Genomic DNA, 144,179 nt, shown 5'->3' with positions numbered 1-144,179 from the left:
AATAAGAAAAGAGAGACCTGAAGCAGAATTAGGACCTGGCTGTTGCAATAGTTCTGATGAGAGTTGATGACCCAAACTAGGGTGGTGTCTGAGATCTGAGGGAAAGGGATGAGTGAGAGAGATGTTGTATAAATAGAATAAATTAAGGCTTGACGATTAATTAATGGTAAGAAAAAATTGAGTTAAATGATTTTAATAGTTGTGACAATCAGGGACTGAATGGTGATGCCCTCAGTAGAAATAGAAAATTTCAGCAGAGGGATGGTCTTTTGGAGAAAGATAATTCTTTTTGGACATTTTGATTTGAGGTGCCTATGGAAATACAGTTGAAAATATCTAATGGGTAGTTGGTAGAAATGAGATCAAAAGTACACTAGAAAGATTCCCAGAAATAAAAATGTAGGCATCATCTGCAAAGAGTTAATAATTGAATTAACATGACAAGAAATTAGCTGTTTGACTTCAGGCAGAGAACTACTTTTATCAAAAAATCAAGAATTAGCTTCTAACTCAGTGGTCATCTAGTCCAATGCCACACATTTTCTGGTCTCCCTTCTCTAAGATACCATGACATCAGGAAGGCGATGCCATGACATGCAAATAAATTGAATTTAAATGAGGGCAATTGTGCCAAATTACCAGCCTTGTTTTTTCCTCTAGAGCCATCTGGGTCCAAAGACCAGATATGAATCAGGCTGACTGGATGGGCAGCTCAATAGTTAAGTAGGTGGAGTGTCAGCCCTGAAGTCAAGAGGACCTGTGTTCAAATCTGATACTTACTAGCTGTGTGATCCTGGACTAGTCACTTAACCCTGATTGCCTCACAACCAAGGATATCTCCAGTCATCCTGATTCATATCTGGTCACTGAATCCAGTTGGTTCCAAAGGAAACGTGAGGTTGAAGACTTAGCATAGCACCCCCTCACTCAAATCTAATTCATTTGCATGTCCTGGTATCATTTCCCTGATGTCATGATCTTTCTTCAAGAAGGAAGAACAAACTTCACCATCAACAAGACAACAGGAGATAGAGCTCTGGATGCAGTGGTGATATTGGCCTTTTAATCTAAGGCCTTTCCCAGGTCAGCTAGGCCCTCCCAGGTATGCCAAAAATGTTGCTGGAGCAACTGGAGGGGAGATACAGCTGTGGTTCATCTCTGACTCACAGAAGTAAGAAAGGCTTAGACTTTAATTCACAAGTTTCACAAACAGTTTACAAGTTACCACAAGAAGTCCACAAAACTACTTCAAAAAGTTCCCAAGTAGGTCCTTTGGAAAAGCAACTAGACAATGAATTTCTTAAAGGAGATAGTAGTTATTAAGAAGGTAATAAAATTAAGCAAAAAGACAATTGAGAGAGACAATAGTAGAATGGATAGTCAAGTTAAAAAGGAAAAAATGGGAAAGGAAAGGAAACTTAGATCAACAAAGATCCAGTCCCAAGGAGCTGGGACCACATTGATCCAGAATCATGGGAGCTGGAGCAAGTGGATCCAGCTTAGAGAAAGGAAAGAGAAGAAACTGGAGAGACCAGAGGCCAGTAGCAGAAAAAGAGGTGGTGGGTTCAGTGGCAGTGTTTACAGAGTGGTTAACAAAAGGTATAGAAGTGGTAAAGACCCCAAGGGCAGGGCTTAACTGTGGTGTTTCTATATCCTCAGTCCTATTGGTATATGTGAGTAGCATTTGTTGCCTATTGAGCATGCTTAGTATTTACTGGCATCACACATTCTCCTGGCCCCAGGATGTGACCTGAGACACATAGCCACCAACAAGCCCAGACAGGGATACCAGGAAGGCTTTCGAAAATCCAACTTAACAATACAGAAAAATTACAAGATTGATTTCCAATACAAAAGAGTTACATTATTTCTCTGGGGCCAGAGCTCCACTGCTACAGCAACATCCTTTCAGTGATAGGTACCAGAAACAAAGGCCAAAAATGGCCACTTTTATCTATCTTCTGGTTCCCCTCCCCCCAAAAAAAATCAAACTGGGAGAGTGAGACCCTCAAGATTTCTAACCAAAACAGAAACAATTGTTATTTACATTCACTCTGAGCCAAGAAGGGCTTAAACAGTGAACAAGTGGACTTGACCAAAGAGCTATATTTGGCCTGTCGGAGAGAGCCAGAGAGATCTGGGGCCTGTAAACCCCAAGATAACATGTCAGGTCTTTGGGCTGAGCACCAACTAGAAAGAGAAAGGGAAAGAAAAGAAAAGAAAAGGAGAGAAGAAAGGGAAAAGGAAAGGAAAGAAGCATGTAGCCCAATCTTACCTGCTGTGGGACTTCTACTGCTCATAGAGATTACTTGTCGTTCCATCTAAAAGAAGACTATGACAACATGGAGGTTATGTCATGACATGCAAGTGAATTGGATTTAAGTGTGTGTGTGGAGTGGGGGGGGGGGGGCTATCAGCTTCACTTTCTCCTCCTGAATCATCTGGATCTGCTGGCCAAATATGGATCAGAATCCTAAGACTCCCTCCAAAAATGATTTTTTTTTTTTTACTTCAAAAGGCCATTCTTTACTTCATTTCTTTCTTAACTGCCTTTAACACTAAGAAACCCTAAGGGTCTTGCTCTCCCTTTTTGAATACCTGTATAGCCTATTTGGTCATCCAAACCTTTCTAATAAGGGGAACCCACATCTGTAATAATCTACTCCACTTTTGGATAGCTCATCGTGAGGAAGTTTTTCCTGACATCAAGTCTAAATTTGCCTTTCATACAGTGTTCCTTGTTCTTGCCTCTGTGGCCAAACAGACCTGCTTCCCATGAAGAATTTTAAATTCCTCTAAGACATACTTGAATATAGCAGACATGTTTTCCTTCACTGACAAACATAACTAATTGTTTTAACTAAAATATGATTTCACCACCCTCTTTACCCTATCCTATATAGCACCCTTTTAATCCTACCCTATATATAATATCTGGGCATTGAGGTGGCATAATGGACAAAGCACTGGGCCTGGAAACAGTTCAAATCTGACCTCAAGACACAGAATAGCTGTATGATACTGGACAAATCACTTTACCCTTTTGCCTCAGTTTCCTTATATGTAAAATGAACTAGTGAAGGAAACTGTAAACCACTTGAATGTCTTTGCAAAGATTCACAGGGTTGGACACAATTGAAATAACTGAACAAAAAGAATATACTCTCCAAATTATCAATGCCCTGATTAAACTGCAACTCTCTGAATCAGAGTCCTCTAGATGGAGCCTCCCTAGGGCAAATTATATTTTACCTTCTACTGAAAGAGAAGGGCAGCCTTAGTGCTTAATGCAGCCTAAGAGTTCATTAGCATCTTTGGCTACTATATCACTCTGCTTATACGGAATTTGGAATACATGAAAACCCTCAGCTCTTTTCCAGACAAGGTACTACCTAAACCTCTCTATCCTATACTTATAAAGTTGATTTTTTTGGATCTAAGTGTACATTAACCTTTGCTAAATTTTTTTTGTTACAGTTTAAGTTTTGAATTGTGTCCCTCCTTCCTTCCTTACCCCACCATTTGTCATAGATTGATTTAGATACACACATGTATGTTTATTATATATATATATATAGAGAGAGAGAGAGAAAGAGAGAGATTTCCATGAGTTTTGACCTTAAAAATTATTAGATTAAATATGTATTAACCTGCAGAATTTGTACTAATAAGGGACACATGTTAACCTCCAAGGTTTTACCTCAATAAACAATAAAACATTATTAAGTTAGCATATACATTTATTAATATTTCTCTAAGCTTGCTGATGGTTTTGGCTAGAGAATCAAATCCCTCCAAACATCTTTTGGAACTGGATCCTTATACATTCTACTATCAGAAGGTGGGATCCAAAAGAACTACTTCCTTATCAAGGAAGTGGTCTTCAATTAGTGATCTTCAATTTAGGACTGAGCTGGATATCAGATACACCTACTAGGAGGGATGGCTCATTTGAAACCCAGGATCTTTGTGTTTTATGACTTATGCCAAAACCTCCACAAATGTGTATCTTCCCCCCTCCAGGATGTTAGCACTCTCAGTGACCCTTGATACAGGGGAATTTGTTATTAGGAGTCAACAGTTCTCCCATTTAGGTCAAAGTGACACTATAGCATTATTTGCAGACCAATGAAGGAAAGTGTAGGAATAAGGCGTATAATGGAGGACAATGGAACAACTTAAAGCAAAACAATATGCCAAACCTAGGGTTGCCAAGAGATATTTGGAAAGTGTTTGTCCTTCATTTTCGAAGAAAACCACAACATCAGGGAGGTGATGCCATGATGAGCATGTGAATTGGATTTGAGTGAGGGGGTGCTATGCTAAGTCGTCAGCCTCACTTTTGTCTCCAGAGCCATCTGGGTCCAGTGGCCAGATATGAATCAGAAAAACTGGAGCTAGGCCTTTATGTGGGGCAGTTAGAGTTAAGTGACTTGCCCAGGGTCACACAGCTAGTAAAGTGGCAAGGTCTGAGTTTGGATTGGAACTCCCATTGTCCTGAATCCAAGGCCAGTGCTCTATCTACTACGGCCCCTAGCTGTCCTGCCAAGAGATGGGCAGGCATTGTAAGGCCTATAAGGGGAGACAGTGTGAGAAGGAATGGGAAAAGATGGATGATATTTTGACAAAAACCAAATGGACCATACGAAAAAGAGAGGGACAAAAGTGGGGGGGGGGGGCAGTGAAGTAAATTTAGATCCATTCCTCTGGAAACATCTGATGCAGTCTTGTGATTCAGGTGTAGTCTCAGAGCAACTCTATCCAGCTTAGGTCACTTGGAGAGATTTGCTTCTCTGCTAAAAAGAAAATCTTAACACAGATTTTACTTTGGTAATAAACAGTTAAAACTTATGTTTCTATTATTAGGAAATGAAATTTGGAAACTTTTAGACCAGGAAATTTATCACTTGTCCTGATATACATAGAAAATTCAAATACAAATAGAAAATTAGAATCCCATTTTTATACTTAGCATTAATTCATTCCCCCATTTGGAGGGTGAGATACTACTAAGAAATTAATAACAGAATACCCCTAAGAATCTTGAAATTAATTCAAAAGTAGCTAGATTAACTCCAGTTGTAACAAAAAGGCTTGGGAATAGTATATAAATGCATTAAATAATCAATTTCAAACAGTGCATTATAAAGTTACTTAGAATGAAACATTTTCAACTTCTAGCCATGTTTAAATGAATAACCTCTAGCAGAAATGAATCTCTCTCTTTAAGACATTTTCAAGACAGACCACAAGCCATTCTTCTATTGAGATAACTAATTTTGCTGATATTACTTTTTTTTAAAAACAGAACCAAGGCAGTTATGATATTCGCTAGATAAGCAGAATCATAAACTGGTTTCACAAATCTTTATCATTCACCTAATTATCCCTTTGGCAGTGTGAGAAATTAAAAGGATCTTAAATAACATGGGAATATGTAGCTAGTAACAGATGACAAAGCTAAACATTTGACTACCTAGCTGTTAGAATTTAGGAAATTCCAGTAGGCCAAATGGCTCAAATGTTATACCTGCATCTTACTATAGTAATTCAGATGTGGTTCACTTTAGCCTATAAAGATAAGGATTTAATATTTTGTTTATAGTGAACACCACATGATTATAGAAATTTACCATAAAGAACAGAGTCATAAGGGAAGGTGTTCCCTTATTTTGATATTAATTCCAGTTGAAGGCTGTGTAGATGGCCAGTTTCATTAAGGCTTAAAGTCAGTCATGCAAGACATTGTAAGTCCATCTTAGGGAAATTGAGTTAGGAGAATTTTACATCAATTTTACATCAATACATTTATTGTCATTCTCCCAGCCTTTCCCATGAGAATCCATCTTTGTATAAAACCCAGTAGTGTTGTTGGCATCAGATTCCTGCCCAACCACATTCCTTGATGATCATTCCCAGAGTCAGACTCAGAATAATACCGGTTAACAGTCCTATCAGGTCTTTCAATAATCAGTTGAGCTCAGCTGACAAGGATCAACTACTCTAGATAATGATTATAGTTTCACATTGTAAACAGCAAGAGATTTCCAGAAAAATTACAACTTGTCAATATTGTATAAATAGTTTTGCTTTAAGATGCTTGATGACAAACAAAAACTTGGGCTGTATAAATATAATAATTCCAAAATTACATATAGTTATTTTATGAGAAATTCTCTAAAGTAAAATGTATTCAGTTATCGCCAAAGCCCAAATAGACATAAACATAGTTTACGGTTCTCTGAATTTATTTAAACAATGAGAACATCTTTAGGTAACTTTTAAACATTTTGCGTGCATTTCTATAAATGTTATAATTAGAGATTAAACAACCAAACATAAAGGGGAAAAAATCAGATTTTTTTTGTTGAGGTGACACAAGATAGCACATAAATTGTTACTCTTTACTAACAAAATTTCTGTACTGAAATCTTATTTCTTAGAATAAAGAACAAAACAACAAAAGAGGTTCTTTAACTTTATAGCTTACTAGATTTATATCTTTTGTTTCACAAGCTGATTTTACCTTTGTCTTATTGTACTCCGAAAGAATGAGATACTTCAGAAACTGAATTTAATCTTAAATCCTGGTATGATTGAAAATTTAGATTAAACAGCAGGATCACTAGCTTTAAAATCTGAGATGCTGAGTTGCTTGACTTTGCTTCTTTGAAAGCATTTATTTAGGGACAGTGCAAGGGCACAGTCAACTGAAGAAAGAAACTCCAAAAAGAATGTTCAGGGTCCAAAACTCATTAATCACAAAAGATAGGACAAAATTGATATCAATACTATTAAATATTATTACAATAAATTAGTTTACAGATAAAAATTTAATAGGCTTTCTACAAAATTACAGAAGAGACGTTTTTACAAAAGCTTTTTCCTATCCTTAAACATTTTTCCTAGAAATATTTTCCTTTATTAACTTCTAAAATGGCATATGTCTCTTTCTTATTCAACTTTGGCTTTGAGTATCATAAATAAATCCCTAAATCTATTTAAAAATAAAACCATCCCCTAATTACCACAAAGTTTCTAAGTACCACCTTCCTTAAGCCAAAAGGAATCAGTTTTTCTCTAAGAGAAAATACCTTATTATACAATATTCAATGTATTTTGTCTTTAAATATGTCACCAGAAATAATCCTACTTTGATAATTCAAAAACTCCTAGAACAAATACTGGCTAATTGCTGTAAACCTCCCGATTAATGCATATAAATATATCCTTATATGAAGCAGCTTGAAAATTATACCTCATTTTGTACAAGGATTTCAGAGGAATTCCACAACACAGAAAACTCTTGCATAGGATTAATGCAAGATTTTCTTTTGGGGGCGGCTAGGTGGCGCAGTGAATAGAGCACCGGCCCTAGAGTCAGGAGTACCTGAGTTCAAATCTGGCCTCAGACACTTAATAATTACCTAGCTGTGTGGCCTTAGGCAAGCCACTTAACCCCATTTGCCTTGCAAAAACTAAAAAAAAAAAAAAAAAAAAATTTCTTTTGATAATATCTATGTAAATACTTGATCAAAATATAACTCCAAATAATTCAGTAAACACTCATGATTTTTACAAGCAATAGTTAAATAACTTGGGGTGAATTTCCTTTCCCTTTGTGAAAAACTTAGAAGTTAATAATTTTGTATATTATAGTCATCAATGTTAAAATTATGATTTCAATATTGATCAATATATATATCTAAATAAAATTCATTAATAGTTTCATTTCTAGAGATTATTTTTCACCATCAGTCTCTGGCTTGGGAGTTGCATTCCTTCCTGTTGGATCCAAGCCTGGGTTTCCCTCTTACCCAGTTGAGCTCAGTTTCCAGATAAATGAAACTTAACTGAGAAAATGAATCTTAACCCCCATGGAAATCCCAAATGACTCTCAACCCCCTTGAAGATCACATCTTGCTTTCCTATAACACTCACCCTACAAAAAGGTATGCTTACCAAATCACCTGCTGCTGAAGTCTAGCCTGCCATCTCTTCCTCCAATAAACAGCTTTGGACTTTATATTGGTAGACCTTCATTGTTGTCCTCCTCTCACCATTTAACTCAAACCTTTACATTTGGTGCTGAAACCTGGAAGAGGTGCTGTAGCTTGATTCTGGAGTCTCACTTCCAGAGGAGGAGTAGTAGGCTGCAACAGCATGCCAGAAGGTTCTCTGACCTTGCAAGAGACTCTTCGCCTGACTGCAAGTCCTAGTTATCACTTTGGAAAACAAGGGAAGTTTAAGAGATATAATGCCCCCCCCCCCTTCTAGGCACTTCTTTTCAGTCAGAGGCACTCAAAGTACCACCAAAAATCCTAGCTAGGTAGGGAGACACCTCAAAGCATGAAAAGAAACTGAGCTACCTTCTCCTTCCTCTGCCCTTCAAGACTGATGGTGATTCCCTTTATAAGTCCTAGTCTCAACTTCTAGGTTAATCTGGTGTCTTTACCCCTTGTAATATTCTTCTTTATGTGGACCTTGGTTTCCAAACTCCCTAGTCATACCACTAAGGTGTGCCCTGAAAAACCTAAAATCAATAGTCTCTCTACTTAAATCAAAACAACTTGTGTCTCTCTACATAATACAATGATCTCAATATAAAGTAGATAATGGGGAGGCATGACCATCCAGGGAAACAAATTTTGATTGTAATATCCTCATTGATGCCAAAGGCAAGAGGACTGAAATCCCATACATTCAAGTATATTTTTTTAACTAATATGGCACCCCTCCCCTTGTGAATCATGTTCTGCTACCCAGATTCTCCTCTTTCACCAACACACCCCTCCCAATTCAAACTCATTCCCACAGATCACCCCAAACGCCATCCTCTGCTCCTCAGACTGAATGGATGTCCTTCTTTCCGCTCTGCCTTCCTCCACATACCTCTCTGTTTCTATGCAATTCTTTCTTGAGCCCCACTAGCCTCTCTTACTTCCCTTCTTCTTAATCAGACACCTCAACCTCTGATGCTCTCCCCTCCTCCACCACCACTCTCTCTCTACTCTCTAAACCTATTTCTAGACTCACCTCTTTCCTTGATCCTGGTAATAATCCTGTCCAGGTGTAAGTACCCTTTTTGCTTACTGACCTTAGCCAGGTTGAAAAGCATTCCAGTTCCTACTCCACTGACCCCACACACTTTTCTAAAGAATTCCACTATTTGACTCTCTCTTACAACTGGTCTTGGAGAGACCTCCTTCATTAGCCTGTATGCCTTCTGACAAGAGGAAAAGGGTCTGGAAGGCTGCCCAGGGCCATATAGACATGCCCTAAATAGACATAATCCCACAGATAGTCCTTTAGGGACTACTGAAGTCTGATGAGACTTGATCACTTATGCATGCTTAAAGGCTATCAATTGTGATAGTGTCACAGAGATCTCACAAGGTCCTGAAGAAAACCCCAGAGCTTTACTCAATAGACTTAAGGAAGGTGCCATTCAATACACTAATGATAACCTTGACTCCCCCAAAGGGGCCTTTTTTCTACATGTCCACTTCATCTCTCAATCAACTCCTGACATCTGCTACAAACTGCAGAAAATTGAGGCTGGTCCCCAGGCACCTATAGGAGACTTAGTTAATATGACTTTCTCAGGCTTTAATAATAGAGATGAAGTAAAAACCTTGTCCCTCTAGATGTTTGCCTCTGCCATTAATGGACCTCGAACTCAAAATTCCAAGAGGATGCTAAACAAAAGCAACATTCCTTGAGGTGATTGTTTCAAAAGTGGCAAACCCAGGCATCAGACAGCTCACTCTTCAAATCCCAGGCCTCCCTCCAGACCCAGCCAAAATGTGGAAAACATGGATAGTAGAAGTCAGATTGTCCCTCAGCCCCTCAGAAGGGAGGAGAGCAATTGACTCCTTAGGATCTCCCCATCCTCTTGGTCTTGGCTACAAATGACTGATGATACCCAGCATCTGTCTCAGCCCTTGAACCCATCACACATGCAGAACCATGGGTAACCCTTCAAATAGCAGGTAAAGCAACATTTTTTTTCTCCTAGATGCAAACACAAAACCCGCCAAAAGATCATCTGTTTACCATAATGGGGATAGGACTTACATCCTATCCTTTGATTACTACTGTTCTTCCATGCTCCTTCAGAACCATCTCTTTTACTCATCTCTTTTTGTAGTTGCTAGCTGTACTACACCAATATTAGGAAGGGATATTCTTTCTCACTTGCAAACCCAGACACTGATACCATCTCTTTAAGAGCCATACAGGGATCCTACTGGTATCTCTCTGAAACTCTTTCCCATTCTCCTCATATTGACTACCCTACTTCTATTAACCCTGTCATCTGGAACACTTCTGTTCCTCTTATATAGTCTTGCATCATGAACCAGTCCAGATTAAATTATGGGATTCCACCTCTTTTCCTAATAAACTTCAATATTCAGTGCCAATAGTGGATCTCCAGAGTCTTAAGTCAACAATCACAGACCTCCTTAAAAGCAGATCTTCTGCAGCCCCTTGTCACACTCCAATACTCCCTAAGAAGAAACCTAATGGTTCCTATTGGTTGCTCCAAGACCAGCAGATTGTTAATCAGGCCATTGTTTCCATACATCCTATGGCTTCTAACCATATACCCTTCTTTCCCTCATCCCCTCTTTGACCACTCTGTACTCTGTTCTTGACTTTAAGGATGCCTTCTTCACTGTGTACCACTCCATCCTGATTCCCAAAATTTTTTTGCTTCTACCTGGACATCCAATAAACTCACCTGAACTGTCTTTCCACAAGGATTTAGGGATAGTTTTCACCTCTTTGGCTAAGCACCTGCCCAGGACTTCTTGAAAATGAAACTTTTATCCTCAACCCTTCTCCAATGCGTTGATCTGCTTCTATGCAACCCTGATATTGAGTAGTCTTTACAAAATACTTCTAAAGTCTTGAACTTTTTAGCAGACAGAGGTTATGGGGTTTCTCATGATAAGGTCTATTTGGGTTTCACACTCATGAGTTCAGAGAAGTCAACTACACAAGAGTGCCACAAACTTCTTTCCTCCATGACAGTTCCCCAGACTAAGCCCTGTTCTTCCTGAGTCTGGGAGGCCTCTTTTGAAACTGGATCCCCAATTTAGAGTTCTGGCCAAGCTCCTTTATGAAGCCACCAAAGACCTTTCTCTGAACCTTGGCCACCCAAAGCCCCCATTTCAACCCCTTTCCTCAAACTCAAGGAAGCCATAATTACATCCCTAGCTTTATCCCTCCCAAACCTAAATAAGCCTACTCTACAGTGATGGGAGACAGGGAGTCACAATGTGCCTCTTGGTACAGTATTCAAACCTGATCTAAAGATGGTCATCTACTTATCTAAACAGCTCAAACCATCAGCCCATGTCTGGCCTAACTGCCTACGTGCCCTTGTAGTCATAGTCCTTCTAGCTACAGGGATCAAAAGCTGACAAATTTTCAATTGATGACTGTGTTCTCCTCTCATTCACTGACCTCATCAACAACCAAGCAAAAATGCTTCCTCCACCCTTCTTGCCTACACTGTGCCCATGTAATCTTAATGAACAATACTCACATTTCCCTGGTCAGAACACTCTGGTCACTCTCCTCTCTCTCTTACTCCTCACTCTTGCTCTGTGTTCCTCCTGAACCTGCTCATGCCCTTCCCCCACATCTTGGAAATTCCCTTTTCAGATCCAGATAACAACTGTTTCATTGACAAGAGTTCCTCAGGGATAGTTGGGAAACAAATAGCAGGACACACCATCATATCTTTCACCTCCATCATTGAATCTGGACCCTTCTTCCAGAGATCTCTTCTCAAGGGGCTGAACTCATTGCCTTTATCCACTCTCATTCTGGTCAACAGAAAGCATGTTACCATTTATACTGATTCCTGCTATGCCTTCCACATCCCACAATCTTATGTGTCCATTTGGAAGGAAAGGGGCTTCCTTGTCACCAAAGGTTCTCTCACAACTAATGCTGATCTGATTCTTAAACTGCTATCCACAGCACCCCATCTGTAGTCCATTATCAAAGCCATCAGGGTCTTTCCATCCTTGTGGCCATGGGGGATAAAGTCTGATTCAGTAGTCAAACAGGTGGCATCTTACACTCATTTACAAGTGATTGTGTTATACTCTCTCTATAACCAGAATACACACAAAGAGAAACAAGCCCACCTTTCACAAAGGGTCACTTGACGGGATCTCTGGTTGTCTCAGAATGAGTGCTTACTCCTTCCCTGAATACAAGCTATCACCTTTCTCACTTCCACAACTCCTTTCATGTTGGGCATAAACCTCTCTTACAATTTCTTTCCTCTTTACTCATCACCCCTGCCCTTTCTGACATACTCTTTAAATTGACCAAGGATTGTTGTATCTGCAACTAAACTTCCCACAAGGGAGTCTTCTCCCTACCTCCTTCCTTTTCAACACAACAGGCCCATGGTCATGTCCCCAGCCAAGATGGCTCAGTGATTTCACCCGTATGCCCCCTGCATGGAAGCATAAAGTCCTCCTAAACTTGGTTGATCTTCCTTTTGTCCTTCATCATTTTTATTCTTCAGACTTCCCTTTTCTTTTCTTCCACCCCGGTCCTTCCTCCCATGACACACCAGGCAATCCCCTCTCCTCTAGTCACATGGAAGCCCAACCCTGTTCCCCTTACCCTTCACAAGGAGGTTGACAACACCTTACTAGGCCTGGCTGATAACCTTCCTGAGCAGCTACCCTGCTTCTACCACTAATGCAACTTCAAGGCCCTATAAAACCTACTTCTCCAAGTTCACTAGCCTCTCCCTTGCTAAAACACCTATCACCGGTCCTTTGGCATTGAATATCCCCTTTCTCAGTTGAGCTCCCCTCCATATTTCCTGATCGCCATCTCCCTCCAGTAACTCCCTCCAATAAACTATGCTGTCTCTGTCTCTCTGGCCAAGAACCACATGAACTCTTGAGTTGATTACTCTGTCTCTCCATCTGCTAACAGTCTTTTTATCCAGCCTCTCTGGTTCTCCTCTCTCCTCATCCAAGCTGACATGTGCAGACTCTGGCCACACCACCAAGTTCTGCCACTTGACACTTGTCAACCCCTACTCATGGCTTCCATCTACTTCAGGAATGGAAGGCACTTCTTGCTTTAACATGAATATCTTTTTTTTTATAGGTTCTTTTTTTTTTTTTGCAAGGCAAATGGGGTTAAGTGGCTTGCCCAAGGCCACAAGGCTAGGTAATTATTAAGTGTCTGAGACCAGATCTGAACCCAGGTACTACTGACTCCAAGGCCGGTGCTTTATCCACTGCACCACCTAGCCGCCTAACATGAATATCTTGATGGACACAGGGACCAAACCACTCCTGACTGACCCAGAAATTGAAAAGCCTCCCTTGCAACCACTTACAAGCCTGACCCTTCCATCTCAGTGTGGCATAATGAAAGACAGGAATTTACACACCTTCCTCCACCTGGGCATGTGCCTAAGAGAAGATGGGATCTTCTGTGTAGAATTACCTTTGCCTTCCCACTAACTGCACTGGGTGTCTGCTCCCTTACCTATTTCTTGCTCCATATTGAGAAGACCCCACAACGAGACACTTCCTGTCTCCCTTAAAATACACACCAGATACCAGAGAGCTCTTCCTTTGATCCCCTTCCTCATAGCCATAGGAATCCTCTCCAAAGTGGGGTCTGTAGTGGGGGGGGGGGGGCTTCCCGACCTCTCTGTATTACTTTCAGCAGCTATCACGAGACTGCTAAGAAAGCTTGAATGACATAGCCAATGGGCTCTCTGGCTGCTACTGAGGTTGATTCTTTTGGACAACAAGCAAGGTCTAGACCTACTGCTAGCTGAAAGGTTTTGCTTTTTCTTCCATGAAGAGTGTTACTTCTATGTGAACCAAGCAGGCCTGGTCAAGGATGCTGTGAAAAAAAATTAGCTGACAAAGCCTTACACATCAGAGAAAGATCAGAAGTTGCCTAATTCTCTTGGCTACAGACCTCCTGTATAATCTCCTAGCTCCTACTCATTTTAACCCCACTACTTTTTCTCTTTTTTGCATTTCTCCTAGACTTTCCTCTCCTCCAGACACTGACAGCCTTTATACAAAAGTCAGTGAACATAGCCACATCCCACATGGCCAAATCCATACTTGCTTCAGGCCCAGAATACTAACACTTTCTCCTTTTACCTCAACCCCTATACAATGATGTCACTGCTCACATTCTGATGGAAGCAGCTCCAAAAGAACCAACCTCAGAATCTAATCCCTAAAATCTTCCATCTGGTGCTGAGAAATACATTTATTCTTTAGCAGTCCCATTTCCAAATTGCTATATGTCTTTTAATTGAGCTTCTCCCTTAATTTGTTCTATATTTTCCCTTTTGTTTATGTTTTGTCAAAAACTAAGAGAGGGACATTAAAATTTCTTTCCACTATTGTGTTACTATCTAGGCCTTCTTGTAATTCAATTAATTTTTGCTTTATGAATTTAGACAGGTCATTTGACACATACAACCTAAATAATGAATTTGCTTTGTTGCCTATAGTCTTTTAGTATAATGAGTTTTCCTTGTTTATCTCTTTTTTTATGTTGTGAATTTTAGTTTTGCATTGTCTTAAAGCATGCTTTTGGAATTCACCTAATGCTTAGTAATTGTTGTGCCAACCTTTTCTTTATATTCTATTTGTCTTTGGTTTTTAGATGTATTTCTTGTAAGTTGTAGACTATAATATTTTGTTTTCTTATCCAATCTGTCACTTACATTTATTATATATTCATATTTACATAAATACATTCATATGATTACATAGTAGACAATTACAGAAATACATTCATATTTACATAAATACATTCATAAATACATTTACATAAATACATTCATATTTAAAATTATGAGATAGGTTTATATTTTCTTCAATGGTTTATAATTATTTTTTCTGAAGTAGGATTTTCCCATTCTAACTTTGTAAAAATAGTACTTTGTATTTTCAGTTAATTTAACTCAATCTATTTTTAAGGCAACTCTATTTTTTTTCCTCACCAAAAAGCTACTCCTTTCCCACTTGTTATCTCTTTCTATAGTTTTTAAAGTTTAGCTTACCTTGTTCCCTTTTCTTTTTTCTTTTATCTTATCTGATTTTTTAACCATTTTTTCTCTCAAGTAATATCCTTCCCTCTTCAACTTTTTTGTTAGTTTTTTATTTCATTTTCTGTGCTTTTTTATCTGTATGATCTTATTTCTAGCTTTTTAAATTTTTAATTTAATTTAATTTTATTTCCAGTTCCAAATTCACTCTCTCTTCCCCCCTTTTCCTTACTCATTTTTTTTAGGTTTTTTTTTTTTCAAGGCAAATGGGGTTAAGTGGCTTGCCCAAGGCCACACAGCTAGGTAATTATTAAGTGTCTGAGAGCGGACTCCTGACTCCAAAGCCGGTGCTTTATCCACTACACCACCTAGTCACCCCTTTTTCCTTACTCATTAAGAAGGCAAGAAATACAAAATTTATTACAAATATAAAGTCATGCAAAATGAATTTCAACCTTAAACCAAATTCCAGGAAAAAAAAAGGAAAAAGAAAAAAATGTGCTTCAATCTTCACAGCTTATCAGACAGATCTGGAGGTGGGTAACATTTTTATCATGAGTCCTTTGGAATTGTGGTGGATAATTGTGTTGATCAGTTACTTTCTTCCACAGTTGGTTATCTTTACAATATTGTAGTTACTGTTTACATTTTTCTCCTGATTCTGTCCACTTCAGACCTAGAGTCTCCCCAGGTTTTCCTGAAACAAATCTCTTAGAGCACAATTCCATCATGATCATATATCATAAATTCCCCAGCCATTTCCCAATCAATGGGCCTCCTCTCAGTTTCTGATTCTTTGCCACCATAGGAAGTTTTTGTTTTTGCACAATGGGTCCTTTTCCGCTTTCTTTGATTTTTATTGAAGTGTAGCGGTAGGTGGGAGGAAAAATAACATTTTATCCAAAAATTTGTAAGGAATAACATATAATAATTTACAATTACATAGTCCTTGGACATTTATAAATCCCTCTCCACACAATGATCTTGTAAATTAGATGGCGTAAAAATATTTTCTCTCTTATAGATAACTAAGATTTGTGAGATTAAGTGACCTGGCTGTAGCTCTAGCTTTGAATATAGGATTTGAACACAAATGCTCTGATTCTGGATCCAAGGCTCTTTCCCCTGGTCATAATATTGGTAAAACTTTGGGTTCATTCTAAATTGATTCAAAGGCAAAATTTGAACAAATGCTTTTTTTTTTTGGCTGGGTGTGAGTGGTAAGATTACTTTCTAATTACTTCCCTCTGAAATCTTATCTTGTCCTATCCATTACAAAATAATTCTTTTCAGAATGTCCCCCTTCCACCCCTTGCACTGTGGCATTATGCCAGCTTTATGTGTAGACAGATTCTCTTTTATCTTACAGTTTTTCCTACATGCTAAAGATGATTGATGTAAAACTGATTTAGACAAATCTTGGTCTGAAGCTCAATTCTTTTTTAAAATTTTTTTATTTTAACATTTTATTTGTTTTCTAATTATATACAATATATGTATATGTAATATGTATATGTAATATGTACCCATCATTTTTTGCAAGGCTCTGAATTCTACAATTTTCCCCATCCACTCTCCCTTCCCCCACCCACAGAAGACTGTCTGATAGGCTCAACATTGTTTCCATGCTATATGTTGATGTGAATTGAATGTGTTATAAGAGTAAACATAACCCCCTCCCCAGAAGATGAGAAACTCAAGAATAGAGAGAGAGAAAAAAAAATTGTACTTCAGTCTGTGCTCAGATTCCAATGGTTCTGCCTCTGGGATGAGTTGCTTTCTTTCTTTTAAGTCCACCATGAAGCTCAATTCTTGAGGTAGCATACTTCTTCAACATTATAAAGAAAAAGAATTTAGATGACTCCAGAGAACTGATGTTGGACCATGCTTACCCATCTTTCAGAAGGTGTATAACTCAAAATGCAGAGTATCATATATTTTCTGACATGACACATTTATGTATTTGTTTTGCTTGATTATGCTTACCTGTTATTACAAGGATTGTGGTTTTCCCTTTTTGTTTAGGGGAAGGAGATAGGAGGAGCAAGACATAGGAACTAGAGACAGTATAGTCAAAATAAAAAATAAAAGATTCATTGAAGCTTCTTAAAAATGAACAGAAGGGAAAAGGCATCAGCCCAAAGAACAGGCAAGACAGCTTTGAAAATCATGTTAAAAAATTAAAAAGCCAAGATGGCAGTGTTGAGGCAGGAATTCCCAGAAGCTCTTCCCTCTAAAATTCCAAATGTTGTAAAATTATGACTCTAATTCTAGAGGGGCAGAACCCACAAAAAGACTGAGTAAAACAATTTCCCAGCCAAGACAACTTGGTAGACCCATGGAAAGGTCTCTTCCACTGTGACTGGGGTTGGAAAGAGCCACAGTGTAGCCCTGGCCCTAGCACCTGATCAAATCAATTCCAGTCTTCCAGGAAGAATCCAAGGGGTGCCTGTGTCCCTGAGAGTGCCTGGGTCCATGGCAGCAATGCTGGTTTCCAGGCCTCTTGGCCTAGGGATCACAGGGGACACTTTGGAGGGTTGATGGGAGAATTCTGCTGCACCGGAGTGAGCATGGAACCCAGACCAGCACTGGCCTCAGGGCAACCCTGGGAGAGGTCTCTGCTATCCCTGGAGCAGGAATCTTCTCCTTTACCCATACTCAGATCCAGGGCCCAATCTGGGTCCCCTGTACTACCACAGAGAAGCAAAGACTCTCCTCACAGCTCCAGGGTAGAGGGGGAAGGCCTGTGATCATACACAGACCAGAGCACAGGCAGGAGAGGAGTCAGAGCCTCTTAGAAGACAATGGAGGAATTAAGGTCCCTGGGGAGGGTATAACAAAGCCCCCAAAAGCTTTGGGAATACATTAAAATCAGGTCATAGACTGGGAAAATGAGCAAAAACAGAAAAAAAAAGAACGTGACCATAGAAAATTACTTTTGACCTATTCAAGACTCAGAAGATGACAAAGTCAAAGCTTCTGTATCCAAAGCCTTCAAGAAAAATAGAAATTGGTCTTAGACTATGAAAGAGCTCAAAAAAAGATTTTGAAATTCAAATAAGGGAGATAAGAGGAAAAATTGGTAAGAGAAATGAGAGCAATATAAGAAAATCATGAAAACCAGGTCAGCAGCTTGGTGAAGGAGTTACAAAAAAAAATTAAAAACCAGTTTAGGTCAAATGGAAAAAGCAACCTAAAAGACCAATGATGAGAAGAGTGCCTTAAAAAGCAGAATTGGAAAAGGAGATTAAAAAAAACTCACTGAAGAAAATAACCTCTATAGATGTAGAATGGAGCTAAGGGAAATTGATGACTTTGTGAGAAATGAAGAAACAAAACCAAAAGAATGAAAAATTAGAAGAAAATGTGAAATATCTCACTGGAAAAATGACTGATCTAGAAAACAGATCCAGGGGGCAGCTAGGTGGTGCAGTGGATAGAGCACTGGCCCTGGAGTAAGGAGGACTTGAGTTCAAATACAGCCTCAGACACTTAACAATTAACTACCTGTGTGACCTTGGGCAAGTCACTTAACCCCAATGTCTTGCAAAAACTAAAATAATAATAGCAATAATAATAATAATCATAATAATAATAAAATAATAAAGAAAATAGATCCAGAAGAGATAATTTTAAAGTTAGTGGGCTACCTGAAAGTCATGACCATGAAAAGAGCCTAGACTTCATTTTTTCTTTCTTTTCTTTTATTTTAATTATATAAATATTTTATTTGTTTTCCAATTACATACAATAGTAGTTTCTACCAATCATTTTCTTTGCAAGGTTTTGAATTTTACAACTCTAGACTTCATTTTTTTTTAGGTTTTTGCAAGGCAAATGGGGTTAAGTGGCTTGCCCAAGGCCACATGGCTAGGCAATTATTAAGAGTTTGAGACCGGATTTGAACCCAGGTATTCCTGACTCCAGGGCCGGTGCTTTATCCACTGTACCACCTAGCCGCCCTAGACTTCATTTTCAAGAATTCTAGGTTTTGTTTTCTCAGTGCAAAATTGCCCTGAGATCCTAGAAGTAGTGGGTAAACTAGAAATTGAGGGAATCCTGAAAGAGATCCCCTCCAAAAAAAACTCCCAGGAATATTATAACCAAATTCCAGAACTTCCAAGTCAAAGAGAAAATAGTACAAGAGCCAGAAAGAAACAATTCAATTACCACAGCTCTACAGTCAGGATTACATAGGATTTGGCAATGTCTTCATTAAGGGCTTGTAGGACTTAGAATATGATATCCTGGAAGACAAAAGAGCTTGGATTGCAACCGAGAATCAACTACCCAGCAAAATTGAACATCCTTTTTCAGGGGAAGAGATGGACATTCAATGAAACAGAGGACTTTCAAAACTTTCCTATCGAAATGACCACAGCTGAACAGAAAATTTGATCTTCAAGTAAAGGACTCAGATGAAGCAGAGAGAGAGAGAGAGTGAATGGGAAGGGCTAATTATGAGGGTTGGAATGATGCTGAACTGCTTGTTTTCCTGCATGGGAAGAAAATATTGTTAACTCATATGACCTTCTCATTTATAAGGCAGTTAGAAGGAGAATATTTAGACAAGGCACAGGAGGGAGCTGAATATAATGGTATAATATAGTAAAGATGCAGCCAATGGGAGAAAAAGAAATGTATTGGGAGAAAGGGAAAGGAGTCAAGAAAGAGTCAAGAAAAAAGCTTTTGCAATGGAATGGAAGGGGGGAGGGGGAGGGGGAATGAATGAGCTTTCATTCTCATCAGAAATGGCTCAGAGAAGAATAACATATACAATCAATAGGGTATAGAAATCTATCTCACCCTAGAGGAAAAAGGAGATGAAAGAGATTAGGGAAAGGGGAATGGGGGCAGGGGGATATAAGTGATAGAAGATAGGAACATCTGAAATTACTCAGTTGCAATACACTTCTGAGGAGGGACAGATGATAGGAGAGAAAGGATAGAATAGATGGGAGTGGGAAGGAATAGAATAGAGGGAAATACAGTTAACAATAGCAACTGTGGAAAAAATATTGAAGTAACTTTTCTCATGGACTTATGATAAAGAATGAAACTCATTGGGGCTAGGTGGCACAGTGAATAGAGCACTGGCCCTGGAGTCAGGAGGATCTGAGTTCAAATCTGGCCTCAGACACTTAATTACCTAACTTATGTGACCTTTGGCAAGTCACTTAACCCCATTGCCTTGCAAAAACAAACAAACAAAAAAGAATGCTACTCATCCCAGAGATGGGGCTGATGATATCTGAACACAGAATGAACTACACTTTTCTCTCGCTTCATTTCTCTTGAGGTTTCTCTATCTTTTTTGGGGGGGGGTTATGTTTACTTTCACAATAAGATTATCATAGTAATATGAAAATAAATAAGTCATTAAAAAATAAAATAACATGCTTACATACTTTAAGAATGCAAATTGAATGTAATAAAGATTTATGGGTTCACATATAGTTCTTTTTTTTGTTTTTACATTTTAAACATTTATTTATTCTTATTTTGTACAAATAATGTTTTTTATACATTACTAAAAATATTCTTGTTTAAGAGTGAACATAATACTCCCTCCCCCCAAAAAATATAGACCCACATGAGCGATAATGTAAAGGAGAGAGAAAAAAATTAAAATAAAAAAATAATAATAATAGTAGTAGGTGTGGCCAGGTGGTACAGTGGGTGGAGCACCAGCCTTGGAGCCAGGAGCAACTGAACCCAAATCTGACCCTAGACACCCAACAATCACCCAGCTGTGTGACCCTGGGAAAGCCACCCCAACACCATTGCCCTGCAAAAAACCAAATAAAATAAAATAGTAATAATAATAATAATAGTAGGGGCAGCTGGGTGGTGGACAGAGCACCAGCCCAGGAGCCAGGAGCACCCAGATTCAAATCCAGCCTCAGAAACCCAATAATCACCCAGCTGTGTGGCCCCAGGCAAGCCACCCAATCCCATTTGCCCTGCAACCCCCCCCCCCCAAAGAATAATAATAATAATGATAATAAATGTGCTTCAGTCTGTGTTCCAATACCTCCAGCTCTGTCATCAGTGGATCACATTTTTTATGATAAGTCCATCACAAAACTTATTTCCATTTTTTTCCACCGTTGCCATTGCTGATCGCAACTCCCTCCATTTGTACTTCTCTACTACCATATACTATATTTTCTCTCTCCTTTCACTCTGTCTCTGCTGTAGGATAGCTACTCACAGCAGACAGATCCTCGGCCCTGGGGCCAAGAGGCCTCGAGCCCACATACCACCCCTTAGGCCCAGCATCCACCTGGCCCTATGGTCCTGGACAGGCCATCCAATTCCAGCTCCTTGCAAGAAGTAATAAGGAAAATGTGTTGTATCTGACCACTCTGCCCGTGGTCCATCCTCTCCTCCATCACTCACATCCCCCCCTTCCCCCGTCCCCCTTCTCTCCTTCTTACTCCAGCTGTCTATACCCCATTGAGTATATATGCTCTTTCCTCTCCTAGCCACCTCTGATGAGAGCAAAGATTCCCTCATTCCCCCTTGCCTTCCCCCTTTCATATCATTGCAATAGCTCATTGTAATTAAAAAAAAATCTTATTAAATGAAATATCTTAGCCTATTCCACCTCTCCTTTTTCTTTCTTCCCATTACATTTCCCTTTTACTTATTGACTCCATTTTTACAAATTCAGCTCCCTCCTGTGCTTCAACTATAAAAGCTCCTTCTACCTGCTCTATTAAATGAGAAGGTTCATATGAGTATTATCAGTATCATTTTTTTATGCAGGAATACATGTGGTTCATCATCATTAAGTCCTTCATATTTTATCCTTCTCCTCCACTCTCTATGCTTCACCTGAGGTCCCGTATTTGAAGATCAAACCTTCTGTTCAGTTCTGGCCATTCCAATAGGAACATTTGAAATTCTCCTGGTTCATTGAAAATCCATATTTTTCCCTGGAAGAGGAGGTTCAGTTTTGCTGGATAGTTGATTCTCGGTTGCATTCTAAGCTCTTTTGCCTTCCAGAATATTATATTCCAAGCCCTACAAGCTTTCAATGTAGTTGCTGCTAAGTCCTGTGTGATCCTGAGTGCAGTTCCATGATAATTGAATTGTGTCCTTCTGGCTGCTTGTAATATTTTCTCTTTGACTTGGGAGTTCTGGAACTTGGCTGTAATATTCCTGGGGGTTGTTTTGTTTTGGATCTCTTTCTATTTTGCCCTCTGCTTCTAGGATATCTGGGCAATTTTCCTGTAGTAATTCTTTGAAAATGAGTCAAGGCTCTTTTTCTGATCATGACTTTCAGGTATTGCAATAATTTTTAGATTATCTTTCCTAAATCTGTTTTCCATATCAGTTGTTTTTTCAATGAGATGTTTCACATTTTCTTCTAATTTTTCATTCTTTTGGTTTTGAAGTATTGTGTCTTGACTTCTCATAAAGTCATCAGCTTCCTTTAGCTCCATTCTACATCTGAAGGATTTGTTTTCCTCAGAGAGATTTCTTATCTCTTTTTCTATCTGGCTAATTCTGCTTTTTAAAGCATTCTTCTCCTCAATAACTTTTTGAACTGTTTTATCCATTTGCCCTATGCTGGTTTTTAACATGCTATTTTCTTCAGCATTTGTTTGGATTTCCTTGACTAAACTGCTGACTTCTTTTTCATGTTTTTCCTGCATCTCTCTCATTTCTTTTCCCAATTTTTCTTCTATCTCCCTCACTTAATTTTCAAAGTCATTTTTGAGCTCTGTCATAGCCTGAGCCCAATTTCTGTTCTTCCTGGAGTCTTTAAATGCAAGAGCTTGTACTTCCTCATCTTCAGATTGAGTGTTTTGATCCTTCTTGGGATCATAGGCAAAGTATTTCTCAATGGTATTCCTCTTTTTTTCTTTGCTTACTCATTTCTCCAGCCTGTGCCTCGTTTTGGGGGTGCTTCCTGAGGTTTTCAGTATTATTGGGACCCCCCCCCCCCCAAGGATCTTGGTGTGTGAGGCTCTGTCTTCCCTCCTGGTCTGGGAATGACCCCTCTGCCCCAAGGCTGAGGTGGGTGGGGCCCTGCTGGTTTTTTTTTTAGGTTTTTTTTTTTGCAAGGCAATGGGGTTAAGTGGCTTGCCCAAGGCCACACAGCTAGGTAATTATTAAGTGTCTGAGGCTGGATGTGAATTCAGGTACTCCTGACTCCAGGGCCAGTGCTCTATCCACTGCACCACCTAGCTGCCCCGGGGCCCTGCTGTTCTATGGGGGACCTAGACTGTGATCAGGATCAGAATGTGGTCAGAACCCCAGAGAGTCCTGTTCAGGGACAGAGGACAGAGCTTGGCAGTCTCTCTCCACTCCTCTCCCTAGGCTCAGCACTCACACCCTGGGGGCTCCTGCTTCCAGTTCCTGGATCTGGGCTGCTGTGGCCACACTGCTTGCTGTGTGCCCTGAGGGCTGGGCTTCACAAACTCGCTGTGGCAGAGGTCCCTCCTGGCTGATCCCCCAAGTTGGGCCCGGTGATCCCCGAGTGTAGGTCAGGAAACTTCCCCTGCTGCCATGAGCCTCAGCTCCCAGTGCCCGGGGGCTGCCTCCTTGAGGCTGAAGTTCCTTTGCTAGGGCAGGCTACCCCTCTAATACCATGGAGTGGAGTCTTTCTGCTCTTTTCCAGGTTACCTTGGGCTGGAGAACTGCCTCACTGGATCCCTCTGTGGATTCTGTCTCATGAAAATTTAGTTAGAGTCCTTAGTTTATAAGTTTGGAGAGAGAGCACCTAAGAGAGGATCCTCTCCTATGACCATCTTGGCTCCGCCCCTTACTTATAATTCTTTTATTTTCTACTTTGTATATGGAGATATTGTTTTTGGGGAGGTGTTCATTTAATTCAAAATTTAAAAATTAAAAACAAAAATACACTTTAAAAAGATTACTCATGCAGACTAAATATTTTGGATAATATTCCATTTCATCCCATAGATGAAACTTGCTGAGCGTGGATTTGAGAAGCTTAGCACTAGGGATCAACCTCTATGATTCAGGTTTAGCACCCTCTAGTGAATAGTGGAGATGAGATACTGTATCCTCTCTGAATGAGCCAGAATGGAATTGAAGGAGTTTCTGGTCTGGTGGCTCAAGGAAAACATCAGCTGGTGAATATCCATATTTGGTTCCACTTTGTGAATAGCTAATATAGTGACACACAGTGCCTTTTTTGTAGACTTCCGAAAGGCAGCACATAAGCTGATTTGCTTGAATTATAGAGTTCCATTGACTGTTGTGTCCTAAGTATCATGTCAATGTTAGTATTTGATTATAATTTAGTATATGTTTTCTTAAAAAACTAAAATGGAAGAATGAAAAAAGTATGACTATAATATAATTGGCAGAAAACCCTGTCTGTTTAACATATTTACCAAATTAAAATAACTGAGTATGAAGTTTTTTTAAATACATAGAATTTATTGGTGTCAGAAAAGCACTTTGTAAAGTCTCAGAATCTATTATAAATTTTAGTTACTTAGAGTTAAGTTTTCTGTTCAATTATTGACCATTTATTAATACTTATTAAATTAGGTGATTAAGAGGATAAAAATGCAATTAAGGCATAGTTATTCTCATAGAGCTTACAATTATTTGGGAGATATAGAAATTGGCAGTGTGATGAATCAATATCCAGAACTCTAGTGCAAAATAGAATACATAAAAAATTAAGATAAATACGAAAAGGTTATTCAAGACCCAAGGAAAGAAAAGTAATTTCTTATTGGATAATTTTAAGTCAAGCTTCCTAAAAGAGGCTACATTTTTAGAAAAGATGTTAAATCTTCAAGTGATGAAAGGGTACAGAGAATAGTGAGAGTAAAGGCCTAGGATAATTTTTATTCTACCTTCTTGTTGGGACAACACAAAATGAATCAATTTCTTTTCAGTGAGAGGAAAATTAGGTAGCCACGTTGTCCCATAAAGAGCTCAACACACTTCTAGAGCAGCTCCTGTGGCATACTATTACTTTCTACACATTTGCTGATAATTAAGCCTTGTTTGGTCCTGAAAGTCACTAAGATACTCTTGGGTCCTTTAGCAGGGTTCCAATTTTTTAGTTCTATCAGAGACCTAAGTCATGGTATTAAGAGATACAAAAGAGAGTAATGAGCCTCTCTTGTTTTAATTTCACCCTCTTTAACAGATACCCTAATGTTGTCTTTTTTCCTATTAATATAAAGAAATTATAGTTGGGTGCTTAACTAGAAAAGAGAAATGCAGAAAAAACTGATCTCAAACCAGAACTTCTGTCCTGGCAAAGAGAAAAAGCAAATGTGAATGGCAAATTGTTATACAAGCAACTGTTTGGGTGGTGGTGAAAACTGACATTATAACAAAGGCTGGGTAAAATTAAGCAAGAAAGCCAAAGACATCCTGATATCAAAATAAAACCATTTCCTTCTTTTAATATCCAACTGGAAAAGTATGCTTTTATAGAAAAGGATGAGAAGCTTTGGCTAGGAAACAGAAGCACCTGAATGGCACTTCTGGCTTGTCATAAGTAAGCATGAGAGTACTAGTTGCCCTGGGAGTAAGGTTCATCAGGAGTAGGGAAAATCCTGCAGAAAAGTAGAAGTGTGCCAAACTAGTTTTACAGTTTTGCCCTGGTGAATATTTTGGCTATCTGGCAAACAAAAAAACTACTTCCTTTGTTTCAGCTATAGCCACAATGTCATACATACTGGAGAACTCTAGTTCCTTTGTTGAATTAACTCTGAAGTGATTTGTTTCTCTATTTCCTGACCACTAGCTTATCAAAACCCCTATGATCTAATGACTGCTACTCATATCAGTCTTGTGAAACCATTCTCTAAAGTTACTACTGACCTCCTAATTGCCAAACCCAAAGAACTTTTCTGTCCTCTTCCCTTGCTTTTTATGCAAAATCTGACTTCTTTGACATCCTCTTTATTCTTTGATTACAGGGGCTTCATTCTCCTATCAGCCCTTAAATGCAAAAACTCTCTCTTGACCTATCCTCTGCACCTTCCTTTCTTGGATTTATCTACTCCAGAACCAGCCCCTATGCCAATAATTCACAAATCTCCTGTTCTAAGATACAATATTTGTTTACTGCACAGCTCTGACTAGACATCATAGTTCAAATCAAACTCAACTCATTCCTTTTCCCCCATAAAATTCACCATCTTCCTAATTATTTCTTCTTAATAGCACCATCATATTTCACTTTCCCAAGGCTGGAATCTTGGGATCATTTTTGATTCTCCCCTAACCTCCTAAGTAAATTGCTATGTCTTATGAATTCTATTTCTGACATCTTTTGAATGATCAATACTGTCACCAAATAAGTTCATGGTCTAAGTTTTTAAACTCATCTCTAAACTTGTTTTTCTGTCCTAATTTAGAGAGCTACTAGTCAGTTTCTTAACTTAAGGCACATTACTCATATCTCTCCCTTTCTGAAAATTTAATAATCTCATTTTTTTTCTGTATTAAAACCCAGATTCCTCAGTCAGGCATTTAAGATGTTTTAGCCTTATCCAAATAATCCTCCTTGAGGAACCCTGATAAAAGGGATAACTCACTAGGCCTTGAATTTTTCCCTCCTCTCTGTTCTGTGTTCTTGCAAGTTCCTATAGCTGGAATGCTAACCGACTACATGACTTTGAAATCCTTCTGTTTCCTCATTTGTAAAATGAGGGATTAGATTTAGTGAACTCCAAATTCTTTCCTGGCTCTAAAATGTTGTTCTATATTCTATTGGGGTACACTTATATCTCATATGCCCTTACCACACCAAATGCCCTTTGATAGTAGAAACTTATCTTTTATTTATCTCTCTGACAATACCAAATAGTTCCTTGCACACACTGGCACTTAAATGTATGCTTAATTGAACTGAATTAAAACAGCCTAAGTTAAAGAAAACATTGCTCCCTGACTTCACTGTTGGAAGGTCCTGCACACAATTTACTGAGATATACCTCGTGAAATATCCATTCTTTATTCATGTAAGTAGCCTGTACACATTTTGTGAGATCATCATACATATTATCTGTATTATCATAGCCTAAACTGTATTCCACCAAGCCAAGTGTTTAGCACAGGAAGACAGAAACATTTCTGTCTGTCTTTTTATTCCCACATAGTACTAAGTTTGTAACACATACTGGTCTGGACCACAAAGGGCCAGTTAAAGGATGGCAGAGTGAGACCTCAGGGAATGTATCAGTAATCTTCAAAATATTAACAGCAGCCTTAGTACAAAATGCATGAAGGATGTTGACTGTGGGTCGAAGCTGTAGTGAAATGATCAGCTTTCCATGGCAGGGAAGGAATCAGTAGAGTAAAAGAAAATTCAGTACCATTAGAAGGAGATGAAAGGATAAGCAGATATTCTCTAATATTTCTTATTTGTCTACCACAACCTAAAGGCAGAAAACTAAATGGCTCAAGCAAGAAGACAAAGTTGGCCACTGAATAGAATTCAAAGTGGACAGTAGGAGAAAGAGAAGCCAGGTGGCCTGTGGATCAAAAAGTGTTCTTAGTTGGTGGCTACATGCTTTCCACAAGAAGACAGACAAGTTGCTCCAACTTCTCAGCAACAAGGTGCCCAGTCAACAGTACCTCTTCATGATTGGCTTTCTCCTGGCTTTCATAGTCCAATACTGATTTGTTCGTGATAAGGGAAAACCCAAAAACTCAAAGGCCACAATGCCTGGCCATAATCACCTCTGGCATTGTGCTCATGCCAACAGCATCAGCTACTAGTCTCTGCAGAAACTGACATTCTGCAATGGTTTCAAAGGTAGGCCCTCCCACCATAACATAGGCTCCTTCCTGCAGTGGTTGTTTCCGTTCCATTTACCTCCTTATGAAATGGGCATCCTGTCTCAGAATCCAGTCATAGGCATCAGACATAGGAGGAAACCTTTCTCCAAACCTTTCATCATTGGACCCTCTGAGTGGATTATTGCCACTGAGGCCTGCCAAGAAGATATGATCTCAGATCAGCATAACATCCCCAACTTCATAATCAGGGTTCAGCCCACCAGCAGCATTGGTGACAATTAAGGTGTGTATGTACATTAGTTGGGAAACCCTCACAAGGAATGCCACCTTCCAGAGAGGGTAACCTTCATATGAGTGGAATCATCACACAGCATTTATCATTTAAATATCCAAACACCAGTTGCCCTGCATGTCCTGGTACTGTGCTTTGAGATTGCCTCAGGCACATGGTGGAACTGTATTGATTTGATTGCTCTGAAAAAATAATTGGAATTGTCCCCTTCAGATCATTAAACTGCTTGTCACCCAATAATACCACTATTAGGCATGTACCCCAGGAAATCAGAGACAGAAGGTTAAAAGAATGATAGATATATAACCTATTTTATTTTATTTTAGTTTTTGCAAGGCAATGGGGTTAAGTAGCTTGTCCAAGGCTACACAGCTAGGTATTTATTAAGTGTCTGAGGCTGGATTTGAACTCAGGTACTCCTGACTCCAGGGCCAGTGCTCTAGCCACTGCGCCACCTAGCCACCCCATATAATCTATTTTAGAGAAATCGATATTCTATCTAAAAATCTTTATAACAGTACTTTTTTTGCTATAGTAAAGAAACAAATAGGTATTCATCAGGTGGGGAATAATTGATTAAATTGAATGTGAATGTGATAAAATTCTATTTATTGCATCATAGGAAATAAGAAATATGACATACTCATAAAAAATAGAAAGACTTGTATGAACAGATGGAGAGAATGGAACTAGTAGAAAAATTTATGGTGATGACCAAAGAAGTGAACACAACTCTGAAAGCCCTCAGAACTCTGACCAAATCATGGATTCTAAAGTCTGATGATGAAATATATCTTCCATCACTTATTGGCAGAGAGAGGAGTGATGGGCAGGAGATACAGGACCAGACTTACACGATGAGATACGAGCAATCTATTGATTTATTGTAAGGAAGGGCTTGTGTGTGGAGGTGTTCAAGGGCAGTGACTGGTGTGTAAAATAGTGTAAAATAGTGTAAAAGAGGAATCAATTAGACACTATTGTTAGTGCTTGGTTCAGCTTGTATATTTTAAAAATACTCTGTGAAGAAGTTTTTGTCAAAAATCCTCTTTCAAGACATTTAAATGTCTTCAAATATTTGTGATTGTTGAATTCACAATAAAAGAGACTGGCTCTGCAATTGACATAAGGACCAAGAAAAACCAACAAGAGACATAGCTGGGGAGAGGGGTGGGTGGAGGGGTCAGATTTGAGTGTTCTGATTTGGTCTGCAACCGATTTTTTCTCAGCTTTGCTTTGCTGTCTCCTAATCAGGTCTTGACCTTTTACATGGGAGTCACAGGTTGAAGCCCTCAGAGGTCTTCTATCCCTCTGGCCAATTGTGGCTGCTGAGCTAGTCTATGTTGCCACTCTGGTAAAGCTCCCACCAATAAATCCAAAGAAAATGGAAAAGGGCAAGGGTTTGGTGTGCAGAAGGTCATGGGACCAGTTTCCATTATGAACTTAAAATACCTCCAGGCATCCAATATCTACATGTGAAGATATTTGAGCCATGTTCTTTGGGGAATTTCACAAAATTTCTTCTTCATTGCAATCTGCTGTGGACCATTTGGATAAAGAACTAAATCCTCTAAATTTTAGAAATCCCATAAAGATAATCCTTGGTGGTTGTTTAGGTTAAATTGCTTTTTTCAATAACAAAGAGTTTAGCAGAAATACTGGATCACCTTATCATCATTTTATTGATTTTGAGCTTTCTGACTTCTCTGTAACATACAGCTAAAGAGTTGGACTGGCTAGTTTAAGTTCCTAAGGAAAAAACGAAGCTTAAATAAAGAGTTGTTTGTGGCAACTAAGTGGCCCAGAATGCTGGCCCTAGAATCAGGAGGATCTGAGTTTGCTAGAATCAAAATGAGATAACAGTTCAAATCTGGCCACAGACAATTAATTACCTTAACCCCACTGTCTTGCCAAGAAAAAAAAATCCAAAACCTAAAAAGAGTTGTTTGACTTGTTATGCGAAAGGATAAAGAGTGAGCCATTTATGAGTACCTGAATCAGTGTTCTACAATACCTACTTCTCCATTTGGGATGTAATAAAATAGAGACTTCTAGTCCGTCATTCTTTCTGCCCTAGCATTCCAATGACCTGGCATTTTTAACAAATGGAATGCTGTCTCACATGATTTATGCTCCCCACCAGCCAGTAGTAAGATCCAGACTCCACTGGAACATAAGGTATTGCTGATGACAAAAGTAGTATGAGTAAAAGATATGAGTGTGAAGAAACAGTACAAAATAAGTAGAGCACTAAGCTTGGAATTGAGAAGACATGTACTCATATCCTGCCATAGACATTTAATTAGCTGTTTTATCTTAGGCAAGTCACTCAGTTTCTCTGTAACTCAGTTTCCTCATCTATAAAATGCTAAGGTTTCTTTACAGGCTAAATATGTGATCCTATGATTGGTGGTGCTTACTCTTATCTGGAAAAAATGATACATACAACCAAAATAAGAAATTAAACTTTATTAATATTTAATATAGATTAAAGCACCTTATATGACAACATAATGTACAATCTCTTGAATCAATTACCTAATCAGTTTTTCTTAAATAGAAGGCAAGCAATTTTTAAGAAAAGATCTTGATTCAATAGTAACTTAAGAAATATCTTTAATTCAGTTTAATTATCTTTTTCATCATCTTTAATGATATTGAGAGAACTTAAAGAGTGTTTAGTTTCAGTTTTATCTTTTCTTCAAGGTATTAATTTTTTCATTCCTGTTTGATATGTATGTATTTTAAAAACCTTAAGCTTTCTGTTCAATGTTAAGATATTTTGATTTTGTTTTAAGTTTACAATAAAAGTGAAGTGAAAATTGATTAGGTAAAAGAATTTCAATTAGTAAGGTTAACTTTTTAAGATGGGTACCCTTACTTGTTTATTCATGCATATTGCTGTTTACCCAATTAAATGGATTTAGTTTTAACTAAAGTAATCCTAAAAAAGGGATAGATGACTTAAAAAGACCTCCTACAAAGGAAACTTAGATTGAAGCCAATACTGATAATGGGAATTCAAGTAAATAAGAAAATGACAGAGCTGACAAAACAAAAATGTAATTAGATCTGACAAGAAATTGGCCCCAAATACACAAAATATAGGTTTATATTCACTACTGTTATTTATGAAACTCACCTTAAGAACACTATTAAAAAAATTCTTGATTATATATTGTGCCAAGAAGTATTATTTAATCTATCACTGCTAGATTAAGAATAGTTTCTAAGAATAGCTAGTATTTATAGCAAGTTTGCAAAGAGCTTTTTCTGTTATCTCATTTTGATTCTAGCAGTGTGTGTGGGCTGAGCACTAATTACTCCAGTTGTCTGTCCCCCCCCCTCACTCTTGGTGGGTTGTTTGCTCTTAGGGCCAAAATTCTTTAACCTGCTCCCTACTTCTTTAATTTCTCTCAATCTGAGATTCCTATTATATCTGCAGTTGGAAATAGAAAAATGCAAAAGATTAAATTATATTTCGTCCTGTTTTGATTCCCTTAGGAACCTAGAGGCAATTTAGATGGCAGAGTGGATCTGGAGCACTGGTTCTGCAGTCAGGAAGACCCGAGTACAAATCTTACTTTAGGAATAACAACACCTATCTTTTCGGAGTTATTTTTAGAAAGGAGAAATGAGATCTCAATTATCACTATAATACTTCTAAAGCTGTCACTTAGTACACTACCTGTCATAAATGGATTTCTAATGATGTCTTATTCCAAGATCTCACTGACAGTTTAGGCTGGGGACCCAACAGGTAGATCCAGGGTGAAGTTTTGAGCTCTGCAATTTCAAGCTCCCAGTTTGAGTGTGAGCAACCCAACTGTGAGCTTGACAGTTGATGGCTATTAAGACTCAGTCACATTCAACCAGCTGGAAATCTACAGGTTTGGAGTGAGAGAACTGCAAAATCCCTTTGCTCTGGTTATTCCACTGCAGGTTTCAGGATGGGCTAACATCTAAAATGATTCAAGATCTCCCTCTGCTCCCAGGTTCCATCAGAGACTCATCTGCTTCTGGTTTTTCCTTACTTTGCACAAGCCTTAAGGCCTGCAATTGTTTTTTGATCATTCCATTCCACCTTTCCACGTCCTGCCAGGTCAAGGATCTCTTCAGTTCACATTGAACCTGTGATCTAGCTCCCTGAAAAATGTCAGATCCCTTTGGAACTTTTTTTTCAGTGCCCATTCTGGAAGCCTCCTGAGGGCTATCCTTCTGGTTAGAATGTGTCCCAGACATCTGAGACCTACCTCCTAGTCTCCCTGTGTCAGGCTGCTCTGGAAAAACCACTCATTCACTGTGCTTTTTTTCCTTAGCATTTTCTGATAAGGACTCAAAAAGGTACACCCTTCAGATCATTTGTGGAGTAGCTTTGGAAAGAACACTGTGTACCAAAGAACACTGTGTACCAGTTATTTGCATTTAGCCATCTTGGCTGGTCTCCGTTTGCTTTTTGAAGAATAACCATTGAAGCTACCGGAGAAACTATCAGCTGTTTAGCTTTTAGCAGAGATCAGCAGATTTCCAAATAAGTGACCTGTCATGCCAGATTTAGTTTCTGCTCTTATTTCCACCTTCTGTGCTATCTGTGGGATACTTCTGGTGCCTACATATGTGTATATTTATATATATATATTCACACATACATACATATATAAACTGAAATAAACTCCCAAAGGAAAAAAAAAATCCTAGGAATAGATTTATAAGTGCATCTGTCAAACATTCAAGAAACAATTCTAATATTACACATAAAATGCTTGCAAAAATTCTGTGATACGAATGTATTCTTGATACTTAAATCAGAAAGACAAATTAGAGAAAGAACAAATTTAAAGGAGCAGTTCTCACAGTGGTGTCTATAAAATCAAAATAAATTTCATAATACTAAGACATTATTTACCCATTAGAATAATCTGCCCTTTTCTAATTACTTATCTGGGGACAGTGGATAAAGTACTGGACTGGATGACAGAAGTTAGAATCCAGCCTCAGACATTTGCTAGCTTTGTGATCTTGGACAAATCACTTAACCTTTGTTCCCTTGCATCCAGGGCCATTTCCGGTAGTCCCAATTCCTCTGATCACTGGACCCAGAAGACTGGAGGAGAAAGTGAAGCTGGCTATTTAGCACAGCTCCACCCTCACTCAAATCCAATTCATGTCACCTCCCTGATGTAATAATGGTCCTTCAAGAATGAAGGATAGAAGCCAAGATGGTGACAGAATGTGTCTTAGGCGCTCTCTCATAAAACTCATAAGCTAAGGACTCTAACTAAATTTTTGAGAGACAGAACCCACAGAGGAACCCAGTGAGGCAGTTCTCCTACTCAAGGTAACCTGGAAAAGAGCAGAAAGGCTCTGCTCCCCGGGGTTGGAGGGGCAGCCTGCCAGAGGGGTGGCCCACCAGAGCGAAAGAACTTCAGCCTCCCGGAGGCAGTCCCAGGGTGCTGGGAGCTGGGGCTCACAGCAGTGTATGTGTGTGGGGGAGTTTCCTGACCTATGCCCTGGGGAGCACCAGGCACAAATTGGGGGAACAGCGGGGGGGGGGGGACCTCTGCCAGTGAGAGCACTTGAAACCCAGCCCTCAGGACACAGCGAGCAGCTTGGCCAGCTGAGATCCAGGAAACAGAAGCAGGCAGAGCCAGTAAGCAGGAGCCCCCAGGGCATGAGCCCATTGAACCCAGGGAGGGAAGAGAGAGACTGCAGAGCTCTGTCCTCTGACCTTGGGATAGGACTCTGGGGTTCTGACCACATTCAGGTCCTGATCTGCAGTCTAGGCCCCCCCCCCACCTCAGCCCTGTGGCAGAGGGGGGTGCATATGGTCATTCACAGACCAGGAGGGAGGACAGAGCCTCACACACTGAGATCCTTGTGGGAGTGTCCCAAAAGCTCAGGAAGTACCCCAAAACAGGCTCAGGCTGGGAAAATGAACAAGCAGAGAAAAAAGAGGAACACCATTGAGAAATATTTGCATATGAGCCCAAGAAGGATCAAAACACTCAGTCTGAAGATGAAGAAGCACAAGCTCCTGCATCTAAAGACTTTCCAAGAAAAACAGAAATTGGGCTCAGGCTATGACAGAGATCAAAAAAGACTTTGAAAATCAAATGAGGGAGTTAGAAGAAAAACTGGGAAAAGAAATGAGATGCAGGAAAAACATGAAAATGAAGTCAGTAGCCTGGTCAAGGAAATCCAAAAAAAAAAAAAATGCTGAAGAAAATAGCATGCTAAAAACCAGCTTAGGTCAAATGGATAAAACAGTTCAAAAAGTTACTGAGGAGAAGAATGCTTTAAAAAGCAAAATTGGACAGATGGAAAAAGAGATAAGAAAACTCTCTGAGGAGAACAAATCCTTCAGACAAAGAACAGAATTCAGGGAGATTGATGAATTTACCAGAAATCAGGAATCAATACTTCAAAACCAAAAAAATGAAAAAATTAGAAGAAAATGTGAAATATCTCATTGAAAAAACAACTGATATGAAAAACTGACTTAGGAAAGATAATTTAAAAATTATTGGAATAATGGGGTGGCTAGGTGGTGTAGTGGATAAAGCACTGGCCTTGGAGTCAGGAGTACCTGGGTTCAAATACAGCCTCACCATGTGGCCTTGGGGAAGCCACTTAACCCCATTTGCCTTGCAAAAACCTAAAAAAAAATTATTGAAATACCTGAAAGTCATGATCAGGAAAAGAGCCTTGACATCATTTTCAAAGAATTACTGCAGGAAAATTGCCCTGATATTCTAGAAGCAGAGGGAAAAATAGAAATGGAGAGAATCCACACATTCCCCCCCGCCCCGAGAAAGAGAGCCCAAAAAACCAACCCCTAGGAATATTATAGCCAAGTTCCAGAACTCTCAAGTCAAAGAGAAAATATTACAAGCAGCCAGAAGGACACAATTCAAATATCGTGGAGCTGCAGTCAGGATCACACAGGACTTAGCAGCAGCTACATTGGAAGCTTGTAGGGCTTGGAATATAATATTCTGGAAGGCAAAAGAGCTTAGAATGCAACCGAGAATCAACTATCCAGCAAAACTGAACCTCCTCTTCAGGGAAAAATATGGACTTTCAATGAACCAGGGGAATTTCAAATGTTCCTGTTGGAATGGCCAGAGCTGAACAGAAGGTTTGATCTTTAGATACAAGACTCAAGTGAAGCATAGAGATTGGAGGAGAGGGGGGAAATATGAGGGACTTAATGATGATGAGCTGCATGTATTCCTGCCTAGAAAAATGACACTGATAATATTCATATGAACCTTCTCAGTTAATAGAGCAGGTAGAGGGAGCTTTTATAGTTGAAGCACAGGAGAAAGCTGAATTCGAAGATAAAATATGGTGTAAAAATGGAGTCAATAGAAAAAAGGGAAATGGAATGGGAGAAAGAAAAAGGAGAGGGGGAATAGTCCAAGATATTTCACATAAGATTTTATTACAATGAGCTATTGCAATGATATGGAATGGGGGAAGGCAAGGGGAAATGAGGGAATCTTTGCTCTCATCAGAGGTGGCTAGGAGAGGAAACAGCATATATACTCAATGGGGTATAGACATCTGGAGTAAGAAGGAGGGGGGGACAGGGGGAAGGGGGGGGGATGTGAGTGATGGAGGAGAGGATGTACCATGGGGGGAGAGTGGTTAAATACAACACATTTTCTTTATTACTTCTTGCAAGGGGCTGGGATTGGATGGCCTGTTCAGGACCATAGGGCTGGGTGGATGCTGGGCCTAAGGGGTGGTAGGGGGGCTCGAGGACTCATGGCCCCAGGGTTGGGGATCTGACTACTGCGCCACTCAGCTATCCTACAGCAGAGACAGAGTGAAAGGAGAGAGAAAATATAGTATATGGTAGTGGGCTCAGGTGCTCCTGGCTCCAGGGCTGGTGCTCTGTCCATTGCGCCTCCTGGCCATACCTACAATTACTATTATTTTTTTTAATTTTAATTTTTTTCTCTCCTCTTTACTTTATCGCTCAAGCAAGTCTATATTTATTGGGGGGGAGGGGGTATTTCATTTACTCTTAAACAAGAATATTTTATTAATGTAAAAAAACATTATTTTTACAAAATGAGAAGAAATATTAATAAAAAAAATGAAGGATAAGGGGGCAGCTAGAGCACCAGCCCTGGAGTCAAGAGTACCTGAGTTCAAATCCGGCCTCAGACACTTAATAATTACCTAGTTGTGTGGTCTTAGGCACACCACTTAACCCCATTGCCTTGCAAAAAAAAAAAAAAAGAATGAAGGATAAACATTGTCCTCAACTATTTATCCATGTGAGGCCAGTATAGTTCAACCAATACATTACAACAGATAGAATGCAGATGCAGAAAGTGAATCCAGCTGTTTTCTATTAAATCATATATTAAAAAGACTTGTAAAAACATGTAAATTCAACTCTTCTCAATATTTTATTTTGGAAAAGTTATTCTTCATAAAAGTATTTATCTTAACATTTAATGGGGGGCAGTTAGGTGGCACAATGGATATAACAATGGTCTGGAGTCAGGAGTACCCAAGTTTAAATTTGGCCTCAGATACTAGCTGTATGATCTTGGGCAAGTCACTTAACCCCACTGACTTAAATAAAAATAAAATTAAAATATTAAATGAAATATTAGCAGAGGCTACAGCAAAATATTTAAAAGGATATGCATGACCCAATTGGTTTTATAGAAGAAATTCAAGGTTTGTTCAATAAAAGGAAAATTATAAGTATAATAAATCATATAAATAATAATAAACCCCACATGTCAATAGATCCTGAAAATGCTTGTGATAAAACCCAACACCCACTTCAGATAAAATGAAAAGAAAATACTAGAAAACATGGGAATAAATGAATCTTTTCTGAATATGGCTAAGGAGTAGCTATCTATCTAAAATCAGAAATCAACATTATGTATAAGAGATTGACCTGAATCTTTTCCACTAAGATGAGTATCTAGTAAAGCAAAGATATCCATTATCCCCATTCTTATCTGCTAAAGTTATAGAAATGAAAGCTATAACAAGTTAACATGAAATAAGAAATAGAGGGAATAAGGATATGGCAAGAGGAAACAACATTTTTACTTTTCAGAGATATACAATCTAAATAATGAACAAAACAATTTAACTGAAATAATTTCAGCAAAGTTGTAGGATATTAATACACACAAATCACTTCCATTTAGGTATGTTACCAACAATATGAAGCAGGATGAGATAAATTCCATTCAAAATAACTACTTAACATATAAAATCCACCAAGTATCTACCAAGGCACTCACAGTAGCGATTAGACTATACAACTACAAAACATTATTTACAGAAATAGAGACCTAAAGAATAGAATTGTTACTTATGGGTAGACCATGCCATTATATAATACTGTCTGGTCTGCTTGCTTCAAATTTCTCCCCACTCCAATTCATCTTCCATTTAGCCACTAAAGTAATCTTAAAGTGCAGATGTGATCATGTACTCTCTCCTTCCCCTTAACCTTCTCAATAAATTCGGGTGGCTTCCTGTATCCAGAAACAAATGCAAAATGCCCTATTTGGCATTCAAAACTTTTTATAACCCTGCCCTCTGCTTTCTGATTTTTACTTTCTCTCCTGGCTAGTTCACAAACCATACATTCCATCTCTCAGTGCCAGGCATTTCCTCTTCCAACTCCTAGCTATCTAATTTTCTTTTAAGTCCCAACTAAAATCTCACCTTCTACAGGAAACCTTCCCTATTCCTTCTTAATTCCAGGGCCTTCCCCATTAAGTAATTCCTCTTTATCCTTTATATAGTGTTTTGTTTCAAATTGTTTGCCCACATCTGATATACAGTAGGTGCTTAACAAATATTTACTCATTATTTCACTTACTCAGTCAGCACCACAAAGACCAGAGAACCAGAGGAAATAAAATTCGGAGGAACAAAAATCAAGAACTTCAAAAAGAAAATGCGCATCTAGCAGTACCAGATCTCAAACACTAGCAAAGCAGTCAGTAATCATCAAAATCAGTTGGTATAGATAAAAAAAAATCTTTCAGTAAATATTACATAATATACATAAACCTAGTAGCATGGTATTTGATAAACCAAAAGACTCCAACTCTTGCAGAGATTATTTTACAGAACCTGCTGTTTAGTTCTTAAGGCATTGGTCAACATCTCACATTCCTTCAGAAAGAACTGCCCTTCCCTCCCCCACCCTTCTACAGCGTTTGCACTCTGCTTATATCTTGCTTATACCTATGTACACTAATTCTAGGTTCCTGGCCAGAGTGATATTTGTTACACAAGATAATCCACCTCCCAACTCTGCATTTGCACGGGTTATCCTTCATATTTTCCTTTCTCATCTCAACTCCTGGGGCTCACATTCCTGATTTTTAATGCTAGTACATTTTAATACTGTAGTTTTTATGTTCTCATCACCACAAACTGAACTGGAGCAAGAACTATTTTTTGAGGGAAGAGTTCCAACACAACCCATACCCTAAGATTGGCAACAATAACAAAAGGAAACTGATTTTGATGGAGACGCTGTGCTAAGAGGCACATGACTTCATTATGGATGCAACTGTGAATCATCTAGCTGTTCTGGAAAGCAATTCGAATCCATGCCCCACTCAGTTGTGCATACCCTTTGACAGTGATGCTACATCTAAGTTTACATCTCAAAGATCAAAAAAGACCCATGTGTACCAAAGATGTACCAATTCTGTTATAGCAGTTTTAGAACCTAAGGTAGTATCCATCACCTGAGGAATGGCTAAACAAATGAATATAATGAATTATTGTGCTCTTCTAGTCAGAAAGAAAGGCTTCAGAGATCAATATGAAAAAATATGATTTCAGCGGACCAATGATGATAGGTGATGGGCTTAAAATGAAACTTCGAGGTCAATGTAATTGTTATGCTCAGTTGCATATTTGACAAAGATTTTAATTTTGCTTTCTACCCTCAATTTTGAGGAGGGATAATTCAAACTCCTTCAGAGTTCCTGGCAAACTCTCTAGCACATAGGATCCTTTACTGCTAGTTCTGGCTTGAAGATGTTTCCAAATTCCAGTTTGCTTCCCTCTGGTGGTTTTAGTTCCTTTCCAACCCATCTCTGATCCAGATCTTCCCTTTTCATCACTCACTCACTGGATTGTCTCTTCCCTGCCCCATACAAGCTTCCTTTTATCACAGAAGTGACCTTGGGTTCTTGAATGCTATTCCAGCAGAATACAAACTCTTGAGAGGTCAAACTAGGAAGGCTTTATTTACATACTGATCAGTGACTTGGCTTTTGCTCAAAAAAATCCCAGGTAACATAGGAAAGATCATTAGATTGGCCAATTAAGTTTTAAGCTTTAATAACACTAAAAAATTATCAGCTAAGTTTCAAAGGGTTGATTATATATATATATATATATATATCAATCAGTGGAAGGAGTACCTACATTTGATGAAATCATAAGACCTTTAAGTATTGTCCTGATGACCTGGCAATATCTTATACATAGCATATGTGTGTGTGTATATGCATGTATTTGAAGGCATATAATAGACATTTTTCATTTGTGGTTGATTAAATGTTGTACTACTTCTGGAAAACACTATCAGATAGTAATATTAGGACCCTAAGAATATGATTCCACCTAATTTGGAATGATAGTGTCTTAGGAATGTAACTACCATGATTTCACTCCTATGACCTTATTCCATACATGTTATATTGTAGTGTAGCAGAATACAGTATCCTAAAGCCTCCCACAAAACAACTTTTCTCTATCTTGACACTGTGCAGCTATCAGGTTATCCATCCATTATCCCTCAGATTATTTTTGTAGATGAAGATCATCTTTACATGAAATCATGGCTAAGTGATAAGTAGTTCATTTTTGCATTATTTTGTCATTTATCAGTTTCACATTAACTCATTCAAAAAATTTCAGCTATTTCTGAGTTTTCTTTAGGAAATGTGTCAGAATAAGTATAATTTTTGATGAGAAAGTAGTCTTAGTGTCCTGTGTCCCTTTAGTGCTAATCAACCCATTTTTTCCCACTCAAAAGCATCATTGCAATCATACAATCATTTCTATAGCTTCATATATTTATAAAGAATTGTGTTAACTATGTAAATATTCCTCAAAACATCCCTTCCAAGTTGGTTGAAATTATTTCATTTTACAGCTAAGACCTGGGGCACTGAAATAAATTGGTCAAAAGCACAATCTTCAGCAGAACATATTGTCCGAACTATCTAGTACTTCAATCTCAGATCTCTTAAGTGAAATGGTTTCTTTTTCCCCACTCTTATCAGTCATCACAGAACTCCACAAAATTTTATCTTAACATCTCCAGTCTGAGGCTGAGGGAAACTGATAGGACTTGGTATTCAAATCTTTCCTATTTAGCTACTCATGTGGACTTTGGGAAGATCATTTCATTTCCTTGAACATCAAACAGGAGGGACAGGAGAATAGAGAGAATAGAAATTCTAAAAGCACTAACATATGCATGATTTTACAGATTGATTTGAAAATATACAACTGATGTAGTGGTTGGTTTTATTGAATTGTCCCGCCACCCTCCTTTTTTTTGTAGAAGGAATAACCAATTAGGTATGAGGAAAGACATATTCAGAAATGAAGGTATTAGAAAATGACATCAATATCAATTTTAAAAAAAAGGAAAAAATGAAAAGGCAGAAGCTGAAATATCTATAAATATATCTATTATGGTAAATACATATCTCTTGAATCATGCCCAAAATTAAATTTTAAAATAGAAAATAAATACATAATCTGGAGCAGAAATTCACAAACTATGGCAGTACCCAGGCCAAATTCAGTCTTCCTCCTTTTTAGGTCGTCTAGATTTGGACTTTGGATTGTTATGTAGTCAACTGACCCCCGATCTACAACCTAGTCCCTTCAAATATAACTGATTTAGGAAACTGCTATGGCTTTACTTTTTTTACTTGTGGAGAAATACACATATGGAACTACTCGCACTTTCCATCAGTCATCCTTTGCTCTTGGTACTTGACTACTTCACCCTTCCATTTTGGTCATCAAGGCAATGGGATTAAGTGACTTGCTCAAGGTCACACAGCTAAGTAATTATTGTCTGAGGCTGAATTTGAATTCAGATTCCCTTGATTCCAGGACCAGTGTTCTATCTACTGTGCCACCTAGCTGCCCCAACTTCTCTTTAAAAACAAAGGCATCAAAATAAAATACTAGGTATAGATTATTTTAGACAACTGAAAAGATAAAGTGATCTCACTGCTATAGGGTACTACCTCCACCAACATATGCATACATTCCACCTTTCATGTATTTTATTCCCTAAAGAGAGACCTGTACACTTAGGCCAAGAATTGAATAGTAAGAGAATGAGCTGAAATGCCATTAGGGAATTGTAAAATAAAATATAACGACCTGGGCTTTTTCTTGGTCCATCTGGGGAAGGAAGCTTTATGATAGCAATATTCTTCTGGTGATATAAATCATGGAATACCATAGACTAATTACAAGAAATTAAAGTCGAAGGTCATCCAAAGAACAATGGAGAAGTGCATGGTATAGCAAACTGCAAAATGTTACCACTGGAGAACAGCCCAGGAAAAGCAATATGAAGGAGGTCTTCAAAGAGATTGATGACCAAAATGGAAGGGTGAAGTAGTCAAGTACCAAGAGCAAAGGATGACTGATGGAAAGTGCGAGTAGTTCCATATGTGTATTTCTCCACAAAATGTCAGGAGATATAGAAGGCCCCTCCTGTTCTTTATATTCTACTGAAACTACTGAGGTGAGATTGGGTCCTCATTAAGAATTCTCTGCTTATTGGCAAGTATTTCATTGATCCAACAAATCTTAGTTCACTTGATTGGTATTTGCTGACAGCTTGAATATAGAAATGACTGAAATTGAACTTCGATATTAACATGAATACAAAAAGTCTATCTGAAAAAAACAAACTAGATTTTATCCACAATGGTTTTCTTTCTTTCTTTCTCTCTTTCTTTCGCAAGGCAAACGGGGTTAAGTGGCCACACAGCTAGGTAATTATTAAGTGTCTGAGACCAGATTTGAACCCAAGTACTCCTGACTCCAGGGCTGGTGCTTTATCCACTACGTCACCTTAGCTACCCCTCCACAATGATTTTCACCATTCTACAGGAACTATTATAAGGTTTAAGAATAATACATAATTATCATATCAAGAAATAAAAGGAACATAAAAGGAATACATATGTAATCTGTCACTAACAAATTAAATAGTCTTTCTGTGAAAGTTGGCACTATAAAGTTTTCATTCTAATTTAGGAAACATTTCACTAGGTAAATAAAACATACTCCCCATAATAGAAAAACTGCTGGTAGTTGAGATTTGTCATCACTTTGAATTAGAGTCTCATTTAAAATAAAATGTCATACAGACTTGTGTTTATGCAAATTACATGGAAATTAAAACTACAAAATTGGGAGAAAAATTTTCTAACAAGGTTACAAAATTTAAAAAAAGTACTAGAAAGTATATGGAAGTGTGTTAATACATATTTTTAGAGTAGTATGTGATTATTACACTGCTAAGCACAAATGACAAGCATCTTTTTCTGTATTTACAATAGCTTAATATATAAAATCTCAAGTATTGTTAGTATAAGACAAATTTAAATCTATAAAATGTCTGCTTTGGCTTTACTAAAAATCAATTATTTATTGCTTTTTGAAAATGCTACAAAGCAAAAACTGAAGAAAATGTTAAATAGATCACAGAATTTTCCAAAGGCCCTTCCAAATTTCCCTTGAGTCATTTTATTCATGGTAACTCATTGTACTTGAAGATTCATTAATAGTTTAGTTCCAAGTACTTTCAATTATAGTTCTGGATGACATCTCTAAGTTTTAACAGGAATGGTGGCTAATTAAAAATTCCTATTCTAAGTGCTCAAAGTGCACAAGATTAAGTTCTTATTTCCTTTTTGTTAAGGAGAAGCCCTTAGAGAAGTTTTATTTAAAAATTACAAACATTTTCAGAAACTATAATGCATGCTAGTCAGTTTGGTGTTTTTTCAAGTAGGGCTTTCTTTGATTGTGCTGCTTAAGAATAAAAAGGAGGAAAACAGGGAATAATATCACCAGGTTCACACTCTAGCAAGAGCATTTATAAAGGTAATGTTATGTACATTTTATTTCAATAAAGACAGAAGACAAACAGCTTAAAGATGCCCAGATGCCCTAAAGATAAATACATTTCAAAGATTCTCATTAAAATGAATCTGTAGTATCTTTTCCTGCAAGCAAAATACCTTTCTTTAAATACAAAAAAATCAGTATTCTGAATTGCAAATGCTTTCGCTTTTTTTGCAGAAAATCTGCCATGATTTTTTTTTAATGAATAAAGATTTCCCACAAAACAGGCTTTTTCTACATGCTAAAATTTTTTTTAAACAGTTCAGTGACACAATGTGCTAACTACATACACAACAGATAATATAGTAAGAAAACACTCAACCTGATGAAAAGTTAAAATCTTCATTAATACACTGAAAATTGACATAACTCATGCCTTTAAAATCAAAAATACAAAAATTAAATGTTTTCCTAAAAAGATTTCCTTATTTTAAGGACTCATTTGAAAATGAAGCTGCATGTAATTTGTACAATAAAGTTGTACAAGTAAACAGGTAATATACATAAAAAATTAATTGACATACTTCTCAATTATCAGTTGTCCACCTTTAATTTCCAATACTGTACTTTCTTAACAAGCATACAAAATATCAAACTTCTCTTTAGAAAAAGTGCCGTTCTTTGACATCCTTTACACAAAAACAGTCTGAGCCCATGGCATGTTAATGCAGTTGAGAGGCCAAGCATACTAACTTTTACAAATTCTACCTTCCATAAAAAGCCCCCTGAAAAGGAGATTACACACCATTATAAAAATATCAACCTCTTATGGTAGCTGCATTAGAGAACCAAGGCCTGAAGACTCTTTTCATATAACATAGAAAACCACTATGTTAGTATATGCACAGCACTGGCAGCATGGGAATTCTCTGCACCAGTGGTGAGCAGAGCTCTGGTTATGTACCAAGACTGTTACACAGATTTGAACTGATTGTTACCAATAGTGTAACAGAGGTACTACCAGCCCATGCAAAAACAACTGAAAAATACTGAGCCACTGTGCAGAATACTTCATTCCTGGAGAAAACCAAAGGCAGCAGTAACCGAATTGCATCAAGCCCAACAGTTGACCAAACATTCTCCTCAAAGATTTGTGTGCACAGCATAGTCTGAGGTATGACTTATCCAGCCACATTATGTGCCACTGCAAGATCTTGTCATCTGGAATACATGCCATCACAATGGTTTAAATCTTTTGAATATTAGTCATTCATATATTCTTATCTACCAGTCTCTTGATTTTTGAAAAGATTTCAACTACAGTAGAATATTACGGAAACAAAATATAAATGCAGGTATTTCTAAATGAAACTTACATGGACTAAAACTAGAGAATATTTTTAAACAAATATACAGTATGCAGGCAGACAAAGCAGGAAAACGGCCATTCAATTGTATAATAAAAAACTAAAATTTGGCTATTTCCAGAAAACTATGAAGCGCCTCAACTAAAAGGAATGCATAATGAAATTCTATTCTAATACAGGTCAAAAATGTAAAAAGGTTATAAACCTTAACAGGAAAAATAAAACAACTTTTACTGGCCATTCCTGTTGAAATGAGAATCTTAAAGTAACAGAAAAGTGGCTACAAACCCACTTAGAGCACCAAACAGAGAGAAAATAAAAGTCCATTTTCATCTCTGTTATTATCATAAAATCCTGTGTTTCTACAGGTCAAACTGCTGGTGGCAGAAACAGAATTCTTTATAAACTGCAGATGTCCTGGACATAAAAAAAATTTCACTGGAGTTGCACTAGTTCTAAAGACTTTTCTGTTCTAGCCTACCTACTGTATGTATTCAATCTGAGATTTTATGTATATATATATATATATATATATATACACACACACATATATATATATACACACCCACATACATGTATATATATATAGATATATATATATATCTATATATATATATATAGATAGATAGATCTATAAAAACTCTTTCTGTAACCCTTGATTATTGTTGGGCACCAAAGATAAGAAAAGCAAGACGGGGTACAAAAATGCAAAAATTTCAACAGTAATGGCAATGTTTTTGTTCTAGTCCAAAAGGGTCCTGCATTTTCTCCCCCTTCAGTGATTTGAAAAAAATCTTCATGTTTTAATCTGGGGGTAGTAAGTCATGCAAGCGAAATCTGTCTCTGATGTGAGGTCGAACATCCTCATTCTGCAAAACAAAAAGGAATTACATTTAGAAGGCAGAGAATTTAAAAAGTAATAAAGCTTTTGAAAATAAGTTTTTCATTAACTTCCATTTTATATGTAAAATGAAAACGACAGTCTCTCTTCTCATTATTTATGCTACTTATAGGCAGCACTTATTGGAGTTGCCCTTGCCCCCAACATTCATAAAAGCAACATCAGTAATTATAAATGCCAAAGGTGCCTGAGGTACATGGAGTAAGGAATTCTATTTTTCAGTAAAGTTTTCAAATGAATGATTCTGTAAAATCTCAGCAGAAGAAACCCCAATTTCATAAATATGCTCAAATACAAAGCATCAATGATTTTAGTTTTTATGTTAATAATTGCATGGTTTTTTCTTCATGTCGGTAAGGATCTATTTTGCAATAAAAAGTAATCCATATGATTTAATTTTTTTTTTATTTATTTAAGGCAATGGGGTTGAATGACTTGCCCATGATCACAGAGCTATGCAATTATTAAATGTCTGAGTCTGAATTTGAACTTGGGTCCTCCTGACTCCACGGCTGGTGCTCTATCCACTGTACCACCAAGCTGTCCTCCCTATGATTTTAAAACTTAATTTTCTACCGAATGGCCAAAACTCTACAAAAACTCTACAATGATACCTAAGTTTTATTTAACATGACAAATCAATCTAGAATTTATTTAAAAGATCATTAAGCCTAAATTTCTCATCATTCACAAGGTTTGAAAACAGCAAAGGATTCTTAAGACTTTCCCTTAAACACCTTATAGTAAATATAGTAAATCATATGGCTAGCTTCAAAAAAACGTTGAGCAGCAACTTTGAAAGTAGTATTTGTTAACCTGAGATACTATTCAAGTATTTTTAAGTAAAGGAGAAAAAAAAAATGTATGATAGGACATACTTACCAGTTCTACAAGTTTCTCCAGAAAAGGTATCAATTTTAAAAGTTCATTGTCATTTTTATCCATGAACCAGCTCTCTATAGGAATTCCATTGGAAAGCTAAAATTATAAAAATAAATCTATCATGTCATATTAATATATTGTCTCACATGGAAAAACAGACCAGATTTTGTAAAGAACTATTCAAACACAGATTCATAGTACCCCTCCTTAAAAGGGAACATGAATTTTTATACATGTCAATCAGCATTAAATGTCTCAAACTATTAATTATATATTTATACCTAATTTAATTTTCAGTACAGCTTCTACTCTGTACATTTTATGCTTCAAACAAGTGTGGTTCAATCAAATCTATTATTTATAATCTGGTGATCATAAATAATAAGATCATTGATATAGAACTGGAAAGTATTTTGGAAACCTTATAAATCCAATTAATTCATGATACTGGTGAATAAACAGTCTTCAGGGAGGGTGTGACTTGTCCCATGTTAACAAAAGGATGATCCATGTCCTGACTCCATAGCCAGTGTTTTTGCTATTGTATCATGCTTTCTTCCTGAATCTTACCTAAATAAATTTATTTAATATAAATTATGATATGAAAATAATTACATGTATTATAAAGTAAATTATATGCAAAACTATCTAATAAATATAAATCGTAGCCCAAAGATTTATCTAAATAATGAAGGCATAAGCAGTTATTTTCATGTTAAACTGAGTCTTAATAAATAAATATTTCAATGCTAGTTGAAGAAAATGAAGGCTGTAAGTTCCTCATAATTAAAAAAGCATTTAAGTTTTCAGTCATCTAAAATGTTTTTTTTAAAAGTAATATTAAGACTCTAAATTACTGTATTATGAACTTTATAAGAAAAGAATGTGAGTTGTTAAAAATCTTGGGTTAGGAGTTAGGAGTTTATTTAAGATTCCATAAATTAAACATCTGAGTTATAAATAGTGACAGGGAATGTAATTATATGTACATATGTATCCATGTATGCGCACCCATATATGAATGTCATAGACATTTATGTATCATGTAGACAGAAGTTTCAAAATGCACAATTTAAATGGTTCAATTCAAAGCTATCCAAGTAATTTTAACAAAATTAAGACAGGCAGATGTTTCCAAATGTCAAAATTAAGTAAACAGTCCAGAAGAATGTTAACATTTTTATAATTTCAAAGACTTATTTTATTTTATTTTTTTTTAGGTTTTTGCAAGGCAATGGGGTTAAGTGGCTTGCCCAAGGTCACACAGCTAGGTGTCTGAAGCTGGATTTGCACTCGGGTACTCCTGACTCCAGGGCCGATACTTTATCCACTGTGCCACCCTAGCTGCCCCTCAAAGACTTATGTTAAAGGTGATCAATTCAGCCAAAATGTTGGCTGCTGCATAAAATTTACTTTCTTTAATTCTTTCATCTTCTAATTTTTAATAGGTCTTCCTGAAAGCTAATTTTTCATGTCCTAAATATCAATCGAGTCTTTTAATAATACAACCCTTCTGCACTGGTCTAAATTAAGAATTTCCAACTCATAAAATGTATGCCTTTCTTCTACAAACTGTTTTCTTTTGTAATTTTTCAAAAGTCCTTTCAATAAATTCCCCCAATCTCAGACTAACAAATTCTAACCTACCTGATAGGCAAAGGCTTGTGGTGAATTGTCAATTATGATAGTTTTTGAAAGATCTCTTCCAAGGATATTTAAATCTTTTATGTAGTTTCCTTGTACACAGACGCAATGTTCACGGAAAAGTCGATGCCTATATAGAAAAAATTAAACAAGATATTTCAGAGAATTAAATCTAAGAAAGTTCATCGAAAAATACATACATACATACATACATACAAATATACATTTTTAAAACCTTAATTCCTCTTTCCCATATTAGGAAATGACATATAAATATGGGCTTTTTCCTTGGGCCATCTTTTTAACCATCAAATCCTAAGCAATTATTTAAACCTAAATATTACCATGCCTTTAAAAATTTGGGTTTATCCCCAAATTTTTTAATGTTAAATTAAAAACAGGGATTAAAAAAACTTGGTAAATTGTTTTTGTAATTTATTTACCCAGGAAAGCTCAGCTCAGATGCAGCATCTGGTTGTCAGCGAGGTTCTGCTTTTTTAATCAATTTTCCAGTTGGGATGACTGAGGCACAAGGAGGTCAAGTGACTTGCCCAAGGTCCCAGAGTAAGTCAGTAGTTAGCCCCGCATTGGAACCCAGGATCCTCCTGGCTCCCAGTCCTTTGATCTAACCAGTAGAACATACTCCCTATCCCTGTACATGCCAGAATAGAAAATATAAGAAGGAATGTTTCTGTGTTGGCATTAAAAAAATGTTTTGTTTGTTTTTTAAAGTTTCCCTTAAAATTTAAGAAAAAGCATTGAGGCCAAAACATTCCATCATTTCAACTTTCCTGCCCAATTCCCCTTTATTTTAGCGTGTGTGTGTGTGTGTGTGTGTGTGTGTGTGTGTGTGTGTGTGTTTACTTGAAAAATAGGGATAGAGCAAAAGGATGAATTTTGACTGAAGTATTAAAATTAACTCCTTTTAAAAAACCAATATGCTGATAATAATTAACAATGAAAATGCCATAAGCATAACAAAATATTACAAATATACAAAGATTTTTGTATTTATATATATTTTTATGTTATAATTTTTCTCTAGTTCTCGAAGTATTTTAACATACTATGATATTTCTTTGAGATATTTGTCAATTTAAAAAATTACTTAAGGTATTACATTCTATGCCTCAATAGATGCTATCTGGCTTTCTTGTATCTGATTGAAGTATTAAAATTAACTCCTTTTTAAAAACCAATATGCTGAGACTAATTAACAATGAAAATGCCATAAGCATAACAAAATTTTTTGTTATATTTTTCTCTAGTTCTCAAAGTCTTTTAACATACTAAAGATAGTTCTATGAAGATATCACTCAATTTTAAAAAAATTTCTTAAGGTATTCCATTCTATGCCTCAACAGATACTATTTGGCTTCCTTGTGTCTTAATCCCATCACAGAATCTTTCAGGAGCCAGGATCTACTTATATTTAAAACTTACAACCTGAGTAAAGGGACATATTCTATATTCCATGTCTCTTCTTTTTTATATAGAAACTGCCAGTCAAAAAAAAAGATCGAAGGTCAAAACCAAGCCCTTTGTTTAAAGGTGCCCTGAGAATGCTTCAAATGCTTAGTTTCTTTTGCTTATTGACTCAAAAGCCCAGCAGGTTATTTTCCCCCAAACTTGAACTGAAAATATTCACTGCTATTGCGCATTCAACTTCTATTGTCATGACAAAGCAAAAGGTAGAACAAAATTCAAATCTAAATCTTTTAGGTAAAAACAGAGCAAGAACACATGTCATTAAATATATTTTTCTTTCCTTTATTTAGGGACAGACAGGAATGGGGAAATAGGAAAGGATTAAAAACTTAATATAGAAACTAGAAAGACAAACATCAAAGACTGATCTTTAAAAGATGCACAAAGCTACATTTGTTACATAATACACTTAGTCTATCTAACTACTGGTGGTACTAAAGAAACAGCGAAAAATCTTTTGCAGAATAAAAGGGTAAATCAACTTCTAGGTCTTCACAAATATTTTTCTTTATATGGTATAAATTGGTATTTCTTTAAATTTGCAACAATATTTATACGTTGGTAAAGTCAACTGTTTCAAGGCAAGTCAAATTCTAATGCAATTTATGAAATTAATGCTAAAAATTATTATCAATTATGTGTGTATATATCAATAAGGTATTGAAAGGTATTTTTAGATTGCATCTAAAGATGAGTCAATCAACCCCCCCATACATATATATGAAAGACATCCTGGGGGAAAAAAGCATAGTGTATTCATGCAAATGTTACTGTATTTCTCCTTTCATAATTTTCCTCAAACAAGACAGAAGACAGTGCATCCTAGTCGTTATTTATATGCAAGCTACTATATAAATTATGCTTTAAAAATCCCCTCTTTTTGCAATGATCTTGAATGCCAAGAATATTACCTGAATTATTTAAAATCATTTCATTGGCCATTAAAAAAAAACTTATGCTGATTTTAAAAGCTATCTATGCAAATCAGTTCTTAAGGTAAGGTCATGCTTTAAAAGTTAATTTACTTGCCAAAAAAAAGTTAATGTTGATTAATTCAGCTTGATATTGAGCTCCTAAAATGCTATAAATGCATGTGCACTAAGATATATTACCTTCAAAGGAAAGCAAAAATTATTAAATTTCAATGTACTTTTGTGAATAAATGCCAAAGGGGCATGTTCTTAACCATTTTTGCTCCTGCAACTTCATGTTAAAGAGATAAAGTGAAGCTTAACTGTTTCTAAATCAAGTGAAACTACATATACAGGTTCAAAGATCATAGGTTTGGCCATTTAGTACCACTCTCACATTTCACAGAGGAGGAAATTGAGACCTCTGGAGGTTAAATGAACTTGTCCATGGTTGTTACAAAAATAAGAGAGGCAGGATCTGAATCTAGATCTTATTTCTGAGTCAATGCTCTTACCACTGTACCACACTGTAACCACTAATAAAAACTAGTTCTTTTTGTTGATTCCCAAAGCAAAAAGCAACACTACATAGTATCCCCCTCAGAAAAATTAAATTAAGATTTTAATTTGGAAAAAAACAATCCCTAAATGTGGGCAACATTACAAAGCAGTTAGTTACCTGTCTAAAAGCTAATACTAAATATTCAAGGGTGTATGTAACTTGCTAATAATGTCTTTTAATGGCTAAAGATTTTATTATTGAGCATGTGATTCTCACACTAAGAAACTTTTAAGTATTAATACTTATAGAAATAGATATCCTATAGTATAACTAACTTTTTAAAAAAATAGAATTTAATTTTAAAACTATTTCTAAATCATGCCAATACTCCCACCAAGGACCTAAGCACAGTGACTTATAAAAAACATTCTGGTATCATTGAATCAAAATAAATGAAATTTATAATTGCTATTCACTTAATATTTCTCATTAAAGAATAAATTTTAATTCTGAAAAGGTAAAAAGATAATCTTTTCTGCCAAAGTCAGCTTAATTTTATTCAAGTATAAAAGATGATAGCATGCAATCACAATATCTCAGACATATAATAAAAACAAAACATGCACACAATGAAAAAATTCTTTCTTACTCCCCAACTGCCCTCTCCCGAAGAAATGGAATACAGATGTCACAGTAAATATACACATTTTGTAACCTGTAAAGAGAGTCTGTCTAGGGTTATTATATTATCAGAGTTGCTTAAAGACTTTGAGGAATTAAGTAAATTATTTTCAGTCATTTCACAAATACAAATCTATATATATGTAGCCAACTTTAAGTGGCCTGTAAAAATAAAATAGAATCAAACTTTAATAATAATTTCATAGATCAGTGTGACAAATTTCCACTATTTTTTAAATTAAATTTACCTGACCAGCTGCTTTTTAGGGTCTAGTATGTTCAGTAACTTGTCTGCATACACCTTCTTAGAAGCAGTAAAAAGAATGATCTACAAATTCAGGGGAAAAGAAGTAATCATTATACATGATCTAAATATGGATATTATATTGAATAAAATAAAACAAAACTGTAATCGATTTAAATATTTTTACCTCATAAATTTGAGACATACGTTCCAGGAATTCCCTGAAGAATGGTCTTAATCGCACATAAACCTAGAGTAACACAAAAGAGAATTTAAGTAGATGATTACATAAAGAATGAAAACAACTCAGTTCAAGTAGTCAAAAATTTCATAACAGAAATAAACACTGATATAAACATATTAGAAAGTAACCAAATACAATATGTATATATATATTATCAAGTAAGCAAAGTAACTCTTGACAGGGTAACAATAGCTGTGATCATTTTACTTTGGATTTAAAAATAATTTCATACTCTCTAATATTTCAATTGGAAAATAATTTAATGAAACATTTAAACTAAGAATTGAAGTTTTCCCTCAGATTTTGATCCACCAATAAGCTCCATCTTCCAGCCAGGCAGTATCCATCCAATTATAAGATAGTCTTTCCTCTAGCTGACCTGTCGCAATGACCTCCTCAATAAATATTCAGTATTTCTTCTTGACAATTACTTGCTACTAAGTCTCCACCTGAGTTGAATTGAAGAAGGGATGTCTAGATTGGTGAGTTTAAATGACCAAAGATATTCCAGAAATTATAGTGTTACTTTTCCAAAATATAATTCAGAAGTGGCATCTATATTAACGTTATTTTCAGGTCAAGAAAAGAAAACCAATTACATATAATCAAAGCAATGATCAGTTTTATGGGGTACCTTAATACAACTTTTTTGTTTCTTTGCTCACATTAAAAGTAGATTATATGAATATATATCCAAGGATTACAGAACTAAAGGAAGCTTTCCCCCTCCCTAAAATATTATTTCTAACGTGGCTTTATGAGGGGGTATAATATAATTTCTTCAAACTTTATCCATTCACTGATAAAGTCCTTCAAGCACTATAATTTCAGGGTATTTCCTCCACCAGCAGAGATTGTAACCGCTTTAGAATGATTTTTGGGCGTTCTTGTGACCAAAAAAATTCATCATTCTATATTCATCTTGGTAATGTGTCCTTTGAATTTACCAAGGTCATTCTATTGCAAAATCCATCTAGACTGGACATACTAAGTTTATACTCCACTGGTCTTTAAACACCTAGGGTCACCTCAATGACACAGGCGGTATACAGAGGTTCCTGTGCTAGTGTTGTAAAAAAAGAGAACCTTTGCAACCTAGCTATGGAAAGGTAAGATCCTAAAGGTCAGTTATTAGTAACACTAATTCCCCCCCCCCCAAAATACTTTACTTAGCACTTACAGAGTTACATAAGAACTGATAACTACAAAGTCAATAAAAATACAAATGTTGAAAACATAAACTTCTCAATTTATCAAATTTAGTATATGTAATAAATTCTTTCACAGCTGAAAGACGTTCTTCATCCCCTCCAAAAAGGGATGGATCATCAATCAGTGGAAAGGATCTTCCAATGATTAGAAACTTGAGTCTCTTATCACCTTGGCATTCACATAACTACAAACATTCTATAGGATAGGTGGTCAGTAAATGAAATGGAATTCCAAAGCTGAGGTGAGTTCTTGGAACAACTAATTATTTGTGCGTTATAATTACACAAAATATTTTATCTAGTAAATCTTAAAAGTAGGTACAGCACCAAACATTGAGCAACAGTGATGACAAAGGCTTTGAGGTTAACTGGAAAGCTGAATCAGATGTTCTAAAATTACAGTGATATAGTACAGAAATCTGCTGAATTAAACGAGTAGAAAGCTCCATTAGTACAACTATTCCTCTGACCCAGTAATTATCACAGATTGTTACTATTCTTACTTTGAATATAAATCCTTTCTAATCAGTCAAATATGATGTATCATCAGGCTTTCATTTATGTTCTTTTCCTATTACTAATCATCTTTCCCCTCTGCCCTTCAATCACCTAACTACAAAGATCCAAATATTTTGTCACTTAGCCTTATGCTTGTGACCTCATTTTTCTCCCACATTACTGTCCAATGTACAAAAGGGAAAGCTGGTTAAAGTTTCCAAGGTCAACAAGCTTAATCCTATTCCACATCTACTTCCATGTGTGTATAGATTCTAAGAAACAAATATTAGTACACTGCTGGTCATAAAAATCAGCTCACTACTTTTTTCACACAATCTAGAGAGCAGATTTAAGAGTATTTTACCTCCATCTATATACCCCCCCACACACACACTCACACTTCTATATTTAAGGCTTATATATTCACTCCCTAGTCTAAGAACATATTCATCTTAATAATGTCACATAGCATTCTTTATTGTGTATCAACAAGCCAGGTTGTGGGCTGATCATGCCTTATCACCATTAAGGCATCCTGACTCACCCCCTATTTATTACTTCAGAAGGATGGACATAAGGAAGCATATTACCTGTTTTCAGTCTAAATATCTACTTTAGGAAGAAAAAAGTATCATCCAAAATACAGGAAATAAACCATTTGATCAGAGTAATCTTTTACTAGAATTTTAGCAATTCAAACCACTGTTCAATCTGCTCTAAGAATTACAGCACTCCTCTAGTCAGCCAATTCAGTCAACTAGTATTTATTAAATGCTTTACAATCATGCCAAGCATTTTGCTAAACCTCCAAAAGGGCATGTTCTCTACCTAAAATCATTAATTCCAGAGTATACTTTTTAATAATAGGGAGAAGGATGGTTAAAAAGCATTTGCTTTGCCTTTTGTCCCCCCCATTACAGATTCTAACAAAATCATTTCATGATGAACTAAGGGTCTAATTTCTTACAAAATAGATCCCTGGTAACACATAGTTCATGTAGCCAATACTTCGAACTTACATTCCCAATTACATTCTTTCTGACAGTAATAAAACAAGGACCTACAAAAGCTTCCCTGTACTATCACTGAGGATAAGCATATTTGGATCAACATATTTTTCCAAGTGTTTTTTTTGCCTGTACCATGCTGGCAGTAGATGATGAACTAACTGCATATACAACTACTCTTATGATTTTTATACAACACCCAGCATTAAGCTTAGAAATTAGACAGAATTTGCTAGAAAAATTTCTTAAATGGAATGTAGATAATCTATTTTACACAATGATCACTCAATTCTATAATAGTATTTTTAATCTTTCTCTTTTTTTAAACCTTAGATATGATCACCTATCATAGCTTCATTGTAGCTACTATACCTCTTTAAAAGAGAAATCTTTGTTTAGTGTCCAGGTAATTAATCAACAAAGCTTTATTTTAAGTGCCTACTGGGTCAGGCATTGTTTAAAAACATCAAACTATTATTGAGGAGTTGACATTTGCATGACTCAAGTCATGACTTTTCAAATTCTTAAAAAAAATAAAGCTAATTTTTTTGCAAACCACTTTGGAAAGAGGTACAAATGCTTATCACATATTCTCTTTATTTTGACTATCAGAATAGAGCCAACTTTAAATGACACATTTTTCAAAACATATAAGATTTCTTTTTAGTTTAGTCTTTCATTTGTGGGAGGAAAAATAGTTAAGGAATGCTTCTTATGAAAAGAGGTAGATTTTGGTTAAGATGTTGGTTTACCACTTCATGTGAGGTGCCTCTCTTGATTTGGTACAAGATATAGGTTTGAAGTAGATGAACAGATTATGTGTAAAGGAAGAGCCAAAAGAAAAGGAAAAGTTGGGCTGCTGGGTGAGATCAAAGAATTTTAACCAAGAATAGGAGAGAAATCAGGAAGATTACAAGAATAAATGGAGGCTTGAAACAGCAGGGGTTTAAGCATGAGCAGGGACCTGGTGACAGCAACAGAAAGATACAGACATAAAGTAAATATTATTGGTCATCATTGGATGAGAACAGGTCAAGGGCGGAATTTGGAAGGGGAAGGCCTACCTAGATTTGTCAGACAATGTTTGAGATTTTAATCATTTATTCAACTCTTATTCTCATAAGGATCTGTTGTACATTTATTAGTACATACCTTTCTAAATGTCTCATACCCCTAGAGTACTAATCTCTACTTAGGTTTTATCCTGAGTCTCAGCTAATAGTTCCTCTTTCCTCTTATCTGACTCTTTTTTACTGGTATTATTTTCCAAATGGAGCTGAGGTCATGTCTTAGGTGGAGATTCAATTACAGTCCCAGCTTAAAAGCCCATCAATTCCCAAAGAAACTATTTCCTTCAAAATGTTTTTATTCCCTCCCCAATAAAAGCCAACACATGTGGAAAAACATGTCACGTTTTATTAACAGCTAACACTATTAAGAAACAGTTATTGTACATTTTTTTTAAAACCAATGACATTTTCATTAATTTTGACTGCTAAATGGACAGGAATACGTAAAGGTGCCTGTTAGATAGGACTTCTGCTTCAATATCATTTGTTTTGTTTATATCAGCAAGGAAGTATTAGTCATAAGCTGGAAACTGAGATATGTAACACTGTCATATAGAAGTCACTACTAAAATGATACTCATTAAACCTGGTTTTTATAGATTTTAATAAGAATAGGTTGAGGTCTATTGTGCTGACTTTAAACTCAAATTCATCAGTCTCCCTGACGATGGATGGATTTCAAGCTGCAAGGCTGACAATATTTGCTAAAAAATTAGCTCAAAGAACAATTTATGTCACAGAAAAACTGTTAAGAAATTTAAGCAAACCATTTTTTCATGGCAAAGTAATTCAAATGGAGTCATCAAGCCCATTGATGTGCCTAATACTACAGAAAAAAATGTTTAAAATAGTTTTAATAAAAGATTCAACTACCCCCCCCAAAAAAGAAATAAAACTAACAACTATTGGAAGGAATGAAGGACAAGAGAGCAGGGATATTTGATTTTAACAGGAGAAGAGCATACACATTTAGCTAGGTGAAAACATGCATGATGACTGATCTTGAGTAGGATACTGAAATAGTACTGGTATAATATGACAAATCCTATGTATTCAATTAAATAAGCACTGGTATTTAAGTCACCTCAAACACCAGAAGTTAACTCTCAGGTGGGATGGAAGGAGAATTCCATAGAGCTGAAGTAAATGGCCCCAAACACAAAAAGATAACCTAAGACTACTACACTGATGAGCTGGTTCTTCAATAACTTTAAAGTTAAAGTAGGTATAATTTTTCTTGAAGCACAGAAATGTCGGTCAAACCTACAAAGGTTAGCCTTTGTCACAGAAGACCATTCAGAAATTTTAAAATGATAGTTGATTGGAGGGATCAAAGTGGGTGGGACTGTGGGGATGTTGCTGTCACGGAAGAAGAATTTGACTCTGAATAGAATCTGAATCTAGGATACACACACACACACACACACACACACACACACACACACACACAGACACACACACACATATATACATATATATGAATAAACTGAAAAAATTCAAAGTCTGAATAAATTTATAAATGATTTTTTGTGCTTTTAAATGTTAAATTGAAGTTTCATATGTAAACAAATAATTTTGAATAGACTAAAAAAAATTACTTTAACAAAACTAAGAAAACATGTTCCTTTTAATACTTTACCACTAAGATTCCAAACTATGCAAATTACAGTCCTTTTTTTCTATTTAAATTTGGTAGTACTCTAGGTATCACAAATTTAAAAGATTATCATCATCATCATCATCATCATCATTATTTTTTAGGTTTTTTTGGCAATGCAAACGGGGTTAAGTGGCTTGCCCAAGGCCACATGGCTAGTTAATTATTAAGTGTCTGAGACCCGATTTGAACCCAGGTACTCCTGACTCCAAGGCTGGTGCTTTATCCACTACGCCACCTAGCCGCCCTATCATTATTATTATTGAAAAGGATAGATCATCTACCAAAAAAACTTTTTTTCAAGGCAAAAAGCCTATCATTGGATTTTTTATCTGAGAAGCAGACTGGGTAATTCATGCTAATAAATAATTATGAAAGTTAATAAATCCAGATGAAACAACAATTCCAACACCAATAGTTATTAGTAAACATAGGGAAAATTTATTTTCCCTAAAATTTATTTATAATTAACTATATAAGATGTTTGTTCCACTGAAAAATTCATTTTTTCTTTATTTCATTTTTCATGGCTTGAAGTGTAATTTTTGTGACCTGAAGTTTACAAAATGAATTTAAGTCAACAATTAAATTTTATACCTTAATATCTCAATTTAAAAAATGCAACAAAATGCTAATTGGTCAAAATTCACTTAATAATTAATTACAGAATTCAACAGAGGCAGAAAATGCTTGTTATCACAACTCCCAATCTATGGTATCTTTGGACTATCGTACATTCTCTTGAAGCAAAAACAAAACCAATCAACCCTAAGAGGAGTTGACTACAGAGAAGCAGCAAAGGACATTCATTCTTAACTACTGTGCTGTCATCAAAATTATCCCAAATTGTTAAGATGATAAACAGGAAATTGCTACATCAAGTAAAGGACAAGAAATTGAATCTTTGTTGAGTGTGCCCCCCCACCCCACCCCAACTTTAATCCCAAAGTAATTTCTTCTGACAAAACAGATGAGTTCAAGAACAAGTTTCCTCTTAGCAAGTAGCTCCCTATTGGATCCTATCTCTCCTTGAATGTGCTTACCACAATCTGATTTCTGGACAGCTGACCCAAAGTTTGTTGATTTTACTGTTCTTCAGAAAGCCATTGGGCTAAAGTCTCATTGGAGAACAGTGCTCAAACTCTCTGATGCCCCTGCCACACTTTACAGAATGAGAAGATGGACAACAACACAGTTAGCTTTGGTTGCATTGTGGTAGAACATGTGAGGCATCTTCTTTTTGTCTTCAATGAGCCACATGATTGGACTAAGTAGCTGTATTACATCTTCAAAAAACAGAGCTCCAGTTCTTGATAGAGAGAGAGGAAGGTCATTGAGGAGGTGGTTCAGCTCAAAAGCTGATTGAAAAATCTGTCTTTATATTCAATCAATTCTGCTTGTGGATAGAAGTCATCTTCTGGATGGAAGAGGGAGTGAGATGACCTAGAGTCTTGAATTGGTGGATCTGCAGGAACAGAAACTAAATACAGTGGAGACCTCTTAACTGAGTAACACCACGAGATGGATTTCCTGTCAATGTGCCAATATAAGCTAATATAAATATGTGCTTTGGAACTGAACATGCATTTTTCCGTTTTTCCAGATACTGAATGCATTATACAATTATGAACAAGCACTTCTTCCAATTATTAATCAGATAATTTGCTTTCTGAAAACAAAAAATCCTGAATTTAAGAAAAAACATGAAGACCCACCCAAACAAAACTGTATGTATTATTCCCTTGATGTGCTCCACATCCTGACTAAAAAAAAAAATAAGAAAAAGGTTTAATTCTGAGTGATTTGTATTACATACATGCTAATAATAATTCTACACATCTGATTAGAGTTGAGCTGGCCCACAGAACGGTCTATGGCCACACAGATCTCTTGCTGAGATGGAAGGTAGAAATGAGGACTGTTCAAAGTTAAAGATTTAAGACTTCATTGGGCTGATATTTGTTCTAAATACTACCTGTTACTCATTTCTAGTTTAAAAATAACACCCTGAAACATACTCCTACTCATCTACCAGAAAAGGCAAGGCCATGGGGCAGGATAACTTTTAAATGTTATTAGCCACTTCAGATTCTACTTAGGAGAAACGGCTGTGAACTAGCTATGAAAGACTAATGGAGTCCATCAGCAGGATGGCTGAGGAACTATTGCAGTCTCTATTTCTGAATAAAAGATTTGAGGAAAATGTTCACTTCACTTCTTTTTATTCCAAAAGTATGTGAACTTATTGTAATAATGCCCATAAACATAGAAAAAGAATAATGATTTTTTTTATAAAAACCTCTTTTGGAGAAAAAGAGAAGGAAAAAAAGTATGCAGATAAAGTTAAATACAACAAGCTAATATGTAGACTTTGAATATAATAAACAGAACAAGAAAAAGGGAAACTAATTTCAAATAGTACTTTATCTACAATACTAGAATAACTTTAAAAATCTAATTCAGATTCAGAATTTAGTTATATTTCAATAAAATTTTATTTTTAATTTCAAACAAGCTTCTGATTTATATACAAAGAAGTATCCTTTGAATATAAAATTTTAACAAATTTCCACATTGCTTATTTTTAATGGGCCATACTTAAAAATAAGTTATAGCTTACCTAATAATGTGGTTTCTCCAAATTCTCTTAGATCATCCCAGACCCTTGTGTATATTTCTTCTTTGCCAGCAGATGGAGACAACACCACTGAAAGTTTAAAAGACATCATTCCCTGTTTAAAGGGAGCTTGCTGGTCTGAAAATTGTGGGAAACCCTAGCCCAAAGATTTCTCCAAACTGGTAACTGAAAAACAGCATGACTATGTCAAAACTATTAAAAAAAAATCAAGAAGGTGCAGAACTGTCACCATGAACATCCTCAAAATATTTCCAAAGGGGAACTCTACCCATAAAGTAATTGACATTCAAAGGCTAGCAAATCTCTTAACTCATTGCTCCTGTTTATTTTTTCAAGTTTGAAAGTTCCTTATACACTCAATTCAGAAGGAAAATCTCTTTAAGAATGTCTAAAAACCCAAACATACTGATGGTTACACTGAGACAAGAAAAGTAATTTTGAGATCCCCCCCATTATTACTTAAACATACTTCAAGAATCATGGGCAAAATATGATACAACATCTATATTCACAATAAATGAACTTTAAACAAGGTGGAGAGGAGGGAAAAGAAAGTTAAACAAAAATGTTAAGAAGGAGATGAGAATTCAATTCAGATGTGTGAACATGGAAAAGAAACTGGTATGTGTGTGGGGGAGTTCCTCTACTTTTCACATTCACTATTTCAACACTAAAAAACACAAAGACCAAAAATGAAAATAATCTGGAAGTTCAAGATACATTGGAAAGCAACATTAACTCAAGTTTTTCAAATCAAGACTATTTTTCTACAACCTAAAAAACCCTAAGTCAATCACAAAAAGAGAAAATTAAGCCACTCCTTTGATAGTCAACTTTCTTTTCTAGAATACTAATCAAAACTAATACCAACTACTTCATAATTAGCTTATCTATTTGTGAACTTAAAACATGTTTCATTGTTCCAGAGCCAGTTAAACAAAAACAAAAAAACTTCAAAGGACTCAGTTATTTTTACAATCATAGCTTTTATATCTTCCTCATTTCCAAATACTGCAGTAGTAGACAATTCAAATAAAAAAAAATTCCCACAGCACTTAGCTATTCTAATATGAAGTTCAAATAAAGTAGCACTTGAAACTAAAATAGATCCTGAGATCACTCCACATTCAAGTTCAGCAATTTCTAGTCTGAAGTCTACTTAATTCAACTAACAAAAGATCACCTGTGGCTGAGTAAACAACCAATAAACCAACTACTACTGACCATGTATTATGTGTCATATCTAAAGCTTTTTACCCCTCAGATTTTTAAAACTCTAGACAGCCCCCCGCCACCCCCCACTATTTACTGCACCTAGGATCTCTTTACCCTTCTCTAAAACGTTAATTAGAGTATACTTAGGGATAACTAACCCATTTTACTATTATCACTTATGGTGCTTTATAGTTTTCAAAATGTATATAAATTTAATTTGAACTTCAAAACCAAACATAAACAATTATTTTCCCACACCATCACTGATCTCAATCAATAATACAGATAAGGTATGTGTCCCTATTTGCAAAACCTTAGGCAAATCTACTGACTATAAAATATTTAATTCTGTAATTAAAATAGCTAATTTAGATCATCGCAGATTCTAAAAACTACATCACAGCAGTATAAAGATAGTGACCAACAAAAATTGAGGGTTTTTTAATATTTAGAGGAAATAACAAAACATTAACCTGATAATTATCTCTGAGGGGATTTATAATTTCAGTGCTCCTGCCTCCACCTGCTGGCAAACAAGATTATAAAACTAAGCATAAGACACTGGTAAAAAAAGAATGTTAGCATTTTTTTCCTCAAATTAATGATTTTGTTTTACTATTTAGCAGTATTATTTTATTAGTGAATTCTTTTTAAATTCTTATAAAATCCAAGTCATTACACATGATTGAATACAGATCAACATACATCTCTCTTACAAAGAATTATAGATTTCTTGGTTCAGTATGTTGTCTACAAGGTCAAAATAAAGTAATTTATAAATATTTTTCTAATTACCTGATAAATGACATCTTGGAAAAGGACTGGAAAAGTAAGTGCAGCATCTTCTAGTTCATTTAGACTACAGTGCACTAGTGTTTCATCCTAAAAAAAAAATATACATTGATTAAATTAAAGAAAACCTTAAATGAATTTTTAAAAATCTATGCTCTACATCTTTATCTCAAAATAACATTTATTAAGGCACTCATTCATAAGTTGTTTATATTTTATTTATTTATAATTTCTAATGATTTATTTTATAATCCCTGGTTGTAGGATTTAGAGGCTATTAGGTAGGATATGCTATCCAGAAATTCATGTCTGAAGTCTCTAAATAATGCTGTTTCAAGATTCCTATTGCAAAATCTTACATAAAAGAACACTTTTTCCCAACAAGCAAGAGTGTGTGTGTGTGTGTGTGTGTGTGTGTGTGTGTGTGTGTTGTAGAAAGTCCCTATATCTGAGCAAACCTAAGATAAATTCAGACTCGGAGGGTTAAGAACAATGAACTAAAAGTTTCGAGACCTGAGTTCTAATCCTGACTCTGCCACTAAGTATTTTTAGCTATGCAAATTATTTTTTGGGTATCATTTTTACCCATCTTTATAACAGTAGGGAAGAAGAGTGCAAGTCATTTTACTAAATGTTTCAAAAATCTCTTCCAATTCTAAAAAAAATTCCATGGCTAGGTATAGTTAAGGCTTGACTCATAAGAATCCCTTTCTATTCACTGAGAAGAAAAAAGGAGGGTTAGGATCCATTGTTTTTTTTTTAAAGGTTTTTGCAAGGCAAATGGGTTAAGTGGCTTGCCCAAGGCCACACAGCTAGGTAATTATTAAGTGTCTGAGGCCACATTTGAACTCAGGTACTCCTGACTCCAGGGCCAGTGTTCTATCCACTGCACCACCTAGCCCCCCCCCTTTTATGATATGAAAATTATCTTTTTTTAGTTCAACTCTGATGAAAGATTGTTTTCTCATCTAATAAGATGTTATAAGCCTATTTTTTAAAAAATAGAGACAATAATCATACAGAAAAATCTTTAATGACTTAGGACCAATTGAATTCTAACACTAAGGTTATCTTTTTGATTACATTCTAGGTTGGCTGTTATATCCCTGTTAATTTAAAATTAATTCTATGAAGTCAAATGTCAGGGTATTTGCTTAGGCTCATAACTTTTCCTACAATCAAATCATGACACAATTGTGTTGCTTCTTCAGGCACAACATAGCTGAATATCCATTGTTCTTTTATCATCTTCTACAAAATTGGTAAATTACCAAGCACAAGTATCTCAATAAGCTAGTCTTCTCCCTACCACCTAAATAATATAGCTCAAAACACAGCTGTTATGATCAAATAAATCCTCACCAAATCAACCTTACAGCTTCTACCTTCCAAGGAGTCTTGATCTATTCATGTAATTTAAAAAAACACTCCACACCTTCTCTGTTATACCTATTATTTCTACCTTCCCAATTATCCTCAACATTCCAACAAAATAATTCTTCCTTGTATACATTAATTTTTCCAGCCATAGGACCTTCTCACTCAATCCCTTTCCTTTAACACAATTGTCTAAATAAGTTATCTTCAAAACCTTAATCCATTTGGATGCCTTTTGCAAGATATTTTAGCCTGGGATGTGGCAAAAGGAAATAAGAACAAAACTATTTGAAATCTAAATTATCACTTTAAAAAAATAAGAAAAATCCTTTTCTTTAGTATGAAGCATGCACAAGGGTTAAGATATGTCTATTGTATTATGCATGGCATCAGACATGCTTCCCAATAGACTGGTGTTATTACTGTTGTTCTGATTTGTTTCCCATAGAGAAACCAGTGTGTTTAGACTATATATTTGTAAGCTTTTAAAAATCTATCTTCCTATAAAAAACAAATTACTTTTTATTCATATCAAGAGAACATATGAAGTATTAGGGCAATGGGATCATATTCTGGGCCTCTATTATTAAACTCTTGCTAACACAAGTTTCCTGGCATTCAACACTACTTAAAAAATAAATATAGTGAGAGAGGTATAATCTTACATAATGAGCTTTATTAAGATAGATTCTATATGATTCTTGCAAGAAAAAAACGATCCACCCCAAAGAAGAGGAAATCAGACATCTAAAAATTGTTATGATGAAAAGAAAGAACTTAAAAATTTGGGTGGAGGGGAAAAAAAAAACTGGGGTCCAGGCATAGTGTTAAGCACTGACTAGAGAACAAGAAATAAATATCTGAATTTCAAAAAGTCAAGACTGTTGCATTATATAGCACATTTACATAAAATTTTTTTAGTATGTTGATAATATATTTTATACAAATATAATATATATATTCCTTATTTGGGGAAGCATTTTCACTTTAAGAATACCAAATAATGTCCCTTTCATTCTTCCTTTATATATATATTTATATATACTCACCAAGTCTAGGACTAGGGAAAATTCTGGTGTACTTCTTGTTTTCAAAGGAAGAGCTGGCTTCCTATTTAGTTGTTCCTCTGTCAATGGGGGAACATGCTTGATAAAATAATAGCTACAAGAAAAAAGTTTATAAGAATTACATTAACTTTCTATTTAGCTCCATTTTTAAACTGCTAAATAAAATTTATACTTAATTGAAACATAGTATATTACATCTAAGAAAGAATACAAGCTGAAAGACAACTGACTCAATAGGAGCTTCAGTAAAATCATTTACACTTACGGGTCAAATACTTCCCAATCTTCTTCATAGGTTGCTTCTGCATGGGCTGATGAATAACCACTATCTGGAGACACAGGTGCTAAAAGTCAGTAAAGTAAAATGAAACATTTTACTCAATGCTTAAAAACTTCAATAAAGTAAACTTTTTTTTACTGCTTTGACACATATACTCAAAAATTGTTAAATATAAAAAACAATCTGTAAGCATTTTAAAACCAGTTAAATAGTACTCTTAGTTCAGATAATATGATAAGAACAGTATTTAAAGAATATGCTAGTAATTCTTAGGACAGATTGGAGATCATATGTGAGTGTTCATATCTGAAGTGATGACAGCCTAGTATAGATAGTTAAAAAAAAAAGAAATGGGAAGAAAACAACAGATAAAGCCCTTCTGAGGGAGGACTGATAAGATTTGTTAGATGATTCCCCCCCTTCCCCCTTCCTTCCTAAGGGGAAAATGGGCATGAAAATAGTTTAATTTTGAATAAATTGATTGTTTATAATATTAAATGTAAACTCAGGGCTATGAATAGAAATTTTTTCATACTGAATATATACTACCTTAACCTTACTTACCTGTGTAAATAAATTTCTGAATTCAACATGAGAAAGAAATCATTAAATATTAAGTTAATTTTACACTTGCATTAAGTCCAAAACAAAATAATCTCAAACTCAGAAAACTACATTACTAAGAAATTGTCACTTGACAGTTTTGCAAACATAAGACAAAACCATTTTGAGGATTTTCTAAGTCACTGGAATCACTGAGTCCCCCTCATGGCATATGAAGCCATAATTCTGATTATATATAAAGTTATCGTCACCCAAGGGACACCCCATCATGGAAGGAAGGTTTTCACTTGGGAACCAGTTTATCTTTCACTTTTCTCCTCTATCTTGAAGCCAAAGTTACAATCTTATTCCAATTTCAATAAAACTGCTGGAAACTACCACCTAAAACTGTGGGTTTGGTTCACACTCTTTTACATATTGTTTTCCCTAGCACTTCAGCTTAATTCTGGATTCCCTGAATTCCTTTACCTAAATTCTTACTAATTTGGTGGCTAATTTCTTTCCCTTGAGAATTAAGTTTGATTCATTTCAATCTCACCTCTCCCAAGTCCCCCAATCATTTATGTTTTGTCCACAGTTTTCACAGAAAGTCATCAGCATTCCAAAGAAGTAATCAATATTCCTACCTCCTTATACTGAAAACAATTTCCTCATTATTTCTCACATTGGCCACTGCTTCATTCAAATAATTTCAAGTCTAATAGGTGTTAGCATATTTCCTTTTTGAAAACCTTTGTTCTACCACTATTATCTAACCCTGATCATCTCACTTTTCCTGATAACTTTCTCCATATCCTTATCACCCAATCTACTGACCTCTAGGACACTCAATTTCATTAATGACTTCAGAACTGGCTTACTACTTTCTCCTGTTATGATCCTAGAAAATAATATTCATGCAGATGACCATTACTGATTCCTTGGACTCTTAAAATTTCTTAATCTTCACAACTCAAAAGATGATGCCCATCTTTACTAAAGTTAGATCACACCATCACTTGAAACTGCTCAATCTCTAATAGGTTCAATACACATTTTTTCCCAGATCATACTTGTCCACTTTTTTCAAAATCTGAATCTTTGCTCTCAGTATGATGTCCAGTTTCTCAAACGCTAGTCTCCCAAGCCAACCTTTCTGACTTTATTTCAAATCCTCATTCATTCTTTAAGAGCTTGATTGTAGTACAACTAATTTTTTCCCCCATTAATAGCCACCTTTCCCCTAACCTTATGCTGTTTCTGCTTGGCTTAATTTCCTTCCCTCATCTGACTCTTTTCCAATAAAGTCTTTTATCCCATGGTAGTAGACTAACACTTGTGTTACAGCATCTCCTTTCCTGTAGCTGCAGAGAACACCATTCTCCTTGTCAGAGTTAACTGCTGTAAAACACCCTAGATTTCCATTTCCAACATCCTTTGGTACCTTGCTCCATCAAATATGTTCTTTATGGCATCTTCAATCTTTCTTCCTCTGCTGGCTCTTTCCAGCAATTTACAGAAATGCTAAGATTAGGCCAGCCAGGTGGTGCAGTGGATAGAGACCCTGGAGTCAGGAGGACCTAAGTTCAAATCTGATCTCAGACTCAATAATTGCCTAGCTGTGTGACCTTGAGCAAATCACTTAAACCCCACTGCCTTAAATTTGAAAAAAAAAGGGGGGGAAAAAAAGAAATGCTAAGATCAAGCAAACCTGGTTTCCAGAACAGCCATCCTATTCAAAGTGTTTGAATATGGTCACTAACAGCACTTTAATGGTCTCTCTCAAATGAAAAAGAGTTTAGAGTTTAAATTAAGTTAAATTGGAGTTTCTTCTAATTCTTTAATATCCTTGATTTTTTTTAGCATTTAAAAATTCTGACTTTTCTCCAGAATATTCTCTCCTTTTGTTTTCATGATGTTTTTAAAAAAAATTCTTTTGCTAAATCTCTCACTTATCTCAGTTGATTTCCATCTCTGATTTTCTTCATTAAGCTTACCAATGTGGGCATTCCTTAAGCCTGTGTGTTCTGTTTTCTTCTCCTAATCTCTAAATACTTTTCTTTGACTTCAGATAACATCTTATAAGGATGACTCCTTAATGTTTATCTCCAATCAACTCTGAACTATATGGTTCAACATTTTGAACTACCTTGAACTTATGGTACCTTAAGAAAGGTTTAAGGGGGGCGGAGCCAAGATGGCGACAAGAAAGGATCCAGTCTCAGGAGCTCTCTGATAAAACTTATAAACTAAGGACTCCAACTAACCTTTAGAGAGACAGAACCCACAGAAGGACCCAGTGCGGCAGTTCTCCTACTCAAGGTAAACCTGGAAAAGAGCAGAAAGGCTCTGCTCCCTGGGGTCGGAGGGGCGGCCTGCCAGAGGGGTGGCCCACCAGAGCAAAAGAACTTCAGCCTCTGGGAGGCAGCCCCAGGGCCCTGGGAGCCCCAGCTCACAGCAGCAGGGGAGTCTCTGGAGCTACACCCCAGGGAATACCGGGCACAAAGTGGGGGAACAGCAGGGGACCTCTGCCAGAGCCAGCATGTTGGAGCCCAGCCCTCAGGGCACACAGCAAGCAGCTTGGCCACCTCAGCCCAGATCCAGGAAACAGAAGCAGGCAGAGCTGGTAAGCAGGAGCCCCCAGGGCATGAGCCCATTGAGCTGAGGGAGGGGAGTGAAGAGAGACTGCAGAGCTTTGTCCTCTGCCCCTGGAACAGGACTCTGACCACATTCAGAACCTAATCGCAGTCTAGGCCCCCCCATAGAAGAGTAGGGCCTCCACCTCAGCCCCGTGGCAGAGGGGGGCACATATGGTCATTCACAGACCAGGAGGGAGGACAGAGCCCAACACACTGAGATCCTTGTGGGAGTGTCCCAAAAGCTCAGGAAACACCCCAAAACCAGGCCCAGGCTGGGAAAATGAGCAAGCAGATAAATAAGAGGAAGGCCATTGAGAAATATTTTGCAAATGAGCCCAAGAAGGATCAAAATACTCAGTCTGAAGATGAGGAAGCACAAGCTCCTGCATCTAAAAACTCCAAGAAAAACAGAAATTGGGCTCAGACTATGACAGAGCTCAAAAAAGACTTTGAAAATCAAATGAGGGAGTTAGAAGAAAAACTGGGCAAAGAAAGGAGAGATGCGGGAAAAACATGAAAATGAAGTCAGCAGCCTAGTCAAGGAAATCCAAAAAAAGGCTGAAGAAAATAGCATGCTAAAAATCAGCTTAGGCCAAATGGATAAAAGAGTTCAAAAAGTTATTGAGGAGAAGAATGCCTTAAAAAGCAAAATTGGCCAGATGGAAAAAGATAAGAAAACTCTCTGAGGAGAACAAATCCTTCAGACAAAGAATAGAATTCAGGGAGATTGATGAATTTACCAGAAATCAGGAATCAATACTTCAAAACCAAAAAACACGAAAAATTAGAAGAAAATGTGAAATATCTCATTGAAAAAACAACTGATATGGAAAACAGATTTAGGAAAGATAATTTAAAAATTATTGGAATACCTGAAAGTCATGATTAGGAAAAGAGCCTTGACATCATTTTCAAAGAATGACTACAGGAAAATTGCCCTGATATTCTAGAAGCAGAGGGCAAAATAGAAATGGAGATAATCCACCTATCCCCCCAAGAAAGAGAGCCCAAAAAAATCAACCCCTAGGAATATTATAGCCAAGTTCCAGAACTCCCAAGTCAAAGAGAAAATATTACAAGCAGCAGAAGGACACAGTTCAAATATCGTGGAGCTGCAGTCAGGATCACACAGGACTTAGCAGCAACTACACTGGAAGCTCAGAGGGCTTGGAATACAATATACCGGGGAAGGCAAAAGAGCTTAGAATGCAGCCAAGAATGAACTACCCAGCAAGGCTGAATGTCCTCTTCCAGGGACAAAGATGGACTTTCAATGAACCGGGGGAATTTCAAATGTTCCTGTTGGAATGGCCAGAGCTGAACAGAAGGGGCAAATATGAGGGACTTAATGATGATGAACTGCACGTATTCCTGCATAGAAAAATGATACTGATAATACTCATATGAACCTTCTCAGTTAATAGAGCAGGTAGAGGGAGCTTTTGTAGTTGAAGCACAGGAGAAAGCTGAATTCGAAGATAAAATATGGTGTAAAAATGGAGTCAATAGAAAAAAAGGGAAATGTGATGGGAGAAAGAAAAAGGAAAGGGGGAATAGGCCAAGATATTTCATATAATAAGATTTTTCTTTATTACAATGAGCTATTGCAATGATATGGAAGGGGGAGAGGGAACGGGGAATGAGGGAATCTTTGCTCTCATCAGAGGTGGCTAGGAGAGGAGACAGCATATATACTCAATGGGGTATAGACATCTGGAGTAAGAAGGGGGGGGGGACGGGGGGGGCGATGTGAGTGATGGAGGAAAGGATGGACCATGGGGGAGAGTGGTCAGATATAGCACATTTTCTTTTTTACTTCTTGCAAGGGGGATGGGATTGGAAGACCTGTCCAGGACCATAGGGCCAGGTGGATAGGGCCAGGTGGATTGCGCCACTCAGCTACCCTACAGCAGAGTCAGAGTGAAAGGAGAGAGAAAATAAAGTACATGGTAGTGAAGAAATAAGAAAGGAGGGAGTTGTGATCAGCAATGGCAATGGTGGAAAAACATGGAAGTAACTTTTACGATTGACTTACCATAAGTAATGTGATCCATGCATGACAGAGTTGTTGGTGTTGAAACAAAGACTCAAGCACATTATTATTATTATTATTATTTGGGAGAGGGTGCAGGGCAAATGGGGCTGGGTGGCCTGCCTGGGGACGCATGGCAGAGTGATCGTTGGTTGTCTGAGGCCAGATTTAGACCCGGGTGCTCCTGGCTCAAGGGCCAATGCTCTGTCCGCCACCCAGCCACCCCTGCTATTATTACTATTTTATTTTATTTTGGGTCTTCCCCCCCCACTTCTTTTTGGTTTTTGCAGAGCAGTGGGGATCGGGTGGCTTGCACGTCACATGGCTGGGTGATTGTTGGGTCTAAGGGGCTGGATGTGGGCTCGGGTGCTCGTGGCTCCAGGGCTGGTGCTTCGTCCATTGTGCCACCTGGCCATACCTACAATTATTACTATTATTTTTCTCTCTCCTTTACTTTATCACTCAAGCAAGTCTATATTTGGAGGGGGTATTTTGTTTACTCTTAAACAAGAATATTTTATTAATGTAAAAAAAACCACTTGTACAAAATGAGAAGAAAAAAAGAAAAAAAAAGAAAGGTTTAAATTTCATTTCTAATGTAGGACTACAAGAGTTCTCTTCCACCTCTAGAGCTAGGATCCTGTGTTATCTTCTTTAAATATCTTTTGTATAGCCCCCCGCCCCCACTACTTCTGCTACTGCCACTCTTTTTTTTCTTTTTCTTTTTCTTTCTTTTTCGCTGCAAGGTAATGGGGTTAAGTAACTTGCCCAAGGTTACACAGCTAGGTAATTATTAAGTGTCTGAGTCCAGGACTGAACTCAGGTCCTCCTGACTCCAGGACCAGTGCTCTATCCATTGTGCCACCTAGCTGCCTCATACTTCTGTTTATATTAATGCAAGAGATTTCTACTGGGTGTCTGTCTTGTCTTAGTCAAACTTTTCCCAGAATCATCTTTCACACTAGCATCAAATTAATTTCCTCTAAAGCATAAATTTGATCATATCCAAACCTTCAGTTGTTCTCCAGTCTAGAAATAAAACAAACTCATTTATATGAGGTTAAAAATTCTCTAGCCCTTAGGAAAACTGGAAGTTAGTATGAAGAAATTTGGATTAGACCAACACATCACACCCTATACCAAGATAAGATCAAAATGGATACAGGATTTAGACATAAAAAGCAATATTATAAGCAAACTAGAAGATCAAGGAGTAGTTTACCTGTCAGATCTATGGAAAGTAGTTTATGACTAAAGAAGAGATGGAGAACATCACTAAAAACAAACTAGATGATTATGATTAAATTAAAAAGCTTTTGCACAGACAAAACCACTGTAACAAGATAAAAAAAATGTAGTAAACTGGGAAAAAATCTTTACAACTATTATTTCTAAAATATAAAGACAACTGAATCAAATTTTTAAAAAAAAGGCATTCCTCAATTGACAAATGATATGGAAAGGCAATTGACAGATGAGATCAAAGCTATCCATAGACATATGAAAAATTGCTCTAAATCATTACTTATTAGAGAAATGCAAATTAAAACATCTCTAAAGTACCACCTCACACCTCTCAGACTGGCCAGTATGACCAGAAAGGACAATGATCATTGTTGGAAGGGTTGTGGGAAATCTGGGACACTAATACATTGTTGGTGGAGCTGTAAACTCAACCAACCTTTCTGGAGAGCAGTCTGAAACTATGCCCAAAGGGAAACAAAAATGTGCATACCCTTTGATCCAGCAATTATCACTACTGGGCCTACAACCTGAAGAGATGATGAAAAAGGGTAAAAACATCACTTATACAAAAATTTCCATCACTGATTTTCTTCATTAAGCTTCCTTGTACAAAAATATTCATAGCCACCCTGTTTGTGGTGGCAATCAAATAAATGTCCTTTAATTGGGGAATGGCTTAGCAAACTGTGGTATATGTATGTCATGGAACACTATTAGAAACCAGGAGGGTTGGGAATTCAGAGAAGCCTGGAGGGATTTGCATGAACTAATGCTGAATGAGCTGAGCAGAACCAGAAAAACATTTTACACCCTAACAGCAGCAACATGCGGGTGATGAGCAACCTTGACGGGCTTGCTCATTCCACCAGTGCAACAATTAAGGACAATTTGGGGCTGTCTGCAATAGAGAATACCATCTGTATCCAGAGAAAGAACTGTGGAGTTTGAACAAAGACCAAGAACTATTACCTGTAATTTGGGGGGTGGGGGGTGGGACTGATATCTTATTGTCTGATCTTGCTATCTCTTTTACTTTATGTTTCTTCCTTAAGGATATGATTTCTCTCTCATCACATTCAATTTGGATCAATATGTACCATGGAAACAATGCAAAGACTGGCAAATTGCCTTCTGTGGGGGTTGGGGGGGAGGGAAGAAAATTCTCCAGCCTTACTCCCCCTTTGTGAATTGTAAGCTCTAACCAAACTAGGTTCTCCCATGTTCCCCAATTTATTCCAATCTTTTTTTGGTCTTTGTTATCTCTTTCCTTCAAGATTGAAATGGATTCTTCCTTCTCTACCTGGTGACTTAAAATTTCCTTTTAAAATCTTTCCTAATTCCACAATAATAGGTGATTCTACACCTACTTACACTACTTTTGACTTTCTTATACACTCTGCATTTTCCTTGTCCCCCAAGAGTTTTATAAAATTTAAAGTTAGAAAGACCTTTAGAGAAAATTTAGTTCAGTCTCTTCATTTGGAAGCTGAGGACCAGAATCAGAGAGCTTAAATGACTTGACTACAATTACACAGCTAATATGACTCACAGTGAAGATTTGAGCACTCAGGTTTCTTGGCTTCCAAGTTCAGTGCCTTTTCTACTTTATCTCACTTGTCTACTTTTAAATGTGTGTGTGTGTGTGTGTGTGTGTGTGTGTGTTGGGTTTTTTTGCAAGGCAAATGGGGTTAAGTGACTTGCCCAAGGCCACACATCTAGGTAATTATTAAGTGTCTGAGGAGGGATTTGAACTCAGGTACTCCTGACTCCAGGGCTGATGCTCGCATCCACTGTGCCACCTAGCCACCCCTAAATATTTTTTAAAAAAGATTTGTATATAGGTCTCATTTCCCTACTAAAGGTCCTCAAAGGACTGTTGCTTTTCATTTGTTGTCCCAATGACTTTATCCAAAGAAGTACTAGTCAAGAAAATTAGATTAGGAAAGGACAAATAATTAAAGGTCTATACTAACAACAAATAGTTTATAGTTAATTCACAGTGATCCTAGGTTAGACCAGACAAAGGGCTGGGTATGTACTAGTTATGCCACTCTTGAATTACAATTCTTGTAGCCATACAATCTCAAGTCTCCATACTCCTAAAGCTGCAGGGTCCTAGAATGGTCAAGTCCCTGGGAAGATTTTTCTAGGGAAAAATCTTCCCCTTACTCTCAGAGTCTTTTAGGAAAACTTTATTCAGGAATCTAAATTACATTTGAAAATGTGTGTACTCCAACAGGCTCAGGTGTTAAAAATTCATAAACCCTTAGTAATTTAAAGAAATTACATCTACAAAATATATCCAAAAGCTCAGAGGTATCAAATAATCCTCAAAAAAGAAGAGTACATGTGAAAATATTTTTAGCAGAGTTGATTTTTATCACCAATTTTCAATCAAGCATAAATTTTCAGCTGATAAAATGAAGTTTTCTAGAATAGTTAAACATGATTTTGAAAGTAAAAAACTAAAATCTTATTCAATAAATTTCTTGGGAGAAAAAGTACATTTATTTCTTATATAAAAAATTTATTCCCTTGTAATTTGTAGAGTAATTCAAGGGGTGTATTTACCTGTAAGAGGTGGTATATCACGATTAGTTGCTTCTTCCACTTCTTCCAAACCATTATTTATCGTAGATCTGATTTGCACTGCTTGATTTGAATAAGCTGTTCCATTTGTTGATGTGGTTGTACTGGTAGTGATTTCATCTACCTGTTCCATATCAAGCTGTTTCACTATTTCTTCAGCTTCCACAGCTTGTCCGGGGGAATCTGATCCTGATGTTCCTGAAATAATGATTCAATAAACTAAAAATCATTATTCTTAAAATTATCTTAAAAGATTATAATTTATTTCCTGGGAAAAAAGGAGGGAGGCATATTTCAATTTCAACTAAAAAATTTCATTGTTTCTCATTATAGGTTTGATAAAGTTCAATGACTGAACAATTTTAAAATATGTCAACAAAGAAATCTTCAAGACCTTAAAAAATGTTTTATTGGCTTCTTTTTTTTAAAAGCTATTGTCATTTTCTAATCAATACTGTTCCTGCTATGAATATAAAAACTCTTGTAACAAAGAAAACATTAAACAAAACTGACCAACTCATTTTCTGGGACCAATATTGGTCATTGTAATTAATTAATCTGCACCTACCTACATTTTAATATTATTTTCATATACATTAGAGTAATCCTTGTATAGATTTTAAATATTTTAGAGATACCCAGCTACATGAAAGAAATAAAATAAAATAGAAAAAAATAGGGCAGCTAGGTGGCGCAGTGGATAAAGCACCGGCCCTGGAGTCAGGAGTACCTGGGGTTCAAATCCAATCTCAAACACTTAATGATTACCTAGCTGTGTGGCCTTGGGCAAGCCACTTAACCCCATTTGCCTTGCAAAAACCTAAAAAATAAATAAATAATAAAAGCAAATAAACATTTTAAGTAACTCAGTAAGTCAATTAGGTTGGCAAAATGATCTCTTTTGAGGGATGTCCATATTTTTTAAGCATTCTTCTACTGTGAAATGGGGTTTATATTTGTGAATAATTAATGGCTCCTCAGATATTTTAGATTTTTTAAATCTAAAATGTTAAATTTATTTTATCATGATTTTTTCTTTTAATGTATTATACAGAAAATAAAAATAATAAAAAATACTTTTACTTGTCCCTTCTATATAATGGAGATAGAAGTTTCTGTTTTCTTCTATCATTTTAAAAGTAAAATTTCATGGATATCTTTTGTTTATATCACCTACATTACCCACTGTGTTCTTCTCAGTCACTTCACAGGAAGCCATTCCTTATAATAAAGATTGTATAAAAAGGAAGAAAAATTCAGCTAAACCAGTTTTTAAATCTGGTGCTATGCAGTGTTCTATATTCATGATCAGATTCTATGCCTGCAAAGAAGTGGAGGGGGGGTAGGGCCTAAGTATGATCTCATATATCTTCTTTGATCATGGCATTCAATTATTTTGCTATTCTTCCCACCTACATTGTTATAATATGTACGCGCTGTTTTTCTGGTTCTTCTTATATCACTTTGCATCAGTTCATAAAGTTATTCCATGCCTTTGTATCATATTCATATCTTATAGTAATAATCCATTACATTAAAGCACCACAATTTCCTTTATCCATTCCTCAGTTGATGAGCAGCCATACTGTTTCCAAATACAGTCAAACTGGCTTTCTATTCCTCACAACACACAGTCCATCCTCCCATCGCTGTGCCTTTTATACTGGCTAGTCTTATCATTCCTGAATTCACTACCTTCTTATCCATGCCGCACTGAATTTCTTTCTTTTACTATGGTGCAGCTAGAGCACCATCCATCCTCTGAGTAGTCTACTCTGATCCCTCTATTAGTGCCCTCTCCCTCTCAAACTACCTTGTATTTGTAGCAACAACTTGGTCTATATCTATGGATTTATTCATTTCATATTCATTTTGTACATAATTTTATAGATACATGTTTCTCCTTTTAGAATCTAAAGTTCATTACCACTGAAGAATGTCTCAATTTTTGTACTTTATACATGAAATCTAGCATTAAACAGAATGCCCAAACATAGCAGGCAATTAATTAAGACTTGTTTGATAAAACAATTTGCTATCATTACAACAATAATATAGGGGCAGCTAAGGTAGCACAGTGGATAGAGCACCAGCCTAAGAGTCAGGAGCACCTGAGTTCAAATCCTGCCTCAAACATTCAAAAATTGCTTGTAATAAGTGTGATAAATAATAAATAATAATTATTTTAGTTAATTTTAAAATTATTTTTTTGGTCAATGATTTCCTTGAAGTATATACCCAGTAACACAATCTCTGGGTCAAAGGAATGCACAAATTAGTCACTTACTTTGCATAATTCCAAACTGTTTTGCAGAATGGTTTCTTGTGTCATTTGACAGGAATTTCCTTTTTTTGAGCTGTGTGTGTGTGTAAATTCATTTCCAACACAATTGCAAACCATATTCGCAGGTATATTTGCTAAGTAAAGAATCCTTTCAAGGCTTAAAAAAAAAAACCCTAAGATTGCCTGATATCTCTATTTCACAAAGCTATTCTTTTTATTTATTCAAAATTAGATAATTTTGATGATAATCACCATAATGTTTTAAAATCAGGACTTTCATTTATTTTTAATAAGACTATCTGTAAAAAAATTTATATAGGGGACCTACTAGAAGTCTTCCATTAAAATAATTAGTACAAGGATGTCCATTATCAATAATATTATTTGATATCGTAATAGTAAGAAAAACGAATCAGAATGGAATTGAAAGAATCAGAATGGACACAAGGTAATAAAACTATTTCTTTTTCCATACAACATGATATGCTGGAAAAATCCTAGAAATTCAACTAAAAAATTAGTTGAAACATTAATTTTAGCAAAGTAGCAGGATATAAAAAAAAATTCACTTCTGTATGTCAACAACAGTACCTCAACTGCAGACTATACAAAATACCTGGGAGTATATCTGCCAAAATAAACACAGAAACCCCAGGAACATAATTAGGAAACATTTTTCATACAAATGAAGTCAGTCTCCAAAAATCGGAGAAATAAGTATTAATTGTTTAGAGATGGGCAGAGCCAAAATGACAAAAAAATAACAATTCTACCTAAAATATTTATTCAATGTCATCCTAATTAAATCACTGGAAAAAATTTTAGTCAGCTAGAAAAATGACAACATTCAGGAATATCAAACAGGAATATCAAAGAAATTAATGAAAAAAACAGAAAGAAGGAAATTGAGTAGCATCAGATATAATATCAAATTATAATACAAATGATCATTTTAAAACTATCTGGTACTGGCTGAGAAATAAAAGGTGGCTAAGTGGAAGGGAATACAAAGCAGTAAATAATTACACTAACTTTTAGTTTGATAAATATAAAGACTTAAGATTTGGGGATAAAAATTCACTGTATGGTAAAAATTGTTGGGAAAACTGGAAAAGTGAATGACAGAAATTGAGTGTAGAACAGTATTTCACACTATTTACCAAAAAACAGAAACATGACATAAAAGGAGATATTGTAAGAAAATAAGAAAAACATGGGGCAAGCACTGGCCCTAGAGTCAGGAGTACCTCAGTTCAAATCCGGTCTCAGAAATTTAATAATTACCTAGCTGTGTGGCCTTGTGCAAGCCACTTAAACCCATTTGCCTTGCAAAAACCTAAAAAACAAATAAACAACAAAAAACCCCATGAAACTACCCCATCAGATTTATATAGGGAAAAATTTGTGAATAACTGAAGATACAAAGCATTGTGAGATGTTAAGTGGATAATTTTGATTATATATTAAATTAAAAAAAGTTTTTGTACCTTTTTAGCCAAGATTAGAAGGACAGAAGAAAACAGTGAAAAAAATTTACATTTTTCCTCATAAAAAGATTATCTTAAATATAGAGAACTCTGTCAAAATTATAAGTCATTCACTAAATGATAAATGGTCAAATGACAAATAAAAAGTATTAAAAAGTCATTTGAAAAACCTGCTCTAAATCATTATTGATGAGAGAAAAGCAAATCAAAACAGCTTTGAGATATCTCACACACATATCAGATTGGCTAAAAAAAGGACTGAAGAGTTAGTGCACAAATATTAGAGGGGAAAAGCTAGGACAGTAATGCACTGTTGGAACTGTGAACTGATCCAATTATTCTGGAGATGGAATGATATCCAAAGAGTTATAAAACTGTACTTTTTGTAACCCAGCAATACTACAAATTAGTTCTGTTTTTAAAGTGATCCTGGAAAAAGGAAAAGAATCTATATGTTTCGAAAATATTAAAAGAAAGAACTGGACACTGTGGGAATGCCCATCACAACTGGAGAAAAGGCAAAATAAGTTGTGGTATATGATTGAGATAAAATACTATTCTACTAATAAGAAAGGATGACTGGTTGATTTTAGAAAAACATTTTAAATACATGAAATAATGAAAAATGAAGTGGGCAGAACCAAGAGAAGGTTGTATATAGTTAATGACAATACTGGTTTGAAGAATAATTGTAAACAATCAAGTTATTCTGAGTTCTGTAAATATTCAAATCAACTATAGGACCTATGAAGAAAACTGCTTTATATTTTCAGTACCTAGTGGTATACTTTAGTTACACACACACACACACACACACACACACACACACACACACACTCCTGTGTCAAATGTAGCCTTCTCTAATGTGAAGTGAGGAAGGAAAGAAAAAAGTAATTTGGAATGTTGCTTAACAACAACAAAAGGGGAGGTAAACCTATGCTATATTCACACAAAAAAAACTTGTTTTTTTCGTGGTTTCCCTTTTTGTTCTAATTCTTCTTCCACAGCATTACTAATATGAAAATATATGTAATATAATTGTGCATGTATGATCTATATAAGATTACTTGCTATGCTGGTATGGAGGGATGGGGGAGGAGAAAACATTACGAAAAAATTACAAAAAACTATCTTTCCAAAGCCTGGAAAAAACCAACCAACCAAGAAATAAATAAATAAATAAATGCAAAGCCCAATGCTATCATTCAGAAATTGTACTAAAGATGTGCCTTTAAAAATCAACCAGCAAAAATTTATTTTTTTTATTTATTTTTCCAATTATCTAGATTTTAACATTCATTTTCATAAAATTTTACCCCATCTCCTCTTTTGGATAGCAAAAAATCTAATGCACAACACGTTAAATATATTTCTACACTGATGATATTTGTCCTTTGTTCTCGAAGAAGACCATGGTATCAGGGAGGTGATGTCATGACAAAGCAAGGAAATTGGATCTGGATTCCTCCAGAGTCTTCTGGGTTCGTGTACAGAGATATAAATCCGATGACTCAAGATGGCCCTCAATTCAAGACAATCAGGGTTAAAGTGTTTTGCCAGGTCACACAGCTAGTGAGAGTTAAGTGTTTGAGAACAAATTTGGACTCAGGTTCTTCTGACCACAGGGTAGTATTCTATGCCCTTTTTGTTTCTACTTTCACAATAATTCCTGAATTTTCCCCCTTCTCTCTACTCATAAAACCACCACCACAGTTCAGATCTTCCATTATCTCTTGCTAAAACTACTGCAACAGGCTAATTGGTGTCCCCACTTTAAGTCTTTCGACTCCAGTCAGCTCCTAAAGTAATTTTCTTAAAAAGAATGGATTTGATCATATCACCAACTATTCAATAAATTCCAGGATCAAATAAGTTTCCTATTATTTTCAGTATCAAATAGAAAATCCTTTCTCATTTATATTCTATTCTTTCACATTGGCTTGTTCCCCCCAGTATTCCTTGAGGCAATCCCCAGCCAGATTACCTACCAAAAATTTTATAAATGTTTATTTTATGTTTATAAATGTTTTTGCAAGGCAATGGGGTTAAGTGACCTGCCCAAGGTCACATAGCTAGGTAATTAAGTGTCTAAAGTCAAATTTGAACTCATATATGCACGGTTGGTGCATATATATTTTTTGTATATACATTATGCTATTTATAAGCTACATTTGAATTCCTCAAAGAACAATAATGTTTTGGTTGTATTTTCATTTCCCTAGAGCTTACCAGTTTCTAACACATAGTAAATAAGTAATAAATACTTGCTGACTCACAAAACTTATATTAATAAAGATTATGGAATCTAAAGAAACAAATTTTAGGGAATCAGGTATATTTTTAAAAATCCTTCAAAATGAAAGGCACAAAAGATCTGTTTGAAGACAGCATTGGTTAACAAGCATTTATTAAAAGTTCAGGGATTTTGCTAAGCACTGGGAATAAAAAGGAAGGGAAGAAGGCTCTTTAAAAAGTTCACAAGCTTAAATGGCTGAAACAACATGCAAACAAAAATGTACAAGAAAAAAGGAAATTAATTTTCTTTTTTCTTGTTTTAGATTTTTGCAAGGCAAACAGGATTAAGTGGCTTGCCCAAGGCCACACAGCTAGGTAATTATTAAGTGTCTGAGACTGGATTTGAACCCAGGTACTCCTGACTCCAAGGCCGGTGCTTTATCCACTATGCCACCTAGCTGCCCTGGAAATTAATTTTTTCAATGTAAATAGTTCAAAACAAATCTAATTGTTTTAAAGAAGGAGGCTGAACTTCTGATAGCAATGGTATAGGAAACTGATGGACAAGCAAATTAACTCTACCAAATCAGGGTGACATGTTTCTTGTAAGAAGAAACTCACAACACTGAGAAATTAAGTGACCCAGAGGTGGGTCTTAAACTCAGGTTTCCTGGCTCCAAAATTCACTGCCTGTCCAGTATGCAATACTATCTCTTAACAGCTTGTACAGGTTTAAAAATAATAATTATGATATGGTAAAGTAGAGAAAGGCACCTCAAGTCAGATGAGAAGGAAGAACAAAGTACATATCTTGGGATAAAGGAAAGGAAAACAATGCTGGGTAGGGTAAAGAGATATGACTTACTGAATCAGGGATGGATACTGTTTAGATAAATAGGCAGTCAGATTATCACTGTCAGAAGCAAAGATTTGAGAACTAATCTTGAAAGCTAGGTGTAACAGTGTGAATTTTATGCTCTAAGAAATAAGCTGTTTTCAAGAAGGTCCTAGAGCAGGGGATGCAAACATGACTAAGGCTGATGATGGTTAGGCCCCATGAACTTTTAAGTCCTTTAAAACTGTCAAATGTAATTCTATTTTTCAATTAGTCTAATGGAATGAAAATTATTTTAAAATAAAGCAAAAAAAATCATTTAAAAACAAATAGAATAAAAAATGTAGAAGGATATGGAAATAGATCAATTTTGTTATTATCTTGTAAAATTTCATATAACTATATGTCTTAATAAAACCCAAGAACTGTATGGTGGGGTAGTTGGAAGTGCAATGGAAAGAGCCTGGGCCCTGGAGTCAGGAGTTCCTCAGTTCAAATCTGGCCTTAGACATTTACTAACAACTGTGTGATCTGTGCAATTCACTTAATTTTGACTGCCCACAAAACCCACCCTTGTCCTTGCCCCTCTTCTATGTGTTCCTATATTTTGCTGGACACAAAGGATTGAATTATTTTCACAACAGAGAATCCACTGACTTTCCACTTGTGTAGTCAATGACAATGCAGCAAAATGCTAATTAGAAATGTTGCTTGTATAGAAAATAAGGTGTCTACCCTTTTATAACTATTCTCTTTAGGATATGAATTATGCCCTCCTAATATCCCTTTGAATATTTATGGCACTTTTTTACTATCATGTTCTACTTCATAGATATCTTATAATTCTCCGTTCTAGACCATGTCATCAAAGGGAGGGATAACATGTCATTCTTTTTATCCTTCACAATGCCCAATACAATGCCTTAGACATCACAGGCATTTATCCTATTGAATCTATCCAATGAACGCACTGGGATTAAAAAAATAGTATTTCTATAGATAACAAACACAAAGTCAAAGAAACTAATGTACTCCAATAGATCTGTTATCAATTTGGAAGCTGCCACCAACAACACAGATTATAAACTATACATGATTACTTATCCTATTCAACTTTTACTCATATCCTATAATAAATTTACTTCAAGGACTCAAGTTAATATGCTAAAAAAGACTTCCTTGATTCTTCCTGATTTTGTGAAGTAACCAGGTCAATGTGTTCCCCTCAACATAAGATCAGTTCACCTTTTCTATCATAATATATATTGATAACATCTTTTATATTGCTGTTCCTGTGTGATATAAGTCACATAACAAGACAATTAAAAAAAAACCCAAACACATCTTAAAAAGTATTAACTAGGAAAAAAACCTGAAAATATATACTTCCTTAAACCATATTATCTCTAATAGATGATACTTACCATTTTTATTTGCTGGTGAGAAAAAGTTGAAGACAGGAGAAAAAATGGTCCCCAATAATGTAGTCCTTGGAGGACTCCCAGTGGCAGGATTATCTTCTAGTTTTCCATTTTGTTTTACATGTTGATTTGTCATTTCATAACTAGCAGCTTCTGAAAAAAGAAAAACAAAGCCACATAAACTATGCTGAAAATAAAACACTGTCTTTCACAAATACATCCCAAATTACTCTTCTCTGAAATAATGTGAGTAAACTTTTATTTCTGTTTTATTTTGCAAGACAATGGGGATTAAGTAACTTGCCCAAGGTAACACAGCTAAGCAATTAATAAATGTCTAAGGCCCAATTTGAACTCAGGCCCTCCTGACTCCAGGGTCAGTGCTCTATCTGCATCACCTAGCCGCCGTTTGTCCTTCATTCTTGAAGAACACGACATAAGGGAGATAATGTCATAACAAGCACATGAATTAGATTTTAGTGAGGGAAATTGCTGGACTAAGTCACCAGTTTCATCTTCCTCTTCCAGAGTCATCTGGATTCAGTGGCTAGATATGAATTAGGACAACTGGAGATGGCCCTAGCTGTGAGGCAATCAGTGTTAAGTGACTTGTCCAATGTCTCAATATCACTCCTGTCCTCCTGATTCCAAAGTTGATGCTCATAATAACTGCAATATGCTTGTTGACTATTAATAATTTTAGCAAGCAAACCAAACCAAACCAAGTGATGAGACAAATTCTTCCATCACATATAAAGAATAAATCTGCTATATATGACCCAAATCTCAGTTTGACAATTAAGTTATTCATGCACATTTGAGGATTCTATTTTCTAAACATTTTCTGAAATTGCTACTCTAAAGAACAAATAAATAATCAGCATGACTTATGGGGCAAAATGGATTGGATCAGTAAGTTGAAAATGAGGTTAAGTTGGCAAGAGGCTTACTTAGGAAACAAGTAAATCTAAGGTAAAAAGTTATGAAGTTCCTTATGAATAAAATGTTTGATTCAAACCCCAAATCATGTTTAAACCAATCACATAAATTATTAACACAAATACACATATTTGGACTGGAAAACTTAAGAATAAAATCAAATCAAATTATGGGAAAATTTTTCAAGTGATCATGATTAGTGCTCACTAACCTTTCTTTTCTAGTATTTTTACTGATTTTATATTGAATGAGGAGCCTTAAAGTATGTATTTAAAAAGACCTATGGGGAATCTTTTCAATTGTAAAACAGAAGGGGGAAGGGTAGCTAGGCTAAAAGTTTACTTACATTTCTATCAATACTAAAGGCCCTGGAGTCTGGAGGACCTGAGTTCAAATTCGACTGCAGACACAGCGATTCCCTAGTTTTGTGACCTTGGGCCAGTCACTTGAACCCACAATGCCTTAAATAAATAAAATTCAAAAAAATACTAAAGGATTTGTGATTTTGGCAACAAATTTAAAACAAGCTTTATCTTTGATTCAAACAGCACTCTAATTATTTCAGAAAATTAAAACTTTGGAAATCAGTTAAAAATGCTGGCTTGGATGTATTTTCATGCCAATAAAAGCTCACAATTAAGTTTTTCTAACACTATTTAATTAATTTCAACAAGCACTTAATTAAGTAATTCCTACTGAGTCAGGCATTAAGGACAAAAGTAAAGGCAAAACTAAAAAAATGATAAGTCTTTAACCCTCAAAGAATAATTTTGCATTGGGGAAAATGAAGGGATTCTAAGAATGTGGGCATTATTAGAAATAGAGATTGTATAAAACAATTAGATCTGAGATCAGCTAATGTTTATTTCTCAATTTAGAGATTAATCAACTTCCAAAGCTCCAAGTCCAATGTAGTAAAGATTTTTTTTAAAAAGAGAATTCTTTTAAGAATGGCACTGCACTCTTTCACGCTTACATCTTAGGATGTACACATTGACATATTGAAGCAATGCAAGACTTTTAAAAGGAATAATTTAGTGTCTGTACTCAATGAACTGAAAACTGGCCTACAATATAGAAGTATATAAATAAATAGAATATCTGAATATTTTAGTCTCTCAAAAAAATATTCAAAAAGCAGATGGAAAACATTGCATGGTTCACTCTAAGATCCCAGTCTCAAATTAGAAAAATCAATCATGTTCCTTTTTTTGGTATAAATATCAAAGAGGCATTAATCCCATCTTTACAGCAAGAAAGTTATTCATGATTATAACCCAGAAAGATCAAATGTTTTAGATAAAGGAACAGAATCCCTTTAATTGATATCTTTTCCCACCCATAAATTAAATAAACAAACAAACCTCCATTTACTTGACTTTTCCTTCTGACTCGAGATATCTGTTTATTGGGCTTTTCTCCTGTCCGAGGTGTTGATGTGATCAAATTGTTATCTATATCTCGTTCTATTCTACTCCTCTTGGAAGGATTTTCTCTCTCTTCCTTAAAAGGTAAAAGAAAAAAACACAGAAGTGAATGATGCATTACTTCTCACAATTTACATTAATTAAAATGCTAAATTAAAGTATAGATAAGATTATTCAAATGAAAATCAAAAAATGGAATTTTTAAAGAATAAAAAAAGTCAGGCAAAAGTAGAATTTTCTTAATTACATATATGATAAACAAAAAGGAGTGTGATCTGGTGAGGCTTATTTAAAATTACTAAATGTCAGTTATAATTATTATTAGTGTTCATTCTACTACCACCTCTTATTCAATAACATTTATAAATTCCTTTGATAACAATCAGTCTAACATTTCATTCTGGAAGGGTTCTACTTCCAGGTTTTCCAGGACAATGGCTGAGACCATATCTGACAGGTTTCACCATGCCAGAAAGGTTTAAAATATAATCTCTGATCTTTTTATCAATATATTTCCATTGATTCTCTATCACTCCAAAAGAACTAAACTGGAGGGTTTACATAAAGGACTAGGGGAAAGGTACCTGATGATCCTGAGGGAGTTGCAACATTTATAGTACTACTGAAGAAGTGAGCAGCAGAGCTAAGTGAAAAGGATGACATCAGAAAGATAAGATGGACTGTTTAAAAAAAAAAGGAAATCCTCAGGAAAGAAGGTAGACTGCATAGTCTACATCTAGGAAAGAAGGTAGATTGGATACTCTGCACATTGCATTCTGGGTATCCATGTAGTACCATGAAATCTAGTTGAAAGCTTCCATTATGTTGTGTGGAACCCCTATGGAGAATTTATTGGAGAATAAAGAATATAGACAATATTGGAGAATATAATGAAAGAGAAAAGTGTGGATGGGTAAAGATCTATACCACTAGAGGCAATGCCTACACTCCCCCCCCCCCCCCCCCCAAAAGAATGCTCTCTGCAAAAGACTGTCTGATGTTAGACCAGTTAAGCATAAAGATGCATGTCATTAACTGGTGCCTAGAGATGAGATTTTGCTCCTGGCAATCTATGAAACAGATTAAAAAAAGTGGCTATCTGTATGGCTACCTTTTGCTTTGGAGTGACAATGAAAGGGTAGCACAAAATGGAAAAGAGTGCCTTAAGGATCAACAGTTATAAATTTTCTTTTAACTTATTAAACAAACTGTTGGTGTTTTCTCTGTTCATCCAAGACTAATAAATCGGGGCAGCTAGGTGGCGTAGTGGATAAAGCACCGGCCCTGGAGTCAGGAGTACCTGGGTTCAAATCCAGTCTCAGACACTTAATAATTACCTAGCCGTGTGGCCTTGGGCAAACCACTTAATTCCATTTGCCTTGCAAAAAAACTAAAAAAAAAAAGAGACTAATAAATCAACATATTACCAAAGGACTTAGAATATGCTAATATTGACATTTTAACTATGAATAAACCAAAGCTACATAAAGAAGTTAGGATGGCTCAAAAGCAACAACAAATATATCACAAACATTTGGCTGTCCTAATAAAAATTAAAAACCACCATAAAAAGGTAACTTTGCTTTATGTGTCAACATATTTTGCAAAGAAGAAAGGAGAGAAATCTATAAAAAAACCAATTATGATTGTAGAAATTAAATCAATATATATACCTTAATACTCACTGATTTTAATGTAAAAGTAAAAATTGCTAAAAATACAGCTCAGGGTCAAAAAAAAAAGATGACAGAGGTTTTACACTAACAGTCACCTCATACCTATACATTTAAAATAATATCTTAAAGAGAGTTGTGCAGTTTTAGATAGGATGAAGTCCAAAAAATATCAAGATAAAGCTATTTTCTTTTAATGGACATGAAATAGACTGGCTACTAATATAAAAGAAATTTTAAAATGAACAGTCTAAAAATAATAGCTAGCATTTATATAGTGCCCTAAGGTTTGTCATCTCATTTGATCCTCACAAAAATCCTATGAGATCATTATTCCAATTTTTAAAATGGGAAAACTGAGGCAGAGATAGGTTCAATTTCTCAGACTAAAAAGTAGGATTTCAAAAGATTTTGCAAAGTTTATGTAGAGATGGATCATTTAGAACAAAGATCAAAGTCAACAAATTATGGGAGAAAATACAAAATGAATTTATTATTAATAGATTATATATATATATATTATTCACTTCATGATAAATTCCAAGATTAAATGTTAGAAACAACATTCTATACTTATATAGTCTTCTTCCTACTAAGAGGAGGATTATCTGTTCCCCAAATATTGGTCATTATAATAAATTGGAGTTTTACTTACTGAAATTAAAATACGTATTTTCTTCATAGTTCTGTTTTCTTTCTCTTTCTCTTTTTTTTTTTGGTAAGGCAATAGGGTTAAATAACTTGCCCCAAATCACACAGTAAGTAATTACTAAGTGTCTGAGACCAGATTTCAACTCCTGACTCCAGGGTTGGTGCTCTATCCACAGAGCCACCTAGTTGCCCCCATAATTCTGTTTATACAAAAGTCTTTCAGTGTTTTCTTACAATACTTTTCTTTTATATTAATATACCATGACTTTTTTTTAATCATTCCTTAATCACTGGGCACATACGTTGTTTCCAATGTTTTTGATACCACAAAAAAGCATTGCTATGAACATTTTGGCATATTAAGAGACTTCACATTTAGCCTCAACCTATCTCTCCAGTCTCATTGAACATTACTCTATGATTCTGCAATCTAGACAAATTGGCTCCCTCTGTTTCTTCACATGACCACCCCATCTCCCATCTTCATGTATTTGCACTAGTTATCCTGCTTAACTAGTACACATTTTTCTCTTTACATGTGCTTCATAAAGCCATTTTTTCCTTTAAGAGGTAGAACAAGAATCATCATCAGGAATTATTTTTGTGATCTTCCCAGCTATTAGTGCCCTGCTTCTGAAATTACCTTGTATTTAAGTACTTGGTATAGATTTATACACTTAATATTTAAATTGTATGTGTTCATGTATGTATTTGTTGTCTATTTCATTAAAATACAAAGTCTTTTCCAGTAGGGATTGATTAATTCTTTTTACTTGAATCCCAGTACCTAAAATAGTGCATAAAGGGCACTTAAATACTTCTTGGTAGATTGGTTTCTTTCTGTTTTTTATATCCTTGGGGATTATGTCCAACATGCTATGAAAACTACTCAAAATTACTTATTCAAAAAAGGGGAAACCACAAAAATGTTACAAGGATACTGAAAACAACAAGGGCTACCACCATTTCTTACTGAAGCTTAGCCAGTATATCAAACACTTGATATCTTCTTGTCAAGCTATAGGATAAGGCAATTAAGAACAATACACATATGTAACATTGAACTTGAGATCCATTCAAAGCTGCAATAATAGATGAAACTTTTTGATTATCTCAATAATCATTAAATCAGAAAGAATAATGTACAAATGATGTGATCCTTCATATGTAGTATGTTCATGCAAATACTTGCTTATCAATTGACAGTGTGATTACTTTATCAAAGCCAGGAACAGTAGAAAGTCTCCAAAAGAAGGTCCACAACCATTCAAAAGTTTGTTCTAACAATCTACATGAAGAAAACAAACTGATAATTCCTTTTTTAAAGACTTGATGAGGGCAGATACAGGGTGCAGTGGATAGGGCATCAATCCTGGAGTCAGTAGGATCTGAGTTTAAATCCAGTCCCAGACACTTAATAATTACCTAGTTTTGTGACTTTTGGCAAATCACTTAACCTCATTTACCTTGCAAAAAACAAAAACAAAATTTGGTGAAAGAAGTGATGAAAAAAAGGTGAAAGAACTGCCTATAAATCTGTCAGTAAATATGTACTAGAGAGATAATGCATATGCATAGTGAACCTAGTCTGAGTCAGATGGCAACTAGGAAATGGAGCATTATTTTCAATAACCCTAAACTGCTTCAACCAAAGACCATCTTTTTCAGATCAGTATCCTTTCACTGGTGCTATGATGTCATGTAATTCCATGGTGAAGAATCGAGGTCAATAAAATCATGGAAAACAAATAATTGCATAATTAAATTTTTTTAAACAATAAATTTAAGTTTACTCTTAATAAAAGAATAGTTTAACTATTTTACTTTGTTCAAATTAATTTGCACAGCACCATAAATGGTTCTGAATCATAGAATACCACAAACTCTACAGAACAAAAATTCAAATAATCCATGTGGCAATGGAAAGTCTTATGGTAGGTAGAAATAAGATCAACAAACTACCAATTATGTCTTATATATAAGAGGTAACATTAAAGATATCCAGAAATGAATGGTTGGATATGTATGCTTGGATCAAATAGTTTTTGAGACCAAGGGGTGACAACTGAGCATAGCACCAATATCCACATAATGTTAAAAGACCTAGGGGAAATTCTTTTTTTTAAATTAATTTTTATTAAAGATATTATTTGAGTTTTACAATTTTCTCCCCAATCTTACTTCCCACCCCCCCACAGAAAGCAATCTGTCAGTCTTTACTTTGTTTCCATGTTGTACCGTGATCCAAATTGGGTGTGATGAGAGAGAAATCATATCCTTAGAGAAGAGACAAGAATTCTAAGAGGTAACAAGATCAGACAATAAGATATATGTTTTTTTATAAATTAAAGGGAATAGTCCTTGAACTTTGTTCAAACTCCACAGCTCCTTATCTGGATACAGATGGCACTCTCCTTTGCAGACAGCCCAAAATTGTTCCCGGTTGTTGCACTGATGGAATGAGCAAATACTTCAAGATTGAACATCACTCCCATGTTGCTGTTAGGGTATACAGTATTTTTCTGGTTCTGCTCATCTCACTCAGCATCAGTTCATGCAAATCCCTCCAGGCTTCCTAGGGGAAATTCTTTTATAATACTGAGGTGAATACCCTATTAAAGATTTTTGGGAAGACATAGAAAGGAATTGCACTGAGAAAATGTAGATGAGATTGTACCTGCAATTTAGGATACAATGACAAATGCACACATATACACAGAGGTATATGTATTTTATACATATATACATACATATTTTCAATTAAATTCAAACATTTGAATGTGGCAGCAGGAATGAAACAGTCTACTAGCAATAATTTTGCTTTTTAAATCAGGTAGATAGCAAACAAACACAATAACTATGAAGAGAATTAATTCAAACATGTACAAAACACTTAAATCCAAGGTAGTTTGGGACAGAATTATCTACTAGTAGTTGGGGAAATCAGGAAGGGCTTCATGTACAAGTTAGAACAAAAGATGAAAAGATGCAGAATGAAAGTGAGTTTGTTATTAATAGTATTGAATGAAGTTCCAGAGGATACAGCAGAATGTTAAAAGTATATAAAAACAAGGCTTATAAAGGAGAAGGGTTACAGGCATGACAGCCCAGGAGAAATAGCAAAGAAAAAGTTTTGCTTTTACAGATGAAGATTCAACCATACAGATTTAGCAAGTTTGAAATCTCATCCAAAGAATAGATCTGGAGAGGAGAGGGGAGGGGAGGGGAGGGAAGTATGAAAGAAGTAGATGGGAGAAATGAATTGCCCACAATCACTTAAGCAAAAAACAGCAGAATCAGATTCAAACCCCATTTCCAAACTACTTATTCTAACTCCAACTTTGTTGTTATTCACTTAATATTTTTTTCCAGTAATGTCTAACTCTTTTGTGATCCTATTTGGGGTTTTCTTGGCAAAGATATGATTGGCCCCTTCTTCACCAGTTCCTTTTACATATGAAGAAACTGAGACAAAAAGAGTTAAATCAAAGTGCCCAGGGTCACCTGGCTAAATGTCTGAGGCTAGCTCTGAACTCAGGAAGACTCATCTTCCTGACTCCAGGGTCAGCACTTATCCATTGAGTCACTCAGTTGACCCAGTTCTAATTAACAGTATTACTATATTTAAGTTCTTCAATCCCTCTCTATAATTCAATATTCATATTTGTCAAGTTGGGATAATAATACTTGAACTATCTACTTTTCAGGACTGTTGGGATGAAAGTATTTTTTTCATATCAAAGTACTGTAGCAGAAATCAAATCAAAACAATCCTTTTTTCCCTTACTTTCCTGTGTTTCCTTGGATAAATTACTTAACCTTGGTTGAGTTTATTTTCTGCATCTCCAAAGAAAATAAAGAATAGATATTCTTTACATAACCCTTTAGTTTTGACAGACCATGACTCTTCCTAACAAATGGCTGCTGTCTTTTATTCCTCTCATAAAAAAAGCAGCTCCTGTAATATTAACAGAAAGACATTTAACAACTCTATTAAGAAGATTTAATCAGATAGGATGCAGTTGCATGAAAATGAATCCCACAAAATGTGTCCTATTGATAGTTTGCCTGACAAGAGTACCTCAATGTGCAAAATACCCAAATAACATTAAATTTAGTATTTACCCAATATCTCAGTGACTAACAAAAACACTAATTAAAGCTAAAAGACTGAAAGTTCAAAACATTTTTTGTAATGGAAATATCCATGGAATTAGATGATAAAAATAGATCTGTTTCTTTTTATTGAAAATTAGAACATAAACACTAATTCTCCTACTGACTCAAGAATATTTTCAAAGATAGATTATCAAGCTTTCAAAACATAAACTGACTGCTAAGAAAAAAACTAATGCAACATATTTTTACAAGAATTGATCATATATGGAGATATAGGTACTTTGCGTTTTTTTTTAAGGTTTTTGCAAGGGAAATGGGGTCAAGTGGCTTGCCCAAGGCCACACAGCTATTATTAAGTGTCTGAGGCTGGATTTGAACTCAGGTCCTCCTGAACTACAGGGCCAGTGCTCTCACCACCTAGCCGACCTACTTTGTAGTTTTTAACTGAGTTTCTAAGTATTTCTTATATAACCTAATAGATGTAGTAATAGTTCATATGCCTAGAAGTTCACAGGAATCAAAATCTAAGAAAGGAATCAGCAATAAAATTCATTGCCTCATAAAGCCATACACAAATACACAAAGCATGACTAACAATCAAAATGAACTAGAGAGCCTACACTGAAAAAGGAGGTTTGACTTTATTAGTACAACATGGACTTGGTGTGGCGAGGCTCATATGGAATGGAAAGGTTAATCTACTAAAAAAGAATTGAACAGCACTGTATATTAAGGAGATAAATTAAAGTGAGGGAAATTCTTGGTATACACATTTATAAAGTACTTACTATCTGCCAGGCACAGTGCTAAGCAATGGGGTTACAGAGAAAGAAAAAAGATAGTTCTTGCTCTCAAGGAACTTACAAGATAGAGAAACACAAAGGATATTCTCAAAGAAGGTAGAAACAGAAATAATAATGCTCTCTCTCTCTCTCTCTTTCTGAAATTTCTTGCCTCACCAAAATGATAATTTTCCCCCTTCAAAAAATGGAAGATATACTTTCTCTACTATAAAACTGATGAAGATAAGAATTGGTTGCTGGGATGGAACTAATGGGAAGCTTTGGAGAAAGTGACCACTTTGTGATAGAGGAAAGGCCAGACATAAACTGACATGACCTGAGATTAGGAGGCATAGATATGAGCTTGGTGTACTAAAAGTCTCCAGAGAAATTCAGAAATGATGGCAAGCTCAAGAATAAAACTGCGAGACCAAAAAGATAAGCAGTTTCAATGAAGAAGAAACAGGCTAAAAATATTCATAGTATATCTAGCCATGTGCAAACATGAGGGTATGTGTTTGTGTGCTGGAGGGAGGGGAAAGCAAAAGGAACTCACTAACCAACCTAGATTTTAAAACTCTATGAAATAGGGGCAGCTAGGTGGCACAGTGGATAGAGCACTGGCCCTGGAGTCAAGAGTACCTGAGTTCACAGGAGGGACGGGATTTCAGGGAAGCCTGGAGGGATTTGCATGAACTGATGCTGAGTGAGATGAGCAGAACCAGAAAAACACTGTATACCCTAACAGCAACGTGGGGGTGATGTTCAACTTTGAAGGTCTCGCTCATTCCATCAGTGCAACAATTGGGAACAATTTTGGGCTGTCTGCAAAGGAGAGTGCCAGCTGTATCCAGATAAGGAGCTGTGGAGTTTGAACAAAGTTCAAGGAGATATCTTATTGTCTGATCTTGTTACCGTTTAGACTTCTTGTCTCTTCTTTAAGGATATGATTTCTCTCTTATCACACTCAATTTGTATCAATATGCAACATGGAAACAAAGTAAAGACTGACAGATTGTTTCCCTGGCGGGGTGGGGGGAGGGAAGTAAGATTGGGTGGGGGGAATTAATAATATCTTTAAAAAAAATTTTTTTTAAAGTACCTGAGTTCAAATCTGGCCTCAGACACTTAATAATTACCTAGCTGTGTGGCCTTGGGCAAGTCACTTAACCCCATTACCTTGCAAAACCCTAAAAAAAACCCACCCTCTATGAAGTAGACATTGGAGGCAAGTCTAGACAACAATATAAAAATAAAAGTATAGAGTCCTTTAAGAATAGTGCCAGGCATGTACAAAAATACTTACAGCAGCACTTACTGTGATGGCAAAGAATTGGAAATTGAGGGGATGTCCAAACAAGTTGTGGTATGAATGTAATGTAATTTTATGTGTGTGTGTGTGTGTGTGTGTGTGTGTGTGTGTATATATGTATATTACTCATAAGAAATGATGAGCAAGCAGATTTCAGAAAAGCCTGGAAAGCCTTACAGAACTGATGTTGAATAGAACCAGAATATTGTATATACCTTATCTGCAACATCATGATAGACTTAGTTCGTTTCAACAATACAGTGATCATAGATGATTCTAAAAGATTTGTGTTGGAAAATGCCATCCCCATCAAGAGTATGACAGAAATTTAAAAGCTAACATGATTTTTGTGCTTATTAGTCAGGTTATATCCAACATAGTGTACACACTGCCATATGTACAAGAACATGAGAGGATTCAAAATAGAGTAATAAATTTCCATTTCAAGAAAACCCATATAACAAATTTAATAAATATATAATAATTGTATTCAGAATTGTCCATTTTCCCCATCATCTTTTTATATAACAAACATTTGAAAGACTTCAGAAAGCTTAACTTGGAAAAGAGAAAATGAAGGAGTGGTATAAGAACTGCCCTTAAATATATAAACTGCTGTCATGTTAAATCTTAAATCTTTATTTCTCTAAATCTGGAAGGCAAAAACATTCAATGACAGTTTTAAGAAGGCAGGTTTTGGATCCAGATAAAGAATAATTTCCTAAAAATTAGAGCTATTCAACAGAGAAAGGCTGCTTAAAAAGTAATAATTACTTACTTTCCCCTTAGTTTCAATTCTATCAAAAAATAACTGAGCAACCCTGAACAAGGTCTAAATTTCCTGAGTTTCATCCTCTCTATGGTTTCTTCAGGCTCTTTAGTTTGTGTGTGTGTGTGTGTGTGTGTGTGTATAAAACCACACAAGACATATATGTATGATCTTGTTACAAGAAAATCTATTTCTACAAGTAATTCAGTATATTCTTTTCTCCATGTCTTGTAAAATAGCTTCTCAATATAATAGAAAAATGCAATAAACCTGAGATATTTAAAAGATTATTTCACTTGAATTGTATTATTTTAATCTTGATAGTCATTAAAATTCCATGACTGTGAAGAAAAAATAATTAATTCTTCAACCTGTGCTTTAAGGAGATATACATACACAGAGACACGTATGCTTGTATGTATTCAATATTTTTCTCTGAAGCTGTATAAAGTATTACCCTGCTCATGTTTTCTGCATTTTAAAATAAGATTTGAAACCATACCTTGGGTGTGCTTCCCTTAATGAATTTTTTAATTGATGATAACAAGCCAGTTTCATTCTTCTGTGTTTTTTCTACTCCAGCAGGTAAACTATCTTCAATCTCTGAATGTTTCCTCTTTGCCTTGACTGCACGTTGTGTATGAATTTGATTTGACTGCTGAGAAGCTTTCCGAGTTCTCAGCCTCATCTTTTATAGGTGCCACATGTAAAACTATAAAGGGGGGAAAAAGTACAAGTTATTAAAATTAAGAACAATTTACTTGAAATTCACAGTAGTTAAACAGCATCAAGTCTGATTTAGGTCAAATTTTCATGCCAAAGAATATCTCTGCAATGAACAGCTCTGGATAGCAGATAAAATCCCAACTTTCTATCACTTATTCCAAGCAATATTAAGTTGCAAAGCTAATATATAATATATATGTTATATATATAATATTATGTAGCAAAGCAAAAAATTTTATAACACTCCTTGTGGTTCAGTGCAAAGGCCTTTTGGCTTTTGGTTTTCTGCAATTTAAATATTTTTAAAAATACCAACTTAAAATGATATTTTTTCATAGAATGATTTTTCATCTACTTTTGCTATGCTTAGTGTTTATAATCTCAAAATTTATTTAAGGTGTTAGTCTGAGAATAAATGTAATTCATTTATATTGAAAAAAAAAGATGGGATATAGATAAGTAGGATACCAACCAGCTTTCCAAAGAACCACAAATGTGCTTTTCTGGTTATTATTCTAGAGCCAAATTTACTATGCCTTAAGCACTAAAAATAATTTCTAGAACAGAGATTGTTAACCTTCTTTTTGTCAAGGACCCCTTTGACAACCTGGTGAAAACTATGGACTCCTCAGAAGAATGCTTTAAAATGCATAGGATTTACAAAGCTAATCAGTTATACTAAAAGTTCAAAGATCCTAGGTTAAGAACCTCTGTCCTAGAGACCGCTGGAAAAAATAAGCTAAAGTCTTGCAAATATTTATAAGAATAGTTTTTAGAAGGGAGAAAGCATATAGTAATTAGGCAGACCAGCTAAGACCACCTCATTGTATATTAAAAGCCAATTAGCTATGTAATCAAAGGACCAGAGCTCTAGAACATTTCAGAAATTTTCTAGACTAATTTGTCCTAATTTCACAGATAAGGAAACTGACCCTCGTGAAGGTTTAGTGCCTTGCCCAAGGTCACATAGGCAGTAAATATTAAAAGGTAGGATATGAATTTAGGTTCTCTGACTACAGGACTCCAGAATCAATGCTCATTCCACTATTCCATGTTAGGTGTATGCCTGGTCTTCAACTCCCTGGCTTGTAGTCCTAAACTATAGAGGTTGCTTTCTTTTTTAAAAAAGATAAAACATAAAATTTAAAGCTCTGATCTCCACTTCCCCAGCCTGACTTCAGAGACTCACATACAGGTCTTTAGGACTACAAAGAACTAGAGGATGGGAAATTTGACTAATCTTAACCAAGTACCAAAGGAGAATAAATTGGCAAGAAATAAGGTGCTACTGACCTCAAAATTAGAAGAAAATAAAAAAGTATTGGAACCCAAGTATCAAAACAGATTAAGGTGGGATATTAGTTACCTTCAGTTATTTTATCTTCAAAGAGGCTTAAAATGTGTGTCACTCTATCAGGGTAACAAAGGCACTGATCATAATAAGTCTCTGTTCAGGTATTCAGAGGTAGTGGAATTGAGAGCAAGAGAGGATAATCATCAATAAAGGGGAAATCTCTGGTCTGGCACATCATTGCTAGAGCTTATAGTCAGACCAAAAAGACCCTTAGGGATATTGAGATATTTAGGGTGCTCTGAGAACCCTGCAAGAACATCCAAGCACAAGAGCAGGAGCCACCACATAATTGTTAAGAACTCTTGAGTGGAAGCAAGGTCAGTAGACTGCTACTTTTAAGAGCAGCTCATACAAATCTCCCACGAGAAAATTCTTCATGCTGGAACTGTTACACTGGGAAAAACTCTTGTCAGGGTTACTAAAATTTGCTTGCTAGAGAATATATATATATATATAGTTACCTTTTCCTTTAACAAAAAAGTTTTCATCTGATACATTATGGCCAATGACTTCACACAAGTGAGGAATTAATTACCAGCCCACAAGGCTCTGCAGTGTTAAAGCGTTTCCACCACAGGTCTCAAGAGTGGATGTGTTAGAGCCAAAAAAGAAGCATGACCTCCTCTGTTTCTCCAAAAAAGTAACTTAGGCCCTTAATGCCAGCGGCCATCTTAGTTAACATGGGGTTACATATATTTACAGATTTTGCTACAATGGAGAAGCAACAATTGGACTAAGAATCAAGAACCCTTGGTTTATTTAAATTCCAGTTCTTTCAATAATTATTAGTATTCTAAGTCACTTGCCTCAGTTTCCTCACCTATAAAATGGTGAAACTACTAATTCTGAGGTAAGTGGAACAAGAAACAAGAGAGGAAGGACTAATGCTAAAAAAAAAAAAGCTTTGAAAATGCAAAGCCTATGCAAATAACCAGCACTTTATATTCAGGAAGGTTTCATAGAAATGGGAGATTATTAAGGAAGTTCCAAAAGAATACACATAAATACAATGCTAACTCTTCTTAATACATCTGAGCTCCTGGAGCCAAAAAACCTTAACAAGGCTTGGGATTTCATTAAATCAACCAGGAAGTCAGAAAAGCTATAGTTCTGTTAATTATTCAAAAAACAATTGCAGAAAATTAGAGGCTTCCATGTATGTATTTTCACTTCATCTAATAACTTCATAAGCCCCCAAAAAAGGCACATCTAAAAATCCTTTCAAGATTACAATTCTTCTCTTATCTGCATCCCAGCAGTCTCAAATGATCAGATTATATACTTGTATTATAATCTCTCCACACACAGCAACCATCATTTCTTCTCATTTGTCACTATCAACTTAAAAGGGATTTATGTTATTTAAAATTTTTTATTTTCTTTTTAAACAATTCTAATTAAGACTGTTGAATGTTGATCTGCAAACTCTGATAAGTTCCTTATTCCAGGACGGACTGATATGGACAAAAACTTTGCTTAAGGTAGTTACTAGTAAGTAGGTTATATTTTATTTTTGTGATCATAATTTTCCCCCTTATTTCCACTCCCCCTTACATTTCTAGTTTTTATTACATCATTATTACTATTTTTAATTCTACACATAAAAAGTTTTTATTCTCTACTAAAAGACCTAGATTCAAGGTCTTGGCATGGAGGTGACATGGTTTTCTTATTTAAAATATCTTCTTACAATAGTGCCCATAAAAAGATAATCTGTGCAACATGGAATTTCATAGCCTTTTGGGAAAAACTTACATTGGGTCATATATTAGCCATGCACACTTAAGGTTCAGTTTTTTTGAGTTCTTATTAAGTAGTAAGAAGTCAGTGTTCACTTAATTAAAAGTTATCAAACATTTTATTTTCATCCTTTGAGAGAACTGGAAATCAATCTTTTTCAAATAATATTTTTATCATTTAATTTTATCTTTAAAACATACAATGTATTTCTCCAACTAAAGGGCCACACTCAGAAAGCAAATATTTAGTTATATAGTGTAAAACAAAACCAATCTTAGGCCATGGTTAGGTTTTTATAAAAGCTGGACTGGAGGGGAAAGGACAACTTATATTCATATTAACACAGTAAATAGTTGAGAAAATTTATTAACTGTTTACAAATAATTTAGGATTATGCTTATTTTGTTATTGGGGGGCGGGGAAACCTGTGATTTCATTGTGAGGAAACTCCTTCCAACATAGATCTGCAAATGCTCTACAATTTATAATCTCAAGAGATCTGCCTTGGAGCACTGATAAATTAAATGACTTGGCCCCTGCCATTCAGACCATATGTCAGAAGCAAGGACTTTAATCCAGATTTTCCTGACTTCAAGGCTAGCTTTCTATCTATTACATCAGGCTGCCTCTCATAAAGGCTTGTTATTTAAGAAAAATACTCTGACAAAGTTGTTTTAGGTAAATGTGTTTTGGGTGGCTATTATCCACCTAATACATGTGACAAAAATATTCCCCCAAATATCCATGATTAACCTGTTGAATTGGAGATGGTTCACCTCCCAATGACTTCACATGTATCTGCTTCAATCAGCTTTGGTAAATAAAATAACCAAGTCATCCCGCTCAGATTTCTGATGCAGCTGCAAGAGTAATCTGAAAAAATAGCAAAATAAGTCACTGCTTTAAAATATACAGTGTTTACCTCCTAAAATAAAATCCTAAATCTATCAATTGGTTACAAAGAATACATATTAAAATTACATAAAAAAGATTTTATTTTCCAATGAAAAAGTTGATAAATTGAATCTGCTCTTATGATTTTATATCAACATAATTTAAAATAAAATCCATCCTGGATAGCCCATACTTGAATTTTTTAGAATAAACAAAGTAGCTAAAATAGAAACTATAAAGAGAACATGTACAGGTGTACACAATCTATAAATGAAAAATATTACAAATAATCCCCTCTTTTCCATCTATATAGTCTCTATGAGGCATATTTTACTTCTTCAACCAGTTATTCCATTTCTATAGCAGTGACAGAATATTTATTTTAAAATTTAAGAACTCTATCTGCATCTCTAAATAATCAATGTTAAATACCCTGTGACTATCCTTCCCTAACCTAGAAAGATATGACTTACTGTATTAGATTACCCTTGTATCTGGGAATAGTAAAAAAAACAAACAAAAAAACATCAAAAACAAACAAACAAAAAAAAATACAGGATCAGATTCAATAAGGCCAATGCCTCTACAATTCTTATGCTTTGAGGCCTCCAAAGTTTTCGATATTTTTAGGTCACTTTTAGGTAAAAGGAACTTATATTCAAATAGTAATTTATGATTTACCCAGTACTTTTATTATTTTTAAAAGAATGAATGAAATTTTAAATAAAACTTTAAGGACAGATTAATGATGCTAGAAAATCCATAAGGAAAGTTTAACCTGAAAGATAGAGTACTTAAGAAACCACTGTATCTGTCTTTTCACATAAGAAAAGGAATGAGATTTATGCTTGCCATGGAAGAGTAAAAATTTTCTAAAAATAAAAAACTGTTAAGAGACCGTCTAATGCAGCAATGTATTCTTTATAGACGTTGTAGGTCTTCAAGTGGACGGTAAAGAGTCTACTTGAAAGGGATCCTGTGAAGACTGGACCAGATGACCAGTTCTTCAGATTCTCTTTTCTTTTAAAGAAACTATTGAAAATTTGAAAAAATAACTACTAGTCTATAATGCACCAGTTAAATGACAGTTTTCAAGAGAAAGCATACACTGTTAGTAACTGAAAATGTTCAAGGGGCACCCAGTGGTGCAGTGAATAGAGCACAGGCTCTGAAGTCAGATGGACCTGAGTTCAAATTCGCCCTAGACATTTAATAATTACCTAGCTGTGTGATCCTGGGCAAGTCACTTAACCCCACTGCCTTGCAAAAAAAAAAAAAAAAGAAAAATATTCAACTTAACTAATAAAAGTGAGAATTAAATGAATTGTGAGGCACTAAACCCAATCCTTATCAAATTGGCCAAAATAACAAAAAGCATTAAGTCTTAGGGTTAAGGGAAAATAGGGACTTTGCAGTCAGCCACTGTTGGTAGAATCTCAAATTATTAAAAAAACTTTCAGTAAGCAATCCCAGTAGTATGTTACAAGTTAAAAAAACAAAAACAGAAACCCTTTAACTCAGTAATCACACTAATAGAAATGTTACCTAGCTCTCTTGTGTAAAGATTTTCACAGTGACATAATTTTTAATGGAAAGCTACTAGAATCAATCTAAATCTAAAGGTTAGAAAATGATTTTTAAAACTGTGGAGTATTGGGCGGCTAGGTGGCACAGTGGGGGCCGCTAGGTGGTGCAGTGGATAGAGCACCAACCCTGGAGTCAGGAGTACCTGGGTTCAAATCCGGTCTCAGACACTTAATAATTACCTAGCTGTGTGGCCTTGGGCAAGCCACTTAACCCCATTAGCCTGGCAAAAAACCTAAAACAAACAAACAAACACCCCCCCCAAACAACTGTGGAGCATTAATGAAATTGAATACTATAATGTAACCAAGATAAAGATGAGGAATAAAAAAAAAGTTGGAAAAAATTCTATGAATAATTCAAAGTCAGAAAAACAAAAAGCACACATGAAATAGGTGAAGTCAAGGAGAATACATTGACAAAAGATGCTGGAGACTGAAGCAGTGAGATATGGCACTTTATACATTGAAATTAATTTAAATATAAAAACAACAAAGCATGTTCAGTTTTATTGAATATTTGCTTTATAAAAATAAAGGCTAATCCAAATATATCTTTCTTTAATTACCATAGATTCTTTTGTTTTAGGTTTTTTTTTTTTGCCAGGCAAATGGGGTTAAGTGGCTTGCCCAAGGCCACACAGCTAGGTAATTATTAAGTGTCTGAGACCGGATTTGAACCCAGGTACTCCTGACTCCAAGGCCGGTGCTTTATCCACTATGCCACCTAGCCACCCCATTACCATAGATTCTAAGAAATAAACGGGACCCCAAATGTAGCCCGACAAATCTCAAGGAATTGCCACTTCATCCCCTATCCCACTTCTTAACACCTTGTTAGTATTCTCTCCTTCAATTTCCCACATTCTATTACTTGCTGCCATATATGTATCACTTCAGTAGAGAGCAAGATCCTTGAGGGCAAGAAAGAATCCCATTTTGTCTATATATCAATGCCAAGCACATTGTTTTATGCATAATGGGCACATGATGCTTTGTTAAACTGAATCCTTTGAAATCTCAACTACAATTATTGTAAAGTAATATGCAAAAAAATATTAATTTTTGTTAGCACTAGTACATAGTTGTAGGTCAAACTTTTGACACAATAGATCTGTGATCTTCATGCATTTGTACACATTATGTATGGTAAACTGGAGACTTTTGTCATGCATTTATGTTCACTTTATAGAAACTGAAAGTTGTTAATTTTAGGTACAGCTAGTTTTTGTATTCCACTAAAATCTTAAATGCATCATGACTGTGGAATCTCAAAGCACAAACTCTGGTAGATGCTACTCCAGCCAAAAAGATGAAGTATGGGCCCAATGATCAATGCAACCAACCTCACAAAATACGTATTAGTTTATTATCACAAGGGTAGTTATGAAGTAATGAATTATTTTGACCATAGAAATTTATAAGGGCTACCATTTAAGATACTAAATGGTTATTATCTACACTGATGATGAAAAACCCCCATTTTATGATTGAAGTACTATTTTCATTTCTTTATATAACATCTCTTTTGTCCATATTGATGTTTTATTTGATATGTATTTCTTGGTCAGACATACAGCCCATAATTATAAAAATTCTAATGTGAAAATAAGATCTGCTATAAAACATGATTTATAGCAATATAATGCTATAAAAAGTATGAACTTCCTACATATGGATAAACTTATTTTTAGGATACCAGATTTATTTAAGTTGTGACCGAGACTTCTATTAGTTTGCATTCACTTAGGACATATCAATTGTTAATCCAAAATGGTATCAAGTAGGAAGAAGGAACTGAGCTAAGAATATCAACTGAGATTTTGTATACATTACACACACACACACACAGAGAAACACTGTATATATATATATATCATATGTATATATTTTTTGACAGGGCAGAAAATGCACATATAAGTAAGTTCATTACATACCCTTATAATTGATATAGTTATCTAATAAAATACATTTGGGGCCAAGCTCAAAGTTCCAATGGAAGAACAGACAAAACTCGAGTCATTATATTAGATACAATGGGTGATTATTACTCCTATACAGAACAGAACAAAGTGCCAGGGCAGTTAAAAGTAATTTTGAAGGAGGTAAGGAGGAATAAAATGAGGTTATATCACATGCTTTATCTGGCTATGGCATGGAGAACAGACTGAAGGAGAAAGGAATGAGAAGAAACATCTAAGAGATAACTTTCCAACAATAGAAGTTATCTAGCAGGATCTGGCACATCACTTATCAGAAATGCTATAGATATAGGTTGGACTAGGTGATCTAAGGCTTATTCTAGTTAGTCAGTAAGCTGTGCTAAGTGCTAGATGTACAAAAAAGGAGCAAAAGGCACTACCTCCTCTCAAGGAACTCATAATCCAACGGGAAAGACAACAAGAAAACAAAAATACGCAAGCTAGATGATGTTTGTCCTTCATTGTCAAAGAAGACTATGACATCTAAGTGCTAAGTCACCAGACTTACTTCCTTTTCCGGGAGTAATCTGGATCCAGTGACCAGACATCAATCAAGATGCAAGAAAATCAGGGTTAAGTGACTTGCCCAAGGTCACATAGCGAGTGTCAAGTATCTGAGGTCACATCAGAATTGAGGTCTTCCTGACTCTATAACTGATGCTCCATCCACTCTGCCATCTAGCTGCCTCCTTTTTTTAAACAAGAGAAAAGGCACTAGAATTAAAGAGCGGCTAGAAAGGGAACTGAATAGAGAGGAAGAAGCGTGGGGAAGGGAGCTTACAACCCAAGGCCTCAATTTGTTCTATAAAACACAAGGCAAGATTCTCAGCTGAGAGGATGGGAGTTGAGGGCAGGGGTGAGTTGTTGAGGAGAAATAAAAGGTTTGGAAGAACTGCTATGGAGAATGGGAAACTGAGTTGCTAAGGGAGGTGTAGAAAGATTGCCAAGCAGCAGTGAGGGTGCAGTTGAAATTGTATGATAAAAATTTGTTCTGGACTAAGAATGGGTTAGTGACTTTCTCCATCTCCATTCAATAACATGGAGAGGAGCAAGCAAAGATGGCAGATGGTGGGAGGGATCCAAGGTTGAGGTTTGGTGAGATATAATCAGATATGATATAAGATCGAGGAATTTGAGAGATGAGTGTAGAACTGAACCAATTCATGGAATCAAGTTTAGGAAAGGAGGGGTGTGGTAATGAAGTGGTAATGGCCCTGCAGAGAACTGAACAAGGGATAGGAGGTCATGTTATAGATGAAGAATAAATCTGGTATGGGGAAAGGAGAGGGAAGAATGGAAGGTAAGCAGATGAGGAAATTTCAAAGTTTTGAACATGGAAATAGTGCTTCCGTAGGTGATGGAAAAATAAAAGGTGTGTTTGTGTTTAAATAAAGTGAGGTGGGGGATTAAGTCATGGACACTGGGTAAATTGAGGACCTGGAGGTTAGGGTGAGTCAGTAAGTATGTTGAAGTCCCCTAGAATGAGGGTAGGAGTTAAGAAAGAAAAATTGTGAATAAGGTACTGAAACAACCAAAAAATACTGATGTTGGTGGAGTTCTGAACTGGTCCAACCATTCTGGAGAATAATTTGAAATAATTTAAATAATTTAAAACTGTATTCCCTTTGACTGAGCAATACTATTATTAAGTCTATAGCCAAAAGAAATCATATAGAAGTCAAAGAAAAAGAAAAATACATATATGTATAAAAGTATCTTTTTGTAGTGACAAAGAATTGTACATCAAGGGAATGCCCATCAACTGGGGAACAGCTTAATAAAATGTAGTATATGACTGTGATGAAATACTATTTGCTATAAGAAATGATAAGGTTGATGGGTTCCACAAAAATCTGTGAAGACTTATAAGAACTCATGTACAAAGAAAACAGTAGAACCAGGAGAATATTGTACACAGTTATAACAATCCCCCCCCCCCCTTTTTAAAAGTTTGATGTGAGGGGGTGGCTAGGTGGCACAGTGGATAGAGCACCGGCCATGGAGTCAGGAGTACCTGGGTTCAAATCCAACCTCAGACACTTAATAATTGCCTAGCTGTGTGGTCTTGGGCAAGCCACCTAATCCTATTTGCCTTGCAAAAACATTAAAAAAAAATTATCTCCTGCCTACCTCCACCCATTGAGAAGGCAGGCAAGCAATAAGATATCAAATATATGTTTAGTCATGCAAAATCTATTTCTTCATTAATCTTGCTGCAAAATAAAGAAATAAAATGCAAGAAACATGAAGAAAATGAAAAATATGCTTCAATCTGCACTCAGAGTTTATCAGTTCTCTATTTGGAAGTAGATAGTACTTTTCATCATGGGACCTTTGGAATTGTCTTGAATCATCATATTGATCGGAGTAGTGAAGTTTTTCAGAGTTAATCTCAACTACATTTGTGTTTTGGGTCAACAAGGTTAATATGATATATGCTTTTCATGACTTCAGATATATAATGAGTAATCTTGTCTTCTCAATGGTGGGATGGGATGAGAGGGAGAGAACTGGGAACTCAAAATAAAAAAAACTGAATTCTAAGAAAAAAATGCTGAGAGAATTAAGAGAATTGAGACAGTAGTCAATAAAATCTTAAGTCAAGTAGGGCATAAAGGGAAGTCTTTGGTTATTTTAAAACATACACTGAGAAATGGATGGTTACTTTTTTCCCCTAGGGTTTTTTCGGGGGGGGACAAGGCAAATGGGGTTAGGTGGCTTGTCCCAAGGCCACACAGCTAGGTAATTATTAAGTGTCTGAGGCCAGATTTGAACTCAGGCATTCCTGACTCCAGGGCTGGTGAATGGTTTACTTTTAAAGCAATTTTACAGATAAACATTTTTCAGTCAAAAAAATTTTTTTCCAGGCTTTATGTGGCTTGGGTTAATAGACAAAATAAAGTTAACATACTTCTCTTGCTTCAAACAAATAAGTGAATTGGCTGCTTAAGGGCTCTTAAATACTTAAGCTGCATGAAAGTGGACCCAGATTTTCCTTTTCCTTAGAAACTATTTCTTTTTCGTTTTTGCAAGGCAATGGTGTTAAGTGACTTGCTGAAGATCACAACTAAGTATTAAGTGTCTGAGACCAAATATGAACTCTGCTCCTGACTTCAGGGCTGGTGCTCTATCCACTACAACACCTAGCTGCCCCCTCAGAAACTTTTAAAAGTTAATCATAAAATGTTTAACAAGAGTATGTATATATATATATATATATATATATATATATATATATATATATATATATATATATATATATATATATCCAACAGAACACCATTCTTAAGCATAATTCCCCAAAGGCAGACAGACTAGAGGCAACAGGAATAGATTTCAGGGATTTAGGGCAAATTCAATTCAAAGACAGAGCATAAGTACAGGTGATACAAATACAATAAAGAAAGACATTCCCTAACTTCAAAGAGTTTGCAATATACACACACAAGTTAAAAAAGGAGGGATGGTGAGGAGGGAGAAAGAGGAGATAAGAGGGAAAGTGGAAAGTTCAAAGATATTTGAGTGAGTGCAGTAGAAGCCAAGTCAATAAAAGTAGTCTTAGGCAGGAAATGACATGTCTAAGGAGATAACTCACCTGCCTTCTTTCCTTAAATGGAGGTAGATAGCTCATGGCTCCACCCTCCAATCAGAGGGGCAAAGGGATGTATGAGTACTAAGGATGAATTGAATATTGCAAAGATGATGAGATTTACTAGTACAATAAAGATGAAATAGAACTCAAAACCTCAGAAAATTCAAGAGGAACTGCAATATGTCATTTCTCCAGCTCCAACCAGTATAGAGTAACTAAATGCATGTATTCGGTTAATTCAGCAACACTGGCTTCCCTGCTGTTCCTTGAACAAGACGTGGTATCTCTCAACTCTGGGTATTTTCAACTGACTGTTTCCCATGTTTCACTTTTCATATCTAGTCTGCCAGTTTTCTTCAACTCACAGCTAAAATCTCACCTTCAAGAAGCCTTATCTTTATCCCCTTAGTGGGGATTTAATTATGTTCAATTTTTAGTTTCTTCTGTATTTATCTTGCTGTTCATAGTTGTTTTCAGATCACCTCTCCCATTTGATTGAGTCATTCGAAAGCAGAAGTTGTCTTTTGCCTTTCTTTGTATCCCCAGCACTTAAAACAATGCCTGATCCATAACAGGCATCAATAAAAATTTGCAGACTTCTAGATGGGAGTCCAACTAAGAATGCTCACACAAAGTCTATCAGCACAAAGAATGGGCTGGGCTGAAACAAGAAGCATTTAGAAAACAGGAATAGAGAAGCTAGAAGATCTATCTATGTCTCTGACTTGAGATCAGAATTGCAGATTTAGTCCAGAGAACTAAACTGAAGCCTGATGGCAAGAAGGTTAGACAAAGGTAAGCTTGTAATTTTGTTAATCTGAGCCTATAGAGCCTTCCAGAGAGGAGACAAAGCATGAAGGCAGCAATAGTCTACTGTATCTCCAACCAGTAACAGACATATAGTTCTTGTATTGCCCAAAGCTTAACAGAGTCAAAACTTCTAGATCAGATGTTTAATTCTAACAGAGACACAAAACTTCACCCAAGTAAATCAGAACTGACAAAATGTTATTAAATTCAGTACAAATAAAAACATGAAAACAAACTCAAAAGAAAAAAAATGGAAGAAATTTTAAGATACTTCTCATAAAAACTGATTAGGAAAAATAGGTCAAAGAGAAGAATCTAAGAATCAGAGAACGATGTGAAAGTCATGACAAAAAAAAGTCCAGATATCCCATATGATGAAATCTTCCTAGATATCTATAAGAACCAGAAGGTAAAAATAAAATCCACCTGAAAGAAAACCCAAATTAAAAACTTCAAGCAACCTCACAGCTAAAATCCAGAGCTTCAAGGTCAAAGAAAATAATACTTTTAAGTAGCCAGTCAGAAAGTTTCAATTCTAGGGAGTTTCAATTTCAATTGGCAACTATCAAACGAGAGCCTGGAATATGATACTCTAAAAGACAAAAGATAAGAGTCTAGAACCAAGAATAGCTTGGTGAAAACAATAACTTGTGAAAAATTGTGACCGTCAATAAAACAGAATGTTTAGATTTCTAAACATTCCTGATGGGAAGCCCAGAGAAGTACTAAGAAATGTAAACAAAGGAATCAAGAAAAATATAAAAAAGTTAAATATATTTGTGCAATTAAAAAAGACTATGGGTTTACATAGCACAGCAATAGACCATCTTACTTCACAGTGGTCAATTAGGACCCTCAATGACCCAGCAAAAAATTCAAAGGGACCTGCAACTGGCATTGATCTTGGCACCACTTATTCCTGTATGGGGATCTTCCAACATGGCAACGTGAAAATCACTGCTAGCGACCAAAGAAAACAGTCCAAAAATTATGTTACCTTCACCAATACAGAACTATCTTAAAAAAAGAAAAGATATTTTTATTTTTCCAACAACATGCAATGGTAGTTTTCAGCAATCATTTTTTCAAGAGATTGAGTTTCAGTTTTCTCCCTATGGATCTATGTTATGGTTATAACATACATGTTATAACCATAACATAGATCCATACTGATCATGCGACACAGAATCTTTAATTTAGTGATACTGCAAAGAATCAAGGTGCAATGAATCCCACCAATGTAATTTTTATGCCAATTGGTTGCAGATCTGATGATGCAGTTATATAGTGAGACATGAAGCAATGACCTTTCATGGCAGCTAATGATGCAAACAGGCTGAAGGTCCAAGAAGCTAGAAGCATTGCTGATCTCAATGTGTTCTAAATCATCAATGAGATGACACTGCTAATGTAGTTAATGATGTTGCTATTGCTTATGGCTTGGACAAAAATGCTGCTGAGAGAAATGTGTAGATCTTTGACCTTGGAGGGAGTATTTTTGATATCTCCATTCATACCACTAAAGATAGCATCTTTGAAATCCAAAGTCAACAGATGGGGACACTCATTTGAGTGAAAGTCCAAGAAAATCATTAGTGAGAATAATGCGGCTGTCCTTAATCTCCACAAAGCTTGCAAAATTCACATTCTATTCTAATACCCATGCCAGTATTGAGATCGACTCCCTCTATCAACTTCTGTGCTCATTTTGTAGAGCTGAATGCTGACCTCCTCCATGGTAGATTGGACCCTGTAGAAAAGTTTCTAAAGGATGCCAATCTAGATAAATTACAGATTAAAAGCATTATTTAGGATCACTCAAATCCAGAAGCATCTATAGCACTTCTCCAATGACAAGGAGCTCAACAAAGGAATCAGTCCTGATAAGGTTATACCTAAAGGGCAGGCAATTGTCTAGGCTGCCATTTTGTTAAGATAAATCTGAAAATGTGCAGGATTTGCTTTTGGAGAAGGACATCACTCTTCTTTCCTTTGGAATTTAACCTCTAGCGAAGTTACGACAATTCTGATCAAATGCAATACCACAACCTTCACCAAGAAAAGGCAGACAAGGCAGACCTTTACCACTTACTTGGGTAATCAAACTGGTCCTCTTATTCAGATTTATACAAGAGAGTGATGAATTATTAAAGAAATGCAAATTAAAGCTTCTCAGACTGGCCAATATGACCAGAAAAGATAATGATCATTGTTGGAAGAGTTGTGGGAAATCTGGGACACTATTACACTGTTGGAGCTGTGAACTCATCGAACCTTTCTGGAGAGAAATTTGGAACTACACCCAAAGGGCAACAAAAACATGCATACCCTTTGATCCAGTAATACCACTACTGGGTCTATACCTGAAGAGATGATGAAAAAGGGTAAAAACATCACTTGTACAAAAATATTTATAACAGTCCTGTTTGTGGTGGCAAAGAATTGGAAATCAAGTAAATGTCCTTCAATTGGGGAATGACTTAGCAAACTGTGGTATATGTATGTCATGGAACACTATTGTTCTATTAGAAACCAGGAGGGATGGGATTTCAGGGAAGCTTGGAGAGATTTGCATGAACTGATGCTGAGTGAGATGAGCAGAACCAGAAAAACACTGTACACCCCTATCAGCAACATGGGAGTGATGTTCAATCTTAAAGGACTCGCTCATTCCATCAGTTCAACAACTGGGAACAACTTTGGGCTGTCTGCAAAGGAGAGTGCCATCTGTATCCAGATAAAGAGCTGTGGAGTTTGAACAAAGTTCAAGGACTATTCCCTTTAATTTAGGGGAAAAAACCCAGATATCTTATTGTCTGATCTTGTTACCTCTTAGACTTCTTGTCTCTTCCTTAAGGATATGATTTCTCTCTCATCTCACTCAATTTGGATCAATGTACAACATGGAAACAAAGTAAAGACTGACAGATTGCTTTACGTGGGGGTGGGGAGGGAAGTAAGATTGGGGGGAAAATTGTAAAACTCAAATATCTTTAATAAAAACAAAAGAAAATACAAGGTTAGACTTGTATGAAATAATGAAGAGAGAAAGAGCAGATCCAAGAGATCACTGTATACAATAAAAACAATATAGTACTATGGAAAAAAAAGGAGTGATGACAAAGGATAACCTGCTGGATAAGTTTAAGCTCACAGGAATCCCTCTGCCCTCAGGGGGCTTCTACGAATATGAGAAACAGAGACACAATTTGGTGGAGAAATAAATGCAGCTCTCAATTTTGATCTTTAGCATGGAAACAATGTATAGCATGAAGATTATCAGACTGCCTTCTTTCTATATGAGGGGTGGGGGGAGGAAAGAAGGTTAGGGGAAAAATAGTAAAATTCAAAACATTACAAAAATGATAGGTAGAAACTACTATTATATCTAATTGGAAGATACAGTATTTATATTAAAATATGCATGTGGATGAATGTTGAAAATTTTTCATAACATGTAACTAGAAAAATAAAATATCAATAAAAAATAAAAAATGCAACTCAACAAAGCAAACAAGTGGGAACAAGAAGCGGAATCACAAAAGGATAAATCAAAAGTAAACAAACAATAGAGCCTTAGAAAGTAGACTGGGAAAGAAGTTCAAATAAAACAAAGGATAAAACTTAAGTGTCTAGGCAAGGGGAAGGGAGGAGTGAAGAAGACTATCAAATTTAAGATTACTAGATCCTTTCACACTATTTTTGATCATCCTCTTTTTCTGTAAATAAAGATTACAACTATAACTTAATAAGAATGATACATCCATAAATCAGAAAAGGATTAATAGAATGGATTGGAATCACAAATCAACAAAATGCTGATTTCAAGAAAGAGGCCAAAAGCAAAAATTTATACAATAAAAAGGGTCAGGGTAGAATATTTTATTATGCTTCTGCTGAACTATTAAAAAAAAACCCCACCAACATAATTCTCAAGGCCAAAGCAAAACCAGAAAGAATTAAAAGAGATAAACAGGGAAATTATGTTTAAAGACAAGACAGGCAGCAAATCAGCAGTAATGATCAACACAATGGATGGCATTTAAATATTTAGTGATCTTAATCTACCCTTTCAGACTCATGTAGCCCCCCTACACCACCACTCCAAAAAAAAAAAAGCAAGAAAAGAAGGAAGAGAGGAAAGGTATGAAACATGAAGAGAATTTTTTGAAAAGATGTGATGGAGGGGTGCCTGGGTGGCCTTGGCCAAGCCACTTAACCCCGTCTGTCTTACAAAAACCTGAAAAAATAAAAAAAGACGTGATGGGGGGTGCAGCTAGGTGGCACAGTTGGTAGATACCAGCCCCGGAGTCAGAAGGACTTGAATTCAAATTCAGCCTCAGATACATGATACTAGCTGTGTGACTTTGGGCAAGTCACTTAATTAATTAACCCCATGGGAGGGAAGGCCCCCAAAGCATTACAAAATAGAAACGGAGAGTCACATCTTTCTCAGCTATGCAAGGCAGGACTTCACGAAATCAGTTAAGTATTAGAACACAGAAAAGTGGAAATATTAAAACACCTTTACAAACATAAAAATTGTACTCATTAAAGGGCTACTAAAATGGTTAAAAAGAATTTGTGAGTTAAAAGTACAAATCATCAAAATAATTTCATCAAAGAAATAACAAGGAGACAAAAGAGCATCATTTGTGGATTGGGGTCAATGCAGTTCTTAGGGGAGAATTTATAATAATAATCATAACCAGTTGGATATGTAATTAAAGACCAACATAAAAAAGAAAAAAATAAAGACCAACATAGAAGTTCTAAAAATCAGAGGTTAATAAAATTGATGGTTAAAAAACCCCCCAATTCAATCAAACCCTGATAGTAGTCCAAACAGCTCTAAAACATTAGTTACCCTTTCTTCCTCAATGAGGTCATTATCTGACTTACAATCTTTCTCCCCTTCCCACCTGTAAACCACATATTAGGAGACTTTGACATATTACAATGACTTTCCCTCAAATACCCCAACCTCTCAGTTCTTCAGTTTACTCATTTACCATGACTTTTTCTTCTACCCCAACTCCAATACAAAGATAGCCATACTTCTGATCCTGACATCACCTATAAATTTTCACATTCATGAACCCTCAAATTTCTTTATCTGATCCCAATTCACTTGGATTTCCACTTCTTCATGATCTACTTTCCAACTCGTCTTCTAAATCATGAATCCAATCACTTAACCTCTCAATTCTCTTCCAAGCAAGGTTTCATCCCATGCACTACCACACTTCTTTCCCCATCTTTTTTGTTTTTAAATCATAAAACAATTTTTATTTTCATTAATTTATTGATGTATTTTGAATTTTACAATTTCCCCCCTAATCTCACTCCCCTCCCAACACCGACCCCCCAATGTTAGTCTTTATATTGTTTTCATAGTAAAGACTGATCTAGGTGTCCTGGGGCTGAATGGGCTGAGAGAGGCCTCGCTGGGAGGGATTGGGTGTCGACGCCGAGGCTCCCAGAAGCCACGGTTTCGGTGGGCGCAATGCTCGGAAGGGCTCTGCAGCAGATGTCTTACCAGTACCTGGTCGTCACGGCGCTCTACATGCTGGAACCTTGGGAGAGGACGGTCTTCAATACCATGCTGGTTTCCATTATTGGAATGGCATTATACACTGGATATATCTTCATGCCTCAGCATATCTTGGCAATATTACACTACTTTGAAATTGTACAATGAACACAAAGTACTTAAGAAGCAATGAATCTGAGACCCATTGAAGGGAAGAAACAACTCATCTTGGTGAAATGAAATTTCAACAGATTCCAGACAGATGTTGCGAATATAAAGACTAAATTCCATATTAGAACAAGGAAGTGATCCCAACTCACGTGTTGTTTTCATTATTCAAGTATTCCCTTATATAATAGTTTTGTCTATTTTGACATCGTGATTGTTTGTACTCTAAATATCAGCATTTTCTTAATCTTTGGAACTTTTTCACTGTTCTTTTGTAAAAGATTTTCTTAAAGTAACATTGAATAAATTTTGATTGTCTTCTAAAAAAAAGACTGATCTAAGTTGAATGTGATGAGAGACAAATCATATCCTTAAGTAAAAAAAAATAAAGTATAAAAGATAGCAAAATTACATAAGATAATTTTTTTCTTAATTAAAGGTAACAGTCTTTGGTCTTTGTTCAAACTCCACAATTCTTTCTCTGGATACAGATGGTATTCTCCAACACAGATACTCCAAAATTGTGCCTGGTTGTTGCACCGATGGAATGAGCAAGTCCTTCAAGGTTGATCATTGCCCCCATGTTGCTGTTAGGGTGTACAGTGTTTTTCTGGTTCTGCTCATCTCACTCAGCATCAATTCATGCAAATCCTTCCAGGCTTCTTTGAATTCCCATCCCCCCTGTTTCTAATAGAACAATAGTGTTGCATCACATACATAACCACAATTTGTTCAGCCATTCCCCAACTGATGGACATTCATTTGATTTTCAATTCTTTGCCACCACAAACAGAGCTGCTAAGAATATTTTTGTACAAGTGATGTTTTTACCCTTTTTTATCATTTCTTCAGGGTATATAGACCCAGTAGAGGTATTGCTGGATCAAAGGGTATGCACATTTTTGTTGCACTTTGGGCATAATTCCAAATTGCTCTCCAGAAAGGTTGGATGATTTCACAGCTCCACCAACAATGTATTAGTGTCCCACATCCCTTTCAACATTGATCACTGTCCTTTCTGGTCTTATTGTCAAGTCTGAGAGGTGTGAGGTGGTACCTCAAAGATGCTTTAATTTGCATTTCTCTAATAAGTAATGATTTTGAGCAATTTTTCACATGACTATGGATCACTTTGATTTCCTCATCTGTAAATTGCCTTTGAATATCCCCTGACCATTTGTCAATTGGGGAATGGCTTTTTTTTTATAAATTTGACTCAGTTCTCTGTATATTTTACAAAGGAGTCCTTTGTCAGAAATATTAGTTGTAAAAATTGTTTCCCAATCTACTACATTTCTTTTGATCTTGGTTACAGTGGTTTTGTCTGTGCAAAAGCTTTTTAATTTAATATAATCAAAATCATCTAGTTTGTTCTTAGTGATGTTCTCCATCTCTTCCTTGGTCATAAACTGCTTCCATTTCCATAGATCTGACAAGTAAACTATTCTTTGATCTCCTAATTTGCTTATGATATTGTCTTTTATGGCTAAATCCTGTAACCTTGCAATAGGATGTAAGGATTTGAGATGACATGAGATGAAGCCACGTTTCTGTCATACTAACTTCCAATTTTCTCAAGTTTTTTTTTATGGAAGAGAGGTTTTTATCCCAAAACCTGGACTCTGGGTTTATCAAACAGCAATTTACGATAATCATTTCCTGCTATTGCACCTAGTGTATTCCCCTGATCCACTACTCTATTTCTTAGCTATTACCAGAGTTTTGAAGACTGATGCTTTATAATATAACTTTAGTCTGGTAGGGCTAAGGCTCCTTTCCCCATCTTGACCTTTTGAGAAAAATCAGTTTAATTCCTCACTGACTTTTTTCTCGAGTACCTTTCCCCCTTATATCACTTGTGTGCCCTGCCAAAACCCAGCTTTTCATCACTCCTACCATCTGTTGCCTTTGCTCCTACTTAAGTGCTGCTGATTGAAGGTCATAAAAATTATGTAACCAACCCAACTAGGTATACTACAATTTTAAGTTATATAACCTAAAATGAATCCTCACTGATACTATGGAATTCTCTTATATCTTCCTAATTAACTAACTATCCCACTTACGAAAGAGGCTCTTCCAAACTTTTTCATCTCTCAAATGTGATATGGTTTCTCTCTTAGCTGAAAACCTTGTCTCATATTTCACTGAAAAAATTGAAGACATTCACATATATTATCTTCTCCACTTTCCCTATTCTTCCCATTCTCCCACCCTCAAATGTCTTCTGCCACTAACTCCTTCACTCATCTTACATAATGAGGTGGTACTTCTTTCTGTCAAAGTCAATGCCTCTACATGCCCAAGTGATCTCATTCTATCGCATTTCTTTTGTCATTTGTTTTCAATCTTTCCCAGTCCATTAACTGCTTCCTTAATGCCTACAAATGTCCTGGCCTCCCTCAGTTTCAAAAAAAAATTTTCCCCTGATCCACCCATCCCTCTCTAGTATCAATTGACATCTCTCCTTTTCCCCAGCTAAACTTGTGAAGGCCCTCTATAATTACTGGCTCTCATTTCCTCTTTTACTCTCTGGCTTCTGCCATCTTTGAGTCAAAACTCTTCTTTCCAACATTAACAATGTTCTTTAACTGCCAAACCCAAGGGTCTTTTTTTCCCCCTCAATCCTTCATCTCTGCAATATCTCATAAATAAATATACCCCCTTTCCCCTTCTCTGATGCTGCCTCCAGCCTAACCCAGTGCTTCAATTTCTCAAGATAAGACTACTCCAATAACATGTTAATAGATGTCTCTACCCACACTCCAGTCTATCCTCCATTCAATTACTAAAGTGAACTTCATAAAGTATAGGTCTGACCTCCCCTTCACCCGTCCTCATTCAATAAACTCCAATGGTTCCTTCCTAAAAATACCAAGATCAATTTCAAAGTCCTTCATAACCTATGCCTCTCCCTTCATGTGTTCAGACATCTTATATTTTGTACCTCCCTATATCTTATCCTTCTTACATACCCTTCAAATCCAGTGACACTGGCCTTCTTGAATTTCCTTCAAGAAAGAATCTCCATCTTCCAACTCTGGGTGTTTTCACTGGCTGTCCCTCATGCCTCTTCCTCCTGGATTCCTTCAAACCCAATTAAAAACTCATTTTCTACAGTAAGCTATTTTTCATCTTCCCTTTTTAAATCATTTCTTTCTCCTCTTTGAAGCCTGTTTCTATATGGTTGTTGGCATAATATCTTCCATTAGATTGTGCGCATAAGGGCAGGTATTATCTTTTCTTTGAATCCCTTGTCTTAGCACAGAGCCAGGAATATAGTAGGTCCTTAATAAATGTTCACTGATACTAAATAAAATTAAGACTTGGGGGGGGATGAATTATTATTTAATTTGATTAAAAAAATCAAAACCAAATTATCAATATCAAAATTTTAAAAAATAATTGAAACCAAATAAAAATTAGAAACTATTTTGTCCAACCATATACCAATAAAATAAAACGCAAGAGTAGTCATATAAACATTAAAATGTCTAATTAACCAAACAAGAAATGGAAATTATGAATGTAATATTATTGTGCCATAAGACAGAAAAATTTCAAAAGACTTGTATAGCTAGATGCACAAGGTGATCAGAACAAAGAAAAATTTCTACAAGATCAAAACACTTAACTTTAATCAATGCAGTGATCATTCAGAATTCCTGAGCACTGATGATGAAACACACTATGTTGTACACTTCATAAGGATAGGACTCAAGACATAGAATGGCCAATATAGTTATTTATTTTAACTATGCATATTTTCTAGGAAGGTTTTTTCCCCCTGCAATCAATAGACTGAGGAAGTTATAAAAGGCAAAGAAAGTAAATGCTAAATGCAAAAAAAAGTTCACAAGAAAGATTAAAAATTTATTTGAATGTTAGTGGTGAAAAGTGAAAAACACATATACAACTATATCACAAATAGAAAATTTTAAACACTTAGGAAAAGACAGAAAATAGCAGAGATTAGAGGAAATGATCACTTGGGAGCACTGTTCAGTCAAGCGGCACCTGAGCAAGTCCTTGGAGAGGAGAACTGGGAATTTGTTTTAGAAATAGAGAAACAAAATGAGCAAAGGTAAAGGAGAGGCAAAAGTTAACTTGACTGAACAGTGAGTTTGCTTGGAAAAAACTGCTAAACAGGGTGGACAGATAGGGTGAGGGCCAGATTATAAAACACCTTACATGCCAAAGCTAAAAAAGTCTCCATATTATAAACCAAGGCTGCCCAAAATGCAGCCTGCACTGTGGTATGTGCAGTGAGATTTTATGCGACCTCCTGTGGGCTTATTGAATGGTTTAGTAAATGAAATCAAGCTACTGCAGGGCTCTTCCTAAAATGGTAAATCAAAATATATTGTCTTTGTTTCAACAAAAACTTTTGAAAATAAGACTGAACTGAGCACCAGCACCTGAGTTCAAATCCAGCCTCAGACACTTAATATAATTACCTAGCTGTGTGGCACTGGGAAAGCCATTTAACCCCATTTGCCTTGCAAAAACCTAAAAAAAAGCGAAAAAAAGAGAAAAGAAGGTTGAACAGTCCTGTTATATAAACAACTGAAAGCCTTTTAAAAAATAATTTCAAGAGGTACTGTAGCAAGATCTACTGTGTAAAGAAAATTACTTTAAAAATTGGGTAAAAAGATGGATTTGAAAAGTAGAGAGTTCACCTGGGAGGCTGATTAGAATCTCCAAAATGATCACATGATCCAAATGGTCAAAGGACAGGAGAAATAAGTTTATCTTCTTTACAAACTGATAACCATCATATGAAAGAATGCTACAAACTATTAAAAATGAGAGAAATTAAAATAAAACAATTCTTAAGGTTTCAGTGTATACACAGCAAATTGAAAAAAAAATGGAATTACTTATAATCACTTCTGGAAAAACTTCAGAAGCTCCTCCAATACAAGTTATAAATTGTTTCAAATCCTTCAGAAAAGCAATTTGGATTGATGTTGAAAAAATGACTTCAACATCCATAACTTTTGTCCCTGACATTCTACTACAAAGTCAGACCCCATATATACCAAAATATTAATTACAGAATTTTTGTGGTGGTTAATAACTAGAAACTGATTGGAAAAAGTTAAACAAACTAGTACAAGAATGTAATGAAATATGAGTGTACTGTAAAAAGCAATAAAAAGGAACAATTCAGAAACATAAAGTGATGGCAAAATGAAGGAAGCAGAATGGTAAAATAATAAAATGACAACAATGCAGAAAGAACAATAAAATAAAGTAAATCATCATAATTATAAGACAAAGATTGATTCCAGAGAAGAAATGCAAAAATGCAGCTCCCTCCTTCTTCACTCAAGTTGGGGTTGATGGTTATATATGGATATGGAGTCTGGAATACAGTGCTACTTGAGAAAATCTTTATTCTAAAAAAGGCTCAAGGGGGAAAAGAAGGACAAATTGAGAAAATAAGTAGTCATAAAAAAAAAATTAAAGAATAGTCCAAGTAGGAAGAGAGGCCTGAATCAAATTTAAGATACAAAGGAAGATGGAACACTTAAGTAATCGAAAGGGATGAATGTAAAGGCAATTACAGTAATAGAACACTCAGGACTGGGCAAGTGAATGGATATGGGGAATGAATGACATTCATTAGGTGATAGCACTGCCATTTGTCCTAACAATAAATCATGATCTATGGGTCTTACCAACAGGGCAAGGGGGGATGAGTGAGGCTTCACCTCACATCAGAAATGGCTCAGAGATGAAATAACATACACACTTAATAGGGTGAGGAAATCTATCTTACCCTAGAGAAAAATGAGAAAAAAGGGATGGAATAAGGGGGAATGGGGGGAGAGAAGGGGAAATAGGTGATAGAAGAGAGGGAGGATTGAGGGAGAGGGTACTCAAATCCAACACACTTTTGGACAGGGACGGGATGAAAGGAGAGAGAGAGAATAGAATAAATGAGAGTGGGGAGAAATAGAGTGGAGGTACAGCTAGTAATAGCAACTGAAGGAAAAATATTGAAGCAACTTCTCTGGTGGACTTATGATAAAGAACGCAACTCACCCCAGAAACAGAGCCATTGGAATCTGAACACAGACTGAAGTACACCCCCCCCATTCTTAAGGTTTCTCATTTCCTTGGGGGAGGTGGGGTTTATGTTTACTCTTATAACACATTCTATTTCCATCAATGTATAGCATGGAAACAATGTAAAGACCATCAGATTGCCTTCTGGGGGGGGAGGGAGGGGGGGGAAATTGTAAAATTCAAAACCTTACAAAAAATGATAGGCAGATGCTACTATTGTATATAATTGGAAAACAAATAAAAAAAAGTAAAAAGAAAAAAGAAAATATGGCTCAGACTGGGAAATAAAAAAAAGACCAATGCTCTGTAGACCAGTAGTTTACTCAGATAGAAATGGAGCCCAATAGGCCACATACTCATTTAGAACACTAAAAATTAACTTTACCTATGTTGTATTGTAATTTTATTTAGTTTGTTAAATATCTCCCAATTATATTTTAACCTGTTTTGGACAGCTCCAAGAAGTTTTGCAGCATTTAGTGGCTTTGAGTTTGAAATCTCTGACAGACTAAAAAGAAACCTTAAGCTTTATATATCATAAATACTATTTCTGTCATTCTCCTTTGTATTGACTTATAAAAATACAGTTTCTTTTTTAAAAATAAACCCAGGACCTTTTTTTTTAAGAAGAAATTTAGGATTATTAAAAACAAAGTAAATCCAATCTTATTTCCTGTTCAACTTGCAACTATGCTTCATTGTTTATTTATTGGTATAAAATTTAAATGTCGTTTTTTGCCTTTCTTTATAATGCCGCACTTAATAGGCACATAATAAATGCTTGCTGATGTAATTGGATGGATTGATCCTATACAATTTCTATAGTATTCACACTTAGACTAAACTTTTTGTTACTGATTATGGACATTATTTTAGAGGGTTCAGCAATGTTCTGACAGCTGAGGTGCAATGGATATAGCACTAGACCTCCTGGAATCAGGAAGATCTGAGTTCAAATTCAGTTTGAATACACTTACTAAAAATACAACACACCATCACCTGCAAGTAGGAAAATCTGAAACCAATCAACTAAGAACTTATTATCTGGAATTATGCTGGGCACTGTGCTACAAAGTACAAACAAAAATGACACTTGGAGAGCTTATACATATATGCAAATATCTATTCACTACATATACAAACCATATATACATATATATATTTACATAGAGAGCATATTTATTCTATAAATCACTTTTGCAACATCTTTACAATACGCCCTCTTCTCTACTCTGCCATTGCTCTGTTATCACCTCACATCTGAATTATTGCTTGGTGGGTCTGTTTACCACAAAGTCTCTCCCTGCTACAATTCTCCTATATTCAGGTGCTCAAGTGATTTTCCTAAAGTGAAGGTCTGACCATGTCACTCCAACCCTGACTCAATAAACTTCAGTTGTTCCCTGTCACCTCCAGAATGACATTCAAAATCTGTTTGACAATCAAATTTTTTCATAACCAGTTCCCTCCTCACACTTTCCAGTTTTCTTCGAACTTATTCTTTACCACACTTTCTTTGAACCAGTGATATTGACCTTGCTATTCTCTCCGAGTATTCTCCCCTGAATGGAATGTTCTCTCTTAGCTCTACTTCCTGGGTCCACTTTTTTCTTTTACAAACTAAAATCTCATCTTCCAGAGGAAGCCTTTCACGACACCTCTCATTCTAGTTCCTTTCCTTTTTTATTACTGCCTACTTATACTGTATATAAAACTTGTTTGTACATATTTGTTATCTCTTTTCCCTAAATTTAAAAAAAAAACCTTTTTTTTCAAGGCACTGGGGTTAAGTAGTTATTAAGTTCTGAGGATGGGTTTGAACTCAGATCCTACTATGCAAACTAGCTGCCCCCATATCTGTTTTCTTGCTGTCTCCCTCATTAGATTGTGAGCTCATTGAGGAAAGATGCTGTTTGTCTGGGTCCCCCCCCCCATCCCATTGTAGCTTCAAGGTTTATCATAGGTAGGTGCTTAATAAATGCTTTCTAACTGATACACTTAGATCTTAATGTCTGGTCATTAACTGACCTCACATCTAGCAAAACTGACCAAAGTCAATGTTGAAGGAATTAAGAAAAGATAGGCACAGTCATATACTGCTGCTGGAGTTATGAATTAATTCAACCTTCATTCCAGAAAACAATGTAGAATTATACTATTAAAGAACTAAAATGTTCATGTCCTTTAACCCAGAGATTTCATTTACTGACTTACATTCAAAGTAGGACAATTACAAAAAGGTCCCACAAACACCAAAATATTTACACCAACATTTTCTGTAGTAGCAAAGAAATCAGAAACAAGGTAGATGGGATGAACAACTAAATAAATTATGGTACATTATTATAATGGAATGTTATTGTGCTCTAAGAAATAATAAATGATGACTATACAAAAGCATGGAAAGACTTACATGAACTTGAAGACTAAAGCAAATAGAACCAGGAAAACAACATTCAGTGACTATAATTATGTAAAAAGAAAAATCACACAAGAAAACAAAACTGAATGACATTAAATTATAAGTTTGGTCAAAAAAGAGAATTGGGTGTAGAACACTACCATTTTTGACAGTGTCAGTTTAAGTTTGTAAGTCTTCCTTTTTTCTTTTCTAGTGTTATACGGGTGACTCTTTAGGAAGAGGGGAAATTAAAACAATATGAAAAATAATTTAATCAACAAAATTTCATTAAAAAGCAAGTTATTCTATTGTGATTGTTTAGCTGTTGGGGTCCCAAAGTTATTTTATACTAACCACAAAAAAAAAAATTTAAACTTATAATACATACAGTAAATAGGTGGCACAGTCTGGAGACTGAAAGACTTGTTCCTGAGTTCAGATCTGGTCTTGTACATTTAGTTCCTCTGTCATCCTGGGCAAGTCACTTAACCCTCTCTGCCTCAGTTTTCTCAGCTATAAAGCTAAAGAAGGTAATGGCAAACCACTCCAAGTACCTTTGCCAAGAAAACCCCAAAAGGGGTCACAAAGAGTTGGATATGACTGAACATCAAAGACATTAAAAATCATATTACTTTAATATTCTAAATGTATCCCTACCCTGTCTTCTATGAATATGAAATATTACTTTTAGAAATTCATTTATATGGTGTACCAAAGAGAGTTCTCATCAAAACTTCAAGAGGCTAGGGGGAACTGACTCATGACTTTCCTTTAACCAAAATTTTATCATTAAATGAACCTTTTCAATAATATGTTAACTACCCCAAAGGGTAGAAAGTAACACTTAAGGAATGTTAAAATCTTAAGGCTACTTAAATTTTTATCTTTCCTCCATGTTTACAGATTTCTAAAAAAGATAAAATGTGTAAGCAAAGGCAAGAACATAGTGTAGGGGGGTTACTCCTGTCACTCATCTCCCCCAAAATTCCTCCAGATATGGAAAATACGCCAGATCAATTCCTGATAAAGTAAGGGAAATAAAAGTTAAGGAAAATTATCTCATATAATCGGGATGCAAAAGTAGATATCTATATAAACAAGGAGGAGGGAATGGATGTAAGGGTGCAGCTGATACCATCTCAATTTCATCTTAACTAGTCAAAAGAAGATGCAACAGTTAAGTGCATACATGCATGCATGCCCACACACACTCACAGAGCTGAGTACAGAAATGCATTTCAGTAACAGGGATGTAGGAGGAAAAGAGAAAGTGAGAGAAGGGGATTTTGAAGGAAGGCAGGAGGTACAGAATTATTTATAGCTTTTTTTTGAGGTAGCAAATCTGAGGAAGAACCTCAAATTGGAAAGTATATGAACAAGTTATGCTATATGTATATATATATATGTATATATATATACACACACACATAAAATTTTACATATTTACATTATATACATGTTATAATTAAGCTACAAAAAACTGACAGTTTATCAGAAAAATACCTATGATCTGATGTAGAGTGAAATAAACCAGGAGAAAAATTTATACAGTGACAAGATGGTAAAGGCAAACAATTTTGAAAAAAATCAAGAATACCTATCAGCAAAATGATCAACTGTGATTTCAGAGAAATAATAATAAAACATGCTACTCATTTCTTGATAAATGAAAGATTCATGACAGCAGACAAATTTTTGGGTAGGACATGACCAAGGTGGAAATTAGTTTTGCTTTAAGAGTTTGTAATGGGTTTTCTTTTTGTTTTCAACTGTGGAGATTGGGGGAAAAGAGTTACAGTGTGGGAGGACAAAAAGATGGATTTTTGTTTATTAAAAAATATACAATTTAAAACAGAAAATGTTTAAAGATCTCCATGTATAATATTTAAGCAATAACAAGGGAAATAATTAGGGATTAAACCTATGAGTTTGTCATTATAGGAAATTCCCAGATGAGGGAACTCCCACTAAATAAAATCCATGTCATTACCTTCTCTAGAACTGCCCAGATCAATGACAATTTGACTTGTCTAGTGTGATATGGACAGCAGATATCAGATATACTTGAACACAGGTCTTCTTGGCTTCAAGGCTAACTATAAGACATGACAAAAAAGCAATAAAAAATCCACATAATCTATCATTAGATGCTGAAAGCACTTTTTAAAAAATGCAATATTCATATATTATTAAAATATTAAAAAGTATAATGGACTTTTCGTTAATATAGTAAAAATTACATATCAAAAACCATGAACTAGCATTATCATTTCCAATAAAATCAGTGGGGAAAACAAAGATGTCCACTGCCACAACTACATTCTAAACAATTCTAGAGATGCTAGCTATAAAAATAACACGACAGAGTAAGTTACTGACCAAGATGCTATTAAGTACAAAGTAGAAATAAAATAATTTTTTGCAAATGATAAGAATTTTTGAAAATTCTAAAGAATCAGTCAACTAAAAGTTGAAACAATAACTTCAGCAGAGTAGAATATAAAATAAATTAATAAACCACCATCTTTTTTATACAGTACACCAACAATCATAGCAGGTGATGAAAGAAAATAAATTACATTCAAAGTAACTAATGAATAAAACATCTGGCTGTCCACTTACTGAGACACACAACAATTACACAACATATACAACCCAGAAATGTTTTTACATAAATACAACCTTAAATAACTGGAGTTATTAGCTCATATTTAGGTTATACCAGTAAAATTAAAATGACTATTAATAAATTAATTTGTAGATTTAGTACAAAATGATCAAAATAAGACAAAGGGTTTCTTTAGAAAACTTGACAAAATAACAATAAAATTTAACCAGAGAAAAAGTGAAGAATATGAAGGAAATAGTGAAAGAAAGAAGGAAGGGCACAGAGAAGTATTAAAACTAAATTTACAGTGAAAACAATAATCATCAAAAAATTTTGGTGCTGGCTAAAAAAAATAAAAAAGTTACTCTCAAAAACAATAAAATTTGATAAAGCCAAGGATAACTACTATAGTAAATAGTCAATACTTGAAAATAACTGTTGAAAAAAATTAAGTTTGGACCAACCATCTCACACTATAAAGTACAGTAAGCTCCAAAAAGCCATATAATGTAGATATTAAAGGACATAAAAATAAACAAACTGGAGAAGTAGGGAAGGGGATAACTTTGCACAACTACAGTTAAAGGAAGAATATAAGGATCATGGAAGATAAAATAGACAACTTTGATAGCAAAAAACTTAAATTTCTGTACAAATACAGACAATGCAATTCGATCCTTCTTTATACTTCTCTTCAGTCTTTGATATTGTCAATCACTCTTCCCCCCCTTCACTCCCCCATACTTTATACTTACTTGGTTTTCATAACACTGCTCATTTCTGGTTCTGTTCTTACCTATTCCACAACTATATCTTTTTTTGTTTTGTTGGGGTTTTTTTTTTTTTAGGTTTTTGCAAGGCAAATGGGGTTATTAAGTGGCTTGCCCAAGGCCACACAGCTAGGTAATTGTCTGAGATCGGATTTGAACCCAGGTACTCCTGACTCCAGGGCTGGTGCTTCATCTGCTGTGCCACCTAGCCGCCCCCCACAACTATATCTTCATCTAAGTCATGCCTACTTATTGTGGGGGTACCCCCAAAAGGTCAGTTTTTGATCCCATTCTTTTCTCCTTCTATACTGTTTTGCTTTGTAGTCTCTCAGCAACTCCTATGGATTCAATTTTCACCTCTATTTAGATGATGCTCATTTCTCTTTATCCAGCTCCAAAATCTCTCCTATGGTCCTATTTCCAATTGCCCATTACACATCTTGAATTGGACTTTCACTACATATCTTAAACTCATTAGATCTAAAATTTCCTCAAAATCTCCCCTCTTCCAAACTTCCCTATTAGAATCCAGGACATCAACATCCTCTCAGTCCCTCAGGCTTAAAATCTAGATGTTATCTTTGACTTCTTGCTCTCTCTCACCCTCATAGCCAGTCTACTGCCAAGATCCGTTGATTTCATCTTTGTTAACATCTCCTAAATACACCCTCTCCCTTCCCTTTCTCTGATGCTGCAACTATCCTGACCCTGTGCCTCAAAATCCTTATGCCCAGACTATTATATTATAGTAAGTGACTAGTTGGTCTACCTAAACTCAAGTTTCTCCCTAATCCAGGCTTATCTTCCATTTAATTACAAAGTAAACTTCATAAACCATAGGCCTGACTGTGTCATCTCACATCTGAAACCCTCATTCAATAAATTCTAGTGGCTCTCTTTATCTCCAGGATCAAATACAATCACTTCTATTACCTGACTTCCCTAGTCTCTTTTAAGATCCACTTCAAATTTTACCTTTTACAAGAAACTTTTCCTCCTCCTCCGAGATTACCTTTACTTTGCCTCTGAGAATACATTTACACTGAAGATCTTATACATGGTTATTTTCATGTTGTCTTCCCCATTAGACCATGAACTTGAGAGCTAAGACCGCTTTGCCTTTCTTTGTATCTCCAGTGCTTGAAAACTATCCTGGTCACTAAGTGGGTACTTAATGCTTTCCGAATGACCAACAAGCTTAATGTAATGAGATTCACAGTCTCATATGGTATATGGAAATGTTGTGTTTGTTGATGATTTCCCATTATTGAGGAGATCTCTACCAATCTTCTTTTTTTTTTTTAAGGTTTTTTTGCAAGGCAATGGGGTTAAGTGGCTTGCCCAAGGCCACACAGGTAATTATTAAGTGTCTGAGGTGGGATTTGAACTCAGGTCCTCCTGACTCCAGGGCCAATTCTCTATCCACTGTGCCACCTAGCTGCTCCACCAGCCTGGCAACTTCACTACATGTAATTTTTATCTCACGACATCATTTTTCATTTTTTCTCTACTCACATAATCACTACAGTCATTCAGTCATACAGTCATCACCATCACCTGGACTACTGTAATAGCTTCCTTATTTGGTCTTCCTGCCTCATATTTTTCCTCTTATCAGTTCATCCTTCAAAGAGCTTCCAAAAAGATTTTAATCAAGAACAAGTCTTACCATATCACTCCTGTACTCTAATGGTTCAAAAAGAATCAGTTATAAACTCTATTTGGCATATAAAATTCTTTACAACTTGATCCCTTCATAGTCGTGTATATTAAAGTCTCTCTATTCATACAGTGTTCTGAACAAAATGGCTTTCTTTGCTTGATTTTTCTCATGCACAACACTTCACCTTCAGTATTTATGCAATCATAATAGGCGAAGTATAAAGTAGTTCAAAGGTTTTAAATCAATGAACACTTGTGGGTCATAAAATCTAATTAAAACCCAAGCACCCAATTTCAAAAATAAAGAGTCTATAAAAAACTACTCCCGTTAAGCAATAACCTGATCAGGAACTAAAGGAGGAAACCTGAAGGCAGTTCAGGAAAAATCTAACAGTTATTAACATACTTCCCCCAAAGGTGGTATCAAGAAAAGCATTTGAACTGGATTTGAATGAGGAGGTGCTGTGCTAAGGTATCAGCCTCACTTTCTCCTTCAGAGCCATCTGGGTCCAATGGCCAGATATGAATCAGGACAACTGGAGATAGCCCTGGATATGAGACAATCAGGGTTAAATGACTTGCCCAAAGTCACACAGCTAGTACATGTTAAGTGTCTGAGGCCAAATTTGAACTCGGGTCCCCCTGTCTCCAGGACTGGTAACTCTATCCTTTGCACAACTACTTAGCTGCCAGGTCGTTTATAATTCCACAGACAAATGTGTCAAGTCTTAGGCAGGGCTCAGCTAAGAAGGTTAAGTGCTTAGCTCCTCTAGGCTGCTCCTGCCTAATACCCATGGATAAGGAATGCCATTCTATTTCTCCTTATTTTAGCCTTTTGGAATCCTTATCTTCCCAAGAAAATTCAGATCAAGTACAACATTCTATATCAAGCCTTCCCCAAACATTTCAGCAACCCTCTCTCCCAAAACTATATTGAATTCATTTTGTAAATATTCTGTACATGCATATATATATTTGCACAGTATTTCTCCCAGTATTTAGAATATAAACTACCTGAAGGCAGGAACTATTTTACTTTTCTCCTTGCACCTCCATGACTAGCACAATGCCTAGCACAAGGCAAGTATTAAACAAGTTTGTAGATTGAAAAAAGACTAATATTCTTCTCTTGGAGCTAGATCAATACATAGAACATAAAGAAGGAATGAAAATTACAGAGCTGAACAAATTGTTAGAAAAACTAAATTTAACAAAACTATGATATCCCAGAACTCATCAATTTCTAGGAATAAGGGAATGAAATATGCAAAAATGCAGAAACAACAAACACATCCTTTATAAATCAACAAAAACAATAAAAATGAACAATACAAAAACTATGTGAAGCCCAAATAATGACATCATGAATAATTACAGGAAAAAAAATCACATCATCAATAATAATGTCAAACTTATACAACAATGGGATAACACAAACTTCTACAGATAAAGCTGTCCTCAAGAAAAAAGATCTATGAAAATTTATATTAAAAATAGGAAAAAGGATCAATGCAATTTAAAATTGCATAAAATAAAAATTTGAAACTAGCAACTCTAAAGTCAAGAGAAAAAAATCTTGAAAATCAAAGGAGAAATTGAGAAACTTGAGACAAAAAGGTTTTATAGACCCAAAACCACCTGTGGAAAGTAAGGAGTTTCTTTTTTTTCTGACAAAGGTCAACATTTCCTTCTACCTTCTACCAACTTGATTTAATACATATTTAATGTAAAACTTTGGGGGAGGGGGTACATGACTCAAAGATGACACTGGACCTGTGATTTCATTTTTACAGGGAATTCCTGGACCTGAAAACTCTGTTTCTTAGTTTAAAATATTAAAGGAAAACTGTTTGGGCCAGTAGTTTCCAAAGTAGGCTCTATATACCCCCAACTCATGGATGCAGCATGACGAGGGAAAAAAATCTTCGGGTAGGAAAATGGGTCACATACTAACTTCACACTAAGAACTCTAACTGTAGGCCGTGTCTCCGACACAAATCCCTCTCCATTTCCCCACTGTAGAGCAACAAATTCCCAGTCCCTGGTTTTTAGCTCCATCCATACTTTTCATTTCTGGTAGAAAGATGGAAAAGTGAAAGTGGATGAGTTGCAATTTATATTGCAGATCACATTACATTACCTCCCTCCCTCCAAATCCACTAAATCTCCCCAACTTCGCCACGTCTTTCAAGGATATCAATAAAATGGTTCTAAACATCACTATCCTTCACTCACAACTGAAAAAAACTTTGAATTTGAAATTCTTTCAAAGAGACCAATAATCTTTTTTACTGATACCTTTTATTTTCATCACCTAAATGTCTCCTTGCCTTTCCCTGCTCAGAGTCATAATCAGCAAAACCGTTTGATACACTAAAAAAACTGAAAATTTATGCAATGCATCACACTTCTAGACAACCTCTCACTTCTGCAAAGGAGAGGTAGATGTTTTCCTATAACTCCTCTTTGAAGTCATGTTTGTTCTTTGTAATTTTACAACATGCAGATTGTGTAGTATTTTTTTCCTTCCATTTACATTGTTTTAGTTATTGAAGATCATTCACTAGGCTCAGCTTAACCTGATTGCATCAATTCATTCATTAAAGTCTCTCCATGCTTCTCTATAGTTATCATATTCCATAATACTTATGCATCACAATTTATTTTGCAGTTCATTACCACCACCACCACCACCACCACCACCACCACCACCACCACCACCACCACCACCACCACCACCACCACCACCGTCGCCGCCAAAAAAAAAAGGCTTTCTTAAAAATTTTGCTCTACAAGACTTTCTTTGTTTCTTTCTTCTTCCCCTTTTTCCTCCCTTCTTTTAGGTTTTTGCAAGGCAAATGGGGTTAGTGGCTTGCCCAAGGCCACACAGCTAGGTAATTATTAGGTGTCTGAGGTGGAATTTGAACTCAGGTACTCCTGACTCCAGGGCCGGTGCTCTATCCACTGCACCACCTAGCCACTCCAAGACTTTCTTCTTAATGCTTACTAGTGGAATATGAATCAAGAGTATGGACATTTTAGTCACTTTATATTAATAATCTGAAGCTGTCTCAAAAGTTTTCAATCAGAAGACATTATCAGTCTTACTCAACTACTTTGCATCATTTGTCACCTTTGATCACCCTCTTTTCCAGTACTCTGTTCCCTCATCCCAACTCTTCTCTGGGCTGCTAAAAAACTATAAACATGTCACTTTCAAAAACTCATATCTCCATATATTTGTAACTTGGAAACAATTTTAACCTATTTTAAAATCTTCCAAATAAAACATTTCAGTGGATTTTGAATCCATTTGTAAAAAATATAAAAATTTAAAATTCTTTTTAGTTTTCAAAAAAATTATTGGCATCAGGAAAAATGGAAATTTACTAGCTAAACTTCAACAAATCCTCTGGATAATTAGTGTATGAGTGTCATGATTTAGAAAGCACAATGATGCTTTTCTTCCTTTTGGATCTATGTATCATTGTGAGATTTCTTTTTCAATAACCACCATTAAAACCAAGTATTATAATAAACAACTTACAACCAACTCTTTGAATCACTGCATTAGTTTTCTATTTCAAAAAAATTTTATCAAGTTTTTTGTATAATACTTTAGTTGATCGTGTGTAATTTTTTGTTCTTAAACAAGTTCTATTTTATTGTTTCTTGGCATTTAGCTTTAATTTTTTGTAGATTCAAAAACATATGTGACATGGAAAAGACACAACCTAGTCCTAACTCCATACAGGAATCCCTTTTATAATAATATCCACAGGCTGAGGATCACCCAGTTTCAACTTGAATAATTACAATGACTGGGAACTTATTATCTTACACTAGTGTGTGTTTGCTGAGCTACAAAACTATCATTAAACTACATATTCTTTCACCCATATACTAATAATAGCAATAACGGGTTTATCTCCCAAAATGAGCAAGGAAAGAGGAATAGGACCCAAATGTACAAAAAATATCTATAAAAGCTTTGTGTTAGTAAAAATTGGAATCTGTAGGGATTTCCATCAATTGGGAAATGGCTGAGTAAGTTACTGAATATAAATATCAAGGAATATTATTGCACTATAAGAAATGATGAAGAGGATGGTTTCAGAAAAACCCTATGAAGACAGAGGGAAGAGTGAACTAAACCAGGAGAGCAATTTATCCAATAAACACTGTAAAGACAAGAATTTTGGAAGACTTAAGAAATGATGGGCACAAATGACCAACCTTAACTCCTGAAGACTCATAATGAAACATGCTACCCATCCCTCCTCAGAAGAGAAGCAAATATGATGAGCAATAATTCTGAAGAACAAGAAGAGCTGCTCAGAGCGCAAATCAAAGCATTTTCTTTCTTTTCCTTCTATCCAGTTAATATGGGGGCTGGGAGAGGGAGGGAGGGGTTAGTTAGGTGACTCAGTGCATAGGGCACTGGCCTTGGTGTCAGGACAGGAGTTTGAATCCAGTTTCAGACACTTGCGTGACCTCGGGCAAGTCACTTTATCCTGATTGCCTTGCTTACAAGATCATTTCTAGTTGTTCTGATTCCTATCTGGCCACTGCATTTGGTTGGCCCTGAAGGAGAACCGGAGGCACGGCATCCCCCCTCACTCAAATCCAATTCATGTGCTTTGTCATAGCATTGCCTCCCTGATGTTATGGTCCTTTCTGAGGAAAGCTAAATAACATCATCATTGGCTAACACAGGATTTGTTTTGTGCATAATTGTGGGCATTGTTGTTCTTGTCTTTTCTATAGGTGAGAGATGGATAGAGGAAAGAAAGAATTTAAAAATGAAAATAAAACTGAATTTTTTTTAGGTTATTTTTGCAAGGCAAATGGAGTTAAGTGGCTTGCCCAAGGCCACACAGCTAGGTAATTATTAAGTGTCTGAGACCAGATTTGAACCCAGGTACTCCTGACTCCAGGGCCGGTGCTTTATCCACTATGCCAACCTAGCCGCCCCTGAATTTTTACAAATATAAGAAGAGGTCAAATGGAGAAAAAAAATGTGTGCTGAGTTGATGCAATGAAGAAACCTGTTCTTCTGTTTGATGACTATGGTATCAGAAAGTTCTCTTAAATTGAACTGAAACCCTCTGTTGATATTAACTTATTATTTCTAAAAGCTGGTAAATTAAACATTTACTATTACCATCTTCAAGAAATCAGTTAAATCAACAGAAACTACTCTTAAATCTAAAAGAATTATAAAGAATAGAATTCCAAATATTACTTTTGTCCTCTTTTTGAACATGAGATTAGGCATTTTTTAATATTGACATTTTCAGTAAACCTAGTAAAACTAAGTAAAAGAAAGGTTCAAGTTTTCCCGATCACCTTAAAGCTCTGAGACAATATCCAAATGGATTTATTATGAAAGGTGCTTTGTAAAAATAACTTTTAGTTTTTTACTATAGTTGTTAATCTGTCCAACTTTGGAAAACGGAGCTCCAACTAATCTTTTCATAAAAATTCTGAAACAAGTATGTATTTGACTACTTCTCTGACAGAACAAGTATGTAAATGTACCATGGAAAATTATTAAACATTCACAATGAAATTTATAATTACTTGGTAAACTTTATTTGAGGAGAAATGAATAGCTGCACTCATTTTCTCTTTTCTGAAATTTTAAATAATTGTCTATTCCAATACTACAGCCAGACAAAACTCAAATCAGCATACTTCTATTAAGAACCTACGTACGACATGTGAGATACTGTAAGAAAACAGTGCCTCCTCTCAAAGAGGCTTATACTCTAGTGGGGGGACAAAGTACCCTAGACATGGGGAAACTAGAGAAGGATAAAGAGATAGGATTAGATAGGAAATGAAGGAAGTTAAATATGGCTGGGAGCACAATTATGCCTAAAAAGGAGAGTGAGGAGAACAGATTCCAGTAAGAATGCAGAACAATTTAAATGCCAGTCTAACGAATTTTTATTTTATCCTGTGGGTTGGTCATAGTGAGCCATTGAAGGTGAGTTAGCAACGGCATGGCAGAACAACACATCAGGAAAATTATTTTGTCAGCTACATAAAAGATGCACCGAGAAGAAAGAGACTGGAAAAGTGCTGGACAGTAAGTTGACTATTATAAGATAGAGAGCCAAGTTTCCAAACTTAGCCACCTTCCAACAAGATAGCAGAGTCCAGAGGGATCTCAAAGAAATATAACTCATTTCTGAGTTGGAAAAGACCTCAGAATCCATCTAGTCCAAATGGTACTGAAACAGGAATTCCCTTTCCGATATTTGACTTTCTTAACCTTGAAATTACTTCAATGATGGGGAACCTTCCTTTGCTCCTTAGAAAGTCCATTGCATTTTTGAGAAGTTTCAATTATTAGGAAGTTTTTTCTTTACATCAAACTTAAATCTCTGCAACTTCCTATCACTCCTAGTTTTATTCTCTATAGCCAAGCAAAACAAGTCTAAAAACCTCATCCATATGATGACCCTTCAAATGCTAAGAGATGTTACCCCTTCTTATACCACCTCTTCTTTAGATTAAAACATTATTTTCATCAACTAGTAGTCCAATTTTATCTTTGAATTCATTTGTCAATGTTTTTCCTAAAATGTGATGACTAGGACTGAAAACAATATCCTAAATATCATCTGACCAAAGCAAAGAACCTCTAATGTATGTAAGTTGAACTGAAAGGTTTGCAAAATTATTTATAAGCAGGAAAGAAGTTAAGCACTGCAAAGAGAGTACTCATTCAGTTATTTTACCCTAGCAACATACATCCCAAAACTGAATGAAGAAAATGAAAAATTTGGCAGAATAAGCAATAATTCTCACTATAATAAAATCCTATATGTTAAAAGTTTTCTTTTAACTTTTAAACTTTCTCTTCTCACTCAACTATCCCACATCCAGACAATGACTGAAATAAAGAACAATGGTTTGCAGCTTGTCAAAATATTAAATACATATTACGAGTATAGTTATGAAACAACCACAAAGTACATATCTGGATATTGCTTCAAAAATCAGTTAAAAAATATAATCCACCTTCAATCCCAGGAACATAAATTTAGAGATAGAAGACTATCCAAACTCCTAATTTTTAGTGGAACCTGAAGGGCAGAGAAGTAAAAATGATTTGTTGGTCTTCTTACAGGTATTAAGTGGAAGCAGTAGAATTCAAACTAAAGTCCTTAGAATCCAAAATCAGTATTTTTTTCATGCAAGTCTTCAAAGTTGCCCAGCAACAAGCCAAATGCTCCTCACTTTATTGATAGTGAAATAACACTTTAAGACCATCACATAAGAAATGGAGATCAAAACAGATAAAAGATAAAAATCTAGAAAGCTATAGAAGTGAAAATGAGATATTCATAATATGCCTAAATAAACAAAACACTAAAACAGCAATTAAAGTATTTATCATCAAATAAGTATTTATTAAATATCTTACTTGAGAGAAGACTATTGTAAGGAACTTACAAAATATGACATTCTGCCAAACGCAAATTTAAAATATAATTTATAAGCAAAAGGAGGCAGAATTGTAGAGTGGAATGCTGGATTTGTAGCAGAGATTTTGGGTTCAAATTCTGACTGATTTTAATCTTGGGCAAGTCACCTTACCTCAATTCACTTTATTTCCTGACTTACAAAATGAGATGGTTAGACTACATGATCTCAAAGGACTTTTCCCTTCCATGTCTAAATTCAGGGATTCTAAAATATTTCTAGATAGTTTATACTGAAATAAAAAGACAAAGGAAAAAGTTTAGTTACTGCTTTAAATGTTTGACATTCTCTGGTATTTCCCTGAGGTTTTTTTTTTTAATTTAGTATTTCACCCAAGTACCTTAAAAAAAATTGTTCACACTACACAGCTCTAGTTACTGTCTATACCACAGTCCATTGTCCCCTTCAGTCAAATGAGGGAAGAAGCATCTTTATCCTTTGTTCTACAACTTCTTTCATAAAAGTCAAGCAGGGGAGAAACAGGCAGATGTTTATGTAATTTACTAGCCACCAATTCCACAAGCAGAATATCTACCTCTTTCAAATAAAAACGCTTTTTTTTATTTGAAGTATCATTTTTGGTCATTATTTTGAAATGTGTTATTCCACATGCTAAACAATGGCAAGAGAAACACTTAGAAAGCACCCAAAATAGACTCATAGTATTTCAGGGTTAGACTATTAAATTATCTAAGTATGCTCAGAAGCACTTGTCAAGAAGTGTTTGCTTTAAAATAATAATTAAAAAACCTAGCAAATAAACATTTTATAGAAATGTATGACGCTTCCCTCTCTGCTGTGCCTTAGTTTTCCACATCTAAAATTTAAAGAACTGGAATAGATTATCTTAGTTTCTTTCCAGCTTTAAAATATGATTTTCCACAAATGAGATATTTTAATTTACTCACAACCTAAACAAGCTTAACCCAACTCAAGCTGGGTGGACTGCTTGGTTTATTGGTGACAGAGTTTTTCAAAAACAATTACTATATAAAACTTAGCATTAATGTTAACCACATAACAAAAATGCCCTGATGTCACAATTTATTTAATTTATCCAGTCTTTTAGTACCATGCCCCTTCTTCTCACCAATATTACACTAACAAGTATTATCTGAAATCTTCAACTAAATATTCCACTCAGCTCAAATACAACTAATTCTCTCCAATTCCAACAACCCAACTCAACTTCTGAACCTCCACACTCCACCTTCCCACCTCCAGCTTTTGTTGATCGGGGGGTACTATCACCTTTCCAGTTAAATTCCCAAACCTTGGAGTCAGTGTCAACTTTTCACTTTTGACTGACAGAAAAGCAGTAGAATCTTACTGATAAGTATCAAGGTAACAAAAATTCTTACTTCTAATGAGCGTCAATTTTCTAGCAGTTTCCTTCAGTTATGCATGCATTTTCACTTTCACCTTAAGCTTAAAAATAACTATCCATTAATGATTTGAAGCTTTTATAATCATAATTCCTAATCTGCTAAATGACAGAATCTAAATACAAGAAAATATATGCCAATACAAAGATCATTAAGTAAGAATAGAGGGACTTAAAATCTAAAGGAACTGGTAACTAGGGCTCTTTTTTTCCAATATGCTTATATAAAATCTTGCTATCACCATGCCACCTGTTCTTCCTATTCAAAGTAACAACTCCATAATTAAAGGTTTTTAATATATCTGTGAATTTTTGAGAAAAATATATGAATTAACAAAACTATTAAAAATAGCAAGTATAATAAAATTATCAAAAGGATAAGTGTTTAAAAAAAGGGGTTTTTTCCTACTTGGTTATCAGCTACTTATTCCAAGAGGAAAAATGTTACTACAAATTTACAGGTAATTAATTCTGAACTTCAATTAATTGACAAACATTTATCAAGTGCTTACTAAATCAATCAATAAACATTAAATGCTTACTATGTGTCAGGCACTGTTCTAAGTATTCACTATGTATTAAAGCATTGAAGTAAGCTAGATAGTAAGTTATAAAGAAACTTTTAATTTTATATAAAAACCTGTATTCAACAATGATAGAATGCTATTAAAAACTATTCAAATGGTAAGAATACTCTCACAGAGGACCAAGGTTCAAATCCTATGTCAACTCTTTCTGTCCTTGAGCAAGCCATATTTATCTTCTCTAGGTCAGATTCCTAATCTTGAAAATGAGGGACAGAACTGATGATTTCAAGGTGAAAAATCTTTGGTCTTATGATTAGAATAAGAAGCTACCCAAGGAAAAATAAACAGATACTTGAATAGCTGCAATAATTTTCCACTATTCAGTCTAACATCAAAGAATAGAGACAGGTATACCTACCTACCTACATCATGTACTCTCATGTCTCACTGATCCTGCTGTTTTATCCTTCATTCTCTAAGAAGACCATGACATCAGGGGAGGTGATGCCATGACAAAAATATGAAGTGGATTTGAGTGAGAGGGGTGCAGTGCTAAGTTAACAGTCTACTTTCTCCTCCAGAGGCCTCTGAGTCCAATGGTCAAATATGAATCAGGAAGACTGAAGATGGATCTGAATTAGAGGCAATTAGGGTAAAGTGACTTGTCCAAAGTCACATAGCTAGTAAATGTCAAGTGTCTGAGGCTGGATTTGAACTTTTGTCCTCCTGACTCTAAGACCAGTGTTCTATCCATTGTGCCATCTAATCGCACTCATGTTTCACTGGCAAAGAATCAACTGACAGAGTGAAAACAAAGGAGGTTTAAATAGCTGACGTACATAGCTATTTATACCACTTAGTCATAAATATGCTTATTAATAATTATTTTTGTATGCTAAAACCAGGCTTTATATAAATTCCATATTCATAATATAGCAACAAATATAACTTTCTATTTAGAAGTTCTACAGAACTTATAACCTGGAAAGACTTAACATGAGCTGATGCAAAGTGAAGTGTAAAGTGAAAAGTAAAAAGTAACAGCAATATTGTATGATGATCAGCCATGAAAGACAGCTATTCTCAGCAATACAACGATCCAAGACAATCCTGAAAGACTTTCTAATGAAAAACGCTATTTGTTCACAGACACAGAATTGATGATGTCTGAATACAAATTGAATTTTTACTTTAACTATTTTCTTGAGTTTTTGTCTGTTTTCTTTCAAAACATGACAAATGTGGAAATATGTTTTGCATGACTACACATGTATAACCTATATAAAATTGCTTGTCTTCTTAACTGAGAAGGCTGGGGAAGGAAGAAGGGAGAAAATTTAGAACTCCAAGTTTTAAAAATGAATGTTAAAAATTGTTTTATGTGTAACTGTGGAAAACTAAAATTCTAAGAATTCAAAAATATATACCAGATTCATTTTGCATCTATGTTAGAAAACTGAATGATGATTTTATTTTATTTAACAATGGTATGAAGTTCTTGGGAAGTGAATCATTTCCAATTCATTGGGATAATCATAGATTTGGGGTAAAAAAAGAAGTTAGCAACTATTATCAAAAACATATTAAACTGTTTTTACTTAATTCAACTTTATGTAGCATAAATATTTTCTAGACCAGGAGCAATAATTTTTCAAAAATAGAAGTATTTTGCAAAAGAGATACATGAGAATTTATCTCCCCTCTTTGCGGGGGTGGAAAGATATGGCTGTGGAAGACTACATACTTACAACACCAAACTTAATTCCTGTAGTACTTAAGTCCCCCCCCCCCCACTTTTTCTTTGATTAAAGAGGGCATTCTTGGAATAGAGAAGAGGTAGGGCATCTTGGAAATTATTAAATGATTAGGTGATAGATGATTTTAAAAACTTTAAAAATAGAAAAAAATTGAATTCTGAGATACAAAGCTGAAATGCTTTACAAGAAAGCATAAATAGATCCAACTATATCAACAATAATAAACCTAAAATCTTGACTTCCTCAACTGAGTCTTAACCTTTTTAAGAAGAGGGGGAAAGCAGTCCTGCTTTGTTCTTGGACTATTTAGAATAAGTTAGTTCAAAAGGATAAAAAAAAAAACCAAACAGAAGTCCTTTCTATACCCACAGAACCTGGAGGTAACACTTCAATAAATTTCTGATAAATCAAAAATAACCTTTGGTAAATTCATTACTGAGTCTACTTAAAACCTCAGCAACCATTTTTCAAATGGTCCACTAAAGATGCATCCCTGAAATTTATCAAGTTGATATTATGGAGAAATGAGCAAATTATTTGAGGATTAAATAGCATGTATACAAACACACATATATACAAGTATTACACACACATAAACACATAGCTCCCATTTACCTCACCCAAGTCCCAAGATGGCTGAAGTCATTATTACTGTCATCAAAATTATATAGTCTAAGGCTGAAAGCTCTAATTTAGGCTTTTATTGTCTGAATTTTGACTACCCAGAAAACATATCTCACATTTACAACTTAATGAATCCTGTTATTTAGTCCAATTTGTTTTCATAGAATCACAAACATCTCTCATGTTTAGCTTTCTTTCAAACTGAAAGAAAACTATGAAAATGTAGTGTTTCATAACCAGAGAAACATCATGACAGTACAAGCTGGCTTCAAGAGCCCCCAAAAACTGAGGTCAAGTCAGATCTATTGTATATATACATATATGCTGGGGTGGGGGGGTGGGGAGGTGGTTCAGGAAGGAGAGCACTTCTCAGTTGCCCCTGGGCAACTCTTTACTATATAAGACTATTTTTATAAGGCTATAAATTGTGAAACTGATAGATAAGTATTGGTAGAAGGAATTTTCTCACTGGGATTTTCCTCTACCAGAAAGAATAGATACAGACTGAAAAATTTTCATTAATCAGATTTTCATGGAATATATATATAATACAATCAGATATACTTATAGTTACAGAAATTCTATAAATCTGAAAGATACCTAATATGCAGTCTATGACCTGTAATGATGCAAAATTAAACCAAAGACTATATGCAACTATTACCTCAAATAGTAGATAACTAGGTTTCATCCCAAGATTCAAATACAGTATATTAATACTATGGACCTTTAAAATAATAATTTAAAGTAACTTTTTAAAAAGAAAACAAATTTGTTCTTTTCTAGTATTAGGAAAATTGCCCGTGCACACATATACATATGAGAGAAGATCAAAAAGGGAAAATAAATCGGTTAGTAAGATCCCCTTCAGCTCAGGGTAAAATTTTTGGCTACAAAAATCTATATGCAAAGTTATAATAGATGGTTTTAAGGTCAAGTAGCCATATTAGATCAAATGACAAGTCTTTTTTTTTTTTGCAAGGCAGTGGGGTTAAGTGGCTTGCCCAAGGCCACACAGCTAGGTAATTTAGTGTCTGAGGCCGCATTTGAACTCAGGTACTCCTGACTCCAGGGCTGGTGCTCTATCCACTGTGCCACCTAGCCGCCCCTCATTGCAAGTTTTTAAACCTAGTTACAAAGTTTTCATCTGCCACCCAGCTAACAAGGGCCTTCCATTGGATCACAAGAAAAATTCTATATCCTTTTTCCTGCACCTATCCCTACTTTCTCTACTTTTAAAAACTTATCCTTTACTCTTCAACCCAAGTACCTCAGGAGTCCTATCTGTCAATTAATTTGACAAAGTTGTCTTCAATAAACAACATGCCAATACAAGGGGACTACCTGGAGACTGCTTCAGCAGAATAGTGTGACCAATGATAAAAACAACAACAAAACAACTTTACTTGTTTAGTCCTAACTATTATAGATTTAATCTAAACTGGTCAACTATTTTACATGATTACTAATACTTGGCTCTGTCCCTATGTACCCTTCCTATGGTAAATGTCAAGCAAGGGACAAACTAGAGCTGCCTTTGCACCTCCTATTACCTTCCCATCCTCAAATTACAAAGCATGTAGTTAGTTGGTAAAAACAACCCAATAAGAGAGCTGGCAAGTCATATTTTTTACTTTCCAAGAAGACTTAAACCCCTGTTAAGTGATAACTTTGAACCTATTTAAAAGTGTACTTTCCATTTTCAAATTTCTCAACCCAGGACAATAAGGAAAACCATGGCTTTAAAAAAAATCCTTATAACTAAACAATCTCTCTCAAAGGACCACAAACCACTTCATAATTTTCTCAAAAATTCTTTTCATAATTTCATTCGTTCCAAAGGAGACAAATTACCCTAACTTAATCCATCCTAAAACTAATACCTAAGCTAGTTTTTTTTAAACAGATTTGAACAAAACACAAATTTGTTTGGTTTTTAGACAATTTCATCAAACTGGCACAGGTCTGGAGGAGGAGGAAGTCATGAACATGAAATCAGAAACTTAAGAGTTCTAATGCCTTCAACTCTTGTTACAGGACTGGCTACGTGACCTTGGGAAAGTAACATCCAACCTAAAGCTCAATTTCTTCACTTTGTGAATAAAGATGCCCTAATCTTAAATTAAATGCTCAAGTTTTGGAAGAAAAGTCACTACAAAAAAAAAAACAGAATTGTCAAAGTACAGCAAAACAGATCAATCCTGTTTGTATTTCTGTGTAGCCCAACTGTTACAGAGACCAAAAGAACCCAACTTGTAGCCTTTCAAATAATACTGAAAGAACTGATAAACATTCCCATGTGGAAAATTTAATATCTTGATAATTATGAAATTCTTAAAAGCATTATTCTATGAGTTCATTCAGCTTCCTGTAAAGTGAAATTAAGTCCATGAATAATTTGAAACTACCTAAAGGGGCCACTGAAGTTCAAAATTTCAAGTAAATGGACTACCATCTCCACGCTAGGCCAACAACTCATTTCTCTTTAACACACTTGATCTTTTAAAAAAATAATTTAAAACTATTTAACAAGTTATAGACATATTTTTACTACTAACAGTAGTTCCTAAAAAACACAAGGATCTCAATGTTTGTAAAGGGGGTAATTTAAGTTTACTTTATTCCTAAATGACTAATACAACCTGAGCCTAAAGTTATGCCAATGACTCACCATGTATCCTTGGGCAAACTTTGACTATGAAATAAAAATAATGATTTTTGTCACTTATGATCTCTTAATTAACATCCCTATAAATATGAAAGCCTCTGAGGTCTCAAAGATGGACCAGATAACATGTGTTTCCATTTGTATAAGCTGAATTGAACCTGACTTGAATAAAAAAAAAATGGATTGCGTTACTAATTTCAATCACCATAATCAACAAATAAAAACAAAACAAGAATCACACATCCTGAATTTTAAAACTGCTGCAAAGATAAAAGTGGAAACTTTGAGGACACAAAGCAGTCAGTCATGCCGTAAAGGCACAACATTCTTTGTAACTTGTGTTTATGAATTAAGTTACAAATACACACACACACACACACACACACACACACACACCTCCTGCTGCAATATTTAGTTAACAGGTCCTCAAACAAATGCAGTTTAATTTGCTATTTGTAGTGATAGCACAACTGTAAATCATACTTTTAAAATCTGATAAGGCTTTTTTTTGGAGTGGGAACAGGGCTAGAGAATAATAGGCAAAAGTTTAAAGACAAGAGAACATCATACATATAACTGTTACAGGTAAACGGAAAACTATACCAATAAACCTATCATTACTCAGGGTACTAATTTGTATGTGCATGGGTGGGCAGAATTTGTGGGGTGGGGGTGGGAACCCTGAAAGTATCTGCCTTGGGGGTGACTAATTATGCCTCACAGCTAGTAAGCACACTTCCTTTGAAAACATCCCGGCAGTTTTTACGAAGGTTCTAATAGTATAAGCTTTCCGAATCACTTTACCCATCACATTTATATGTTCCTAGGTTTGAGGGAGGGAAGTCTCTTTAGAAGAGCTTGTCTAGTTCAAGGACGCAGAGGTGAACCCCAAACCTGATATTTAATGCCAAAAGAACGGCACATGCCACCAAGGATGAAATCCCAGTTTCAGCTCCGAATTGCACCCCCCATCCCCACTGCATAATATACCGGTCCGTACTATTTGGCCTCTTGCTCGGGGGGGGGGGGGTCGGATCAAGGGCCCAGCAGCTAAACAGGCCGGGGGGAACCCCCAGGGGCTGTGCTGCCACAAGCCGAGCCGGCAGCGGGCAGCAACGCCCCCTGAAGCCAGGAGCCCCGGAGGCACGGAGCCGCGCAGGCACACTCACGCACGCACACACCCCCTCGCACTCGCAGCCCCGCGGGCCCGAGCGCGGCCGGAGCGGCGCTTCCCCTCACCTCTCTGGGGCCTAGAGGAGCGGCCGGGCCGGGGCTACGGGAGGCGGGGGGCCCGCGCCTTACGCATCTCTCCCCGTCCGACAACAACACAGGCCGCAGCCCCGGGGACTGCAGCTGGCGGGAACCGACCTTCCCTGCCCGATCCCCGGGGGGAGAGTCCCGAGGCGAGTGGCTCCACGCACCGGAGGCGCGAGGCGCTAAGGCGCCCGCCTGCGGAGGCTTCGGAGCCGCGGCAGGACCAGGGCGAGAGGGGGAGGAGACCCCGGCAGGAAGGGCCCTGGAAGAGGCGGAGGGCAAAGGCTGGGGGCGGCGGCGGCGGCGGCTGCTCCCGGCAAGGGAGATTACCTGACTGTGACGGTAGAGAAGTGTCCCCGGACTCCGGCGGCGGGCCCGGCTGCGCACCGTGTGATGTCTCTCCCGCTCCCTCCGCGACGGCAGCAGCGGCGGCAGCAGCTCCCTCAGCCAGTCGCCATTTCCCGCCTACCGACCTGCTGCACCGCACGGGCAGAGACCCGGATGGAGAGCGGCCTCTGCGCGCAGGCGCCTTGGCTCCCTCCTCCCCCTCCCGCCACAATTCCGCGAGGTGGGGGGGGGGAGGGCGGGGAGAGGCCGCGGCAGCCGGGCGGACGGCGGCTCCCGTGGCCGGGAACGTGCGGCTGCCGCCTCCGGCAGGGAGCGGCCTGAGCGCCCGGCGGCGGCTGGCCGGGGGGGGGGCGGGTCCGGAGAGCGGAGGGAGCCGCAGGGGCACGGCCGCGCCGGCGGGCGGAGGGAGGTTTGTGCGCTCGGGGCCGCCGTAGCCGGCTGTGTTGTGGTCGCGGGGGGGAGGAGGCAGTAGAGCGTTGGGGGCGAGGGGGCGGGGACCGGGAGGACGGTTTTTCCTCCCGCGGCTAACGGAACTGCCGGGGCGGGGAGGGGAGGAGAGAGGCCGAGCGCGCCCTGGGCCCGCGGGCGGGGCCGGCGGGGGCCGGGGAGCCCGCGGGGCGGGGGCGGGGCTCGGCGCGGGCGGCCGCCTCGGCGTCATAATTCTGGGGGGGGGGGCCGCCAAACTGCCGCTCCCGCCCCCGTCCTCCGCCGGGCAGCCGCCCCGGGCGGGCCCGTGCCCGCCGCACCCCCTCCGTCCGGCGCGGGCCGCGCGCCGGGCCCGCCCCCTGCCGGCGCGCACGCACGTGCGCACGTGCGGCGCCCCGCGGGGCTCGGGCCGGGCCACAAAGCCCGGCGCCTTCCTGCCGCTTCCTGAAGCTAACGGGGCGCCTCTTGTCGTCCGCGCCCCGCGGGAGGCGAGGAGCCGGGGTCCCTCCGTGCCCGCGGGAGGCTCGTCCGAGCAGCAAGCCGGCGGCCGCCGCCGGAGCCCTGCGAAATCCGGGGGAGTCCCAGCCCCGACCCTGATTTAGGCAATCTTACCAACCTCTCTCTCTCTCTCTCCTCTGTTCTTCTAAAATGAGGTGATTGTAGTAGATTTCTAATGACCCCTCTGGTTCTCTTATTTTCCTACAAACTCAGTTTTCCCATTGTTTCTGGAATAAAAAGCTACAAGTAGCAATCATGGCAATTTAGTAAACACATACTTTGTCAAACATTGATTTTTTTGTTTCACGTCCAACCCTTTGTGACTCCGTTTGATATTTTCTTGGCAAAAAACAAAAACTGTAGTGGCTCGCCATTTCCTTCTCCGGCTCATTTTTTACAAATGGGGAACTGACATGAACAGGGTTAAGTGACTTGTCCAGGATCACTCAACTAATTCCAAAGCCCAATGCGTCCCCAGAAGCTGTCCTAAACTTAGACTTATTAAGCACTTTATAAGGCCCAAGCCCCAAGTTTGCTAAGTATACTTTAAAGAATATCAGTATTGGAATGGCTAGGTGGCCCAGTGGATAGAGCACCGGCCCTGGAGTCAGGAGTATCTGGGTTCAAATTCGGCCTCAGACACATAATAATTACCTAGTTGTGTGGCCTTCCACAAGCCATTTAACCCCATTTGCCTTACAAAAAATAAAAACAAAAAAATAAGGGTCTTTATAAGACATTGATAAAAGGAGTCCATCAATGTAATTTATTCTGATAAGCCTTTGTTATTGTCTAAGGTGTCAAAATGTTTATTTGACTGGGTTAGCACACAAATACACAGGATTTAGCACTGTGAATTGTTCACATCGTTCCAGACCAATGAATAAAATATTAGGAACTTAACTATGTGCTAAAAAGAAAGCAATACCACCAGTCCTTGCTCTGATGGACACAACACAGTTTTCAACTAAGTCAGAGGGAAGGTCTGTGGTACTTAGGATGCAACAGCAGAATGGATGTCATTTCCACTGCTAAAATTCTGTCATTTTTGTGCTGTTTTGACAATGGACTTTGGAAGCAAGACCTTTCCTTTGAGGATCTTGAGTAGCTGAGGCTGTAGTACCTGCCCAGAACATGGCCTGGATGGATCTGTATCAGTTGATGCTATTCTAAGACTTCTTTATAGGAGTAGCTTCCACAGAAAATGGCAGTGAGAGCCAGGCTGGAAGCAGGGTAGATGGACTGGGGCATGCTGACACTCCAAGGCTTCTGAGTCTATTGAGGGAGCCAGGCACTCAGGGATAGAAGGTGGGTCTGGAATCAGGAAGATCCGAGGTCAAATCCAGCCTCAAGTTTCTTCACTGTAAAATGATTAGGAATAGCACCCACCCAT

At 36.0% G+C, this 144,179-nt stretch overlaps 1 protein-coding gene and 1 pseudogene across 3 annotated transcripts; both read right to left on the bottom strand.

Annotated features, from left to right (window-relative positions):
* Positions 1-27,553: 27,553 nt before the first annotated feature.
* On the bottom strand, positions 27,554-28,497 carry LOC141520283 (purine nucleoside phosphorylase pseudogene; annotated as a pseudogene).
* A 16,831-nt stretch (positions 28,498-45,328) lies between these two features.
* On the bottom strand, positions 45,329-142,403 carry CTDSPL2 (CTD small phosphatase like 2). Of its 3 annotated transcripts, none has more exons than XM_074235288.1 (14): positions 141,845-142,402; positions 98,479-98,598; positions 94,408-94,617; positions 84,537-84,675; positions 82,237-82,386; positions 73,954-74,169; positions 64,909-64,987; positions 64,626-64,737; positions 62,203-62,289; positions 52,055-52,117; positions 51,872-51,951; positions 48,045-48,171; positions 46,398-46,493; positions 45,329-45,483 (listed from the first exon to the last, which is right to left on the bottom strand). In XM_074235288.1, exons 3-14 carry the CDS (start codon positions 94,591-94,593, stop codon positions 45,418-45,420), a joined length of 1,401 nt encoding a protein of 466 aa, XP_074091389.1. In that variant the 5' UTR covers positions 94,594-94,617; positions 98,479-98,598; positions 141,845-142,402; the 3' UTR covers positions 45,329-45,417. The 3 variants fall into 3 exon arrangements, with proteins under 3 accessions (XP_074091389.1, XP_074091390.1, XP_074091391.1); XM_074235289.1 differs by lacking the exon at positions 141,845-142,402 and adding an exon at positions 141,500-141,797; XM_074235290.1 differs by lacking the exon at positions 98,479-98,598 and having other exon boundaries at positions 141,845-142,403.
* Between the last annotated feature and the right edge of the window lie 1,776 nt (positions 142,404-144,179).

This window comes from Macrotis lagotis, chromosome 4 (assembly GCF_037893015.1).
Source record: "Macrotis lagotis isolate mMagLag1 chromosome 4, bilby.v1.9.chrom.fasta, whole genome shotgun sequence".
Lineage (NCBI taxonomy): Eukaryota > Metazoa > Chordata > Mammalia > Peramelemorphia > Peramelidae > Macrotis > Macrotis lagotis.
This window is presented reverse-complemented; position numbering and strand designations above follow the sequence as displayed.

Bases quoted from the DNA above. Each gene is read 5' to 3' on its own strand.
- CTDSPL2 (XM_074235290.1), bottom strand. From the start codon at position 94,593: ATGAGGCTGAGAACTCGGAAAGCTTCTCAGCAGTCAAATCAAATTCAT. The intron at 64,738-64,908 runs GTAAGTGTAAAT...TTTTTCTTGTAG, and splicing joins GATTGGGAAGTATTTGACCC to CTATTATTTTATCAAGCATG. The intron at 51,952-52,054 runs GTAAAAATATTT...CTGAATTTGTAG, and splicing joins GTATGTCTCAAATTTATGAG to ATCATTCTTTTTACTGCTTC.